General features: G+C 38.5%; 7 protein-coding genes across 8 annotated transcripts; 4 read left to right on the forward strand and 3 right to left on the reverse strand.

The window, feature by feature from the left end:
• Positions 1-13,991: 13,991 nt before the first annotated feature.
• Positions 13,992-14,403, forward strand: LOC122640573 (mitotic-spindle organizing protein 1A-like). The gene has a single exon (XM_043833793.1). The coding sequence runs from the start codon at positions 14,087-14,089 to the stop codon at positions 14,309-14,311; it is 225 nt and encodes a 74-aa protein (XP_043689728.1). The 5' UTR covers positions 13,992-14,086; the 3' UTR covers positions 14,312-14,403.
• Positions 14,404-39,950: 25,547 nt separating this feature from the next.
• LOC122639081 (uncharacterized mitochondrial protein AtMg00810-like) lies at positions 39,951-40,856 on the forward strand. The gene has a single exon (XM_043831918.1). The coding sequence runs from the start codon at positions 39,951-39,953 to the stop codon at positions 40,854-40,856; it is 906 nt and encodes a 301-aa protein (XP_043687853.1).
• Positions 40,857-43,405: 2,549 nt separating this feature from the next.
• On the reverse strand, positions 43,406-44,041 carry LOC122640665. The gene is made up of 2 exons (XM_043833893.1): positions 43,973-44,041; positions 43,406-43,911 (listed from the first exon to the last, which is right to left on the reverse strand). Exon 2 carries the CDS (start codon positions 43,895-43,897, stop codon positions 43,451-43,453), a length of 447 nt encoding a protein of 148 aa, XP_043689828.1. The 5' UTR covers positions 43,898-43,911; positions 43,973-44,041; the 3' UTR covers positions 43,406-43,450.
• Positions 44,042-51,114: 7,073 nt separating this feature from the next.
• Positions 51,115-55,671, reverse strand: LOC122639479. Its single transcript, XM_043832348.1, has 5 exons — positions 55,263-55,671; positions 54,457-54,669; positions 53,756-53,904; positions 53,568-53,636; positions 51,115-52,939 (listed from the first exon to the last, which is right to left on the reverse strand). Exons 1-5 carry the CDS (start codon positions 55,455-55,457, stop codon positions 51,280-51,282), a joined length of 2,286 nt encoding a protein of 761 aa, XP_043688283.1. The 5' UTR covers positions 55,458-55,671; the 3' UTR covers positions 51,115-51,279.
• A 4,553-nt stretch (positions 55,672-60,224) lies between these two features.
• Positions 60,225-66,810, forward strand: LOC122640975 (histidine biosynthesis bifunctional protein hisIE, chloroplastic-like). The gene is made up of 6 exons (XM_043834280.1): positions 60,225-60,240; positions 60,698-60,968; positions 63,954-64,199; positions 64,281-64,376; positions 64,569-64,720; positions 66,486-66,810. The coding sequence occupies exons 2-6, from the start codon at positions 60,807-60,809 to the stop codon at positions 66,688-66,690; spliced, it is 861 nt and encodes a 286-aa protein (XP_043690215.1). The 5' UTR covers positions 60,225-60,240; positions 60,698-60,806; the 3' UTR covers positions 66,691-66,810.
• A 9,962-nt stretch (positions 66,811-76,772) lies between these two features.
• Positions 76,773-99,658, forward strand: LOC122640743. The gene is made up of 9 exons (XM_043833985.1): positions 76,773-77,019; positions 82,731-83,192; positions 83,298-83,469; positions 87,338-87,632; positions 94,031-94,103; positions 94,713-94,803; positions 98,689-98,768; positions 98,869-99,143; positions 99,389-99,658. The coding sequence occupies exons 1-8, from the start codon at positions 76,954-76,956 to the stop codon at positions 99,121-99,123; spliced, it is 1,494 nt and encodes a 497-aa protein (XP_043689920.1). The 5' UTR covers positions 76,773-76,953; the 3' UTR covers positions 99,124-99,143; positions 99,389-99,658.
• A 2,632-nt stretch (positions 99,659-102,290) lies between these two features.
• LOC122640529 (small RNA 2'-O-methyltransferase-like) lies at positions 102,291-120,454 on the reverse strand. 2 transcript variants are annotated; one of them, XM_043833747.1, is made up of 10 exons: positions 120,444-120,454; positions 114,646-114,991; positions 112,073-112,165; positions 110,603-111,069; positions 109,848-110,096; positions 107,148-108,112; positions 106,480-106,631; positions 106,279-106,395; positions 104,920-105,057; positions 102,291-102,955 (listed from the first exon to the last, which is right to left on the reverse strand). In XM_043833747.1, exons 2-10 carry the CDS (start codon positions 114,910-114,912, stop codon positions 102,530-102,532), a joined length of 2,874 nt encoding a protein of 957 aa, XP_043689682.1. In that variant the 5' UTR covers positions 114,913-114,991; positions 120,444-120,454; the 3' UTR covers positions 102,291-102,529. The 2 variants fall into 2 exon arrangements, with proteins under 2 accessions (XP_043689682.1, XP_043689681.1); XM_043833746.1 differs by lacking the exon at positions 120,444-120,454 and adding an exon at positions 120,119-120,286.
• Positions 120,455-125,449: the final 4,995 nt, after the last annotated feature.

The raw sequence follows: 125,449 nt of genomic DNA on the forward strand, positions 1-125,449 counted from the left end.
ACAGTACAGCTTCAAACAGTCCTGGAGATTCTGGATTTCCTGTAGATTCACCTTAGAAAAAAGTAGACTGTCATTGACAAATAGTAAATGAGTAAGAGGTGTGGTCCTACTCTTCACCTTGATCCCCTGGAGGAGGCCATGCCTTTGAGCATAGTGAAGAAGAGAGCTAAGTGCTTGAGAACACAAAATAAAGAGTGCCGAGGAGAGGGGATCCCCTTGACGTATGCCCCTAGAGGGGGATATAGAGCCTCTCACCGAGCCATTAATCACCATGCCATAGGACACCGAAGTAATGCAAGACATCACCATCAAAACCAATTTTGTACAGAAGCCCAGTTGAAGGAGGATACTTTCCATAAAAGGCCATTCGAGCCTATCATAGGCTTTAGCCATGTCGAGCTTTAAGGCCATCAGTTTTTGCTTGCCTTAGCTCATTTCCTTTGCTTACTGTAATGAAAAACTTCATGGGCCATGATAACTTTATCGGAGATGGATCTCCTCGGAGTAAAAATTGACTAATTAGGAGAAATAATCCGCCCAAGAAGACCTGCCAGTCGAGATGCAAAGATCTTAGTAATGGCTTTCACAGTCACATTGCATAGGCTTATCGGCCTAAACTCATCAACCTTCTCCGGCTGTGGGACTTTAGGAATGAGGCAGATATTAGTAACATTGGACTAAGGTGGGAGAATACCCGTGTGAAAGAACTCCTTGACAAAATTGCAGACATCATCTCCTGCTATGTCCCAAAAGCGTTGAAAAAATGCCAGGGGGAGCCCATCTAGCCCAGGAGATTTCAAAGGTGCCATGGCTGAAATCGCAGCTTTAATTTCCTCAACCGTTGGTTCCATGCATAGCAAGCTATTCATATTGTCATCAACTGAGGATTCCACCGTTTGAAGAATAACTTATAGAGCCTCTGCATCATGCCCTTCAAAAGTATAGATGAACTTGTATCGAGTTAGCACCTCTTTAAAAATTTCATTTTCAGACGCAGCCCAGGTGCCATCCAATAGGCGAAGCTTTAGGAGCTTGTTCTTGCGGCGTCGCTGAAGAGTAGAAGCGTGGAAAAAATTCGTGTTTCGATTGCCTTCCTTAAGCCAAAGAATTCTGGACTTCTGCTGCCAAAAGAGTTCTTCCCTGTTTAATTCAACCTCCAGAAGTGATTTCAGCTCTTTTTCCCAAAGTTCATTCCCAGGAGAAGGGTTACATTGGATCCACTGCAGCTCCTTGGTGTAAACTTCAATCTTTCGGTAGATGTGGCCAAATTCTTCTCTGTTCCAGCGAGAGAAAACTTTCTAGCAATTTGTGGTCTTAAAAAGGAGAGTGTCACTGGCTATGGTAAAGGGGGGACTAGTCCAGGCCTTCAAAGCAACATCCTTACAAGAGGGGTGCGTGAACCACATATTCTCAAACCTGAAGGGCTTAAGGCCAAAAGCTTTGCCACCTTTAGTGTTGAGGCACAAGGGAAGATGATCAGAACCCACCATTGACTGAACAGTAACTGTCGTATCCTCAAAAATATTCCTCTAAGCTTGGTTCGAAAGAGCCCTGTCAAGCTTGATGCGGATGTTGGCCTACCCTTTACGTTTATTGGACCATGTGAAGGAAGGCCCATGGGTACCCAAGTTTATCAACCCACAGGCATCCATAAAATTCCTAAAAACCACAGAATCTCTAGTATCATTGTGGTTACCTCCCTTCTTCTCAAACCAAGCCAAGTGGGAATTAAAATCCCCCAAGCACAACCAGCGGTCCTGACGATCACCAACTTGATCCAGAATTGCACTCCACACTTGGGACCTGTAAGATTTAACGAGATCCCCATATACAGCAGTGAAGAAAAAAGGGGGGTGGTGATTAGAGTGTACCTTGCAATCAATAAAGAAATTGGTAGAACAAAGAATATCCAGTTTGATAGTGCTATCCCACAGGAGAGAAAGGCCACCTGCAGTGACCAAGGGCTGAACAGAAAACTGGGAATATAGTTTGAGTCTTCTACCTAACTAAGTAATCTTCTTTTCTTGGCATCTGGTTTCCATGAGAAAGACAATGTCAGGTCTTATAGATTGGGAAAGATGCTGCAAAGAACGGACTGTCAAAGGCTTCCCAAGACCTTGACAGTTCGAAGATAGGATTTTCATGATGGCCCTTGGAGTTGATTTCCCCCAGTCTCCAAGGGGCCCTCCGTTAAAAAATAGCCTGGAGTGGATGGCGACTTAATAAGCTCAGTTTGATGCTCCTCGTCTTGACTTGGCTTCGCACATTTACCCCTTGGTCTACCACTCAGTCCTTCAGCAAGCTTCTGTCGTTGTTAGGGTTTTGAAGCAGTTTCCCTAGTCTTTTTCGTGGCCTGGTAATAGGGATACTGACGGGGGAATGGGTGGTGGCCAATGAAGTGGAGGTGCCAGAGTTTTGGGGGTAGATGGGAGGGTGATCCGTAGTTGGGCCCATAGAGGAGGATTGGGCTAGGGAATTTAGTGACATGGTTAGAGTGGTGGGCTAGACTGGGCCAGTAGGGCTAAAGGCGAGAGGGGGTATACCAGGAGCTGGGCCTTCTAGTTGAAGAATTGGGCCTGGAGTGGGTGGGTGGGCTATAGTAGTTGGGTGGTGGGTATTGGTTTCCGGATCCGGGCTGGAGAAGAAGATATTGGATAGGAGAGGAAGGAGATGAAGAAGATTGTGTGACATGGAGGGAAAGTGTTTGAGGTGGCTCTGTAAGGCTAATAAGAGGTGATCAGAGGAATCCGCAAAAGAGGTAGGGTCAAGAGGTTGGTTAAGGGTCTGGAAATGGCTTCCCCCAAAATGGATTGATGAATTAAGTGGAGTGGAATGATACAGCCCAGGATCCGATGTAATCACATGATTGGTAGCATGAAGATTGGTGTTGGAGAATGTCAGAGAGCATGGTACAATGTGCATATCAGAATGCAGGGGAGTGGGCTGAGGTGTCAACTGGGCGGGGTTGCCACGTGGTTGAGGAGAGGGTACCAGACGCAGGGTGGGAAATGCCTCGCGTGCTTGTTCTCCATACTGTCTTCCAGATGTCTCGCGTGGTCGCTCTCTGTACTGTCTTCCACCTGGTTCAGACGCAAGCCAACGAGGAGCTACAGACTGAGGAGCACCAACAGGATTTCCTCGAGAGTATGGTGGGGCACCGATCTAATCAGCGAAAGCTTTACTGGCTCCCTTAATAAGGCGGACATCTGGGATTACAGCCCATAGTCCAAGCTGGAACTGAGAGAGGGGAGCAGTGGCACAGGAGCCGGTGGTGGGGTACCGATGTTCCAGATGGTGTCGTTGATGGGCGGCGAACCAGGCTTCGCATCTTTTCTCTTCATGACCAATGCAGCCACAAAAGTAGTAATAGATTGGGAGGCGTTCATACTAGACCAGGATGACAATCTCAGTGCCATTTCGACGTCGGATCTGCAGACTATCCTTCAATGGTTTCCTAATATCCATAGCAATTCGACAATGCAAAAAGGCCTGTGAACTTTAGTTGCGAGAGCCCTGTATAAGCATGACAGATTTGGGCGAGCCTAGCTTGTTCCCCAACTGAAAACCCAGGTCCAAATGGAGTAGCTCCGATGGAATGCCTTTAAGATGTACCCAAAAATCAACATGAGTGAAATCCCATCTGCCAGTAGTGTTCCACGGTTCCAGAATCAACAAATTTCTAGTAATAGCCCAAGGACCTCCGTCCAACACATTTTGGACATCCAGGAGGTGGTTGAACTGGAAAATAAACTGATGATGGGCCATTGGTGTCACTTGGACTTCCCGGATCAGGTTTCAGGCTGAAACCAATGCATCAGTCATCGCCTGTTGGCTATAGGGTTTGCCCTCCAGAACTCTGCCAATGAGAACCAGCTCTACTTGAGAATCAAGCAAATCCTCTGTTTCATCATCTATCATGAGGACTGAATCATCCAGCGGTTCCTGGGAAGAAGGGGAAGGGTCTCTAGGGAGAGGAGATAGGGACCGGGATTGTTCACCACTCATATCGAGGGTCAAGCGGAGGAGCCCAAGGGTAGAATATGAGCCAGAGAAAGGATGGGACACGCACCACGATGAAGAGGCAAACAAGCAAAGACTAGAGGAGAAGAGCAGAGTGTCATAGGGACAGGAGCGAAACTAGAAAATGGGGGAAAGGTGAGACAAGGCACAGGAAAAAACTCAAAGCAGGTATTCGAATAGAAAAACCAGGGCCCCAAACATCTCAAGGGAAATGAGCAAATAAAAGCAAGGTGGGAAGGAGGAGGCGCAAGAGGGGGAGCAAGAACTGAAGGAGAAAAGCATCCTCGAAGGGCACCGTGAGCAATAGAGGAAGAAAAACCACGTCTAGCCTCCATAAGAGCGGAGAGAGTAGCTAGGCTTGGCCTCCTTCACTCACCCACATGTCTTTCATGGGGGGATACTTGATTACCAACTAGTTTTATTGCAACTTGTTATCTTCTTTTACAGGTTGAAGTATGAATGCAAGCCTTCTCCCTTACGAAGTACTCTCTTGTTTCTTCAAGTGTTTTGACTTTTGACCCTATAGTTTTCACCAGCATTATTCTAATTTCATGTTAATCTCTCTCTCTCTCTCTTCTCCTGGAGACCTCCTTAATTGAGTTTGCGTAATATAAAGGGGCGATGTTCTTTGCCTAGGAGCGCACGGCGGCGCAGGTTGCGTCTAGACACATGGGGCGGAATGGGGCAGTCATTTCAGTCATTCAGGGGGGCGGGGCCAGTGCGGTCATTTCGCTCCAACCCTCATGTGTCTGGGGTCCAACCATAGTTCAAAATCTCATCGAATTCTCAGTGAAATTTCGGTAATTTCAACCCCAAGATGATATAGGAGGCACAACCCATAAGCAACATAATTTTGGTTAACCAACAAGAATCTTGAGGGGGAAATTCTTCTTAAGCTTTTTTCTCCCTTTCCCATTCTATATTATACTATAGCCCTCCATTGGTCCAAAATAATAGAATCTGGTGAAGAGACGACGGTATATAACTATTCGGGTGTATCCAATCTCGACTTAACAATGCATTGTAATTAGTGAGAGCATCCATTACAAAGAAAGCGGTCATGGATTTTTGACCACCAACTCTTAGTTCTATGGGAAAATTTCCTTTCGGTTTACTCGTTCCACATTTAAATTCGTGATCGATACATATTCAAGAGATTAGATAGAAAGGTAAAAAAGCTAGAGAGTTGGATGACTTTAAACTTTGGTATACGAGAGATAAAAGTAATAGAAGTAGAGTAGGCATAGTAGTGGATAAAGATTTAAAGAATTATGTGGTGGATCTTAAAATATTCAGAGATAGGATTATATCCATCAAGGTTGTGTTGGCGAATAACTGAGATTGAAGCTAAATCAAGCTATTTTCAGCCACGTGTCTCCACAAGAAGACTAATTAATCTCAATAATTCATGCCCCCTCCCCTTAGAAGTAAAGGAAAAAGCATAAAAAACAAAAGTAAACAAAAGGGAAAGTGGAAATGTCTGTATTATCTTTTCTAGTTTTTTTCTAATATTACTTTATCATTAGCATCCATAACTATGCAATGAAATACATCAAAATTAACTTTTTAGCCTACAATGGGGTCGATGTCAATCGATTTCGATCTGAATCAGCCGATTCATCGTTTTAATGTCGCTAATTGAGTTACATGAGTGAGCTAAGGCTAGTGATGAGACCCTTGAAGAGGCGATACTGGTAGTTGACATATTGTATAACCAAACTAGAACACTATCCGACACACAAAATCCTATCCTATCCGAGTCTGAGTTTACCCCTTGCATCGAATTGCTTCTGTTGCCACCTTCAAAGGACGCACAAAAACAATTGAGTATTTGATGACATCTCTTGCATTGCATTGTTGTAGTCTTTGAGTGAAGGTCCTGCTACATTTCACTGTGCTTAGTAAAGTGAATGTTTCATGACAGGTCACGTGGCATAATGGGTGGATCCATGTGATATAAGAATCGAAACCTGTTTCACTAATAAAACTTAGTCCAAAATAAACAAAAGAAACTGGCTCAAAGTTTAATCTGAAGTTTCAAAATAGAAGTACTTCAAAAATTGCCACAAAAGAGAAATGAATATGGAAACAAAAAATGACACAAAAATGTGTACAAAGAAAAAAATGAAAATTTTTGTGACTTTAAGCCACTTACTATGCTCAATTTGGGATAAAAAAAATTTCATCCAATGAGATAAATGTAAGGTTCATTATGGTAAGGATGTCAAACAGTCAGTTCGGTCAGGTTTTGGTCGGACTAAATCAGTTTCGGTTTGGGAATGAGAGACCAAAACCAAACCGTTAAGGAACTTTGATTTTTAGTTGGTTTCGGTTATTTCAACATTTTAGTAGCCGATTAATATTGGTTTAGGTCGATTTGTTTTCATACTTAAACCATAATGAAATCGTAAATTCATAATCTATAGTAAGGAAAGATTCGGTATAAACACTTTAACTCATCTTCCCAAGTCAAGGGACATTGATTTGATGTGTTCATGTTTTTTTTTGGGTGAATAATAAAATAATTCATTACCAAAGGAATAGGAAGGGGGGGGGGGAAAGAGAGCGTACAAGGGCACAAGGCCACAAACCAATTACAAGGCCCACCTGGGAGGAGGCTAAGCCTGTAAGAACCAAAGCCCAAAGGGCAAAACCCAGCTAAGAAAGTCCAAAAAACACAAAAGCCCACAATAAATACAAAGATCCATAATAAATACAAAAGCCCAGAAGAGCTAAGAAGCCCAATAGAGAGAGAAGGGCAGCCAAGTCATTTCCAGGTAGGGAACCAAAAACCCTAAACTAACTATCTCATCTCATCTTGGACCAGCCGCTGAGGGGAGCATCGCTGGAGCCAGCAAACAGCCACTGCAAAGGGGTGTTGGCCATGCGGAGGACCACGACCTAGCTTGAAGCAGGCTAAGAGTAGGTGATAGCCACGTCGGAGAGGCACCGGCCTTGCAGAGGGCAATGATGAAGCGGCTGCCGGTCGAGCATAGGTTGCAGAAGGCAGGCTATGCAGCTAGTAGAAGCATGGCGTTAGCTGAGCGAGCCAGGCGGATCAGATGGAAGACTGATCGAGAAGAGCCTGTGACCAAGCAACTGCAGTCCAAAGGGCAAGCGACGAGCAGCAACTGAGAACTTCGGTGATGAAGAGTGTCAGCAAAGGAGACAACCTAGCAAAGAGTAGTTGACGGACAGGTCATCAGACCAAGCGAAGAAGGCAACTTGCAAAGGAGACGACCCAACAAAGAGCAGTTGACGGAGACGAAAGCCCATAGAGCATCACGACTAGGAGAGACCCCAACGAGTCTGGAAACAGACCTAGCGGGAGGGTGGCTTGTAGGATAGCAAACCAGGTGAGACAGATGACGACAAAACAACCAACCCAGCGGGAGGTCGACAAGCAGGGCTGCAGACAAACAAGGGAAAAGACGACTAGCACTTCGCGGGTCCGAACGAGGAGACCAAGAACAAAATCCCAAAGAAGAAGGGAAGAAAGAGAAGGAAGAAGAAAGGAAAGGAGAGGAGTCGAAGAAGAAAGGGAAAGGAGGAGGAAAGGAAGGGCGAGAGGGAAGGAGAAGTAGAAGGGGGACAGCTAGGCTGCTCCTCAGCGGCATCGTACGGTTTTTTCTTCTGAGACGGCTTGTTTTCCTTTTCAGGCGACGTGAAAAAACCCTGTTCATGTTGTAATCAGAATAAGAGGAATGAATTGCAAGGAGAAGATAACTAATATTGAAATCAATGGATAAATAGAGTTTGTAGCGAAATCATTGTTACAAATCAAATCATTGTTTTGCGTTATAAGGGGACGATAACTAATATTGAAATTAATGAATGAGAAGATAACTAATATTGAAATTAATGAATGAGAAGATAACTAATTGAAATAAAAAAATGAATCCTACTATCAAATCAGTCATTCAAGCCTGTGTTTGGTATGCATTCTTGGAATGCATTCTAGGCCAATTTCATGTTCTCGAATGATAAACGTGAAATCGGCCCAGAATGCATTCTAAGAATGCATACGAAACACAACCTTAATGTCCAACTAATCTTGTATAGTGAACACAGAGATCACGGAAGCATTGTTACATATCAATTTTCATATTCATAATCTCATGATCATTGATTAATAACAACTCCCCTTACAACAAAAAATTCTCACTAATATTGAAATCAATGGATAAGTAATTCACTTATTCATAACCTATTATACTCAAGGTTTTTTTTTTTTTTTGTGAGTTTCATTAGGTTCGATCATAGTTGTCACGGCGGTTGGGCGATCCAAGGCATTGAAGAGGGTCAAAAATCAAGGCGACACCAATTAGGCGGTCAAGGTGTCCAAGGCGCCTGCCTAGGCGATCAAGGTGCCCAAATCGGCCAAGGCGACGCCTTGACAAGTATGGGTTCGATTTTTTGGTTTGGATATTGATTGGTTTGGTGCGGTCCAGTTTTCAGCCGGTCTCGTCATACGTACCCCAGGCCAAAACCAATCTGATAATGATCGGTTCCATTTGGTCAAAGTTTTTTAGTTGTTTTCGGTTGATTTATCTGTCCGGGCTAGGTTCTGACACCCCTACTTTATGGAATACATTTGACATTCATGTTTGTATCTCATGAGTCTTCTATTTATGCATTGGTGTTTACAAGGAGGAATACAATGGAGAAGGCTGTGTATGTACAACTAGCTGAAGGGTGACATATGCATCTTGATTGTCCTTGCAATTTGGAATCTATTATCTATTGCATCTGGTTTTCTTTGGTCTACTTGAGTTGCTTTTATTGTGTACTTGTTCTGAAGTGGCTAATATATTCTTGCTTTTATAAATAAAATAAAAAAAAAGACTAATATATTCTTGCCGAGGGCACTAAGATGATCCAAACTAAATGTTGAAACCACATCTACAGACTACATGTTTGTCTTTCAACTGTTTCTATTGCTCAAGCAAAATAGAACTTTTTTTTATAAATTTTTCAGATAAGGAAAATATTATTATTGACACATGACTAAATTAGATGATAGTGAAATCAATCGTTCATTCGATGGATCACAGATACCTTTTTCAATATGTCAGCCAGTTAAATAAATTTAAATCCCTAAACTACCTTTGACCAATGTTGAAGATGAAGGAAAGGTAGTATTGTAAATTTAATTTTAATGTTTTAGTACAAGGGTAAAATAGTCTTTTCACACTAATAACTAACAATAGACTAACACCGTTAATATAGAGAGGGTGATTTGAGTTTTTTTAAAAATCAGGGTATGATCTGAGTTTCGTTTAAAAATCAGGGAATGACGTATAATTAACCCTTTGCAAATTGTTCTTGATCTTCTTTTCTGTTTTTTGTTTTTGTTTTTCTCTGTGAATTTAGATCTCCATTCACTTTTTTGGGTTCATCGAACTTCATCGTTTGACTTACTAAGGGTGCGTTTGGTAACGCACTCAAAAACGTTATTTGGCATTCTTTTGTTATCAGAGAACGAAAAAACGGATAAAAAGTGTTTGATCAAACGGTTTGTTCTTTTAATCGTTATGAACGAAGTGTACATATTATTTGTAGAACGTGATTTACAGAACACCTCAGTGGTGGTTTTTCGTTCTTCAGATCAAATCAAAAGCACAAAAGTGGAGAAAAACCCGATGAAAGGAAGGCTGAATATCGACAGGCGTCGTCTTCCAGATCTAGGAGACTAGGAGAGAAGGGCTGAAGATCGAGTTGTTTGAAGCCAATGTGAGTTCGCTTTTAACCTTGCTCTCTCTGCTACTCTGTCTCGCTCATCTCTCTCTTGCTCACTCTCTCTCTCTCGCTCTCTGTTTATTTCGAAGACCTAATCTCATTTTGGGAAACTTGATCTGACCTATCAAACTTTCTTCTCCCATTTTGTCTCTGAAATTGGTAAGAATCACCCTGCTGTAAGCCCTCTTGTGTTAGATAGAAGAAATCAGAAACTGGAAGGTATGGATTTTATAGGGTTCTTGATGAAATTGTTTAGGGCTTTTGAAAATTTTTACTTCCTCTTCAAAGTAATGTACCCAGCCTTCCCTTTGATTAGTCTTCACATTTCTTCCTATCTATCTGTCTTCATGGTGATTGGTGACTCTGTAAGCCCAAGTCGTTGTGTTGCTTGGAAGGACCAGAAGGTGGGATTGGCATTGATCTCGGTGAGAACCCAAAGAAGTAGCCTGAAATTTGAGATCTGGGCTTAACCCCAAACACTTGAGAGCTTCTTGAGCCATGACAGTGTCCAACGAAGATGAAATAAGAATGGTTTTCATCTTCACCCTAGCTCCATATGTTTCTGTTTTTCAATATTGCAATTTGTACAGTTTATGAAAATATCCACAATCGGTTGGTTTTGATGGTTTATTGGGAGTCTGTCCCCTTCCCCAGTGTTTTCACTGCACTTGGGTAGAAATTAGGAAAATTAAGGCAACACATTCTCTCTCTCTCTGTTTGTGAATTCTAACCAGTAATTGGAATTTCTAAAGGAGGAGTATATTGTTTTTTTTTTCCAATACTACATTCTTAGTTGTGCCTTGAAATGGGATCTACTACATCTTCAGTTAGAGCTAGAGCTGGAGCCATACAACCTTTCCTTGTCCATTATATACCCAAGCAACTTATGTGAAAAACCATATAGAAGTTTGCAACATTTTTGTAATTAATTTTCTATGACTTTGAATCATGTTTTGACTGCTCATGCATACTTTTTATTGAGCTTAAACTTAACCTGTGAAATGCATGCATCATCTTCTCTAACATTGACATTTTTTTCCCCACATTGGTGATGAAGTTTACAAATTTCACAAATCTTAATTAAACATTAACTTTAACCTAGTGAAAAAAGGACCGAAAGTGAAACTAAAATTAGGAGAAAGATGTAGTTTGTATATTGTAGGACTTAAGAAGGTTGTGTTTAGGGAGAAGGGGGGAGATAAAAGGTGATGAAATGGAAAATGGGTGATTGAGAAAAGGAAGGAGAGGAAAAAGCGATGGAGAAAAGGGAAAGGAGTAGGAGGATTATGTCTTCAGGTTAGGTGAATGTTTGGACCCACTTCTCATTAATGGCCGACTATGGAAATTTCCATCTGTTCTCATAAGACCCACAACATGAAACCTTGTTTCTCTCTCTCTCTCTCTCTCTCTCTATATATATATATATATATATATATATATATATATATACCCTCCACCTTACTAGACAAGATTTGTTTACTCTCAGGATTGTATTGTACAGTACAGATGCAGACAGATTTAATCCAATGGTGAAACTTGATAGCAAGTCATAGTTCGAGAACTCACGAGATCTCGCCGAGTTTCTTGGTTTTTTGAGAAACCAAGATGAGTTGGCATATGAGTTGCAAAAGTGCAACAACTCGACCGAGATCTCGCCAAGTTCTAGAGATCTCGAGAATCTCGACCCAAACTCCTTTATATGAGTGCTAGATCTCGAGATCTTGGTGGAAAATTTTGGTATACAAACACCTATCTATGCAAACCATGGTATACAAACACTTATTTAGGCCAGGAACTAAGATGGATACTTATTTATGCCTAATATCATTTAAGTAAATGCTTTACTTAAGATATTATTTATAAATAAGCAAATACCCCCCTATTTGAATCCAATAAAAATAGTTAAAAAATAAAATTCCAAAAGGAAAAAAAGTCAACCCCCCAGTTCAAGAACAAAAACTGGATTTTCGGCGGTAGGTGCAATTTTCAACTTTCTAATGCTGGGGTTTTTCTCAAATCTAAAAATTCCATAAATCTTAATATGGCAAAACATTGCTAAAAACCAAAAGTGCGGTAAAATATTCATTTGTTTTGATGTCCAAGAAAATATTTTCATTCAGAGCGATTTTGACAGCATTCGTGCACACCAAATTAAGTTTGATCGGTACATAACTCCTATGGATTTTGTTTTTGCAAAATTTGATAGTGTCATTGTGTTTAAATGGCCTAAAATAGGTTGAATACCAAGTTTCGGACCCAAACTAGGTCTAAAACCCACCGAGTTGAGGCTTCGAGTCGGAAAAAAAAAATACACCAACTCGGCAAGATCTCAACTCGACTCGGTTTTTCAAGGGACTGAGTTGGTACCAAGTTCCGAGTTTTAGTACCTTGATAGCAACTAAACCTTTACCCAACTACCTTTCAGTTCAACAGGCAAAGGCAAAGCCATTTTTTTTTTTTTTTTAATTGTTCAAAACTGCAGAATGACATTCAAGTTATGGTTCATATTTCTCAGCAACATAAGTAACATATCTAATGTTAAAATCACATGGTAGGGAAACCATATATGCCTCATTGTGGGAAGATTTGCTGATATATTCCATCTGAAGTGGAAACACAGTAATTGACATTAAAGATATTGCATTTGAATCTATATTTGAATCTGCATGACATGTTATCCTCCTGGGTGCCTTGCCACAGTATTCTTGTTGGGTCCATTACTGCTTCTTTTTAGTTTGCTTGATATGATGAGTAAATTTGACAAATGTTGCCACTTAAATTACAATTTTATGCAATCTGTCCTATTTTAACTGACTGTCAAACACAATCCATACTTGTCAGATATTATGGCTAGTTCATTAAAATCAAAATCAAAATTTGGGCCTGCCAATTGGTCCACAAGTGAGGTCAATTTATTAGTGAGGTTATTTGTGAAGATTAATTTAAGTTTTAGATTGTTGAAGTTGTAATTTCAGTTTTAAATAACTATAACTTGACATATTTTGGTTATGTTAAGGCTGGTAAGAGAGATATTTTAATTTATGCTAAGGTTGGTAAGAGAGAAAATGATTTGACAAGTATTTTTTGGTATATTTTACATGATAATGGCATTATTGTTATTAATATCAAATTTGAAAGCACAAGTTTTACCAAACAACATTTTTGTTCTGTTATTGTTCCGAAAGAGTTCTTGAGACCGTTGCCAAATGGTCATATTCATACACAGAACGCTGTTCCAGAGTAGAAACGCCAAAGAACGTTTCTGGTCAAGAACGGGTGTTTTTACGAAGACCGCTACCAAAAGCAACCTAATATATTGATATGGAGGGTTTTTTTATTTTTAAATGTAATCATTTTGCATGGTTCAATTGAATTTATATAATCAAGTTTTGGTAAATATATTATTGGAGGAATAATTACCCGAAGTTTATCTAAAGGAACACGAATGAATAACGATTTTCGTCTTTTGGGTAATTAGGGTTCAGTTTCCAAGTTTGATTTCCTTGAGCTCAAGCTCTTGCAACGACCGTCTATGCTGACAGGCCCTGCAATAAGTCTTCCCAACATCACAAATTTTCTGGGTATGTTAAGCACTTCTAATTCCTTCAATTTTTTTCAGTTTTAGTCTAGTTGTTCGCATCATTTGTCTGGTTCTGTAAATCTTACTTTTCAATTGTGGGTATCGGAGAAAATACTCAAAACTGGAGTTTGGAGTGCTCTATCGAGACAGATTTATCATGCACTCTCCTCTCCTTGAAGCAAACACCAGCACAGGGTCCAGAACTAGCAGAACAAAGTTTTTTTTACACACTTCCAGAAACTTTGTTTGGACCATCTGGTGTTACTGCTCTTTTCCCCTAACCTTTTTCGTTCTCTCTCATCTTTGTCTCTTTGAATCAATTATGAAGCAAAAAAGTTTATATAGCAGGGTGGTTGCATTTGATATTGTCATTGTGAGTGAATACTTCATGAGATAATACTGCTGTATATTTTTTGTGCTAATGGAAAATTTTTAAACCTTTTATATACCTGATTTTATGAATTTAAAGTTTGTAATTGGATCTAGGTTACACTGCTTTATTTTAGATTAATTTGAATGTGGCTTAAGATTCGAAATGTAGACTACCAAATGAATTTTACAACTAAGCTTAACATACATACATGGGGTTTTTAGATGCAAGGGTTGACTCCCCCTGCTCACCAGGGATTTGCCTGCATTTTAGCATCTCTTTTCACTGATTAACAGTAGGATTTTGTAATGTCCAGTGGGAGCTTTTTGAGGCTTCTAAGATGAAGAAATTTCTGTCTCTTTAGTCTTTCACTTGCTATGGATCCAGAAGCTGCACGGAATGCCCGAGATTCACTAGAGTTGGCATTTCATATGTCAAACATTCTTGAGACGGGTCTTGATCGACACACCCTCTCCATTCTCATTACCCTTTGTGATATGGGTCTGAATCCGGAGGCCCTTGCTGCACTTGTTAAGGAGCTCCGGAGGGAACCCTCTTCATCTCCCTCCACAACCACAAAGTCATCATCAGCCCTTGAATAGGTTAGTCTATATTCCATCATTCTTTTATAATTTTGGCTATACATATACCATCTTTTTTTTCTTCACCCATATTTGTTTCAGGCTCTGCTTTCAGGTTAATGTCAGTTTCTAATACTTAAAAATATATTTTCACTGTGCAGTTATTTTCACTACCGAGGAGAATATCAATTCTCTTGGTGGAAAACAGTAAACTGATAGAAACCATCATAGTAGTTCTTGATGCATATGGAACAGTTTCAAAATTGTCTAACATGCTTACTGTATTGAAATGTTTTGCTGTCATACGCTCGTATTTTGTGTTAAAATGTGGTTAAAACAGAGTCTTGGAAGTGAGTTCTGGGGTCCTGACAGCCATAACTGTAATTTGTACTTATCATTGACCATTATAGTGTTTCTGTGGGGGGCAGGGATGGCTTTTATTACTGGATGTTCGAGGTTGAATTGTAATTTAGTTTATTGATGTTAACCATTCAATTTGTGGATATTTCCTTGGGACTTAAAAAGCAATTTAGACCTCTTCATAAACCATTTTCCGTTTTCTTTTCTCAGCCCTCAAGAATGTTTTGCAGTTGGTTTAGCTACTTTGATAAATTTTAGGATATGAGATATAATAAGATGTGAGGATTTATCTGAGTTGCTGAAGGAGTTCACCGAAAACTCCTTCATTTTTATTTGTTGTGAGAATCCTGATTAATTTAGGAAATCAGAAGTATATCCATAAGTTTGAAAATGTTTTGGGCTTTTATTACTTGTCTTTTAAGTAATCGGCCAGCCTTGTAAATTACTTTTGTCCAGGTGAGGATTGTTCTTGGTGTTTTGAACTTAAGTTTTGTAGGTAAGAAATTCTTATATAAAGAAAATTAGTTTGATGATTTTTGGAACTTTTCTCTGATTGTTGCCAATAGGAGGTGGGTATTGGCTGAGAACTTTACAATTTGTTTTGTAAGCACACTATATATCTATTGTATCTAGTGTAACATGGCCATGCTCAGCTATTGCCATATTGACAGGTATGATTGATTTGGTATTCATTAAATGAAATATGTTGCTAATATTTCCAGAAAATGTAAACTTTGATTGGGAAAGCATGATCAATGATTTCTATGACCACAAAATGAAGAAAAACACCCAAACCTATGAGTTATCTTGAAGCAGATGAACACACACAGACACACCCACGTGCATGCATGCACTTTTTAGTTATTTAGTTAGCTAGTTAGAAAGTAATAGAAGTCAAAATTTTGAAATAGCAGGGGACCTATTTCAAAATTTCTTTTCGTATCTTTCTACATAGTATCTAACTCTCCACCCCCTTCTCTGTGCAACCATTCTCCCCTGCCCTCACATCTACACTCCCTTCTGCCCCCAACCTTGCCTCTGTGTAAACCCCTCTCCCCTGCCCCCACCCCTGCCTTTGCGCAATCCCCTCCCATTGACACCCCCATCACACCCCTACCTAACCTTTGTCTCCCCTGGAAACCCTCCTCCACCCTTGCAACCCGACCATCCCTCTGCAACTCCCATCGCCCTTCTCCCTCCACCCCCTCTGCTCTATCACCAACCTCACATCTCCACCTCTCGCCACATACCTGCAGTCCCTCAACCAATCCCTCCCCTATTCGTTTTTTTAAGTCCTCTTTCACTTCTCTTCGTCGGTGCAACCTCAACCCTGGACCCTCCCACTTCCCTTCATCGCTGTAGCCCCAGCCCTGTACCCCAACACCTCCCTTCGTCGCCCATCCCACCCCTCCCTGCCCTGTCCTCTCTCTTCCCCTCCCCCCTCCCCCCTCCCCCCTCCCCTTGCCCCTTTTCCTGTCTCTCTGCCATTTCTCTGTTGCTTGGGTTGCTATGATTTTCATATTTTTCCCTTTGCGTCTCTTATTTCGGCCAAGAGCTCCAAAATGGATTTGTAATGCAATCAACCAATCTTGATTTATTGATTAAAAAACTATTCGTTGACTTATTTAAAGAAATCAATCTAAAATCGAAATCCAATCAAGGAGATGCTTAGATGCAGTCTAAAACAGGCATTTTTACAGCGTACATATATATGCTTTGAACTTCGTAGTTGCTTTCCTGGATGGTAATAAACTATCACTTAAACAGGGGTTTCTCAAGTGACCTCATAATGATCAATAATGTGAGAGCAACAACCCCAACAGTTTGGTAAAGTGTAATTAATTGCCAATGTGGATTAGAGTGGGAGAAATCAGAAAAAAAAGGGAGGAAAATGACAAGTCAAACAATATAGGCAATTTTTTTTTACTATAAATGTGCTTTAAATATCTGAAGACTGCAATGCAGTAGCAGAAGTTGAAGATCAAGTCAGATTCTAGTTCTTTCTTGCTATCTGCCACTTTTTATTTTTTGCAAATAATAAACAAATGGAAAGATAAGAATGTGCTTAGAAGATGCTTGAACAAGTGGTAGGTTGGGTTATTATTTTACAACAAAAAAGATAAATCATTGGGATAAAGCCAAGTAACTAAGAGTAAGTTATATGCATTTCATTCCCTAAAATTATTGCAAATCGGTCGGATCGGGTTGTCGGTTTAGATGTGGGAATGGTGAATTCAAGCACAAAATATAAGGAAAGTTCAGTATCAAGTTGTATTAGTTTGTTATCGGGGTCGATTTTGATTTGGATTCGGTTTAACATACATATTTATACAAAAATATGTTAAATATTTTGATAAATCTGAGTTTCAGGTTGTATCAGTTTGTTATCAGAGTCGACTTCGATTTGGGTTTGGTTTAACATACATATTTATACAAAAGTAGGTTAAATAATTTGATAAATCTGATTTTTTTAAGGGTTTTGGGTTGTTATTGGTTTCTTATTGGGGTTGTAATACACCAATTTGAAACCTGTCCAATAAACCATTGGAGCTGGCCTATCCGGCCCATTTTGGTTCGATTCAATCTCAATTTTGACACCCCTACCCACCATTTACACAATCTAGTGTAAGCACCATTATTGTCTTCCTCATGTGTTGTTTTTGTTTTTTGCTCCTACGTCGCCATCGCCTCATTTTCTTTCCTAATAATTGAGAACTATGGGACGACGGCTTGACCTGAAGGAACCTAGTCTCCGACTAATTACAAAAATTGTATTGGTGTGTTCAGCATTTGAAATTCCTTGGATGCTTCCACAAATTTGACTCCTCTATTTCTGCCTGTCCCTACTGCCGTGTGTGCCCCACACACAAGCAAGGCAGAATGTACCGCCTTATCCCTACCCGAGCGCCTTGTCCGAGCAGGGGTAAGATGGTACTTTCCACTGCGCTTGTGTGTGGGGGCGCACGACAGTACCAGGCGGGCGAAAGTAGAGGAATCGGATCCTCTAGTACCTGGTTTTTTTTTTTTGTTTGGGGGGGGGGGGGGGAGGGGGGGTTGGAGGAGTAAAAGCATGAAAATGAAAATGATCCCTACTCGAGAGCCTTGCCCGAGCGGGGGTAAGACGGTACTTTCCACTACGCTTGTGTGTGGGGGCACACGGCAGTACCAGGCAGGCGAAAGTAGAGGAATCGGATCCTTTGTATCATGGTGGGTTTATGTATTGGCCAAAACTTCTTTGTCAAGACTCAAGAATATGTGGGCAACCATACTTATTTTTGCCACGTGAAAAGGTGATGTGGTCAAGACATGATCTGATGGTCACATGACAAATTTTAGAGCCTAATTTAATTAAACACCTTTGTATGTATTGGGATGTATACGTGTGTATGTCCATTAGGGTTGCAACAGGGTCAGGTTGGGCTAGATCTTTTAAACCCCAGCCCAACGCTGAGTCCCTTAGCTAGGCCCTCTCCTGGCCTGGCTCGGCCCTGACTCATGGTTAGAAAAATCCAACTCTGACCTTAATTGGCCCAGACCATGGAGGTAGGGGGGAAGGGAGATGCATGGGCTGGTTAGGCTAGGAAGAAGAAGAAAGAAAGAATAAATTTCTGATCTGGTTGTTTTGAAATCCTGAATCGAGGTGGCTCTAGAGGAAGAAGAAGAAGAAAGAAGATAGAGCAAGAAGAAGAAGAGAGAAAAAACAAGGAATAAGAAGAAGACAGGGTCGGGTTGGGCCGGGCTCAACCTAAGGCCTCATGAATCCATTAGCTACAAGGCTTCGATGATTACACGAGGGTCATTTAGGAAACAAATTAAAATCTTATAAGGATTTATGAACTCTGGGATACTATGGTGGACAATTCACCGCATGGTGAGGAAAAACTTTCCCCTTTTTCTTTTTTCTTTTTGGAGTGCAATTCCATGAGCCTAGGCGTAACCTGCGCTGCGGCATTGAGAACATTCTCCCATTATTAACAGAGAATGTGTGTTTGAAAAACTTGCACGTCTACCACATATCATAGTGTTCTCAGTTGAAAGTTGCAAATGGAAAGGACATTGAGGAAGGATATATACCATTATTTGCTTGCCACAGTTAAAATCATTTTAAATTGAGTTCTAAAGAGTAAATGTAGCCTAATAAAACTAGAGGAATCAGTATAAGGAGACACTCTCATTCCTTGACTGCCAATTGACCCGCCAAGCCGCATGTGAATATATAGGAATAGGTCAGTCTTTAACTCTTAACACAATTCTAGGGTTGTAAAAGTCTTGCACGCATTTTATTAATGATAAAATCCTTATTTAGTCAATGTAAGTGAATAGGAAAGAACAAGACATTCCACCGGTCCCCATTTTGAGAGGAGGGATGGGGGGGGGTGGGGTTGTGGGGGAGGGGGGGTGGTGGTCAATGTAAGTGAATAGGAAAGAACAAGACATTCCACCGGTCCCCATTTTGAGAGGAGGGATGGGGGGGGGGGTGGGGTTGTGGGGGAGGGGGGTGGTGGTCCATCGGTAGGTAGAAAAAAAACAAAAAGAAGCACAAGTATGGAAGGAACATTGCATCTTGTTTCCCACATTCATGGTCATTATGAGAGACATTGGATCTTGTTTCCCACATTCATGATCTTTATGAGAGACATGTATTATAAAAACATATGAACCATTGACCATACTTACTAAATTAAGAAGGTCTTTTAGTTTTGTATGCTTGAAATATACATTTACATCTATTAGGAATAAAGCAATCCAAGAAAAAATGGATAATAAGCATCAACTCAAGGGGAAAAGGGAGAGGGGGGAAAAGAATTGAAAAAGACCAAATGGCCAAAATTCTTGATTATTAAAAAAAAAAGTTTGCATTCTCTCTGGGGGAGCGTGGCCTCTATGCATTTGAAACTTGATGAGAGAGACGTTGGCATCATGGGGGCAGGATTTTCGCCTTTCATTGGAGGCTGGGGCGATTATTTCGCCCCCTATGTCTGGATGTGGGTGGTACACTCCCCTATAGAGAACTTTTCTTCTTAAAAAAATAAGATTGGAACCTGGTGATTCTAATTGGAATCAATCAACGATTGACTCTGATTATGTTTGATTCTCAAAGTCTATTTTAAAGTTAACCATGAATGAAATCAAAGATCGATGAAAATCTATGTTTCTTCTTTCTGATTCCATTTTCTAAGTTTTCAATTGATTCCCGACTGATCCGATCCTATTCAAATCAAAATCAATGGAGGTCAATCCGGTGCCCAATTATGGGTTTTAAACCTTATCAACTAATGTCAAGTTCTAATATGTCTGTAATTTGTATGCCCTTGCATGTTAACGATAAATATGATTATTTTATCTCACCAATACTAGGGGAGCTTGTGATCTTTGAACATTTTTCTTTTAATTAAATAAATAATAATCCACTCTTAATTATAAGAAACATGTTTGATGTTTTTCACATGAGTTAAATTTTTTGGTTGGCCTATAAGTTATGAGTCTACTTTTCTTTATTGGATAAACAGATTCAATAAACCAAATAAACCTTCACCACAACAACAAATCGCCAAGTGAAAAAAAAAAAAAAAAAAGGACCTCCATCCGAAGTACAAAATTAGCAAGCTAAAAAACCAAATTGGTGATATTTAATTTCGTAACTATATATCATTTCCATCACGTGGCAATTCAAAGAAGGATAAAATTTATAGGTAGGAATTGAATACCCCATGGTCCCTTGTTTACATGTCAAATTCCGCTTAATTAAAGTTACCCACATGGCAAAATAAACATGAAAATTTTCAAGATTATAAAAACAGTGTATGAGATTATGGTGGTGCAGAGATATACATGAGAGGGTATACTATTATATGGATGAAGAAATGATTGGACGTAAGACTCAAATTTTTATATATGACTAATTTTGATCATTTCGTAGATAACTAGATATCCAATGATCAATATTGTTACTTATTATTGTGACAAAATAAGAGCTATGTTACAATGCATGTCACCATACATATGGTGACAATAAGATTTTCTCAAAATGTAAATCTATTTGTAGATACAAGAAACATATTTGATCTTTCTTACATGAATAGACATTTCTTAGAAGATCCATGAGTGTCTCATGGCAATGTTAAACAAAAAAACTCAAAAGACTTGACTCACTCAAAGTCTTCCAAGTGGATGTCAATGTCAAATAAAGAAGTCATATAGTGAGTAGACTAAGAGAAATTTGAAGAACTAAAATAAAAAATGGTGGAAAAACTTGACCTTAATAGTCCCCTCCCCCCCTCCCCCCCCCCCCCCAATGGTGGAAAAACTTGACCTTAATAGTCCCCCCCCCCCCCAAAAAAAAAAAAAAACCTGGACCACATTTATGGATTAATGCAATTTGAGCTAACATATGAATCCATATGATCTTTTTTTACATTTATTTTTGTATGAGCCATAGTTTTAGTTTTAGTTTTAGTTTTTATTTTTTATTTTTTTTAATAATCTTATTTCCATTAAGGTCACATAGATCTTGAACTGCAACTCTATGGACACAAGGTGCAATCTCAAACCTAGATGTTACCCTTTTCATAAGTGAATCATTTGTACAACCTTTAATTCAGCTTAGTTACTAAGTAATTTGAAACAACTTAGAAACTCACATGAGTAGCATGAATCAGAAGACTTGGAAACTAAGAAACTATAACTCTCTTTCTGTTTTAGAATTTTATTAGACTTTGAAGAAAGCCTCCATCATCTAGAATCTTATTCTTAAACAAACTTTAAGGCTGTGTTTGGTTGTTTTTCTTGAATCACTTTAATACATCAGTTAGCTTCATGGAAATCCTTAAATAGATGATGGCTTTCAGCTTTCTGCTACTCAATATAGAACCCACAAAATAATGATAATAACGGAAAAAAATCTCCATTTGGTGGTGTTTCCTACGACCTCTCACAAGGTATCGTGAAATGACGTCTCTACTCCTGGTAGAGATACCCAGACGTGCTTCCCCATTAGCCTAGATGCTTATGTAGAGATCATGTGACCAAATAGAGATCTCTTATCCTACTAATAATAATAATAATAATAATAATAATAATAAAAAAGGAGAAAAAACTAGTCAATGAAATTGCATTGTGGATTCATCCAAAGAGGCCTATATTTATGGCCTATATTTATGTGATATCTCATTCCATTACCTGTCACTTTTATTTTCTACTTTAAAAAGAGTCACCAAACATCTATCAGTTTATGTTATTGAATAATAATTAAAACATAAAATAAATTATCTATCCACATTCTACATACAACCATCACTTCCTCACAGACATTGAGTTACTGTTTATTAAAATCACTCATTCCAACTCTTCCTAATTCCAAGTTCAAGATTCAACTAGATCCCCCATTAACACCCTCAGATGATTCAGCTTCTTTGTTAAGATCACATAAAAAAACCTTCCCAGTATCTCCTTTCTTCAATCCTTCCTCAGAAACAAAAAGTGGAGCCAAATCAAGAAACTGTCTTGGCCTCTTCAAACCTCTCTTCAATCTATTCTCCTCATTTTTTCCCTCATCACCAAGTCCACTTATGGGATGATCCACAGTGGAAATGGAAGTGGAAGCTCTCTTTGGAGGTAAATTGAAGTCTTCTGGCTCAAATGAAGGCTGCCATACACTGAAATTGTTCATTAGTGGTTTCTCTGATCCTTGATTCTTCTCATTAAGCAATTGTAAACTATGTGCTTTGTCAACTAAGGCGAAAAAAGTACGGATCTCCGGCGACTTGGAGTTCGTTTCAGAAACACCATCATCCTTGTTATCCTCCTTACCCATCTTGTGAAGAGGCATAGCCATGAATCTACACTAAAAAGAGCAAGTTCTCTTAATTCACATAGACTATTCTAACAAAACCCATCAAACGAAACACAGCAAAAATCACTAAAACAACAACAATAGCAGCAGAAGGAAACAAATAAATCATATAAAGCTGATGAGAAGTGGAGAGAGTTGGGTCACCTTAGAACCATGGATTCTTCAAGTGCTCCATATTCATGGCTTAATAATCTCGGCAAGTGGGTTGTTATGGAATTGAATTATAACCTCTTATGGACCACAGAAGCATTGTATGAAGCATCTTAGAGCTCTCTCTCTCTCTCTCTCTCTCTCTCTCTCTCTCTCACTTTTCTCTGATGAAATGGAAGCTATTTCTGGTATTTCTGAAAGTCATCACCAGGATAAAAGGTCTTCACGTTCATGGAATGTTTTGAGACGCGTAATAGTCTGATCATCACTATTTGTAGGTAGGGGGGAGAGAGAGAGAGAGAGAGCCGCTTTGCTCTTGCTCTATTGTTAGTCTTTCACTTTTCCACGAGCTTAGGTCTGTGATACTTTCGCGGAATCGAAATCCTCTACTTCCGTCAGCCCGGTATTATCGTGTGCGCCCTGCCCCACATACAAGTAAGACAGAAAATATCGCCTTACCTTTGCCTGAGCGTCTTGCTCTATTAATGATATATATTCCAAGTCATCATCTAGTAATCAGCTGGTTCAAGAGATTCTCATATCATCTAAAGATGAGAAAAAAATCAAGGGAAAATTGCATGATTAGTTACTTTTGGGTTTTTATTTACAAAACTGTCCACATTTATGTTTGAGTTAACAAAAATAGACAAAAACAAGTTTAATTTTACAAAATTAGATAAAACAGTGACTCTCCTTCCTTCCTCGGCAATTTCCCTCTGAAAAAGTCTCTTTTTTTTGTTCTTCTGTTATTTGGGATAGCAGAGATTTGCGGTGGCTGGGACAAGGGTAGGGTTGCAGGGAACAGACGATGCCTGGACGAGAAGGCAACGATAGGGGTAAAAATATCTAAAAAAATAAGTGTGGGAGGGAGAGACACTATTTTGTCTAGTTTTGTAAACCTTAACTTGTTTTTGTCTATTTTTGTTAACTCAAACATAGGGTGGACAGTTTTGTAAATGAAAACCCAAAAGTTACTAATCATGTAATTTCCCCAAAAATCAATCAAGTAGACAAGATTATCAATCAAGACAATCATGCTAATCATCTCAACGATTGTAGAAAGGACATCAATCATAAGTATGTGAACATTTCACCCCATCCGATCAAGACTCCCTGCTGCGTGAGCTTTACTGAACTAATTACAAGACCAAAATGCCCCTCGAGCTTTCTAAAATGGTCTCACTCATAATCAAGGATACAAGATAGAATATGTTAGAAGATGCGGGTAAAGCTTTTATATGCTTTGGCCATATTGCCCCTTTTGTCGTTAGTCAACGTACATTGAATGCCAATTTGGATTATTTTAGACGAAGAAATTTGGTTTCTTCTGTCCTCTATCCTCTTGATGGAGTCTGTCTAACAACAAGGGACACCATATGGTAGATGCATTGGGTGTGTTCATACGAATGACGATTACAGACATAAATGCAAGTATATGAATATGTGCGTCGATCAGGATCGTTTCAAAACCTTGTACAGATTACTGTTGGTTATTTATGAAGTAAAGTTCTTTGTGATAGTTGTAGGGAAAAAGATTTCTACTTGGTGGTGGGTTTTCTACGTCTTCTCATAGGGCACCGTGAGATGACGTCTCTACCCCCTTAGTAGATATCCAGGCGTGTTTACCCATTGGTCTAGACGCTTGTGTAGAGACCATGCAATCAAGTAGAGATAGATCTCTTGCCCATAGTTGCATTATCCCCAGACCTGAGAGGTTTTTACCATTGCAGCCAGACATTGTGCATTTTGGTATACTAATGGTTGACGCCTTCACTAGCAATATATCAATACATTGGATTCATAGAAATTGTTAGTAGGGATGTAAAAAAATCGATTTCGAATGGAATATAACACTATTCATATCCACATCCAATTAGCTTTCGAATAGATTTAGATAGTTTCTATAAATTGATTTTTCGAATACAGATTCCTTTAAACGGATATGAATACGAATCGATTACAAATTGTCGACTAACCATTTACAACCTTAGTGGAGATTGGAGGGTGGAGTTGTGGGTCTTGTAGAAACACAAAAATTCCCACATCGCTTGGGGATGTACCATGGAATGCATATATATGCTATGGTCTCCCTTACTAGGCATAATGCATTTTAAATCTGTAAGGCCCATCTAACAGAGCAGACAATATCGTGTCAATGGTGGACCTGACACTTCATTAGTATCAAAATCGGAGCCAGAGATGAGTTTGATTGTCTGGGATACATCTGCAGGGGAAACGTGAATTTAAAACCACAGAAAACCACACATCATTTGGGGATGTTTCATGGAATACGCATATAAGCTATGGCCTCCCTTACTTGGCATGACACGTTTTAAAGCCTTGAAACACATCTGCCAAAGCTGACAATATTGTGTCATCGATGGGGTCGGGTTTGTGGCACTTCAAGTCTGGAGAGAGAAGTGTTGTCGTCTCACTATTTGTATTGAGCAGTAGAGAACTAGTGAAGACAAAAATTCAACAAGACAAATCCACTACCCCACTAGGGTGGATCCAGATCCTCTACTGCCGAGCTGCGAAGACATAGCAAGGCGAGGAATGATCGCCTTACCCCTGCCCGAGCAGGGGTAAGGTGGACATTTTTCACCTTGCTGTGTCTCGGCAGCATGGTCCTGCCGGGCAGCTCGACAGTAGAAGATCCACGAGCAGGGGTAAGGCGGATATTTTTCACCTTGTTGTGTCTCGACAGCATGGTCTTGCCGAACAGCTCGACAGTAGAAGATCCAAATTGCACTAGGGTTGATGTTGAAGTGTCATATCTTAAAGGGAGTATCTAAATAACACTTCTATAGGTGTATTTAGAACTAGACATTTTCTTTTAATTACCCTTTGTCTTATTCTCCAAAGTCCTTTAAGATAGGAAAGAGTTTTTAAAATAAATTGAAAGTAATGTATCATTATATAATTATCAAAATGTGTCATTGTCATGCACATTTTTTGAGTATATATTTTGTAGAAAGCCTTATCTTTAGTCTTAAGTTATGAAAAGAAGTGATATCAAATGGTATTTTAGGAAGTTTAATTCTATTTTCTTCTTGGGCGGGACGAGCACTAACTAATTTTGGGATTAAGTAAATCTTTTCAAAACCTATATTTATAGATGTAAAACAAATTTTAAATATACTTTTCTTGTAATTTTTTTTCTTGTCTTGTGGATCTGAGTAATTTTCCTAAGTATATATAGGGTTTAGATAAGGATTTTTCCTAAAACTAAGGAGAGAGGGATGGCATGGCTTGCTAATTCTAGAAGAAATCAATGTTACCATTATAAAACTAGGGAAGAAAAAAAATATGAGTTTTTGGGAAAGAGAACGTTAACCGGGCTTGTAGCCCCTGAACCAAAATGATAGCCAATTAAAATGCACACATAGGCATTGGTTTGGATGCGGCTTCCAATGTCACTAGGAGCAGACACAGGAAATACGCTAACCACACTACTAGCTATTAGCATTTTTTTTCCCTATTTATTTATTTGGTTTAGTTATGCCTAATTTGGTATGATTTCTATTTCGGAAATTGTTTGGTTTTATTTTTGCACCTTGTTCAATGAAATAAAAATCAAGTGGAATAAACCGAGAAAAACTGTTTCAGAATTTCTATTTCATTTGATTTCACTCTTACTCTTTAATGAGCACATGGTTAATTTGATGGGTAAAGTAATAATTTTACGTTAAAAATAAAACATCACTCTTCTTCTTCTCCTAATGGTCTCACACTTGGGGTCGACTTGAAAAGGGGAATAGAAGGTGTCGACTTAACGTGGACTTGGGCATTAAAAATGTGGTTGCAAATTTGTAAAGTCTCCCATGTGATGGAAGGTCTTAATTGGCGATGTTATCTCTCTAAATGACTTAAGTAATAGTAGTAGGTAGTAAGTAGTGTAACAATAAGTGATTCTCATGGGCCCTTCTTGGGACCTTCTCATAATGGGTCTTACGCAAAAAAATTAAAAAAATAAAAAATTTTGTTTTCAGCAATAATTCCAAATTGGATGATGAATTATGGAATAAAAAATTTCTTCAAAAATTAATGAAATGAGAGACACCATATGATACAATGCAACTGTGGGGTCTAATAGATATCAGACTCCAAGACTCTAAGAGAAAATATTAGGTAAAATATTTGAGGACATATTTATCAGAAAAATCCAACCCAAAAAAGAAAGACCAATTAATTCTCTTATTGGTTCAATTTTTGGTAGTCCTAACTCGTTAGTAAAATCAAAGTTATAGTTGGTTTTGAAACAGATACAAAAACCCAATAAAATTTTTTTTAAAAGAACCCTGAAACATGCAGGAACTCAATTATGGGCAAAATTGATTTTTAGTTTTATTGATTTCCTTTCTTTATAGGGAGAACTTTATAAGTCTTTCGCCCAATTGTGGAGCAAAATGGACTGACACGGACAAACAAAACCGATAGACCAAAAACAATTATTAAATTTAGGGCCCGATAACGGATAAGTTCAGGAATCAGGATTCTGTTTCTGTCAATGTGACCACCCGGGTACGATAAAACCTGGCCTGGCCCATGAACACGTCATGCCATATACGTAATCACGTGGCGTTTGCAGTGAGTAGTGTGACTAGTGAAGATGCCTCGAAAGTGGAAACTGGGCCAAGGGTTGGTCACGGAAAAGCTTAATAAAATCTTGAAATTTGAGAAATATTGATGAAATATACGGATCTTTTTTCCTTACAATTCCTTGTCCGTCTATTTTTTACAATTCGTCTCATTGGGGATGGAAATGACCATCCTATCCATTGTCCGAACATACTATTCGGGTGGGATCCATCCCCTTATTAGAGGGACCTGGAGAAATGGACCGGGCAGAATTGCAAGAGATAATTTTCCTGGAATACACCTTCACCACTTGGGTGGGAAAAGGGATAAGAGGTGAATAGAATAGATCACCCGTGCAAATTTGTTTCTTAATGAAGAATGATATGCATAAAAATTGTCCATCAATGAATGATTAACAAATGGTAGATGATTAAGTCAAAATGGAAGACAGGGTTACAACTGTTGTGACTTACTAAAGCTCAAACCCCTCCATCGCCTCTCATCCTATTAATAGGAAGGCAAAGTTTAAAGCTAAGGTAAAAAAGGAGGATGCTCAATTGCATGTATTACTCTTATCTAACTATTCATTCTGTTCCAGCTCTCACTATTGTTGCTCAAATTACTGATTTTGGCATCAAGGAGTCAACCTCGGAGTCATTTCGACCTTTTCGCTTATTCAAATCTTAGTTTGTGGTGTGCAGATCTCCCACTTATGTGGTAGTTCAGATTCCAGCAACAACGACAAATAACTTCTCTTCAACTCCATAGAACATGATATACTGATGATTGTCCAATGAGTTTTCATCATTAACGGTTATTATTGCACTTGAATGGGCCTTTGGAAGCACTCAAATTATTTGGGACTCAACGTAGGACAAAGTTTTCTTCCGCCAGTAGATGATGACGGTTCACCACCCATAAAAATACTTTTTCGACACCTACGATAAATGGAGCCCCATTCCCACTCACTATAGGTGGAGGGAAACTCGATCCTTCAACATATATTGGACAAATAATTACACAATACATTAAGCGAGTGAAGAATTCAACCCATTGCACAAAACTTTATCTTTAGAGTTATGTTTGGATGCCAAAAAATGAAAAAAATATATATACAAGATAAGACAAAATCATGATTGGCTAATTTTGTCATTGATCATTTGATCTTGTGAATATTGATATGTGTGAAGAATGAATGTCATCATTACCTCCCACCTCAAAATTACCTTTTCCAATTTAATCAGAGAGTCTGATCTCATGGCTGAAGAGATTCTCTTTTCACTCTGGGTGCAAAACAAAACCATCAACGGTTGAAGAATTCGCTAAAGATCAAGAATTTTGATAAGGGATCAGTTGGAGAAATCGTCTGATCTTATCGATACGCTTGAGATCAGGACCTACTTCTTTATCTACTGGTCTTGTGGCCCTAGTAATTATTCCCATCCAACAACTGCAATTAAGGCCAGGTCTACTATAAGAGTTGCTAGAAACAAAACCCTGAAAAAAACTTGGATAAAATAACTTCGTTATGAACCAGTGAATTATAAAATCCAAAAGGAAAAATAAATATACATTTTTATTTTTGGGGATAACCAAATTTTGCATATTGATTATCTAATAAGAAATCTAAATGAAATGACATAGCTCCTTTTAAGATGTTTAACATTGCGTTTGGTTGCGTAAATTTTTGAATGTCTGCATTGATTCAGATGTAACATCAATAGATGAGAGTATCTGTAGATTTGAAATTCTATCAGAATAACTGTTTAGTTACCCTGATTCTGAAACCTGAATCTACTTAAAAACTGAAGCGGCAATGGCGGTTTGCAAGAGTGACGTTCAGTTTACTACAGAATCTGGTGAGGTTTGGAGAAATATCAATGAGGATTGAATTAGGGCCATTGCTAGAGTAAATTGCATTTGCTGACGCAATAACTTGGCAAAGATTTTCAGATCACTCGATACTTTTCCGTTTCCTTCTCAGGTTTTGCTGTGCAGCCATGGAAGTGGGTCTCACCTGACGTAGAATTGCATTTATAGAGTATCCAGGAAAGAAAAAGAAAAATAAATACGAAAATTCCAATTCAAATTCAAATTGCAAGAATCTCCCACACTAATGAATGATTCAATAATACGTAGAAATGAAAAAATAGGAAAGATTCCAGTCGGTGGGGCTCGTTCTTGCAAGAAGAGATTTAACAATCAAAAAGAGAAATGGGTTTTGTGTCACAGATGAGTTTGATTTTGGGAAGAAAGTGGGAAAGAGAGTATTCGGTCAGTGGAAGCACACTCTTGTCATAACTCATAGGTTGCAAAAGGCTACTTTGATAATTTTAGGCTAAGAAATTCTTATTAAGATGTGAGGATTTATCTGAGTTGCTGAAGGAGTTCACGGAAAACTACTTCATTTTTATTTGTTGTGAGAATTCTGATTAATTTAGGAACTCAGAAGTATATCCATAAGTCTGAAAATGTTTTGGACTTCTACTAAACTTGCCTTGTAAATTACTTTTATCCAGGTGAGGATTGTTCTTGGTGTTTTGAACTCAAGTTTTATAGGTAAGAAATTCTTATAAAAAGAAAATTAGTTTGATGAAGATTGGAACTTTTCTCTGATTGTTGCCAGTAGGAGATGGGTATTGTTGGAGATTTTCAACATAATGGTAATGGTGTTGGGAATAGTCCCACATTGGAAACGTAGGAGTATATATTTTGGTATATTTAATATAGCCATATCTATAGTTTAAGTTATTAAACAAAAGATTGCTATGGTGTATGTGCGAGCTACCGTGTATGGGCGAGGTCTTTCGTCCGAATGCGCACGCGTACGCGCAGCGTGGGCAGTGGGTTGTAGAGGCGTTAGTGGCGCACGCACTTGGCACTTTTGAATCTTGATGAGATCAACGTATTCAGTTGATCAACAGTTATGACTGTTATGTGTTTGGATGGTTTAGATCGTATAATTACGATCTAACGGCCCAGATTCAAAGATGGAAGAATCCATCAGTTGGGAACATGTGCCAAGTGGCTTATTAATATTCAGAGGATTTTCAAATTTGGATATATCCCAAAAACGTTCTTTTCTTCTCCTCATTCTAAGAGTGATCTTGTAGAGAGTCTGTTTAGCTGCAGGAAACTGATTCCTCTGCTACTGGCTTTCTGAAACCGTTTCTAGGCTTCGTTTATGCAATACGCAGCCATGATAATCAACACAACTTGAGGCTTCATTGTATCCTGTGAGACAATTCGTCTGCAACCTATTTGCAGCTGGAAGTAAGGACAAATTTCGTCTTAAAGAAAACGATTCTATAACGCGCCTTGAAGGTTCAAGCCAATTCATGTTCTAACAAGGGTATTGGCTGAGAACTTTACAATTTGTTTTGTACGCACTATATATCTATTGTATCTAGTGTAACATGATCGACCATGCTCAGTTATTGCCATATTGACAGGTATGATTGATTAGGTATTCATTAAATGAAATGTGTTGCTAATATTTCCAGAAAATGTAAACTTTGATTGGGAAAGCATGATCAATGGTTTTTATTATCACAAAATCATAAAATGAAGAAAAAAACCCAAACCTATGTATTATCTTGAAGCAGATGAACACAAATACACACCCACCCACCCCATCCACCACATGAACACACGCTTTAGTTAGTTTTTTTTTTTTTGATGACGGTGTAATCACACAAACCACACGTCAATCTCAACAGATTAATCGACTTTTAGGACCGTGAAATGATAGATATACACAACACACACCATACTCACACGCCCGATGTAGGACTAAACCCACACATCCTATTTTTTTTTTTAATAGTTAATTAGAAAGTAATAGAAATCGAAATTTTGAAATAGCTGGGGGCCCATTTCAAAATTTCATTTCGTATCTCTCTTATCTAAACTCCACACCCCCTTTTCTGTACAACCACTCTCCCCTGCCCTCACATCTACTCCCTTCTGCCCCCAACCTTGCCTCTGTGCAAACCCCTCTCCCTTGCCCCCAACCCTGACTTTGCGCAACCCCCTTCTATCGACACCCCACCTCACCTTCTTCTCCCCTGGAAACCCTCCCCTACCCTTGCAACCCAACCATCCCTCTGCAACACCCATCGCCCTTCTCCCTCCACCCCCTCTGCTCTATCACCAACCTCACACCTCCACCTCTCGCCACAACCCGCAGCCCCCTCCTCAACCAATCCCTCCCCTATTCATTTTTTTAGTCCCCTTTCACTTCTCTTAGTCGGTGCAACCTCAACCCTGGACCCTCCCACGTCCCTTCATCGCTGTAGCCCCCAGCCCTGTACCCCAACACCTTCCTTCGTCGCCCATCCCACCCCTCCCTGCCCTGTCGTCTCTCTTCCCCACCCCCCCATCCCCTTTTCCTGTCTCTGAGTCATTTCTCTGTTGCTTTGGTTGCTGGATTTGTAATGCAATCAAAACAGTTTTGATTTATTGACTAAAAAACTATTCGTTGACTTATATTAAAAAATCAATCTGAAATCGAAATCCAACCAAAGAGATGCTAAGATGCAGTCTAAAACAGGCATTTTTATAGCTTACATATATATATGCTTTGAACTTCCTAGTTGCTTTCCTGGGTGGTCCCTTGAAAAGTATAAACTACCACTTAAACAGGTGTTGGTGTTTCTCAAGTGACCTCATAATGATCGATAATGTGAGAGCAACAACCCCAACAGTTTGGTGAATTGTAATTAATTGCCAATGTGGATTAGAGTTGGAGAAATCAGATAAAAAAGGGAGGAAAATGACAAGTCAAACAATATAGTAAATTTGAATGTGCTTTAAATATCTGAAGACTGCAATGCAATGGGGGTAGTAGCAGAAGTTGAAGATGAAGTCAGATTCTAGTCCTTTCTTGCTATCTACCACTTTTTACTTTTTCCAAATAATAAACAAATGGAAAGATAAGAATGTGCTTAGAAGATGCTTGAACAAGTGGGAGGTTGGGTTATTATTTTACAACAAAAAAGATAAATCATTGGGAAAAAACCAAGTAATTGAGTAAGTAATGCATTCATTCCCTAAAATTTTTCTTAATCAGTCGGATCGGGCCAGTTTCAGTTCGGGTTGACTCGGTTTCAATACAGGAATGGTGAATCCAAAAACAAAATATAAGGAAAGTTCGGTTTCAGGTTGTATCAGTTTGTTATCGAGGTCGATTTTGGTTTGGGTTCGGTTTAACATACATATTTATACAAAAGTATGTTAAATAATCGATAAATCTGATTCTATTTAAGGGTTTCGGGTTGTTATCGGGGTAGATTATTTGGTTTCGATGTCAGATTCTTCCAGTTTCAGGTGTGGTTCGATTTGGTTTCGGGGTTGTAATACACCAATCCAAAACCTGTCCAATAAGCCATCGGTACAGGTCAATCCGGACCATTTTGGTTCAATTTGGACCGATTTATCCAGTACGGTCTCAATTTTGACATCCCTACTGGCGACCACCATATAAACAACAATCTACGGTAAGCACCATTATTGTCTTCCTCGTCTGTTGTTTTTGTATTTTCTCCTAAGTCGCCATCTCCTCATTTTCTTTCCGAATAATTGAGTACCATGGGACGAGGGCTTGACCTGAAGGAACCTGGTCTTCGACTAATTACAGAAAATTGTATTGCCATTTTCAGCATTTGAAATTCCCAGGACGCTTCCACTACCTGCCTTCTTCTTCTTCTTTTTTTTTTTTTTTTTTTTTTTTCCACGGTTGTGGGGGGGGGGGGGGGGTTGTGGGAATCTTTAGCCTCTCAATTACACTGCCCTTTCTTGACATCAAGTACATCTAACAGAGGAGGCAGAAATGACTATCCTACCCCCTGCCCAAGGTGGGATCCACCTCCCTCTATTAGATGTACTTGACGTCAAGTATGGTGATGGACACATTTATGTGTGAAATCTTATGATATAAAGCATTTATTTTACCACATTGAACAGTGCTATTCGGGTACTTTTTGTCATTTTTCAGGTTTAAGGACGTTTTGATCAAAGTGCAGAATACATGTCTAATTGGATCGCCAAATGCCAGGTTACAAGGTTGAAGAATTCAGTCTAATTAGCTTTCCAATGCGCAACATCGGAAGTCACTTGATTAGAGCCGATTCGAGTTTAGAAGAAGAAGAAGAAAGAAAAATCAAGCATAGGCGCATAACGGTAATTTTGGAGAATCAAGAATCTTTCAAAAGATATTGGATATTGGGCTCATATCATCTGGAATTTAAAATGGTGCAACTTTATTTCTCAAGTTAGTGCCATCTGGACCCAGAATAAAAAGATATAGCCCAAAAACAATTCTTAGTGAAGTTGAAATTTAAAATAAAAAAATATACAAAACAGAAAAATATCTTTTCTCTCTGATCTCTCTCGGATACTCTCTCGCATTGTATCTCTTTTATTTTGGTAAATTCGGATTGTATTTCTTCTCTCTCCCACTTTGTCTCAAATTCTCTCATCTCTCCTATCTCCTTTTCACAAGTTCTCTCTCCCCATTATAAAAACCCCATCTCTTGACCGCACTGAGCACAGCCCTTTTTCAGATTCGTTAGTTTTTTTTTTTTTTTTCTTTAAGTGTTATGTTTCTGTTACAGTAGCGACAATGTTCTTCCAATACAGCAGTAGCAGAATTTCTTTCCCAGTTTCGTTTAGTTCTCTTTTAGTTGACAGCAGCCCTCTTTCTTATACCTGATTTCTCATCCCCTACTTTTTAGTTTTTTTTTTTTTGATCTTATGTAATTAGGTTATCATATGTAATTTTAATTTTTAGAATAATTGTTAGGATAATTTTTATTTCCCCATCCCTAAAATCATATGTATAATTTTTATTATACACTTTGGTCATTTGTTCTTCAATACTGGCTGCGGCTTCAAGTGATGGGATTCAAGTGATAGAATCATCTTCATTGGAGTTATTAGAATCAGTTAAGTTCTTTTTCTTATAAATTTTAGTTTTAGTAATTTTTATGTCGTTTTCTCCATCAATCATTTCTTCCCTCTTCATTGTTTTCATGGCTAGCTAAACCTCTCCTCTTGGGAGTGGGTGAAAACATGAGAGAAGGAAGAATTGATGGCTAGCATTGTCTATGTGATTATTGGACATGATCAATATTGAACTTACAATGGATGACCGCCCACAGCTTGTATGTCATTCCAAGAGGAACTATATACATGTTCATTAGCCGTATCCATTGTGAAACCAGTATGTTCATGTATTTTTTTTGTTTACATTGTATGTTGTATGAGCACTATTTTCATAGGATATGTTAACCGTATATGAGCCGTGCCGCATATCTTATAGACCTAGGTCGTATGCATGCTTTGCCATAATATGCTAGTCATTGATTTGCCCTAATTCTCATGGTGGAATCCATTCCTAAGTGACTTTCTTGCTTTTAATTCATCCATTCCCTTAGCGGTTGCCGTCCTAGTTTCTATTTTTAATTTGTTATCTTTGGTAATTTAGTTGCTTCTTTATTTGCTAGTTTTCATAATTGGTAGTTTCCATATTTGGTAAGTTGTACACTTCGCGTTAATTAAAAGTGAAAATTTATTCAAGGTTGATCTCCTCGTGTTCGACCCGTAACAACGATTGACCCGTACACTTGCAATATTATTTTAAACTCAAACATATGGGCAGTGTAATTGAGAGGAAAAAAATTCGGAGGAGGGGGAGGGGGAGGAAGAAAAGCATGGAAATGAAAATTTGTATCACGATGGGTTTGCAAGCATACTTATTTTTGCCACGTGGAAAGGTGATGTGGTCAGGACATGGTCTGATTTGGCCAAATGAAAAATTTTAGAGCCTAATTTAATTGAACACCTTTCTGAATGTTTCCTTGTGTATGTCCATTAGGACTGCAATAGGCTCAGGTTGGGTTGGACCTTTTAACAAACCAAGGTCGGATTGGGTCAGGCCCTGGTCTAGCCCGGCCCTAACTCAAAGTTCGAAAAATCCAACCTTAACCTTGATTGGCCATGACCATGGGGTGGGGGGGGGGGGAAAGGAGATACATGGGCTGGCCAGGGTATCTCAAACTAGGTCCTATTCGGGCTCAGGGCGGGCTTGGGCCGTCAGGGCTAAACTTGCACCCCTATAATATCCATGCATGCCTATTGGTACTCGTGACTATTACTAGATTTCTCTAGATTTTTCAATAATTTGTCTCACTACCTGACAAACTTTGCCAGGGCCATTGGGGTCTATCCTTGTATAAAATTTCAGTCCCACGCAATGTGCCATATTCTATGCAATATGCTTTATTAGTTATATGCCACATTCAAAGTGATACTTGACGTATCAAACCCTCCAAATTATTGGAGACCCTCTCAATTATACCATTAACTATGTGGTTCACCAATACACTATATAAATCATTTCTAATAAATATATATTTTTTTGGATTGAGTTTTCCTTAAGCCACAGTAAATGAGAATTCATTAACTACAAGACTTCAGATGCGTATGAGATGATATTAAAAGGGTATTTTAGAAAACAAATTAAAATCTTATAAAAATTTATGAACTCTAAGATAGTGATATGGTGGACATTCATCGCATGGTGAAGAAAAACTTTCCCCTTTTTCTTATTTTTTTTAAAGTCTTGCACGCATTTTATTAATGATAAAATCCTTAATTTTTTTTATTTTTATTTTTATTTTTTGATAGAAAAATCCTTAATTAGTCAATGTAAGTGAATAGGAAAGAACAAGACAATCCACCGGTCCCCATTTTTAGAGGAAGAGGGGGAGGGGGTGGTCCATCGGTAGTAGGAAAGAAATAAAAAGAAGCAAAAGTGTGGAAGGAACATTGCATCTTGGTTTCCACATTCATGATCATTATGAGAGACATTGGATCTTGTTTCCCACATTCATGATCATTATGAGAGACATATTATAAAAACACATGACCCGGTGACCATACGTACTAAAGTAAGAAGGTCTTTTAGTTTTGTACTGCTTGAAATATACATATACATCTATTAGGAATAAAGCAAACCAAGAAAAAGTGGTTAATAAACATCAACTCAAGGGGAAACGAGAGAGGGGAAAAAGAATAGAAAAAGACCAAATGAACAAATCCATGATTATTAAAAAAAAAAAAAAAAAAGGATCCGCGTTTTTTGTGAGGGAGCATGGCCTCTGTGCATGTGGGGGTTAATGAGACGCGTGTTGACATCATGGGAGAAGAATTTCTGCCTTTCATTGGGGATGGGGTGGTCATTTTGCCCCCCTCTGTGTCTAGACATGAGTGGTACACTCTCTCCACAGAGAACTTTTCTTTTAAAAAAGAAATAGATTGAAACCTGCTGATTCTAAGTGGAATCAATGATTCTAATTGGAATCAATGATTGACTCTAATTATGTTTGATTCTCAAAACCTATTTTAAAGTTACTTATGAATGTACTTAGATATTCTTTTTTGTCATTTTTTTTTTGGTTTTAATTAGTAAAATATTAGAAATTCAATAAAACTTACCCTTTTTAACTAGATTTACAAGACTTTTGAATAAATAATTTACAAAAAAAGTCAAAGATCGATGAAAATCTATGTTACTTCTTTCTGATCCCATTTTCTAGGTTTTCAGTTGATTCTTGACTGATCCAACCCTATTTAAATTGGAATCGATGGAGGTCAATCTGGTGCCCTTATCAACTAATATCAAGTTCTAATATGTCTGTAATCTGTATGCCCTTGCATATTAGAGATAAATATGATTATTTCATCTCACCAATACTAGGGGAGCTTGTGATCTTTGAACATTTTTCTTTTAATTAAATAAATAATAATCCACTCTTAATTATAAAAAACATATTTGATGCTTTTCACATGAGTTAAACTTTTTTGGTAGGCCTATGAGTGAAATATGAGTCTACTTTTCTTTTTTTCGAAAAACTGATTCAATAAACCAAAGAAACCTTCCCCACAACACCAAATCGACAAGTGAAAAAAAGATCTCCATCCAAAATACAAAATTGGAAAGTTATAAATATAAAGACTTGAACTTGTTGCCCCACAATGGTGACATTTAATTTCGTAGTTATATAACATTTCCATCACGTGACAATTCAAATAAGGATAAAATTTATAGGTAGGAATACCGAATACCCGATGGTCCCTTGTTTACTCTTAGCATGACACCTCATGGGGTCATGGAAATCTTGTCTCCAACTGTGCATTACCATCTATATCTCCTTGTATTTATCCTTTCTATTCTTGTATTTATTTGTTTCCTTGTATATAGGAATAGTTATAGGATTAGATTGATTAACCTCTTGTATATATTATTACACTCCATAGATCAATGGAAATACACAACCGAGATTGCTATTACAACTCAAAATAATTGTCTTCTTATCATGGTATCATTCGCCCAGGATTCTTGATTGATTCTGGTGTTTTTTTCATGGCTACTGCCGATGCTTCGGATTCCTCCACTATGCCGGCTTCGGCCATCTTGCCGATGTCTTCTCCTTATTTTCTCCATTCGAGTGATCAGCCTGGATCCTCCTTGGTGACTCCTCTGCTTGATGGTGACAATTATCCTACTGGGTCCGATTCCTCTAGTGCCTCTGGGTCTCTTCCCCGCCATGTTGCTGCCGCTACCACTGCTGTCGTTTCGTCTTCCGCTCCATCTCTTACGACGGATCAGATTCAATAGCTACTTAGCCTAACCCCTTCTGGTAATCATCCATTGGTTAACCTTGCTGGTAAGCATTTCTGTTTCACTACATCTAGCACTTGGATTTTGGACTCTGGTGCTACAGATCGTATTGTTTTTGATATCTTTATTTTCAACCTTACATATTGTTTCCAATTCTTCTCCTATTTCTTTACCTGATGGTTCTACCGTCCCCCTTACCCATTATGGTTGTGTGAATTTATTTCCTGGCATTATTCTTGATCATGTCTTACATGTCCTTGCCTTTCGTTTTAACCTACTCTCTATCTCTAAACTCACAACTACTTCCAATTGTTCTGTAATTTTTCTGCTGATTCTTGTGTTATCCAGGACCAACAATCAAAGAGGATTATTGCGACGGGTAAGCGCCAAGGAGGGCTCTACTTTCTCCAGTCACCACCATCTTCCCCTTTTGTTTCGGCTGCTTCACCTGGTGCTCACTTTGATCTCTGGCATTGGCGTCTGGGCCATCTTGGCACCGCCACTGCAGCTCACTTGAACCGATCACATTCTGATAGTACTTTTTCTAATAAGTGCACTTGCACCATTTGCCCTTTGGCTAAACAAGTTAGGTTGCCTTTTTCTTGAAGTACAGTTACAACTTCTTCTTGTTTTGATTTAATTCATTTGGACATGTGGGGACCTTATCGCACTACTTCTTTATCTGGTGCTCATTTTTTTCTTACTTTTATTGATGATTATTCTCGCAGTACTTGGGTTTATTTGATGTCTTCTAAATCTGATGTGAATGCTCTCATTTTGCATTTTTTTGCTATGGTTGAAACCTAATTTCATTCACATATTAAGTGTCTCAGGTCTGACAATGGCAAGGAATTTTTTAATCAACCTACCATTTCTTTTTTGGCCACCAAGGGTGTTATTCATCAATCCAGTTGTGTAACCACCCCTCAACAAAATGGGGTCATGGAACGCAAACATCGCCATTTACTTGACATTGCTCGGGCATTACGGTTTCAATCCCATTTGCCCATCCATTTTTTGGGGGAATGCATTCTCATTGCGGCTTATTTGATCAACCGCCTCCCTACCCGTGTGCTTCAAAACAAAACTCCGTTTGAAATATTGCATAGGAAACCCCCCATCCTTTCCCACCTCTGCGTTTTTGGGTGTTTGTGTTTTGGGAAAAATAATTCCGTTCAACATAAGTTTGATAAGCAAGCGTCGCCAGGTGTTTTTATGGGTTACCCACACGGCCAGAAAGGCTATCGTATTTATGGCTTAGTCTCCAGGAAGTTATATGTTTCACGTGATGTATCCTTCCACGAGTATTTTCCTTTTTCCATTTCACAACACCCCATTCCGGGTTCCCCGGTTCTACCCCTCCCCATAACCCAACTCGATTCCGAGCCTGCTCCATTTCAATCCCCTGAACTCGCTCCATGGCCGGTTCCCAATACCTCCATTGAACCCGTTAACCCACCTACCCCTATTCCTACTGAAACTCCTTTACCCGTTTCCCCACCGCCGCCTCCCGTTGAGGTCCCTCTTTGACGCTCCTTACGTACTCACCAGCCTCCACGCCGATTGGAAGACTATGAGTGTTCGCTTACCTTGTCTCAAAAATCCTCGTCGAACGTTGATTCAGGTACATTTTACCCTCTTTCTACATTTTCAAATTATTCCAGATTTACCCCTCCCCATTTGGCTTTTCTTATCTCCATAACCAGTGATACACCATCTACCTTTACTGAGGCTATGCGGCACCAAGCTAGGCGTGATGCAATGAAATCAGAAATTGAGGCACTGACTCGGAATCAGACTTGGTCTATTGTCCCTTTACCTAATGGCAAGAAGGCTATTGGCTCCAAATGGGTTTATAAAATTAAGAGAAATTCCGATGAATCAGTTGAGCGCTACAAAGCGCGCTTGGTAGCCAAGGCTACACACAGGTCGAAGGCATCGACTTTCATGACACCTTCGCACCGGTGGCCAAGTTAGTCACTGTGCGTGTTCTTTTAGCAATTGCCACTGTTCGTGGTTGGTCCCTTCAACAAATGGACGTTCATAATGCCTTTCTTCAGGGTGACCTTGATGAAGAAGTTTATATGCTGCCCCCTCCGGGTTATCGGCAAAAGGGGGAGACCTTGGTTTGCCGCCTACATAAATCACTTTATGGGCTCAAGCAGGCCTCTCGTCAATGGTACTCTAAATTCTCCGCTGCCCTCTGCGATTTCGGATTTTGTCACTCTGAGTCCGGCCATTCTTTATTTTATCTCAATCGTGGTGCGGCTTCGGTGTTCATCATCCTCTATGTTGATGATTTGGTTATTACAAGGTCAGAAATCAGCCTGATTGAGGAAGTCAAGGCTATGTTACATGCCCGTTTTCACATTAAAGATCTTGGCACCCTCAAGTACTTTCTTGGCATTGAGGTTGCCCGTTCAGCCAATGGCCTCACCCTCAATCAACGCAAATATGCACTTGACATTTTGAAAGATTGTGGTCTTCTTGGTACCCGCCCTATGGACACTCCCATGGAGCAGAATTTAAAGCTTGACAATGAGTTGGGTACTCTTCTTTCCGATCCATCCTCTTATCGGCGATTGGTGGGTCGTTTGATCTATTTAACAGTTACCCGCCCCGATATCACCCATGCCGTGGACATCCTGAGTCAATTCATGCATCAACCCCGGCAGACCCATCTTGATGCCGCCCATCGGCTTCTTCGTTACCTGAAGGCTACTATTGGGCAAGGTCTTCACTTCTCTTGTAATTCTACACTTGAGTTATGCGCATATTGTGACTCTGACTGGGCCAGCTGCCCCATGACTCGGTGCTCCACCACTGGCTATTGCATTTTTTTGGGCGACAGTTTAATCTCATGGAAGACCAAGAAGCAACACACCATCTCTCGATCTTTGGCCGAGGCAAAATATCGAGCCATGGCAGTGGCTACTTGAGAGCTTACTTGGCTGAGTTCTCTTCTCCGCGATATGGGTATCCCACCCACGATGCATGTGCCTTTATATTGTGACAACCAAGCAGCTCTATACATTGCGGCCAACCCCGTCTTCCATGAGCATACAAAACACATAGAAATTGACTGCCACCTTGTTCGTGAGAAATTCCAACAGGGTCTCATCAAGCCCATGAAGATTACCACCAGCATACAATTGGCAGATTTATTTACCAAACCGCTTGGCCGCGATCAGTTTCGTCTTCTATTATCCAAGTTAGGCGTTCGGAATCTCCACGCTCCAACTTGAGGGGGAGTCTTAGCATGACACCTCATGGGGTCATGGAAATCTTATCTCCAACTGTGCATTACCATATATATCTCCTTGTATTTGTCCTTTCTATTCTTGTATTTATTTGTTTCCTTGTATATAGGAATAGTTATAGGATTAGATTGATTTTACCTCTTGTATATATTACACTCCATAGATCAATAGAAATACACAACCGAGATTGCTATTACAACTCAAATTAATTGTCTTCTTATCATTTACTTGTCAAATTTAGTTTAATTGAAGCTAGCCACATGGCAAAACAAACATGAAAATTTTTCAAGATTATAAAAACAGTTTATGAGATTATGGGGTTGCAGAGATATACATGAGAAGAATTGATTGAACTTAAGAATCAAATTTTTATACGTGGCTAATTTTGACCATTCCCTAGATATCCAATGGTCAATAATGTTACTTATTATTGTGACAGAACGAGAGCTATGTTACAATGCATGTCACCATACATATGGTGACAATAAGATGTTCCCAAAATGTAAATCTATTTGTAGATACAAGAAACATGTTTGATCTTTCTTACATGAAAAGACATTTCTTAGAAGATCCATGAGTGTCTCATGGAAATGTTAAAAAAAAACTCAAAAGACTTGAATCACTCAAAGCTTTCCAAGTGGACGTTAATGTCAAATAAAGAAGTCAATTTAAAAAATATATTTTGAGCCAATTTAAAAAATAAATAGTGAGTAGACTAAGTAAAATAAACTTTGAGCCAATTTAAAAAATAAATAGTGTAGAAGTATAAGAAGTAGAGCAATATACTGCGAAATTCGAAGAACTAAAATAAAATAAAATATGGTGGAAAAACTTGACCTTAATAGTACCACTCCCCCAACCCCCAACCCCCCCCCCCCAAAAATAAATAAATAAACTGCCACATTTATGGATTAATGCAATTTGAGCTAACATATGAATCCATATGATCTTTTTTTTACATTTATTTTTGTATAAGCCATAGTTTTAGTTTTAGTTTCTTTTTTTTTTTTTTTTAATAATCTTATTTCCATTAAGGTCACATAGATCTTGAACTGCAACTCCTATGGACACAAGGTGCAATCTCAAACCTAGATGTTACCCTTTTCATAAGTGAATCATTTGTACAACCTTTAATTCAGCTTAGTTACTAAGTAATTTGAAACAACTTAGAAGCTCACATGAGTAGTATGAATCAGAAGACTTGGAAACTAAGAAACTACAACTCTCCTTCTGTTTTAGTATTTTATTTGACTTTGAAGAAAGCATCCATCATCTAGAGTCTTATTCTTAAACAAAATTTAAGGTTGTGTTTGGTTGTTTTTCTTGAACCACTTTAATACATCAGTCAGCTTCATTCAAATACTTAAATAGATGATGGCTTTCAGCTTTCTGCTACTCAATATAGAACCCACAAAATAATAATAGTAAGGAAAAAGATCTCTACTTGGTAGTGTTTCCTACGATCTCTCACAGGGCATCGTGAAATGATGCCTCTACCCCTGATAGAGATACCTAGGCGTGCTTCCTCATTGGCCGGCCTAGATGCTTGTGTAGAGATCATGCGACCAAGTAGAGATCTCTTGCCCTAATAATAATAAGGGTAAATTACACATCACCCCCTGATTTTTAAACAAAACTCAGATCACCCCCTGATTTTTGAAAAAAGTCAAATCACCCCCTGGTTTAGATCCCAATATGACAAATTAGTCTCTACCGTTAGTTTTATGTTGTTAAGTGATGATGATGTCAGCCAATTAAATAAATTTAAATCCTTAAACTATCCTTGACCAATGTTGAAGATAAAGGAAGGGTAGTATTGTAAATTTAATTCTAATATTTTAGTACAAGGGTAAAATAGTCTTTTCACACCAATAACTAACAGTAGATTAACACCATTACTGTAGAAGGGGTGATTTGAGTTTTTTCAAAAATCAGGGGGTGATCTAAATTTTGTTTGAAAACCAAGGGGTAACATGCAATTTACCCTAATAATAATAATAATAATAATAAAAGAGAAAAAACTAGTCAATGAAATTGCATTGTGGATTCATCCAAACAGGCCTATATTTTTGTGATATCTCATTCCATTACCGCTCACATTTATTTTCTACTTTTTCACCAAACATCTATCAGTTTATGTCATTGAATAATAATTAAAACATAAAATAAATTATCTATCCACATTCTACATACAACCATCACTTTCTCACAGACATTGAGTTAATGTGTATTAAATCACTCATTCCAACTCTTCCTAATTCCAAGTTCAAGATTCAACTAGATCCCCCATTAACACCCTCAGATGATTCAGCTTCTTTGTTAAGATCACATAAAAAAACCTTCCCTGTATCTCCTTTCTTCAATCCTTCCTCAGAAACAAAAAGTGGAGCCAAATCAAGAAACGGTCTTGGCCTCTTCAAACCTCTCTTCAATCTATTCTCCTCATGTTTTCCTTCATCACCAAGTCCACTTATGGGATGATCCACAGTGGAAGTGGAAGTGGAAGTGGAAGTGGAACCTCTCTTTGGAGGTAAATTGAAGTCTTCCGGCTCAAATGAAGGCTGCCATACACTGAAATTGTTCTTTAGTGGTTTCTCTGATCCTTGATTCTTCTCGTTAAGCAATTGTAAACTATGTGCTCTGTCGACTAAGGCGAAAAAAGCACGGATCTCCGGCGACTTGGAGCTCGTTTCAGAAACACTGCTGTCCTTAAGCTCCATATCATCCTTGTTATCCTCCTTACCCATCTTGTGAAGAGGCATAGCCATGAATCTACACTAAAAAGAACAAGTTCTTAATTCACATAGACTAATCTAATAAAACCCATCAAACAAAACACAGCAAAAATCACTAAAACAACAACAATTGCAGAAGAAGGAAACAAAAAAATCATATAAAGCTGATGAGAAGTGGAGAGAGTTGGATCACCTTAGAACCATGGATTCTTTAAGTGCTCCATATTCATGGCTTATTAGTAATCTCGGCAAGTGGGTTGTTATGGAATTGAATTATGACCTCTTATGGACCACAGAAGCATCGTATGAAGCATCTTAGAGCTCTCTCTCTCTTTCACTTTTTTGTGATGCAATGGAAGCTAATTCTGAAAGTCATCACTAAGATAAAAGGTCTTCACGTTCATGGAAAGTTTTAAGACGCGTAAAGGTCTGATCATCACTATTTGTAAGTAGGAGAGGAGAGAGAGAGAGAGCCGCCTTGCTCTTGTTCTATTGTTAGTCTTTCACTTTTCCACGAGCTTAGGTCCGTGATACTTTCGCGGAATCGAAATCCTTTATTTCCGCCTGCTCGGTATTGTCATGTGTGCCCCATATACAAGTAAGACGGAAAATTGAAAGACCGTAGAGGATCAGAATTGAAAGACCAAAATGCCCTTCGAGCTTTCTAAAATGGTCTCACTCATAATCAATCAATGATAGAAGATGATAGAATATGTTAGAAGATGCGGGTAAGCTGTAATAAGCTTTGGCCATATTGCCCCTTGTGTCGTTAGTCAACGTGCATTGAATGCCAATTTGGATTATTTTAGAGGCAGAAATTTGGTTTCTTCTGTCCTCTATCCTCTTGATGGAGTCTGTCAAACAACAAGGGAAACCATATGGTTGATGCATTGAGTGTGTTCATACGAATGACGATTCTAGACACAAATGCAAATATATGAGTATACATTTTGTAGAAAGCCTTATCTTTAGCCTTAAGTTATGAAAAGAAGTGATGTCAAAGGGTATTTTAAGAAGTTTAATTCTATTTTCTTCTTGGGCGGAATGAACACTAACTAATTTTGGGATGAAGTAAATCTTTTCAAAATCTGTATTTATGGATGTAAAATAAATTTTAAATATACTTATCTTATAATTATTTTTCTTATCTCATGAATTTAAGAAATTTCTCTAAGAATATATAGGGTTTAGAAAGGATTTTTTCTAAAACTAAGGAGAGAGGGATGGCATGGCTTGCTAACTCTAGAAGAAATCAATGTTACCACTTACCATTATAAAACTAGGAAGAAAAAAAAAAGATGAGTTTTTGGGAAAGAGAACGTTAATCGGTCGTGTAGCCCCTGAACCAGAGTGGTAGCCAATTAAAATGCACACATAGGCATTGGTTTGGATGCGACTTCCAATTTCATTGGGAGCAGACACAGGAAATACGCTAACCACACTACCAGCTGTTAGCATTCTTATTCCCTATTTATTTATTTGGTTTAATTATGCGTAATTTGATATGATTTCTATTTCGGAAATTCTGTGGTTTTATTTTTGCACCTTATTTCAGTGAAATAGAAATCAAGTGGAATATAAATTTTGGAATAATTGAGGAGTTGTTTTAGAATTTCTATTTCATTTGATTCAACTCTTGCTCTTTAACGAGCACATGGTTAATTTGCTGAAAAAAGTAATAATTTCATCTTAAAAATAAAACATCACCCCTCTTCTTCTCCTAATGGTCTCACACTTGGGCCGATTTGAAAAGGGGAATAGAAGGTGTTTCGACTTAATGTGACCTTGGGCATTAAAAATGTGGTTACAAATTTGTAAAGTCTCCCATGTGATGAATGGTCTTAATTGGCGATGTTATCTCCCTGTATGATTCAAGTAATAGTAGTAGGTAGTAAGTAATGTAACAAGTGATTCTCTTGGGCCCTTTTCATAATGGGTCTTACGCAAACATACAAAAAACATTTGTTTTCAGCAATAATCCCAAATTGAATGACGAATTATGGAATAAAAAATTTCTTCAAAAATTAATGAAATGAGAGATCATGTGATACAATGCAACTGTGGGGTCTGATAAATATCAGACTCCAAGGTCCTTCTAGCATTGCGCCTCAAGACTCAAGAGAGATATTTTGGTAGGTCTTATTGACATTTCTCACGGAAAATATTAGGTAAAATATTTGAGGACATATTTGTGAGAAAAATCCAGCCCAAAAAAGAAAGACCAGTTAATTTTCCTATTGGTTCAATTTTTGATAGTCCAAACTCCTAAGTAAAATCAAAGTTATAGTCCGTTTTTTTGAGAGAATGTTCTCTGTGCAGGCTGCTGCGCTCAAGCATATGGGCCTATTAGGAGAGTAAAATAGTAATTGCATCCAATCCCATGTACCTGGACGCAGCCTGCACAGAGAACAGTGCCCAATTTTTTTTCAGAAGAACCATGAAACATGCAGGAAGTCAATTATGAGCAAAATTGTTGTTTAGTTTTATTGATTTCTTTTCTTTATAGGAAAAACTTCAGGGAAAAAGTTCTCAGTTCAGGAGTGCGACGTACATCAGCACTCCCATGAGTTTATCTCTCTCCTCCCCATATAAAAAGACATTTTTGTCCCTTTTATTTTGAGAAGGAGAGAGATAACGGACAGAGAACTACTTCTCAGAACGTTATTATTAGTCTTTGGCCCAGTTGTGGAGCAAAGGACTGACACCGACAAACAAAACCGATAGACCAAAAACAATAATTAAATCTAGGGTTCCATAACGGATAAGTTTAGGATTTTGTTTCTGTCATGTGACCACCCAGTTAAGACAAAACCTGGCCTTGGCCATGAATACGTCATGCCATATACATAATCACGTGGCGTTTGCAGTGAGAACTGACTGGTGTGATTAGTGAAGATGCCTGGAAAGTGCTTAACCAGAAAGAAAAAAAAAAAAAAAAAAAAAAAACGGATCCTTAGAAAATGGAAACTGGGCCAAGGTCGTCATTTTGCACCTCCATGTAAAAGAATGATACGGTCTTGTCCGAGCACCGCTGTTCGGACAGGAGGGAAAAAAAAATTCTAGGTTGGTCACGAAAAAGAGTTAACAAAATCTTGAAATCTGAGAAATATTGATGGAATATACCTTCACCACTTGGGTGGGGAAAGGTAAAAAAGGGATGCTCAATGCCTCAGTGGCATGTATTATTCTCGCCTAACTTAGTCACCATGTTCCCAATTTTCATTAGTGTTGCTTGAATTACTGATTTTGGCATCAGAGAGCTAATCTTCAAGCCATCTTCGATCTATTTTTCTTACCCAATTCTTAGCATATGGTATAATGATGGTTGTCCAATGAGTTTTCATCATTTTTGTTAATGGCTATTATTGCATTTGAATGGGACTTTGGAAATAGTCAAATTATTTGGGACTCAACATAGGACAAAGTTTTCTTCCACCAAGAAAGGACAACGGTTCACCACCCATAAAAATACCTTCCCCACACCTGTTACAAATGGGGATCATGAGGATCGTCTCCAGGGAGCAGGGAATGCCCAGGGCGCTGCCAACCTCTGGGCTGTGCCACACACATCCCTAGGTGTGCATTGAGATGTGTGCGGCACAGCTTCGCCGTTGGATGCCCCCTGACAGAACCCTGGGCGCACACCTCCCTAGAGACGAGCTCAATTCTACAAATGAAGTCCCATTATCATTCACCATGGGTGGTGGGAAACTCAATCCTTCAAAATGTATTGGGTAGGGAAACTCAATCCTTCAACATGTATTGGGCAAATAATTATACTATAAATAAAGCGAGTGAAGAGTTCACCCCATTGCACAAAACTTTATCTTTAAGGTTATGTTTGGATGCCTAAAAAAGAAAAAAATAATAAGACAAAATCATGATTGGCTAAGTTTAGCATTGATGATTTGATCTTGTGAATTTTGGACTCTGTGAAGGATGAATGTCATCATTCCTCGGATCTTTGTCTCCTCTAGTTCCCTGTCCGACCCAGTTACCCCAATACCTGTAATAAGGGATGGCATAATGACCACCCTACCCCTGCTTGAGTGGGGTCCACCCCCCCTCCCCCCCCCCCCCCCCCCCTTATTATATGCATTGGGAAATTGGGCCTGGTAGGGGACTGGAGGAGATAATTTTCCTCATTGCCTCCCACCTCAAGTCAAAATTACGTTTCCCAACCTAGCCAGAGAGTCTGATCTCATGGCTGAAGAGATCCTCTTTTCACTATAGATATAGAACAATATTATCAACGGTTGAAGAATTCGCTAAAGATCAAGAATTTTGAAGTAGACTAGGGATCACTTTGAGAAATCGTCTAATCTTGTCGATACACTTGAGATCAGGACCTACTTCTTTATCTAATGGTCTTGTGGCCCTAGTAATTATTCCCATCCAATAATTTTAATTAAGGCCAGGTCTACAATAACACTTGTTAGGAACAAAACCCTGAAAAAAACTTAGATAAAATAACTTCGTTATGAACCAGCAAATTATAAAATCCAAAAGGGAAAATAAATATACATTTTGATTTTTTTGTTTTTTTTTTGTTTTTTTTTGGGTAAACAGATAAACATGTTGATTATCCAATAAGAAATCTAAATGAAATGACATAGCTCCTTTTAAGGATCTCACAAGCAATGGGTGCTCACTCAAACTGGACAGGTGTATCATAATTCATATTTTGAACTTCTCGTATTTCCTTGTTTGTGTCACCTTACGATCTTCAAATCTCTAGGATTAAAATAACCAACTATAAAGTCCAACTCTAAGTGAGATGCTAACCATCTAATATACATTCTAGAATGCCCCTCGAGCTTACTTCAATAATTATCAAAATGCCCATAAACATGAGATAAGGACTAAAATACAAACCTGTCCTTTTCTATAAAACAAATCATAACAATCGTTTTGCAAAAAGAGAAAATAAATAATATTTTATATTAATAAATAAAAACAATTTCTTGTAGAACTCTTTGACATTAAATCTTTTTCAAACTGACAATTTGTAGATACACATACAATTTCATAATTGTCAAGTCAATTGCAATGAAACATTAGTCACTAAGATCAATACTCAATGTACATGAGGTCTTTTTATGGAAGGAATTCACAAATCTTACATGCACTAACAATCAATGTTTAAAATCTCGTTTTGTTTCAGTGTTTCGATCTGACTGAAAATTTTGAGATACCAAAATTTGACCAAAATTTTGTCGAAATATGGTATTTTTTCTATGAGTTTTGCTTGGTCATTTGTGGGTGTAAAATGTCAAAATGAATGAGATTTTCGAAATTTCCGAAATGATATGATCGGAATTACCGAGATTTTTGAAATTTTCGAAATGAGATAACCGAAATTTCACCAAAATTTTTAAAATACTACATTTTTTCAATTCAATGTTGCATTTCATTTCAATTCGACCGAAATATTCAAAATTTCGACCGAAACAAAATGAGATTTTGAACTATGCTAACAATCAAGAGACTAGTCCTTACTCCTCATGTCTCCCATAGTTTGAGCTATGTTGATTTACACCCTTGAACCCCATCACAACCCAACAATGCACACATAAGCATGTAGTATATCATGATAAGTGTGATGAAGCAGAAGACTACCAGATGATCATCCACAAAATCAGTCCACTAATTCAATAGACCAAAAATCATGCTACCAATCAAGTGCATAAACTGATAAAAGAGGGGATTAATTAAAGTGCATTTTACTTCATTACACTAGGTAAAAACATGAAATATATAGTCAATAAGAAAACCTATAAAAAAACTAAAAATAGACAAGAATGAGATAATATAGCCTTTAATTATGATGCATTGGGAGTAATCAATTAATGAGCTACTTCTTTCTCATCTTTTTCATGGTTTATCTAAATGAGATTCCATTGGTGAAAGATGGATTGGATCTTACATATCATTTATTATTTTATTTTTTTTTTGGGATTTGGGATCTTTTATATATATCTTATTTTTTAGGGGGGATAGGGAGGGGGAAGGTACCAGCCAAAAGACTCGAACTCGAGACCTCCTGGTGAACATGGGCATGAAGCGCACCATAGCTCACCAACTGCACTAGGCAGCTATTCTTACATATCATTTTAATTGATAGTAGTGATGATCTTACTTCTTTCTCCTCTTTTTCATGGTTTATCTAAGTGATAACAAGCAAAGTTGGAATAATTCATTTAGGGGAGAGGGATGGGTATGCTAGCGGTATACCATAAGCTAGCACCCTATGTGTCTATCTCTCTCTTCATCCCTATGAAGTGACTCCCTTACCCCTCAAAAGGAGGAAGAGAGAGAGAGATACATAGGGTGCTAGCTTACAAAATACCACTACCATACCCAGTCTTTTCCCTTTCATTTAGTTTCCGGTTTTGCTTTAATCTGTATCAGACTTTCCTTTGTTGATGGCTTTCTCTCCATGGTCAATGACGGCGATCTAAATGGTCCAATCAGAGTCTTTCCGATCGCCGTCTACTTCCAGGGAAATGGTCAGTAGTCGGAGTGAACTAGAATCAAATTACCCAATCCAATGGTCCAGATGAGGGTGTAAGTTTGGTCTGGCGAGCCAAAGTCTGCCTGTAGCCCTCCCAAAAATATAAAAATGAAAAAAAAAAAAAAAAAAAAAAAACAGGATCAAGCCCAGCCTGCCCTGAGCCCAGCAAGGCCCGGGCCTGGCTGAGATACCCCAGCCTGACCTCGGGCCAGGTCAAGCCTGGGCTGAGACCAGACCTGGTTTTTCAAAACCCAGCCAGCCCATCCAGGCCTGGTTGCACCCTTATATCGGATTGGGCTGATTGATCGGATCCTCACCTGGCTATGTGCCATCCTAGAAGAAAGTTTTCGCCTTTTTGGACATGAACCCGGTTGGCCAGCATTCTTTTGACCGGTCAGGGCTGCAACTTGGAGCCAGGCTTTAAGCCTATCTTCAAGAAATTTATGATCAATGCATAGTCTGAATTTAGCCTTGGGAAGGTTTAGACATTGAGTTGCCTAGTCCAGAGGCAATGCTTGTTTTCAACATAGCTCTCTCCTAATTGCAATCACAGCTGTGGGTGATACAATAAATTGATAGCCCAATATTTTTCATATAGCAGATGTATGATACAACCTTCTTTATTATGGTAAACTGAATAAATGATATACAAAAACTTCATGCACATATGACACTCATGAACAACCAATGAAACAGAATACATGTAGACCTCTAACTACTAAACCAGAACCAAGATTACAGAACTAGAATCAAATAGGAATACTAAGGATGTAGAACATCAATTTTGTTTTGTACAAATATGCCTGTTTTCTCTATACACATATAGGTTTCCAGTCAGAAATACAGATTAAATTCAAGTTCTTGGGCTATCTGGAGTGATGTTTCTGAAAACCTGAAGCCTGTTATTTGTCCACTTTGCCTTTGAAATATTCCAACAAGCAGAGTCACTTCCCCTTGCTTGTACAAAATTACGATCATTAAAAGTCAAGCCCTTTTTCGGCGATGCAGAACAGTAGTTGTCTGCTGAGTCCCACTTGCGCTGAGAAATTGGATTCCTAACCTCACCCTTGCTCCTCGAATATCCTTCTTTCAGATCAACTGCTTGAAGCTTCTGTCTTAAATTCTCAGCATAGTTCTGAGGAGGTAACTGCAATAGTGGGCGTGTTTCAGTGACGGAACAAGGAGGAATGGTGCCACTGGTGATGTTGGAGTTCAAATTTTCATCATGAAAGGATTCTCCATAATTACATTCGTTGATCCATTTTGTAGAGGTTTGAAAAGAAACTGATGAGTCTTGGGACAGTGTTGTCTCTCTATTGGTCATAAATTCCATTTTTGAAGTTGAGAGTGCTTCTTCTGCTTCTTCTTCTTCTTCAACCATATCAGCCCAACTCTTCTCACTCTTGAAGATAGAGTAAGCTCTAGTTGGCTTTGGAGTGCCTGTAATAATGGATACTGAAAGATTATCCGCTACATAACAGTTATTCCTTCCAACATTTTTGCCTTCAATGCATTCGACTGCAGTTTCAGACCTATGATCCCCATCCCCACTATTGGATTTAAGCTTTTGTGGAGGTGTTGCATGGGCTTTTTCAATTGGTACTGATTGTTCAATCAATAGTTTAGTATTTGGACTTCCGTCTGTCACTGTACAACACTCTGCTCCACATGATCTTTTCTTGTCGCCTCTAATGGGATATTTTGAACTACATATTGCTCCTGTCCATTTAGGCTTCAAATCTCCGTGGTCAGAAACTGTGAGATCAAATACTTTGACATTTTTATCTGTGCAATTGTTTGCAGAATCTTCTTTGATACCCCTCTCACTACTGCATCTTCCATCCTGAGAGCAAGGTAGGCCAGAAATGCTCTCCAGCTCCCTAGGTGAATAAACTCCTTTGTTCCATTTATCAACATACAAAGGCCTCTCATAAGACTGCTGATCATGCCTTGGTTGGAAAGAGACGGGTTGTGAAGTTCCATGAGTATTTGTCCTATTCTGTGCAGAAATTCCTTCAAACTCTGTCTCATCACCCCATCTTCTCTTCTCAAAGCCAGAGATACCAACTTCATTCTTGAACAGATTTCGGGAACATGATATTTTCTTCTGCTTTTCAATAGAACTATTCGAATTGACCTGTGAAGACACCAATTCTTGGTTGTTCTCATCTTCCCACTTTCTACAGCCCAAGAAGTCACAACCTTGATTCTGATCATTGAAGAATAAAGCCAATGCTTTTGAATTTTTGTTAATGGGAGTTAAAGATCTGTGGGTGTCTTTAATCTCCTCTGTATTCTTAACTGTGCCCAGAATTGATTGTGACTCAAGCTCAACCAGTATCTCTGAGGCACGATCAAATGATTTAATGTAGGAGTCTCCTACTTCTCGATCTTTGGTAGAAGGTGCTATTTCCTGTAGCAGAGACTTGGCTTCTTTTATCTCCCCTCTCAGCATCAAGCAGACAGCAAGGTTGCATTGCTTGTTCTTATCTGGTTCTATAGAGAGGGCTTTCCTGCATGAAAAACATTTTAACAAATAAATTAATGGGTTGAGCTAGAATTCTTATATTCCATCATCAGTATTGAAACTCTAGCTACTATACTATATTGACATCCTAATCAGCTACTATGCAACTGATCAAAAGAGATCCAATTCAATGTCATCAAAAATTTTTGATGATGTGCCTAATTCTTCTATTCAAACTTAAAGTAAGATTTCTGGGAGATTCCAGCAGTGCTACCATGTACCGATTGCATACCCTATAGTATCTCCATTACAATCTGTATGGCTGAAAACTTGCCACTTGAACTGGACTCTGAAGCTTGAAGCAAGACATACTAAAATATACTGTAAATGTGGTGAGAATATTGCAATTTAAAAAACCAATTCAGAAGAAACATTTATACCTACTCTGGGATTTGGGGTCAATAAGGGCAAAGAAAATGCAATAAGACAATCTCCTGCCTCATTAATGCATGCAAGTTTGAATATGTGTATGGAAACAAGAACAATATTTCAATACTTCCAAAAGACCAAACAATGGTTTTAGGCTGTACTGATGATCATTTTTCTAATGTACTTTGTAACACAATTCAAATTTGTAATAGGGAAGAAAAATATAATCCCATAAATGAGTTTACCTATAAATTTCTTCGGCAGTTTGGTAGTTGTTCTGTTGCATGTAAGCCCAGGCCAAATTCCCCAATAATCTGCTTTAGTAAAGGGTATAAGAAATTAAGAGCACGTAAGGGGAAAAAAATAATGCTACTGATATGAACAATGAGAAAGTTAATAATAATGAGGATAGAGAAGGCTAGCTTCTATTCACCTTGATTTCTCTTGGGCAATGGTTACATGAAGCTTCCTCCCTTGAGACCTGGCTATCTTTGTCCTCTTCCCACCGAATGCTGTACCTTCTTCAACAAGCTTCAGCTTGTGTTGAAGCAACTGAATTTGTTCTTCGAATCTACCACACCTCTGCAAAAATGTCAATGTACATAAACACTTCCACTGATTTCAACGAATGAATGAGGAAAGATACACATCTCAACACTACATGTCAAATGATACTTTCAAATACCATTGTCATCTCTTTACTATTTTTGTGGGAATCTGGAGAAGCTAATCCACATCCAAATCTCTTGAGTGGAAATAGAAAGCATAAATCATTTGCTTAGCAATAGAGAGCAGGCATACACTTGTAATTTAAAAAATAAATAGAAAGGAATCATGATTCACTAATATATGTCATACCCTCAACACTATGCAGAGAGCAAAGTCACTTAAGGGACAGACGAATAAGTGCATGGAAATAATTCAACATGTTCATTCAAGTTTCTGTCAACAGAAGAAATATATTTCAATCTATGATTTAATTATCACACTATAGAACACAAACACACACTTTTAAAGGTACAGAACTAAAACCACTTGAATGTCTAGAACTTGCAGAATGTGATTACATTAGGGAGGAAAAAAAATAGTGAAATTCAGGCAGCTATAATTAAGATGTCAGAGGATGGAATCTACCTTGTAGAGATCAATAAGGATGTTATCAAGAGATTCCTGAGTTTGAAACGGGCAAAGATGACGGAATGATCTGATTGCCTCGATGGCCTCGTCAGCTCTATTCAATTGTTTCATCACAATTGCCATATCTTTCAAGGCACTATCAACTCGATCACCAGAATTTATTGAAGACCAGAATAAGGAGATAGCCCTGCTAGGATCCTTTTCTATCAACTGTAACCAGGAAAGAATGCCAAAGGAAAATCTTAAAACAAGAACTAGGTTGTCCTGCTATTATTTAAATTAATAAATAAAACATAACTTTCTCCAAAATCTAAGAACTATCACTAGTGGAGAAACAATCAAAAACACAGATTAATCACCAAAACTAGCAAAGAAATCTACATAAGTACCAAGAAACAATCTGAGGAAACCAAAAATTAACAATAACAGAGAAAGAAAAAAGTCACAAACAATTTGAATCAACAATCACAAAATCTAACATACATCTAAAACCAGCTATCGCAATCCAAGGGAGAATAAACACGTGAAAGAAATTTAGTTTCAAAACAATTAGACACCAATTTGAAAACGTTAAATTAGAACAGTTCAAAACCCACAATACCAGATTGGAATTTCAAAACCAGCACAATTCTTCAATCCAAACCCAGAAAAGAAATCGAAAACCATCAAAGTGATAACCTATTCGGGGTTTGGAGATGGGGCAGGCATAAAGCAATCGACGAAGATAACCCAATTCAGAAATAAAAGCAATGACTATGCAGCACACAGTAAAAAAGAAAAGAAAGAGAAAGAAACCGTTTCACCTGAACATGTTTGGCCTTCACATAAGGAGAATCTCCGGCGGGCACCTTGTGAATGACATGAAAAGAATCAGCTCTAACAGGAGGTGACGATCGCTTCTTCTCTGTTGTTGGCATCGGAGAACAGGGTGACGAATTCCATGTCCGAGGAGGCGTGGAGAACTCTTTCGTAGGAAATTTCTTGACACAATTGGACATTTTCAGTAACAAACCAAACTTATTCTGCTAATTCACTTCTTGAACTTCGTTGACGAGCCCTTTTGCCAGAAAATTCGATAGTTGCAGAGAGCAGACTTGTCCAGGAAGAGACAACAGAAATGTGAGTGAGAAGAGAGAAACGGAGAAGGAATACGAGAGTGAATTGTGAGTTATGGGTTGAAATCAGAGAAAGGTAGCGAAAAAGTAAAAGAAACAATGAAAGAGAATTAGCCGTTTTTATAAAGTAGCCGTTGGGTTAGGGACAGGGAAAAGAAGTTCATGGTAACAGCTTTCTTTTGCACGTACGAGTTGCACGGGGCAAAGGTCAAATTCTTTTACAGATGGGCCGTCGACAAAGGTTTTGACCCATTATGGTTCAACCGGCTGATCAAAATGCTAACTTGGACCGGACCTTGGGCTAAGGCCTCAAGAGAGTCATTTTTTTCCCTTCTTATTAGGGGTGTCAATCGGTCAGTTCGGGCCGGTTTGGTGTGGGAATGATGAAACCGAAAACAAACCAATACAGAAAGTTTGGTTTCAGCTTGATTTAGTTTTGAGTTTACATCGGTTTCTTGAATCGATTTGTTATCGGGTCGGTTTCAGTTTTGGCCCGGTTTGGGTTCGCTTTACCATACACATCTATACAAAACTATAGAAAAAAATATGATTTTTAATGGGTTTTGGGTTGATCGGTTTGGTTTCTGTTTTGGTACGGGTTTTGAGCCGGTTTCGATTTGGTTTTGGTATCTCCGTTTTTTCGTTTCAGTTTGGTTCCGTTTTGGGGTAGTATTTCCCCAAACCAAAACCAGCCCAATAAGACTTCGGTTTGGTTCGACTTTGACACCCGTACTTCTTATTTTATTAATATCTTCCTCTCCTTCTCCAACTTTGAAAGAATTGAAGCAATGGTTGATAAAGCAAATAAGAGAAAAAGGGGTTCATATTGAAGACAACGAACAAAATTTCTAGGATTATGTTTAGTTGTAGAACACGGCAAACCCTCATACAAATTACCCAATCAAGGTGCGTTTCGCATGATTTAGGCACAAACACTGAGCCAATGAAAACTCAGATTGACTTGAATCTGATCTGGTCATTTCTTAAACCTGGGTGAATCTTCATGACTCCTGACTTGATTTCATGTTTTTTTCACTCCACTTGTTTGCTTTGCACAAGTCAAAATTAGACCAGACTAAATCGGTCAGATGGTTTTTTTTTTTTTTTGGTAAGGATTTTGACTCATTTCAATTTCTTTCATAACCGAAATATGGCAGTGAAATTTTGGTCAATTTCGCAAATTACAATCCTTTTCAACACTACAATTTCGATAGTCATTTCGTTTCAATTTCAATTAGAAATGAAATCTTTTACTAAAATTTTGATAATTCAACCGAAATTTTGAATCATGACCTTAGGTCACAATCAGAGAAAGCAAGAAGAAACTCCCCTTCAGCAATGCCTTCTTTTTAAGAATTTTGTGTTATATAGTCCAAATACAATTTTATACTTAAGAAAACCATACGTTTCTAATTACTTTAGAGTAGAATTAATCTGGTACCAAATTTTGGTATTCCAAAGCTTGCTTAACGAAAATACCAAGAATCCAAGAATTGGCTTGAAGTCCAATTCTTGATTTTGGGTCCAATTCTATAATTTCTTAGGCTATGTTTTTGTCTTCATTAGAATCAAAATAGCGTTTGGAATGCTATTTTTGGATCAAATTCTAGGATTTGGAGCTATATTTGGTCCAACTGAAGTGGTAAAATAGCAATTGCATGACATTTGGCTTAAAGATTAGTGAGTCTAAAGTACGTCTTCATCTCCTACAGTCCATAGTTTTCATAAGTTGAATGAACCCATTGAAACTCTGGTCAGGACTACAGTTGTTAGGAGAAACCTTATCAGTCCTAGCATCCAACAATCATCATAGATGCAAGCTTGTGTATTCTAACTTTTACATATGTTGTTGTTGGAATCTGAATCGTTACGCCGAGGGGAGACCTATGCATTATAGACCAAGAACTGAGCAAGAGAAAGGGACAAAGTGGACTCCAACGTAAACTCTCTGATGCTTGAGTCAGAACTCTGAACACTAGTAGTATGAGTTGAGAATTGAAAATTGAAAATTGAAAGAGCACTAGCGTGTGAGCAATTGATTGTGAATGTGGTTAGTTGTATGTTTTACCTCGTACCTTACCTTCCTATTTATAGGAATGGCGGTTGTTGGAGTCCGAATCCTAGTTGGAGTCGAAAAATGAAAGTTTCTTTATGGGTCCTTCCTTTTAAGGCGGTGGAGAGTCCAAGATACGAAGAATCGTGCTAGCTGTATTCTAGCTTTCCACTTTGGTTCCACCACATGTTGACTACTCATTGGTAGGGTTATTTTTATGCATATCAAATAGATAGCTAATTCCTAAAATAGACCATATATAAAATTTAACGGGCATCTAACCAAAATGTAGTGGTGTCAAAAAAACCCGGCCAGCCCGAGTCCACCCAAACCTGACCTGAGCCCGAACAAGGTTGGGCTGGGCCTAGGGTTAAGCAAGGGTCGAGCTTGGATTTATATTTGTATGGCCCTGGAAGGATCAGGCCGGGCTTGAGTTGAGGCCTCGACCCTAGCAGGGCCAGCCCGACCCTATATTACATAATATATATTTATAAAGCATGTATGTAATGTGCTTTGATTCAATGGTGAAGGTTGCTTTATTGTATCCAAGTGGTCTTTTGTTTTTTTATAGCCTAGGCTTTATTAAGTGGGCTCTAACTGAGCTTTGTTAGTTTCAGAACTCAATGGGCCAAGATATTCAAGATCAATCTGGGCTGGGCCCGGCTTGGGAAAACCCTGCCAGGGTTGGGCTGGGTTGAGGGTATGCTTGGCCCTGGTAGGGCCAGGCTGGGCTTGGGTTTAAGTTAAGGCTCATAGAGTTGGGCTAGGGTTTAGGGCAAACCCAACCCAGCCCGACCCATTCACACCCTTATTAAAACCAATTACTGATCTCGGATACTGATGGATGAGGACTGCCTTGCCTCTGTCTCAAATTACTTTGTTTTACCATTCCCCTATGTAAATCACAAATTTCTATTGTATTATTCTTCCCTTTTAAGTGCAAGGATCTATTGGTTTCCTCTTAGAAGGAAACGGGACAAAAACAACTAAGGATTATATTTCTACAAATAATAGATTTTCCTGCAATGCTATATAAAAAGTGTAAATATGCAATAAATTAATTCAACTAGTTCAGCTCTCGGGATCAATGTATCAAGTCTTGGTTCCTGATTTCATGTCAACCATTTTGGCATTACTTCAAATCATAATTTCATTTCAATTTCTATAAATTAAAAAATACCCATCCTATTTCTAATTCCAAATTGAACAAAAGAGGGATGCAAGGCTAAAAAAAAATAGGTAAAAAAAAAAAAAACTGTTTAAACCAGCTTAGTTACTATCAGATTTATCCTTAGTTAAATGAAATTTCTAGTAAGATCTTCATTATTAGGTGTCATTTTAGGAATGTTTATCACCTACGTTCCCCTGCCCGGTATGGTTCCCTAGTGCCTCTAATAAAAGGGGGGTGGACCTCACCTGGGCAATGTGTTCGGTTAGGGGTTGGAATGGTCATTTCAGCCCCCCTATGAGAGGAACTGCACAACCGTACTAGTCAACGAACCTCAAGGGATAAAGGTCCTCATTTTAGAGGGTTGAATGGCTATGCATTTCCACGTTCGAATAATAGGAACCCAAGTTGGTATTGTGTTAGTACCTCAAAATAGTGTAAAAAAAACAAAATGTCGAACCCAATGCACGAGGCTCCAAACGGTTGCTTTCCTATGTAACAATAACCGGAAGAGCCTTGATTCAAGAGTAATATGTTTGATTATATCGCTGATCCTCATTTAATTGGGGTTGCAACCATGGTTTCAAAAATTGAAGAATCGGCTGATTCAATTCGATTTTGGTCAATTAATGCCAAGAAACCCTAGAGCCGTTGAGTTTTCAGATCTGACTACTAATTCGAGGGTTATTGGGATCAGTTCCACTCAATTCTGATCCACAATATCGGATTTGGTAGGGACTAGTTCAATCCTGATTCAGGGAATCCGTCCAAAAGCTAATCGGATGCGGATGTGGATATAGCATTATCCGAGCCGAATCTGATCCATTTACATCCCTAAAGGCAAGTATCATGAGGATGGAACAAATTGATTATCTACATGATGTATCAAAAATAGAAGAATCGGCTAATTCAATTCGATTCTGGTTGATTCATGCCAAGAAACCCTAGAGCAGTTGAGTTTTCAGATCTGAGTATTGATTCGAGGGTTATTGGGATCAGTTCCACTTGATTTTGATCCACAATATTAGATTTGGTAGGGACTAGTTCAATCCCTGATTCAGGGAATCCGTCAGAAAGCTAATCGGATATCCAAGCCGAATCCGATCCGTTTACATCCCTAAAGGCAAGTATCATGAGGATGGAACAAATTGATTATCTACATGATCAATTCGATCAGACACTCGCCATCTATTTTCATTGTTCAACTCTTAACGCTCCAAAATATAGTTCCACGTGGCTAAAAACTGCCCGTGCAGGAATGGGGACACGGTCCGTGCAGGAAACCCACCAAAAGGAAATGGAGACCGTGTCCTGTCACCTGTGTCTCCTCTTCCTCTCTGCCCATTCAACCCTACCCCTTAGCGGAAGAAGCCGCTCAAAGTCGATGGTGAAGGGAGTCGGTTGTCGAGACTCGAGAGTTGGGGCTAACGCACAAGAGGTTGCAGGTTACAATTCTCTCTCTCTCTCTCTCTTCTGTGAGTGTGTGTGATTCCTGTAAGTGCGATTGGAGGAGGGATTTTTGTTTGCTCATCCCTTGTTCGATTATTTGTCTGGGAAACGCATTACAGTAACATGTCTCAATCTCCACCAAACTGGATGATTTTAATGATTTCGCTGTATATCCCTTTCTCTCTCTATCTGCCCACGATTAGCTTTGCGCCGAAAGGTCCTGCATGTGCATCACCAATCAATTCTCATTCTTCTATATCAGAATGAATATAGAGATACTTGTGTACCGATTAGTTCTTACTTCTGATTCTTTGATTTAGCTCAAATTTGTGTAGTGTAATTCATTGAGGGTCTAATTGATTTAGCTCTGGTCTGTTTAGTTCTTCTTCTGACATTCACTTTTTGTAATCCTGGATTTTTCTGAGTAATCAGTGGTTGTATTTGTAAAACCAGGTATAACTGCCCTTCATTAGTTTGATGGCTGGATTACTTTTTGAAACTATGTTCTGAAGATGAACAAAGACTGACAGAGATTGCGGCTAAGTTTTCTGTAGTGTCCTTAATGGCAATCTCTTACTGTCCCTCATCCCTGAGATATACAGCAAAGGAACATGTTATATCATTCCCTTATGTCAACTTCAGAGAAAATAGCAAGAAGAGGAACTGTTGTTTAGTCTATGCTTCTACTCCAAAGTTAGAAAAAGACCTTCTCTCGGAGTCAAAGGTACTCCTACCTAGAAATTCTATTGTCATTTGGTTTATTTGGTGAGGATTTTAGTGTTCCGTTATTTGATATCTTTTATTGGTCGAAGTCTTTCTTTTTATTTTCTGTAACTCAGAATATTGAATCTATATCTCGTGCTTTTACATTCTTGGACATTCTTGCTTTTGAAGTAGGGATTTGTTCTCAGTTCTAGAATAAGAACTTTTGTTCTGTTTGTGATTCTATGAGAAGGGTTCTTATTTTGTTGAACGTTGAAAATTTAAGTGCATCTATTCTCTTCTAGGATCCATGCAGCCTATCCCCATTAAGTTGACATAAGGCTGAGATGTTGTTGTTGTTGTATTGAAAATTTAATTGAATCTTAGGCATTCTTCAAACAAGTGAACATAGAACTCTTAATCAAGGAGGAAACATAATGCTGTTGGTCTCTACCAAAATTATACATAAATAATTCCCTTGCTGCTGTAAGACTTGAACTATTCAGGGTTTCTATGATTGATGAGGTGCATATTATTTTCAATCTTTACTTCCCCTTTTCACGGTCCCCATATAAATAATCACCTACTCTGTAAACTAAAACAATTCATTTGGTTTGATGTTACCATAATTTCAACTGTATTTGTTTAGTCGCCTGAGAATAAGAATTATGGAAATCAATGAATTATTCCATTTTTTTGAGCAATTATATTATTTGATAAGTATGACTATTTTTACTTAGATCTTCTACATGTTGTTCCTTGATTGATGTTTTCCTTAATACCTTTTCTTCCAACCACTCCCCCCCCCCCCCTACCCCAAAAAAAAAATCATAATTAATTCAGTAAATATCATCCCCCTCTCCTCTAAGTTTCCTTAATATCAACCCAGTACCTAAGTTTTGAAAAATATCATCCCCCTCCCCTACTTTATAAAGTTACTATCAACCGTCCCCTAACCGTTAAAAAACATCATTAATTGATGACGTAGACGAGTCCAATTTGTTTAAAACCCCAAATTACCCTTAATCTTCTACACCAAAAAAAAAAAACCCTTAATCTTTTTTAATATCGTTTTTCCCTGAAAATCAAAGCCCATTTTCATCGTTCTTCTTCTTCTTCTCTTCTTCTGAAGCTGAAGCTGAAACTGAAAAAAAAAATTTGACTATAGAATGCCCCCTAAGATCGTGGCGAATCATGTTTATGTTTGATCTTCTGTTTTAGCCATTGTTTCCCTCTTTTAGTTGGTAAAATAGCAGTAAATCAATTAAATTTATCTATTGTAGCAAGATCTGCAATTTATTGAATCAGAAACTCCAAATTGAAGTCATTGATTTGAGTGGAAACAAAGAATGGACAAATACCAAAATCGATTTCTCAAATCTCTTTTCTTCAACACCTTGATCTGACCTCCAACGATTTTAGTGGCATTCTATTGTTGTGATTCCATCATCGATCGCCTTCTGGTCAGGGGTTCTGCCTCGCATAGGAGCTAAGAAGTATTCAGAGATGATAGGTGTAATAGCAGGGGTGTATTGCTGCGATTCCACTTCAAACCATACCCTTACCATGGCTTCTTCCTTCAAATTTCCCCCTTTCAATCCCGGCAAATCCTCACTTGATCCTTGTATTTCTTCGACAAGTACACCGTTATCGCTCTAGATTCGAATAGTTTTAGATCTCCGTCTTCCAGTACCGGAATCACACCGAATGGCTGCAACAATTATCAAGACCAGATCACCACCAGCACCACCACTACCAACTTCTGAAGCAAGTTGCCCAGATGAACCAAAATTCAAGTTCCTACATTTGGATTCTCTAATGTTGCAACTCCACATGATTTGGTCAACACATAACCCTGTTGAAAGGCCAGATAAAAAATTCATATGAAAACAGAATTCCCCCTTTTAAATCAGTGGCGAATCATGTTTATGTTTGATCTTCTGTTTTAGCCATTGTTTCCCTCTTTTAGTTGGTAAAATAGCAGTAAATCAATTAAATTTATCTATTGTAGACTATAGAAATCCCCAGTCAATCGTTTTTTTTTTTTTTTTTATAGGGCAGGTTCTGTAAACAAAGAAGAAGAAATAATCAAGAAAGCAAGGTTTTTCACAAGATTTTTCTATTGGGTTCGGTGAGTGGGTTCCAGAAATGGGAGAAGAGAGTGGGTTTCAAAAAATTGGAAAAGGAGATGGGTTCGGCTGGGTTGAGATTTTAGAAAACAAAAAAAGTATATATATCAGTTAGAGATGGAGTAGAAGGTGGGTTTTGGTTGGGGAAGAAGGAGAATGCGAGTGAAGAGATGGAGCTCGTGGTGGTGGTGGTGGTGGAAGAGGATCGGAGGCGGAGGTTTTTACCGTTGATGAGCTCCATGTAAGGGAGAAAAATTGCAGATTTACCACTGCCGCAACTGCCTTGAGGTTTTCGCCTGTGGAGGCCGTTGGGGTTGCAGAGGAGGAAGAAGAAGAAGAGGGGGGGTGATTTTGTCTTTTCAATTTTTTTTAACAGCATTAGTCAGTTAGGGTACGGTTGATAGTAACTTTATAAAGTAGGGGAGGGGGATGATATTTTTCAAAACTTGGGTATTGGATTGATATTAAGGAAACTTAGAGGGGAGGGGGATGATATTTACTCTAATTAATTTCATAGTAGCAGGGAAGCTTGGTAGGGCTTCTTGCTCCTTTCTTGCACTATTCTTGCTTTTTGGCTTTGCTTGTTGCTCTATTAACTATTATTTCCTCTGTTAAAACTGTTAAATAATGATCTTTTTCCCCCTACTTGATCTCATTTTTCCAGTTTCAAGATAGATCATCAACTAAGTTGGCCATGTGAGTTTGTTTACCAGTGAAGTGGTCTGAATTTATGCATAAGCAAGCCTGAGTCACACCTAGCCCTTCTTTCTTTGTTTCAAAACTTTAAATCTTTTATAAATTTCATCTTCTATGCTTTAACTGATTTGCTTACATAATAATGGGATGTACTTTTTCATTTTTTAATGTGAATATTTTAGGTGGGGGTATTGTTGGACACTGTCAAGTGGGATCATAAAGGTCTGGCGGTGGCAATCGCTCAAAATGTAGACACAGGAGCTGTCTTGATGCAAGGCTTTGCAAACAGGGAAGCACTAGCTACAACCATTTCATCACGAAAGGCCACTTTCTATAGCCGTTCCCGATCGTCCTTGTGGACAAAGGGAGAGACATCCATGAATTTCATAAACGTTCATGACATCTTTCTTGATTGCGATCGTGATTCTGTATGTTTTCTAAGACTAGGAGCTTACAAGAGCTTCCTTTGGCAAAATCTGATCCAAAGCTAACTCAGGATTTTGTGTCAGATAATATATCTTGGGAAGCCTGATGGCCCAACATGCCACACAGGTTCAGATACATGCTATTATACTTCAGTGTTTGATTTCTTGAAAGGTTCACAGGTATGCAATCTTCTCCTCCTGTACTGTGATTTCTTTCGAGAAGGCATGTGTGCATTTATTGGGCCTTTTGAAGTATTGATCTTCTTTTTGTGTAACTTTTGTTTTGTTTTTGATTGTGATGTTCTTATTACATTAGTGCAAGTGGGGATAGAATAGAGCTAATCAGGTTTCTTAATGGTTTGCTTGTGGCAGGATTTGAAAGATAGGCTTCTGTTGACAACTTTAAACTCATTGGAGTCTACAATCTCCACACGCAAAGCAGAAATAGGAGCAGCTGAAAATGGGAAGCCATCATGGACCAAGCGGCTGTTGTGTGACAAGAAGTTGCTCTGCTCTAAAATTCGGTACAAAACTTAATTGCTGCAGCAGATTGTTAGATTTTTCTATTTCCGAGTTGCATTTCTACCTTGCATGTATTTTTCTTTTTATGAAAAAAAATATATATTACTTAAATAACTGGGAAATTTACATAATGAAGTTTAGGAGGAAATACTGTTTTTCCTAAAACTGCTTTCAGAGCAAAGAGCTCAACATAGATAGAAGGTTATCATCATCAAAGAAGTTTGAAGTAGCAATAAGAAGTTAATCAAATTGCTCAATCCCTCTGCGTACACAAAGTTTCCTTGGAACTTATTACCTTCATGTCTATAACTAGCGGATCTTACTACAAACTTTTATTCTGTTTTTAAATATACATTGCTCAACTATGTTGCTGGTAGTGCTACTTGTGTAGGTTTTGGACCAATTGATTCTAAACTCAAGTTGGAACTGAGTCTAATTCAGTTAATCATACCAACCTGGGGTGGGTTCACTAGTTTGGTATAATTACAAACTTACAATATCCTATGAGGGGAATGACAATCTATTCACATCCTGCTGGAGAGAACCTGGTAGGATACCACCATACCCTTTCGAACATGCACCTACTATTAGGCCCGTAAACAGATCGGATTCGGCTCGGATACGGATTGGAGGTAATCGGATTCGGATATTTCTTGGTCGAATTCGGATACCTCTAAACGGATTCGGATGGATTCGGATGCGGATCGAATTCGGATTTTCGACCATCCGTTTACACCTCTGCCTTGTGTAACCCGAACCTTCCTCCCCCTAGTGGATACAATTCACTCTCAATCCATAGTTTTAGATCATGATTCTCTTTTCCTCATATTCTAGAACTTGTTGAATCTTCAAAAACCCTCAAGATCATTATTTACTTAATTTTTTATAATTAAGTATTCGGATTCGGAATTTTATCGGAGTATTCGGATTTTTTTTCCGGATATCTCTAAACGAATTTGGATGCTCCGAAACGGATACGGATGCGGATCGAATTCAGATTTTCGGTTATCCATTTACAGCCCTACCTACTCTGTGTAATATAACATTTTTCTTTGTTTGCTCAGTTTGGTTGGTTGGGCTGAGTCAGTTTGCTGAAGGCCTCAAAACAAATTCCAAATCAAGGATAGGGCAGGCTCAATCAGGTTGAGTTTAAGCCCCAAATTCTTATTCCGAGGTTTTAGATGATCCTAAATGTGCCTGCAATTTCGTCCATCATTTTGTTTCAGATGTGGGAAGAGTATAACTGCTCCAGAACAAATTCTACTGAGAAACAGGATCCAGTTGAGGAGGCTGGAAAAGAAACATATCCATGACAAATGTGTGTGTCCCAAAAAATCAGTTCTAAAACTCTAGAAGGTACATCAAAGGAATTTGGTTAATATTCGGTATTTATAAAAATATCTGAATATTCCGTTGGTCTTTGATTTTTTTTTCTTATCTAGTCCACCATGGCCTTGATCAGAACTTTCCTATTGGATGCATATGATTTTACAATCATTAATTCTGGCCCTTGAAGAAATGTTAAGATTGACCCAACATATTATTGGTCTAGTTACTCCTAGTGCTTGCTTCAATGCTATAACAAACACCCCAGGTGAGGTTGGATGAGTAGGGATAAAGACCCACTCATTTAGAAGACATTTCTAACAAATTGAGTACCTCTACGCAGCACAAGTTTATCAATGCTGCACCGGAGACATTTTCAAACAGAATGCCCATTTAGTTATGTACATGCTTATGTGAAATCTAATGTGAAACCTTATGCAGGGAAGAGGCAGATGAGTTATGCAGAACGTTAGAGGAGAATGAGGATAAGTACCACGCAGCTTCAGAGATGGCAGATGTGCTTTATCATGCCATGGTACTACTTTCAGCTAAAGATGTAAGGATGGAAGAGGTTCTTGAACTCCTTAGGCACAGATTCTCTCAATCAGGCATCGAGGAAAAGAGCAGTAGGAAATCAGATCATTGAACAAAGAACCTGAGCATGCTATGGAGAGCTTCTGATCAGTTTTGTAGGTCATCACTCCTAATGAGAGGAGAGGAGAATGCGCTCTAATACTCATGGCTTATCGTACACTAAACATCGACTATTTTGCATGACTTCTCTTTTTTGGTTGATTTTGCATGATTTTGTTACATCAGTTTTCAATGGAAGAATAATTTCTTAACCTCCTATGGTTGTATTCATTTCATCCAATCTATTATTGTTTTTTAGTTATAACGCCATGTACAAGTATCTCACTTGTACAGTGGGCCCCACCGTGCACACATGGGCACTGCTGCGCCGCACAATGAGCACAACAGCGCCCCCGGGACTGGGGGCGATAAAGATCCGAGGATTATCATATTGTGATCTAGAAAAGAACAATGAGATTATCATAACTTGAACAATTTACAAAAGCTCAAGATAGACTTAAGGTCGTAGCAAAAGCTATAGACCTCGATCAGTGACAATTATCATTTTTAAAGGTAAAAGTCTAAAAAATACCAACCAAAGGATCTTTAAATAGAGGAATACAATACATAAAATGGAATTTATTCTTTCTTATCAATTCCACTCAAAGAAAGGTTGTATAATACTGTTGTTCAGTCAAGGCCTTTAGTATGAACCTTTATCTGCTCCATTTCCTGGTCAACTTCATTTCTCCCAAGTTCCTCTAATAGAGGAGGCAGAAATGATTATCTTATCCCCATCCGAACACACTGTCCAGATGGGATCCACCCTCCGTCATTAGAAGAACTTAGAGAAATGGAGCATTCAAGAAATGAAACCAATAAAAATGCCAAAAGGCATTGTGTATACATAAGTTGGTCTATTGTATCTTACCTATTACTCCAAACTTCAAACCGGATATTAAAGACTTCCAATAAAATATTATTCTAATAAAAAGAATATTGGTTATGCTTTCATTGATGTGATATTCAAGTCTTCATGGGATGCTTCATTTGTCAACATCAAGTAGGCATTGATGTGCTTTTGTGCTTTAATGGCTTAATCTTTATGGCTTTTGACCTTTTCTTATTTACTTACCGTTACAAATGCGATTTGGGAATTGAGAGTGATATCATTTCTTTAGACTATTATATATTGGTGAAGCACCTTTTCCCAATTATGTTTATAAAAAACATTATAAGTTAAAGTGAGTTAATCTTGAGAGTAATTTGCACGTCATACCAATGGTTATCTTGAAACATGCATTATCAATATGGTACCCACACATTCAAAGTAGATGAGACAAACTTTTTAAAATAAATACATGAATGGAAATTTCACTTTGATGTTGTGGGGAAGTTTTTCCCTTAAATTTGACACTTATTTTTTTCTGAAAAATTTATTTAGGCTTTGCACTTACTGTTGTAAACTAGAAGATATTTTACAATTTTGACATTATTAATTTACTTGTAAAAAAAATTACTAAAACAAAGGATGAAAAATATAGACTCGAAACCCAAGTCAATTCAAGTTTGTAAAACCTATTTGTATAGTTTTCTTGTACTTTTCATACAGATGAGATTTTATTGATAGCCATAACAATTTTCACATAGTATGAAATACAAAAATTTTGTGAAATTGTTGTCCATCTCATTATCTATTAGTTTAAAAAGTTCCAATTCAGCTCAATCCAATGTCCATATATGAATAGATTCGAATTTAGGCAAAATTCTTAACTTGGTAGACCATATAGTGGAGAGGAAGACCAAATTTAACATGTTGCAAATCCATGGTGGGTCTTCTCATTTATTGATTGATTTAACTAAAAGAGCACTTCATGTGGCTAAAATAGATAGCCCAACTCGAAAGCATCTCTTGATAGAATGAGTGATGATTGAGCCAATTTTTCTATAAATTTTGTTTTGATCCTCTAACAAGACTAGGGATGTAAATGAATAGCCGAAATCCATTATTGTATCCGTGTTCTATCCGTTTAGCTCTATCCGAATCCGTCCAAAAGCTAAACGGATACGGATACAGATAGATTATAGCTATTTGAAAAGCTATATTTACATATAAACGGATAAAATATTCGATCCGTATCAGTATCCGTATCCGTTTAGCACTATCCAAATCCGTTCAAAAGCTAATCAAATGTGGATACGGATATAGCATTATCTGAGCCAAATCCGATCCGTTTACATCCCTAAACAAGACTAAGATGGGGTAAGATGATGGAAAAGAAAATTCAGAATTAATGGATGATTTGGAGTATGCATTTTTCATATTTATATGGACTATCAAGAGTCATTCAAAGAGAGTTGAAAATATTTTCCATGAAGAATAGAATTAAGGACAAAATTTTCCTTCACCCATGGGGTAGAGAAATCTCTTATCCACAAGTGATGTAACTTTATAATAAGACTCTTGGGTCACGAAAATACCTCTCATTAATGCAAACGAATGATACGGACGAAGTGAGATGTGGATATTCTTTCTACACCCAAAGTGTAGAGAAATTTGGTCCAGGAGAGAAAAAAAAAATTCAATAAAATAAAAGATTAGAGTAGAGTAACAGGAAATGAGGAAAAAGATTAGAAAATGTCTTTGTCATGTATTAATCTAGAATGCTTGGTGCTACATTTCCCAAGCCCCACCTTATATAGTCATATGGAATGATGATTAATCGGTTGGTTATTGTCTATTTGGGATACTCTAGATCAACAACCTATTAATTATGGGCGACCTATGTCCAACCCTATGGCAATGGCATTAATTTTAGACTTTTAGTTTCCATCTTGCTTACCTTTTAGACTTTTGAAAATTTTCTACCCTTCTATACTTAAAAGGAGATATTAGATCGAAATAAAAAAATAAAAAAAATTTATATAATCAAGGTTTAAAAACCAAGAATTGGACACGGGATCCCCATGTACCATTGTGATTTAAATCAACTCAGAATTGGTCAAAAATTAATTGAAATCGATTAAACCCCATAAAATAGAATCGATAAGAAAAAGCAAATATTTCTATATATCTTTAATCTTTCATAGTTTTTTGGTTTTTTTTTTTTTTTTTTTTTTCTAAAAGGCTTGTGGATCTAGCTACAACAATAAGTTTCATTGGTTTTTTGTTATTTTATTGATTAAAAGCCGAAAAAAAAAATGAACATCTAAGGGTATCTTGATAGTTACCAAAATAAGTTTTGGGAATTGAAATTTATTAAAAACATGATAGGCCATTTTTATTTATTTTAAATTCATGATCATACTCGGGATGATGATGTGGACAACATATCCCACAAATTTGAATCTTAACCAAAGCGGCTCGTGGTAGTTATTAAAGTATGATGCCAAACCTTCCAAATCAACTTATGATAGATCCTTGTTCTTAGCTCGGATTGAAAGTTTTAGTAAAATTATCAAAATGTCACCAAAGCTGATCTGTATCAGTATTGAACCCGATCTTGTATCAATTGAACAATTCTAATTAGGAAGATCGAATCGGAATTTTAGAAACCATGGTTTAATTTTCCATTGTTATAAACCTTTGATTTTTCAACTACTTTCAAAAAGGAAACCACTTTATTATTAATCCGAATTGAAAAGGAACCCACAAATCTTATGTTTGACTCATGGTAGACACTTTCCAAGTTATACATTGATAGCCCACCAAAATAAGTTATTGGAGTCCACAAGCGTTACGGCATCAACAGGGTTTCTCCACATTTTGACAAAATTTAAAGGAAAAAATGATTGAAAAGTATTACCAACCAACTAACAAAGAAATTTGTTCAAAGAAATTATGGGAAAAAGATCTCTACTTGTTGGTGTTTCCTATCCCTTCTCACAGGGCATCGTGAGATGACGCCTTTATGACTCTATCTCCAGGGTATATACCCAGACGTGCTCATCCATTGGCCCAGGCACTTGTGTAGAGACTATGCGACCAAGTAGATTATATAACTAGCCCTCATATATATGGGGGAGGTTTCCTATAAGGACAATGTAAAAAAGAATCTGCATGTGCATGTTACACCAATAAAGGGTTAAAAAATAGAATCATGGTCAGGATAGGAAAAAGAGTATCAATGTGGGCTTTACTATTGTTTTCTATGTGAGAATGATATAAAGAAATATGTATAAGGGCAGCGTAACAATCTTTTGTTGGATTTTGTGTTTTCAAAAAGTAATTTCAAAACTTTCCTTTTTGAAATATAAGTTTCAAATATGAAAAACCCTTTCCCTCCACTTTGTTTTGATTTTGTTGGAAACACTTGTATATGTGTGTGCATGGTGGTTCGAACCAAGGACCTCTTGTATAAACTTGTAAGGAAACTTGAAAAGACATGAGAACCTCTTCAAGTTTAGTCCCACAGTGGTTAGGGACAAGTAGAAAAGTGAGCTAATATGAGCTCATGCAGCTTACAAGGGATAGAGGGTTCTAAGGGAAGTCTCCCTTGTCCCATGTGTGAGGTTGGAATCCGGGGTGCTTTTCACACACGCGCGCGCTCAAAGCCAAGCCTAGCAGAGCCGAGCCAAGCCTGGCGGTGGTCGTGGTCGAGGTCGAGGTGGGTGTGGGTGTGGGTGTGGGTTCATATGATGTATTCTTTTTGGTGAAGTACATGCACATCCACCCCTGATCCGAGATGGCATCATGCACATGCTCTGTAGTACTTATAGGCACATGCATATACATGCACCCATACGTAAGGACCTGGTATGTACACCTACCTATACATAGAGGGGTTTGTATATGGGGTGTACATGTCTGTACATGTACAGGTGTGTAGAGACACATCCTATACGTACAGGTACTAGTGGGCTTATAAAAGGAAATGGGCTTTGGGCTTCAAAAAAATATTCATGTAAGTGTTTCCAGTGCTCTGCAAACAGTGTGTTGTTTCCTTCTTATCTTCTTCTTCTTCCTTTCTGATTACTGAGTAATTACCTTTGGGTACTCCGTATTGTAATCACTCTTGGGTGCTGCCAATTGTGATTGAAGTGGTTTTATCTTGGAGGTAGAACGCCAAGGTCAACCCGGATCTGCACTAATAGGGGGCGTTCCATACCTTAAGGAAAGTACTCTCTGTATGACTCCACTTGTGTTCCTGCTTGCTGTTTTGGAAGAAACAAGAAGACAGTCATCGTATTGTAAGTTGTTTTATTTATGTATTTATTTTGTTATTTCATTCGGGTATATATATATATTTATATACAAGCAGATTCTGTCAAGTCTTATACCGGTTGCCTGGAATACTATTATCTAAAATCTTTTTACCCAAATTATAAATACAAATAAGGAAACTGAACTATGTTGATGTGTGGATTCCTTTGCACGTTTTCTCTCAAAACTGTACATCTCATTTTCTATTTTTTCCATTATAAATCTCTTCTACCAGACCATTTAAAGCCCGTGATGACGCTCACTGGTGCAAAACTACACACAAACGAAGGAAATCCTCTCCCGTGTAAATATTATAAAGTTTATCCGATCAATCCCATAAAGTGTCATGTGATATTTCAAATTAAGTTCAAATTTTATCAATAAGTATTAAGTAGACATGAAGGTTCACTCTGTTCATGACCTTTGTTTACCGGAAGCTACAGGCTGTTCACATGGTTCTTCTATTCAATAAATTTCTTTCTTACAAAAAAAAAACCCCCAATTGAAATTAATCAAACAACAAAACAGAACTTTGAAAATCCAGTTCTACAGAAGGACTATGAAATGTGCATTTGAATTCATGGGCAATTGAAAAAATCAAGGTGGATAGATATTGATTGAATTTGACAAGTGGCCAACCTAGACATCGCATCTTCAATGCGATAATAGGGATCATATCAATTCCCAAATGGCTTTATTATATTGGTTGACCAAATAAAAATTTTATCTGGTTGAATGAGGTGTCAATTTTCCTTTGGCTTTGTTTGTTTCAGTGTAAAATTTTACATGGAAAATTTTACGTGATAAATTTTACTTCGTAAATGTAAAATTTTACATGTTGAAAAGTTTTCTAATGTTTGTTTTCATCTAAAAACAAGCATTGGAATACTTTATACATGAAAAATTTTATAAGCCAACTTTTTTAAAGTGAATTTTCAAGTAAAAATTTTACGCCGAAGCAAACAGAGCTTTATGGATAATCTTTAGGGAAAAATTCATCTGAAAGACCTGTTTTTTTTTTGGGTAAGATTTGAATTGCCTATTACATGTATATGTGATGCTAATCAAATTGGATCATAAATGAATCAGAGCACTATTGAATTTGATTCAATTAGTGGTCCTTTTAATCAGATTAGATTCCATCCTTATCCATTTCCATAATCAAATCGGATTGAGTTTGGAATTCGGATTGTGGACCATACAATTCTGGAGAATTTTAAAGAATTAAGTTTTCCTTCACTGATAGAGTTGAGAGAAATCTCTTATTCTTTACTCATTATTAGTTAAATAAGTTTTAAACCAAATTTTTTTTAAAAAAAAAATCTTTTCTTGTGTCATTTTTGGAATTGATTTCAAGGACACGGTAATATTAAAAAAAAATAGAGAAAGTGTTTTAAACACATCTAAAGTGCATCTTAAATTTTTTTAAGCGAAAATTTTTAAAAACTTAAATTTCAAAAATAATTAATGGCCAGAGTTTTCCTTCAACCATAGTGAATAGGAGTCCATTCACCATAAGGCTACAAATGCGTGACAGGTTATTTTGGGAAACACATTAAAATCCTATAGGGCTTTGTGAACCCTAGGATGATGTGGTGAACTTTCACTCCATGGTGAAGGAAAAATTTTCCAAAATTAATTTAACATTGGGAGAGAGAATGTTGCTTAGTTGCACGACCCTTGCATTAGCGTGGGGGCCAATGAGAGAGCGTGCCAAGCATCCAACATGGGGGGTAGTCATTTGGCCACTACCCCTATGTCTGGGTGTAGGGGTGTGTGACCAAACTGTTGGGTAACCTAGAGGGGGGTGAATAGGTTACCACTAGTGGATTTTGCCTCTTTTTCGATTGGTTGCACACTTATATTAAATATAAAAAGCAGAAGTAAATGAGGCACAAGATTTATAGTGGTTCGGCTAACTTAGCCTACATCCACTCCTCTCAACCTTGAGAGAATTCCACTAGTATTTCCCTTTCAATACAATAGGTGGGGAAATGACACATTTACAACTCTTTTTAACAGGATAAGAGGATCCTTACAATCTTAGTTCCAGGACAAGAGTATCCTTTCAATCTCTTAAGGATGAGAGGGTCATTGTACTAATCTAAGTACAGTCTAGATTAATACAACAATGCTTTATCAAATCAAAAGCATAAACAAGTAAATACAATAGAAGTTTGGTATAAATACCTATCAAAGAGTAGTGACACTTTTACCCTTTGAGTGATGGTGCTCAATGATATGAATGAGAGTGATGCACCTTGAGTCTCCTAGATGACTCTCCTTGATGGCATGAGTTGGAGAGAGTGGAGAGTTAAGAGCTTGAATTGAATAATTTAGCTCAATGACAAATTCTCACTTTTGTACTTTCTCAAATGTACTATGCACTTTTTCTATAAAAAAGATGTATTTTGTTCATTGTTTGGATGTGTTTTATAAAGCCAAAAGTTGGAGTTTGTTTGTTCTCCAACGGATATAAAACTGTCATATTTTTAGATCGTGGTCGACCTATAAGGTTGTCGGTCGACCATCAAAAACTAGCCGTTGAAAACTAGCCGTTAAGCCCAAGTTTGGGGTCAGAGGTCGATTGTCGGTCGACCTATGGATCGACCTACAAGTGTCGGTAGATCGATAGATCTGTCGGTTGCAACCGACAGGCTACTGGAAACAGGTCTGTATTTTTTTATATTCTGTAGGTCGACCGACAGAGTCTGTAGGTCGACCGACAAACAGTTATCCTATTTTTTTGATTGTCTGTCAAGGGGATTTTTGGTCCAGCTTGCTTGGGGACTTCATAGGTTTTTGTCTAACACTTTAATGACCATGTTTTTTGAGTCTAGGGCATGGGAATGAGTTCCTCCTAGGGTCTCCTACATGTGAATGCAATGTGTGTGCAATGTGATATGCACATGTAGTGAAATGTGTTCTATTGCACTTGAATCTTCTTGGAGAGTCTTTGTCTTGTTAATTCTTGGCTTCCTTTAGACGATGTTCCTCAATCTTCAAATTTCTTCTTTTCCTTAACTCTTCTGTTGTGAGCTCCGTTGATCAAGTCTTTCCTGGATGCTTGATGCTTCCAACGTCTGACTATGAAGCTTGCTTAAAGATTGGAATATTAGTATTAATCTTAATGTTTGTTATCATCAAAATTAGTTTATGGAGGAATGTGTTTTCCAACACAAACAACGTTCTTTTTCCCTTCAATATTACAAAGGTTTAGGGAAAATGTTCTCCAAGTTGATGGGGGGAGGGTATGCTAGCACTCAAGTCGGCGGTTGACGTTTCAAATATTAATATGGGGAAAAGATCCTTGCTTGGTCATGCTTCCCTATGTCCCCTCACTAGGTACCATGAAATGATGGCCTTGCCCTTGGGTGGATACCAATGTGTGCTCTCCCATTGGCATCGATGTTGGTATTGAGACCATGTAACCAAATAAGATCTCTTGCCTTATTAATATTTAGTTAATAAAACATGGCAAGAGAGCTCTACTTGGTCGCATGGTCTTTACACAAGCGTCTGGGCCAATGGGTGAGCATGCCTAGGTATCTATCCAAGGGGCAAAAATGTCATCTCACGGTGCCTGTGAGAGGCCGTAGGAAACACCACCAAGTAGAGATCTTTTCCCATAAAACATTAATTAATATTATAATTTATATGTATATTGTTGTTTTTTTGGGGGTTGTTATTAATGTAACAAGGGTGGGTTATGTTTGGAAAAATAACAAAATGGTGAAAAAATCGATACAAAATGAGCAATGGACATTGAAGGATCAATTTAGTAGGGCAAATTAGACATTTCATTTTTTTTAATAAAATCTCATGTTGCCCAACCCCTCCTCCTCCACGAAGACAATGACCCCGACCATCACCTTCAGCACCATCTTCTTCTTCTTCTTTTTCCTCTCTCTTGTTGCCCAACCCCATCCGAGAGCAGCAGGTAAGCCCCAGTCCTCGAGTGCCTTTCTCTATTTCTTCTCTAATCTAGATCTTCCTTGCCTTACCAAAGAACCTTATGGATGCTTTGATACAACGGCTTAGCTTGCTTTGATTTCTTGGTTTGTTAGCCATTTCACACTTGCTGGTGAATAGAAAACCGACTGATGGGAAACAAAGAAATCTGTTTTGAGAGAAGAATTTGGGCAATGGAGATTCCAGAATTCAGGTTAGAAGGAATTTGTGGTTGTAGAGACAAGAAGCAGCTATAGAGAGAGAGACCGAGAGAGAGAGAGAGAGAGTCAAACTCATTGGCGGACAAATATTTTCTAGGATTGCTTAGAAAGTGGGCGAGAGCACATAAGTGCGATTTAGGTGTCAATGGAAAGTAATTAATAAAATTCAACCAATAAAAAGGAAAGTAATTAATAATTACATGGGAGAATGTTTTCTATATGGCAGCGTAGGCTGTACCAGGCTCGGTCATTGTGCCTCCCATGTGTCTAGGCGAAGGTTGTGTTGCGGCATATAGAATAGCACCCTTAATTACAATTTGGGAGAATGTTCTCTGTGCCACAGTGTAGACTGTGCCCAGGCACATGGGCCTGCCACTCAAAGGAGTAGGATGGTCAGTGCACCCACCCCCATGTGCCTAGGCGCAACCTGCGCTGCGGCACAGAACAGCGCCCCTAATTACAATTTATACGTATATTATAGTTTTTTTGGTTATGTAATTTTCAAATCTAAACATTTGAAATTCGTACCGTTTCGTTTCGGATCATACACAAGTGGATCTGCCAATTACACTGCATCACTGCAAAGTTGCCTGTTTTATTTAAAAAAATAATAATAATAAAAAAGAGAGCATAAAAAGTACAAAACAAGTTGGCGGGGAAAATTTCTATTAAACTAATGATAATTGAGGATGACGACAGCAGGGTTTTTTAACTTTAATAATTGTGGTGTGTCCAGAGACCCAAACAGTTGCTACAGTCCATTTAGTAGAGTAGTGTTTTTTATTTGTTGGTTTTTTGTTCTTTATGATTTCTACTCTCTCCTCTGTAGAACCAAAAATAATTTAGGGTTCCTCTTTTTGAACATTCTGAGACCCTGTATAACTTCCATTTCTTCATTTCTCCTTTCTTTCATCTTGTTGAATATCAATTATCAGGTTCGAGTTTTTGGTTTCTGATTTCAATGGACAATTCAGCTGCTGAATTGAAAACTATTGAAGAATTAATGCCGGGTTCTCCTGATCCTCAGGTATTCGTTTTTCTTTTTTTTCTTCTTTTTGTCTTTGTGCTTGTACTCTTGTTATAATGGGTCTTAGCAGTCTGATCTTTCAAAATATTTTTGGTCACCTGAGGCTTGAGAATTTTCCTAGAGCGGCTGAATCAGATCAAAAGATGCAAATTTTTTTTCTTCCTGCGTTGGTGGCCTTTTTAGTGTAATCGCTAGCTGCTTGGATAATTATTGTGAAATGTACAACTTTTTGCTGTGGATAGTCTCTGTTATATGTTATGATACTCAGAGAATGTGGCGAACTCAAGCTTTGAATTTTTTTTGTTTTTTGCTTTCCACCAAGACTGGTATTCCTTATTTAGTTTGTATAAAACAAGATTTAGTCTGATATTAAGCGAGAAAATTCAAAATGCAATCTTGATATAGTCAGGTATCCAGCAAAGGTCTAAACAGTTGTTGGGAAATTGGTAGGACGGGAAGGCATTCCCAAGAAATTCCAAAAGTGTATTTGTGTGAGAGGGATAAGTGGATCAATTCCAAAATTATTTTTGGGAGGTCGTTTCAGTATTTCTGGATTTTGTATGTATGCGTTTAGTTTCCTTTTATGTCATATTATTCTTATTTCAGTCTAGTATTATACCATTGCCTTTAAACCCCTTCTGCCAACCCCCACCCCTTCCAACCCTGTCCCTCCCCCAAAAAGGAGAATGAGATGGAGAAGAACTCATTAAAAATGTAATGAAGCTATGGAACCAATAATTCTAAGAATTCAGAACAACTCAAAAGCATTTAGAAGATGATGTCTAAGAAGTTTGGCATACATTAAATTTGGGTACGACCGTAGCGGGAAAAATTCGCTGCAGGTTTTATTTGGTTTTCATCGTTGGATATACTTTGGGAAATTTTGGTTTATATGAGATGCAAATTAATTAGATAATTCAAAATACAGGAAAAAAAAAAAAACGGGGTACTAGATCAAATGCTATGTTAATAAATTTGCGACTATATAATACATGAATGTCTCGTATATTAAAAACACTTCATAAGGTTGGTGCGCATCTTTTTTCCAATAAATACACAATTATACTATAAAATGGTTTGGCCCTCTCTTTCTTATATACTGGTGGCTTTTTTGGGTGGATCCTGTTGGAAGATGGACGGTTAACACTCCTTGCAAGGGTCCATATGGCGGCCTTGGGGCGAGTTCTTTGACATGTCAGTGCTGAATCTGAGGGAAGCAAGATCAAGTGGACATCATCATTGATGGAGTATTCTTAACTCTTGTCAAGAAACCCTGCCATTGAGATGATCCTTTAGGCGGATGACGAGAAGGTCCCAAGGACTTCTAAGGGGTTCAAATTAGATTTCCTGAAGGAGTTGTAGTACATATATGGTTTTGAGCTCAGTTTGTCAGACGTCAGTAGCAAGGTGACCTTCATCTTTTGACTCTGTTCTGTGATGCCTTGGCTTTGGAACATCAAAGCCATTCATTATCCCTGATTCCCTGTGCCTGTAAATATATGTTATGACAACTGATGACTTTGTTAAGCTTCTCCATAACCCTACATGAGATGATTCCCTAAAAAATCATTGTACTTTATGCACAATTACGAAAATACAGATACCCTCCCAAGTAGTAATTTAAATATTAGTATCTGACTCTGGATTTTTCGGGTGATAATGATCAATCTGGATGGGATTGCCTGGTCCAATAATGAAAAAATGTCACAGACTGATCTTTTGATTGAAAAGAAAAGAAAAGTAAAAACGGTTTAAAAGTTATAATGTTGGTCAAAATTTAATTCATAAAAATTTAACAAATCTCAACATAATATTGTAGGTACCGAGACCTAAAATTCTTTGGTCTGGCTACCGGAGGAGGGGGATTGGAATATACATGATGAAAGGAGTCACCACCTAGGATGAGGGCCTAGGACCCATTAGGGGAGGCTCAATCCCTAGTCAGAGGAAAGAGCCGGGTTTGATTCCACATGGGTAAGGGTCAGGTTACGGAGGTGAGAAGGTGCTACACAAACATTCCACCCGGTATAACTGATCTTTCTACTAGATACAAAAATTTGAATATTCTCCCAAATTATATCTCCTATACCAACATGCATGACTAACACTTAATTGGTTATGCTAACTGTATCAAAATGAAATTACCTATTATTCCTATGCATGCATATTATTATGAGCAAATTACATGCACCCCCCTCGTGTTTGAACCAATTACAGAACACCCCCCGTTGTTTCAACAATTACGTCCATACCCATGAAGGCTGACAATTGTTGAAACAATGGGGAGTGTTCTATAATTGGTTCAAACACGAGGGGGGGTGCATGTGATTTGCTTTGTTATTATTTACACTACCCCCTTGCTACTTTAATGATCTACATCTTGCTCAAGCTAAATAGAGATGGAAGGGGGTTATACTTAAGGTCAACTTTGGATTAGGGTCGAAAGGAGAAGGCCCCTTAGCTCCAAAGACGAACAGTAGCGGCCTCCCAACTCAGGAGGACGACCGGATGTCTGTTTCTCTCTCTTGAAGGACTTCCCTCTTTGGGGGAATTTTCCCTTCTCACAGGCTATTTCGAGGTTCCCCTAGATTTCAGTCCTTCTCTAGGGGTTTGAGATGCCGAGGGACTATCGAGGAAGTCATGAGAGGGGGAGGCTTTAGGGACGCTAAGAAAGCACCAAAGCGGGGGCAAAAGCTCTTGGGGATGGTCTCCAAAGGAGAAATTTGCGTGTCTTGGGAAGTGGAAGGAGTTTTCTATTTATAGGGGACCCAAATGAGGGGGGTAGGGGGTCCCCAATTCTCCGTGGCTCTATGGATTGTACTTTTTTGACTGTGGTGCCGCGCAAAGTGCCGCAGAGGGCATACTGCGACACTGCATGAAGTGTCTTGGTGGAGTGTACGGCCTTGTGATAACGTGACAATTCGCACGGTGCCACGGCTTTTTGCGGATCCGCGGGAGCTTTTCTCGTAGAGTCACAAACAGAGCTGTGGTGGTGCGCGGATCTGTGGGACTAGGGTGATATGGCATCACCTGATTGGCTAGTGCTCCATCCTTCATACTTCATAAAAAAAATCAGTCAGGGGGCTCCACACCCCTACACCCTTCTAGGTAGGGGCTTCCTGCCCTCTACAACCCCCACGGCCCACTCAGTGGCGAGCGGGACCGCCGTGGCTGGTGAAGGCGAACAATACCTCCTTTAACATTGGTTAAAAGGTCTTTACGCTACTTTGATGCTAAAATCGGCTCTTTAATCATTATTATTATGGATGTGAGAGTGATATGGTCTTTGTGCACAAGTGAATCCTTGAGAGAGATACGAAGGTCAGTCCACATCTTTTTGTCGTCATAGACGGGGGGTTGATAAAATTCAGTGTCTACAAATATATTTAGGAATCTTATGATATGTTTGGGAACTCTTTTAATAATCATCTATGCCTGAAACGAATCTTGATGCCTGAAAAGTTGGATAGGATGGCCCCTACAAGCATCCTTAGGTGGAAGCCGTGGAACTCCAAGTTGAGGAGTTACTGCCAAGATATCCGTATCTACTTCTCAGTGAGTGAAAGATTTGTTATGGGTGTACGTTGAAAGCTTCTATCGCAGAATGTAATTCGAGAGGGCTTGGTCGTCTTAAGAAAGGTTTAGGTGGGGGTTTCTCTTAAGAATAAAGAAGACGGCATCCTCAGGTAAACCAACCCCCGGGTGGTAGCCTAATCGAAGAAGTTGAGTTTGTGCCCAAGCCCACATTATTATAAAATCTCAATGTGGGATAGAGGAGCGAATTTGAAACCCTTTCTTGAATAGAAAAATTTAGAATTATAATGAAGCATTGTAACATTGTTGTGTGCATACATAGTAGTACCCTTCTATATAATCATGAAATACGAAACAAAAAACGTAAAACTCTAATAAACCCAGACCCCGCAGTGGTGGGAGCCTCATGCATTTTTTTACTTCTAATCTATTGATTTATTGAGGAAAGGATTAAAAGAAATGGATTTAAGAGAGAAATCATAACCTATAATTATTTTACGAGCCATAACAAAAATTTCAATATAAAATAAGTTGTAAAAGCATAGATAAAGTTGCAGGGCAAAAGGAAGGGGGTTTGGTATGAAAAAGATACAAAAAGCTACCTCTTAGGTTCATTTTTATGAACATGGTTCAATACTGTATGGATTGTCCAATCCTGAGTTGTATTGGACTGGATGATCCAGACTGATGGTTTGTTCTATTTATTTTTTTCTAATGAGGAAACCCTTGAACCTGCCTGGGTTTACGGTTCAGGCCCAAGGGAAAACCCCAGTTACACAAAGCCTCCCCCTACTCAAGTGATTTCAAAGATTGAGCTACAGGCGCTTGTAATTGCTAAAATAATTAACCATCCCAACAAAGCATCCTATCTCACTCAAAAAAAATTGATTATTCTGGTTTGGTACTGATACAGATTGGTCGGGAAACAGCCTCTCCGTGAAGCGGGGGTTAAGGCTGCGTACATTATGATTCCCCAGACCTCACAGTGGCAGGAGCCTCGTGCACTGGGACACTGGGTACATCCTTTTTTTTTTTACTGATACATTGGCTGGACCATACTGTTGTCAGCTGATCCTCAAATTCATACATTACAGGGCACTTTTGAACCTAGGCAATTGATTCAAGTGCATGTGGGAAGAGGAGGAGATGTGTATTAGTTGTTTCTGGTTGCATATGCAAATTTGGTTTTGGAGAAGGTTGAAAGTTTCTATCTATCTATCTATCTATCTATAAGCATCTTTGCCCAATATTAATGATCTTTCAATGGAACTCGTGCAAGGGTTATATGAAAGGATGGTGTGGTTTGTAGGTCCTTCTGTTGGTAGAGTTTTCTTTGATTTTGATTTATGTGAGTGAGTAGTTTTTTTGGGGAGACTTGAGAAATAGTGATGTAGATTTTGATGTTTTGGTGTTGCAATTGATTGTTGTGTTGCTGTTCAAATATTTAATGTTGCCAGAACTGAGGCCAGCATCTAAAAATAAGCACCATGAATTTGGTAAAACAATTTATGCTGCATGCCTGCACCATGTCGGGTTTTTGATATTCTCTTTTTTGAGCTCTGATATAACCATGGTTCTAAAACACGGTATCCTATTGAGTGTATTGGTCGATACGTATCGGTTTAGGCTGCACCCGATACCTATACCAGACTGATGCGGTATCGGTGGAACACTCAAAGAGTTACTTTTTGAGATCGAATTGGCCCAATGTCTGATCGGTAGTCAGTGCTGGTATCCAAATCGATATCGATCAAGACCATTATGGGTACTGATACTGTGTTACAGAACCATGGATATAACTGATCATGCTATTTTTTTTGGATAGGTAGGACCCAAGGAGAGTTGAACTCATGACCTCTTAATTGTGAAGTATTGATCCTTGCTAACTGAGCTACCCCTTTAGGGTCTCATCATGCTAATTTGGCATCTCTTTTAGATCTTTGTTTTTTTTTTCATTGTTTAAATAGAAGATATAGTCATGGGCTGTGTTACTGAAATGCAGCATTCCAAAATTTGATTGCATATTTTTTTGAGTTACTGTTGTGCTTGACCAAAAAAAAAAATCAAAGATATTAACTGTAGCAATGAGTTATTACCTTTTTATTTCTTCTTGCATGATTAACCTTGTGCTAGTTTTAGATGCATCTTATATGTTTCAATGTGTTCTGATGTTGCAGGCAAGTGACGAAAAAGAAATAAATGGGCAGGCCTCCTCAGTTCAGCGTCCAAGGAAGCCAAGTCTCTCCTCATTACAAATACCTGCAAGGTCCTTGGAAGATTCATTGCCTAGTTCCACTGCAATAGATATTCCTTCTATATCGAGTCCGAGTTCTACTAGACCAGGTTTGCCACCAAGGCCAAGTTCAGCAAAGTTCAAACCATCTATTAGAAATCTCCTTCCACAGCGGAGCTTCAAGACAAAAAATTTGTTGCAGGAAGGTGAGAAGATAGTTCTCATCTCCGATACACCACCATCAGAAGGATCTGTGGACAAGCCTTCTACTTCAAGGTCCTTTTCTTTGACCAAGGTTTTTTCCTCATCTACAAAAAGAACAAATTCGTTGCCAGTTACACCAGTTGCAAATTCAAATGTTCAATGTTCATGGGAAAGAAATCTTGACAATTGTTCTAATATCACTGTAAGTGTGTTTTGTTCGTTCCACTTGAGGACTGTTACCTATTAATAATATTTTGTTCTGTTATCCATGTGGTTCCTCTTCAAAGTTGATTTTATCTTTCTACAGAAATCAGAACTCTGTCACCATATAACGCGCTCAATGTCAGTTCCCGTCAATGCCAAAACCAGAACCTTAAGGCGGACAGATTCTATTGGAGGTATAATCCGTGTAGTACCAGCAACCCCTCGTCCTGCAACTGTTGATGAGACCTCACCAGATGATGGCAAAACAGATGCTGGTAAACCTTTGTTCTGTTTTTCAACGCTTTCCAAAATTGCATCTTATTTTTCTTAATTTGTATTTGTTACTCTTGCTTTTTAGTACTATGATGAGAAAATCTAATTAGGTTTATGTCTCTGAGACCTCATTGCCTTCTAATATAGAACCAGTTCAACTAAGAATCAACTCTACAGGAGGATCAATATACTGTCTAACAGCAGATCTAACCAGTAGTTCCAGCAAACTTAAAGAGGACTAAATCTCAGAATTAGAAAGTGTTCCAGATTTAGCAACTGACCATTCTGATGGACCAGATCTTCCAGTCGAAGGTAGCCCCTGTTGAGAGGATTAACTTCTGAAAATATCAGCTTAAACTGATGGCTGGATACAGAATCATGAAAGGGACTCAGAATTAGAAGGTTAGAAATAAAAAATAGTAACTCACTGTTACAATCACCCCAGCCATTAGATGAAGCTCAAATCACAATCGAAGGAAGGTCTATGGCAGGGTATTATCATACAAAAACATGGGCTGTATTTGAAGAAAGGATCTGCAGTTCCTTGAATTCAAAGATATCAGCAATAGAACTTCAAATAACAGATACCACAAGGTATGTTCTTAATGTTTCCAGCCAGCACTTGATCTATCAGCAACAGCACACTCTTCTATGATCCATACAATATTCCAGTAGCAGCAACAGGCTTTCAAATGGTCTCAGATGTTGGGTATTTCACAGATCAGTAAAATAGAAGCAAAGGGAAATTGTTTGAAAAAAAGAAGAATATGGGGATATGATAATTGGTTGAGCCTCCCACTCAACCTAGGCCTCTCACCTCAAGGTCACTCAGCTCACACTGCCTCACACATTTAATTCATCAAATCATGCCTCGGTGGTCCAATACATATATAGTGAATGTTGCAAATACCAAAAAGGGAATAAAACAAATTAGAAAGTTCCTTACAAGACAATATTGGGACTTGTACACTATCTCCAAAATAAAAACTTACTGAAAATATAGAAACTCTTAACTATATAGGCTCTATTAACTCAATAACAGTACAAGAAAAAGTAGAAACTGATATATAATATCCTACAAATATTGGCAGCATCTCATCCAAGCCAGCTGTCAATATGGGCTCCACACCTTTGTTCACGTGAACAGTACCACATGAATAGTATTTTGGTCCTTTTCTTCTTCATGCTTCGGTCTACATCGCCTTCCCTGTGTTGGAGCTAGCTAATGTTTGTGTTCATTTGTTGCATTTTAACAAAACATGAGGCTGGAATAAAATCATGACTAAATAAGAGCCAGTCATAGGCATGGTTTGTAGTCTCGGTATCGGGATCGGATCGGTATCGCCTGGAATTGGGCCAAATATGACACATTTGACCCTTTTTTGTGAAAAAAAGCCAGTTTTAACCTTTTTTCCCTTGTCCGTACAGGTGTATCGGATCGGTCTCAGCCGATACCAATCCGATCCGAGATTAGGAACCATGGTCATAGGAGTGGGTGCTTCTTGTTTTGGGAAATACCAATTTCTCTTGATTTTGCTAATTTCAGAAACCTAGCTGTAGAATTTAATATAATACCCTCTTTGAATCAATTGAAAGAACAACATTAACTGAGTGATGGTCTGTGATTGTTTTACACCATTAAAAACGTGTACCCTCTGTTACACACCCCACCCCCTGGCAAAAAAAAAAAAAAAGAGGATGGAAACTCAAAATTTTCTTTCTAAATGTTTATTGATTAAATTTATATTTTAAAATTTGTTTTGATAAAAGCAATTAAATATGTATTTTGAATATAATGCGAAAACATTATAATGGTCTTGAAGCAACCTACCATTAAGTAGGGTAAAGATTACCAACAGTTTTTTTATAAGGAGTTTATATTTATGAATTCATAATTGTGTATGGCCATATAGCTAATATGCTGTTACCAAAAATTTATAATGTCCATTTTTAAAACCATGTTATCATTGTGCTAAATGCAACTGAGATCTTCCTCTTTGGCTGCCAGTCTTGTGCAGTGCATGAGGCAGATCTGAAGACCTACACCCATAGGAAGAAGGCCAGCAAGAGAGGCCAAACCGTGACCTAGTCCTGTTGATGTTTTGCTGCTTTTATATGTAGTTTATTTTTATATCTTTTATTTTGAAATAATTTCAATTGAACCATGGTCCATGTTGGTCCAATGTTGGTTCAATTTTTAAGCTACATTGTTTTATTTAATTCCTTCGCTATTAGATATTGGAATCTACATCAGCATAGGCTTGTGGAATCCACATCTGTTAGGCTAGTTAGAAGAATCGATTATGGGATCGCCCATTCCAATTCAAACTCTGTTTTAGCTATGTTTTAAGATAGAGTCTATTGGGGTTTTCTAATCATACTCTAATTCAATTTTTATTGTTAACAAAAGCAAACCATGAGCTTGTCCCTAGCTCACAATTTTTACAAACAACCAAGTTGCTGCTGCTGCATGTCTTCTCCATTGAAGAGCCTTGTGTGTGATCAAGGAAAGGGGTTGGTGTTTGATCCAATTGACACATTGCGGTGAGAAGCCCGGGTGGATCATTCTATTGCTCGTGTTCTTGAATTGTTGATGTTCTACTGGTTATGCTGATTATTCTTTTATATTCTTTGCCATTAACAAGTAAGTTAATCTAGAAATTCATGCAACTAGAATCCTTGCTTCTAGAAGATCATATACTACATGTTTTTGGAGTGAAATCTATGTAGCTCAACCCAACCATCAGAGTTTGCTCTTATTTTGATCGAATCTCAGGAACCCTAATTGGGGAAATCGATCCAAGTTTCAGGCTGTTCTGACCAGCCGATTGTCTGTTATGGTGAAATCTCTATTTTGCCTTTTTCTCCATTAAAACCCTATTTCATGCTTGAATCAATTCTGATTTGATGAACCTGTCAAGTACTGATTATATGCCTTTGTTTATGATTGATTCCATCAACCTTTCTTAATTTTTGAACCATAATTTGATTAGCTAAATTACTGTTTTGCCCCGACTCCTACTAGTTCTAGGACTACCTCATTCTTGCTGATTTAACCACTCGATTGGGTTCAAACTTTCAGCAATTCTTCTTCTGTCCCCATACTAGATTCAAACTGAATTTTAGTCTATTCTAACTATCTGATTTGTTTTCTTCTAATTCTGGAACTTGTTCTCTGTGAAAGATCTTGTTATTTGGCTACTGTTTTGTGTCTTCAATCTAGTAACATTAGGGCACTTTTGACCCACTAGTATGACAATCAAATAGTATACTGTTTACATCTCACTGTTTTCCCGATATTTTCTTTGGTTAGTACCAAAAGGATTCATCGCTCGCTTTTTCTTTTTTTTTGGGGGGGGGGGGGGCAGGGTAATGCCAAAGGCTAGTTGCCATCATAGTACTGAATCTCGTTTCGTTTCGGTGTTTCGGTCTGACTGAAATTTCTGAGATACCAAAATTTCGTCAGTCAAAATATGGTATTTTTTCTGTGGATGTAAAATGCCAAAAATGACCAAGATTTCCAAAATTTCCGAAACGAGATGACCGAAATTACCGAGATTTCCGAAATATCACCGAAATTTCCGAAATATCACCGAAATATTCAAAATATTGCATTTTTCAATTCAATGTTGCATTTCGTTTCGACTCGACCGAGATACTTGAAATTTTCGAAATTCTCGAAATCTTGACCCAGACGAAACGAGTTTTAGTACTATGGTTGCCATAGATACTGAACCTAATTTTGGTAGTGATAATGGAAATGTCTGCAGGTGGTTTCCATCTATAAAATATGTATTTATATTCCTTTTCATTCATCGATAGTCTTCTACTTATGGTAATAAGTATTCTTGTTGCAACTCATTGTTACAGAAACAGAAGATGCTGGAGAAGATATCCCTGAAGAAGAAGCAGTCTGCAGAATTTGTTTGGTTGAGCTTGGGGAAGGAGGCGAAACTCTTAAGATGGAGTGTAGCTGTAAAGGAGAACTTGCACTTGCTCACAAAGAGTGTGCTGTGAAATGGTTTACTATTAAGGGTAACAAGACCTGTGATGTTTGCAAGCAAGATGTTCAAAACCTACCAGTAACATTATTAAGAATACAAAATTCTCAGTCTGTCTCTAGGCAGCCAACTGTACCTCAGCAAAGAGAAGCTGCTCGCTACAGGCATGTTGTTTGACTCCAAATTTTTTTTAGCTTCTACTTGGCTTGACATATATAAGAAGTAAGACATAACCCTGATTGTAACTGGATGGTCATATCCAGATCTAAATATATATATATTTAAAAAAAAAAAAATTTGGGCAGCAGTTCCCTGGAAAGATTAAAAGTTGGGTTTTGGCATTGTTTTGGTGTCGATAAAAAATGAAAACAAAATCTTGAAGAAGCTTCACTAAGAAGTTGGTAATATATATATATATATATATATTTTCAAAATTTGAACTGTCATAATCTCGAGTGTTCCTAGAAATTCTAATCTTGGCAGCTTCTCCTGTAAATTTCCACTTCTTTGTTGTACTGGTGGTTTTGAGCTTTCTTTTTCTCAATTATGATGGTATATATCCCCCCCCCCCCACTTTGAACTCTTCTTTTTCTCAATTATGATGGTATATATCCCCCCCCCCCCACTTTGAATTCTTTGGTTTCTTGGGGTAGAGCTTTCTCTATGGGTTGCTTTGATTCTCAATTCTTTTGTGGAGTCGGTGTATTTGTGCATGGTGTCCTACAATATTGGCTTTATATTTCAATAATTTTCTATTGTTTGGTTGCAAATAAAAATAAAAATACATAATCCCTGATTGTACCTCTAGAATCAAGCGCTACTCACTGAGGAAAATTGGTAGACTGATCTCCATATGGTCCTAGGAGACTTGTGCGAATCGTGTTCTCAGAAAGACCACACAACGATAGAATTTGTCAAAAAGAAGCAACCCTCAAAATTAGGAAACATTAGGGTTCGAAACTTTAGAAACATTAGGGTTTGCACGAGGCTCCCACCACTATGTGGTCTGGGGAAGGTCATAATGTACGCAGCCTTCCCCTGCTTTCACAAAGAGCCTGTTTCCAGACTCAGAACTCGTGACCACTAGTAATAAGATCTTCCATATTTGTAATAATCCTAGATTATAAATGAAGTGGTGGCCTTTGTCATCTTGACAAGCCAAATCATTCTCCTTCTTTTCTTTTCTCAACTTGGAATTAGAGCTAAAGTACCCTAAATTTTTTTGGTTTTCTTTTCCGCCGTCGGCGCCAGTAGAGCAGCACCACCAATCTCGAGGGCTTCGGCCTCATCATGTCAGACATGGTTGACTGAACATGCGCCAATGCATGTCGTACCACATATGACAATCACTAACAACCACTGACCGCCGCTGCCACTTACATCTGCCACCACCGTTTGGCTCCAATGGTCGCTCCACTACTGCTGTTGCGCCTCCCAGGGCACTTGCCCTCTATACACATCTATTAGGGCACTGCCCTATCCCACTAGCGCTAGTCAAGGGTCCTCCAGCCCCTATCGAACCTAACCAGGGGTCTTCCGCCCCAGTCTGGTGACCTCAAGGGGCTTCTTGCCTCCTACCTACGATCTTCAGGGTCCTTCCACCATCTGCCGACGATCTCCAGGGGCCTCCCGCTCTAGTTGCTGGCCACTCTACAGGTTTCTGCGAGTCTTGCCTGGCCCCTCCAAGGCTCCGCCTGCCTGAGCCACCTTGCTCGACCCCTCCATGACCTTCGACCTGGCCTGCCTGTGCTTCTGCTGCCTTGTTTAGGCTCTGCCTGGCCTGCCTACACTTCTTCAGCCTTCATTTAGCTGTTGTGTGCGTGGTATTTTCTACCACTGGTCTTTTGGCCTTCTTTTGTGAGTACCACCGTCCTTTCAACTTTAGTGCTTTTGTTTTGGTCCTTTAATGGAGGTTTGTAGCACTACAATGGTGACCTTTGTCGCCCTACTGCTGCTCACCATCATCCCTCTCTTCAACCTAGACCTACTAAGTTGATGGAACAAATTACCTATCCTGGTCTCGTGCCTGCCTCCTTACCATTCATGGTAACCATTTTTTTGGGATATATTAGTATATTACTGGTGACACACCTATGCCCACTGAAACTCCAACTATGGATAACTAGTTAGCTAATGATGTCATGATCATGTCGTTCCTGTTGAACACCATGGAGTCTTCCATTAGTTCCAACTTTGTCCTCCTTAATTCAGCCAAGAAGTTATGGGATGATGCAAAGCACACTTATGGTCAAGCCAGCAACTATGCCCAAATATATGAAATTCGTTGTCAAGCTCAAGAAACTAGATAGACTGACCTCTCTATGTCTGGCTATTACTCTGCCCTAACAACATTATGGCAACAACTGGATTTCTATCATCCTGTTACCATGACCAGCCCCATTGATGTAGCCACTTTTGCAAAGGAACTTGAAATGGAACGAGTATACGCTTTCCTCACTGGCCTTAATCCTGAGTATAATCAGATATGCATTCAAGTTTTGAACAGGAGCTTGTTACGTATACTACTTGAAGCCTATAATGTGATTCAGTATGAGGATCATCATTGTTCTGTTATGATGCCTCCTATTGCCCCTCCTCAATCTGCTCTTGTTACTATGCCACAATCCTCTTTACTTGTGGATGGTGCTGGTTCGGTCAACAAGGTTAGTGCTTCTCGTGATCCGGTCAAATGTGACTACTGTGGCCGCCCATGATACACAAGGGAGACTTGCTGGGAATTACATGGCTGGCCCAAAGGAGGTGGAAAGGGAGGCAAATCTGGTTGTACTCGTCCTCAAGCTCACGTAACTAAGACTACAGAGGTCCTTGTTGGTACTCCATCTATATCTGCAGAACAACTTGTAACTCAGCTCCAACGTATAGTGACTCAGCTTGATTCTGCTTCTTCTACCTCACCTGCTTCTCATTTAGCCTAATCAGGTATCTTTCTTGTGTCCTCTCATACTGATTCTTCGTGGCTAATTGATTCTGGAGCCTCGGACCATATGACCAACTACTCAGACTTGTTTGCCTCTTATACCCCTTGTTTGGGCCAGGAAAAGGTCTGAGTCGCTGCTATTTCCGGTAAATGGTCTATCTTATTCTCTCCCACTATTTCTTTATCTTCTGTCTTGCATGTTCCCAATCTTTGTCCCAACCTGCTTTCCATTTATTAGTCTCACCATTGAGCTTAATTGGTTTGTTTACCTTTTTTCTTCTCACTGTTTTTTTTTTCTCAGGACCTAGTGACGGGGGCAATGATTGGATATGGTAGAGTGCGGGATTGTCTAATGGTCTTTACTACCTGGATCCTAGTCTTATTGCGTCTCCCTCTCCTACGTCTGCTCATATTACTCGAGAAGACAGTGCTCTCCGACAGCTCCATCATTGGCATCGTCGCCTTGGTCATCCTTCCTTTTATATTTTGCGTCGTTTGTTTCCTTCAATAATCAAATAGTGTAATTTGGAGCAGTTTAACTATGATAACTGTGAACTTGTTAAGCACACCTGGTGCTCGTATTTTTCCAGTGATAATAGAAGTTTGATTCCCTTTTTTGTTTTTCACTCTGACTTGTTGGGTCCTTCTAGGACAATTGCTCAGGGTGGGTTTAAATGGTTTATCACTTTTGTTGATAACTGTACAAGACTAACCTGGGTATCTTCTTCGGTCCAAATCCGAAGCCATCTCCTGGTTCCAATCTTTTCACATAATGATCCAAACCTAGTTCAATGCCCAGGTAAAGGTTCTCCACAGGACAATGGAACAGAATATATTGACAGTTTATTCCTTCAATAACTTGATACACATGGAATCCTCTCTCAGACCTCATGTGTTTGCACCCCTGAGCAAAATGGTATCCTAGAATGAAAGAACCACCATCTTCTGGAGGTTACTCGGTCTCTGATGTTTACCACTCAGGATCCTAAGTACTACTGCGGTGATGCTATGCTAACTGTTGCATTTCTTATCATTTGAGTTCCTTCAACTGTTCTCGATTTCAAGACACCAGTCAGCCAGCTTCCCAATCCCACTATTGCTTCTCATCTCCCTCCCTGTATATTTGGATGTGTCTGCTATGCTCATAACTCCTCCCCCTCTCAGTTGAAACTTGACCCACAAACTTTCAAGTGTATATTTCTTTGCTATCTTGCTTCTCAGAAAGGTTATAAGTGTTATCATCCCTCCTCTCGCAAGTTGTTCATTACCATGGACGTGACTTTTCACGAGGATGAACCTTATTACCAATCTTCTCTTCAGGGGGAGATTTTAGAAGAAGAGAATCCTTCATCTCCTTTTATCATTGTTATTGTTCGTCTTCAGGTGGAGCAAGTGGATGAGATTGATGTTGCTACTAAACAAAGGGATCTCATCAGTTATTCTCGGCAAAAGAAAGAGACTGTCTCAAGCATGCCATATTCATTTAAGCCTACCGAGCAGGTTCTACCAAGCCAAGTACTAGGTAATGAATCTCCTCCTGGCCCTGATGATAACCCTATTGCTCTTAGAAAAGGAGTAAGGACTTGTACTAAACCCCCTATTTCTAACTTTATCTCTTATGAGTCCTTGTCCCCCTCCTACCATGCCTTTGTTTCTTTTCTGTTTTTTGTATCTACTCCACAGGGTTGGAAGGAAGCTATCACAGACCCAAAATGGAAGAATGCGATGGAAGAGGAAATGTAGGCTTTGAAGAAAAATGATACTTGGGAGCTTATATTTTGTCCCAACGAAAAAAAAGCCTGTTGGATGCAAGTGGGTATTCATAGTAAAGTAGAATGCAGATGGAACCATTGCTTGCTATAAAGCCAAATTGGTTGCCAAAGGGTTCACCCAGACCTATGACATTGATTACTAGGAAACATTTGCCCCAGTGGCCAAAATGAATTCTGTTTGAGCCTTGTTATCTTGTGCTCCAAACATGGGATGGAATCTTCAGCAGTTGGACGTGAAGAATGCCTCCCTCAATGGTGATCTTGAAGAAGTCTACGTGGACAATCCTCCTGGCTTGAATCATCTGCTACAACTGGCAAAGTATGTAGACTCAAGAAATCACTCTATGGGTTGAAACAGTCCCACCGTGCCTGGTTTGGCAGGTTTCAGAAGGCTATGCAAAAGTTCAGCTCCAAACAAAGTAATGCTGATCATACCCTGTTTATCAAACACAGAACTGGAAAGGTCACAACCTTTATTGTTTATGTGGATGATATGGTGATCACTGAAGATGAGGAAGAAATCTTTCTTCTAAAGACTCGATTGGCAACCGAGTTCGAAACTAAATACCTAAGACATCCCACGTACTTGGGAATTGAAGTAGCCGGATCTAGTAAAGGGATCTTCATTTCCCAAAGGAAGTACATTCTAGATCTTTTCTCAACTGTATACTTATTCAATTTCTGGTTTACTGATCTGTTATTGTTGAGATTTATGGTCTATGTTCAGAATTGATTGTTTCGATATATTTCTGTTCTCTGAGTTCTATTGTGAGCTGTGAAGTTGCTGTTATACCCCTCTCCTGGTGTAACTAGGACTGATCCATATTTTCAGATCCAACCATTGGATCAAACTCAAACTTTCAGAAAGTGTTTTCAACTCTAAAAACAAAACTCGACCTGAATTTCAGGTCTATCTGATCATTGGATTTTGACCTATGTCTTTTCTTCTTAATCTAGTTTTTTGTTTTCCGAGAAAAATTCTGTTTTGCCACTGTTTTGAGTCTTCAATTGTAGTACTAAATTACCGCCCCCCAAACCATCAAAAATAATGTGAAGAATAAATTTAGACAAGTCTTAAAATGCTCAATGAGATTCAAGGCACCCTTGCTCTCAAAATCTCTTAAACATCTAGTGTTACTCATAGTTTTTTGATCTCCTGATATCTAGAAGCTAATTTAGATGAATATGTCAAATAGCAAATCCTTCCTCCCCTCCTTTTTCTTTCTTTCTTTTTTTTTTTCCGAATTTTCCCAAACCAAAGTGATTTTAGAGTTTCAACAGTCTTTTGAATAATGAATGCATGTTCTGTTCTTGATGATAATCATTTCGATTAGTGTTCTAAAACTGGACAAGAAGTTGAATTTTTAATTATCGAGGCTGACGGTCAACAGTGAAGGATTGATTTCTCAATCTGTATGCAAGATCTCCTGAGTTTTCATATATTCTGATAAAAAAGGAGTAAATATTAGTCCAATTAAGTGCCCAGTTTAAATACTACTAGATCACCCGATACACATGCTATTGATTTTAATAGGAAGCAAGGTTGTTCAAAAAATGAGTGTAGAGTATTCACCCCGTGTCTATTTATTCTTTTTTTTTCAACAGTAAACGGATTCACTAAAACAAATAAGAAAAGCGTAGAAATTGCTTGATCTGTTTTGTTTCAAATGAAGGCAACAAATATTTCATTCAAATGGAGGTATCAAAGACTTTTTGGTCAGATGCACCTTTTATATAGCTGACTTACTGTTTATTTTTTCTATTATGCTTAACGATTATTCATTTCCTTATTGGTACCCCCTTCCAATTTCTTCATGGAGTTAAAGAGTTTCTCTGTTTCCATATATAACAGGGTCTGGCAGGATGTACCAGTTCTTGTCATGGTCAGCATGCTTGCCTATTTCTGCTTTCTGGAGCAACTGCTGGTAAATTACTTATCTTGTGCTTCATGCTATATCTAGCCTAGGTGGTATACTGTGAGGTACCATGTGGTGCGTTCCAAGACTTTCTATTGTTTGCGGGGCCTCATTCGTATTTATGCATTCTGGGATTTTTGACATTGATTGGGTTCACTCAATCACTGGGCAACTCCTTGTTTGGCCATAGTCCAAGATCACATCATCTTCAAATAATAAGTTTCCTACCAATCAGCAGTCATGCTTTAATTGTGTATACTACGTCAAAATAAGGATCCCACATTCAAGGTTGTGATATTTATGGAAGGTCCAATGGGAGAAAGAGAATGGTGCTGGGAAATATTCCAGAACTCCATATATGGTCGGAGTTATTATGTAAACAATGTCCTGTGCTTATGAGCATTGGCTGCCTTGGTGGTTCTTTTTCCACAATTATGACATTTTTTTTCCTTTGAATTTTCATTATAATGGTCATTTTTGGCAATCTTGAGCATATTTTTTACCCAAAAAAACAATGTTGAGCATATTTCTTTTCAATATTGCGTTTGTTTTCCATCTTTTTTCTGATTAATCCTCCCATTTAATCTTTTATTTTTGTTAATGTTTCCATGTGACCAGGTTTCTGATCTGGGCTCTGGTGCTCTGGCCATATCACTGCCTTTCTCTTGTGCTTTAGGTCTCCTCTCATCCATGATAGCCTCAACAATGGGTAAGATTTCTTAAACTCTCTCTGTTTCATTGTTATATAGGAATCAACCGACACAGGAGACGGTTTGTCGACATAGATTTTCTTGGAGATGTATCACTCAGCATCACACATACTTTTATGTTCTTTGAATTAGCATGAAATGAAAGGAATGTTTTTTTCTTTTGGCTCGCGTATTAGGATGTTTGTTATTTGGAACATTTCTCCTCCTCCCTTTGTTTCTTCTTTTTTATCCTGTGATGTGGGCGGGGTTGCTCTCCTCCGTTATGTAAATTCCTTCTTTGCTAATATGTAAATTTATCTACGCATCAGAAAAAAATAAATAAAGGAATGCATGTCATTGGTCTTTTTCTTCCCCCAGGAGGGAACACATAGGTTCTCTGAATTGTGTCCCAATAAACAGAATATGTGTGCTTTAAAATGATATGGAAGAAGCGGTGAGAAAAGATATGATTGGCTAATGGGTTGACTGCAAACATGGCTTTAAACAAAATCGAACAGTGATACAGAATCCTTATAGCCAACCATATTTAGTTGTGAAAAGGGATTGATTGATTTTAGTTGTAGAATGAATTTAGGTGGTCCAGTTATCTTACGATGGCAGCTTCAGTAGTCAGTCCAAAAGTCCCACCTGTTTGCTTCTTTGTTGCCTATCCATTCTAGCTGTGAAACCTTCAGCTTTAGAGTCAATGATGGTGATCCTGGGGTTCAGAAACCCTGTTCGGTATTGCTATGGGCCCACCCAATTAACAAATAACTCAAATTTAAGAATCAGTGGCACTCTCATAATTAATGGAAGTCAAGCTAATAATAAGAAGAAAAAAAGTATATGGAATAGCACGTATGATGGGGGACAGGTATCTTGGAAGAAGAAAGAAATAAAAGGTAAAGGTGCCCACTATTGGAAATAGGGGTTAAAGGGGGATATATAGTGGGGGAGGGAAGAAAACAAGGTTGTCTTCAACCTGGGGCGACCTGCAATGATGGAAATCCAGCATCTTGTGAAGCAGAGAACTCCTATATGTTTTAGCTGGTCCTGCTATCTCAAGGGGAAGTCAGTATTGACGAGGTCTCTTAATACACACCAACAACAACCCAAACAGAAACTACGAAGGAGATAATGGACTGCTGAAACCAAGACAGGCAGTAACTACAGAACCAGGTTTGATTTCAAAGAGATATCTCACAGCAGGGTTGGGTTTAGGGTGTCAGAAACTAGGGCTAGGGTTGCCCAAGAGGGAAGACTTCACATCCAAAGTCCTAAGGGGAAAGGAAGAGGGATGGGTGAGAGCAATCCCAAGAAGCAGAGAATGTGAATCATGCTGAACAGAGGATGGGGTCAGAATTGTTTAATAAAAACCGAAGGGGAAAAGAATAGGAAGAAGGAAGAAGAAGTTCTTGTTGGGGGGGATAGGGGAGAGATTGTAGGGAAGATGGGGGGGGGGGGGGAATTCACACAGGCACTCAAACAAAACCAATACCATTCCATTGTGAAATCTGAGTTCATTGGTTACACTGCTTGCATATATAAAGAAAAGGGATTGAGTTCCCTGTTCAGCTGCATAGCATACGCTAGCGCCACCTTGTGCCTATTTCCTCCCATAATAGGGGGCAGATATGTCATTTAACAGGAGGGAGGAGAGAGATACACACAGGGAGTCAGTAGGATAAGCTACGCAGTCTGGCAGCATTCGTTCTCCCTAAAGAAAAATATAAAAGACTCCTAATTCCAATCTAAAGCTATAATGGAATCAAACTCCAAGACTGAAAATGGAATGCAACTCTACCACCAAAGTTCTTAATCTCCGTTTCGACCGAAACCAAAACAAAAGCTTGAGTCAATACTGACTCGTACCAAGTTTTGACCAAAAAATACCAAGTTTCAACCAGTTTCGGTTGTTTCGACCATTTTTTACCAGCCCATGACATGTCGAGTTTTGCCCAGAAATTACCAGGTTTCAGTTGAAACCTAGGAAATCTCGATTTCGGCCAGGGTCAAAATCGGCCTCGAAACTGAAATTTAGAACCCTGTCTACCAGTACGTAGCCTACTCAAACTAAAACAAAAGATTACAAGATAAATCCTAATTATAAATCCAACTAAATAAACTACTAATATCCTACCATACCCAAATCCAATTCAGGCCCAGTTCTCGGTAGGTGCTCTCAGACAGGTTCGGCCCGGGTCAAAGAATGCTCCCGCATCAGCCCATGCCACATGGAAAAAGTAGGCCTATTTCTTGCCTTTTTGTTTAAAAGTCAATTTTCTTTGGGCCTGAAATTTGTGGCATCTGTACTGATTATCTCATTTCATGGATGCTTTGATATGCCAACTCTTACCCAAGCATGGAATGAACAGGGAACAGGTGTTTATTGGGTTAGAGTCTTTAGGTGGTATGGTTATGTAGGGTATTGTGGATCTAGAGCATAGTTGTCACGGCGTCATGGCGATCCAAGTCGGTGGAGGGGTGTCTAATCGATATATCGACACGTTGCCTGCCATGGCGATCATGTCAACCATGGCAGAATTGTAATTAAATCCTAAGTTCAATGGCAAAGTTGAATGGCAAACTAGCAGATAAATCAAGATTTATAAGAGCAATGGCAGAATTGTAATTAAATCCAAAGTTGAATGGCAAACTAGTAGATAAATCAAGATTTGTAAGAGCAATGGCAGAATTGTAACTAATCTGAAGTTGTAAAGGAGTGGCAAAACTGTAATTTAATGGAGTTAAAGAGAAAACTGAATGGGTTAAACAGAATAGCAATAGAGAATATAAGGGCTTTTATATAAATAATATAAGTTGTCCTTACTTGCAATTTTAAAGACTTAATGTCTTCTTCAACCTTGCAATAACACGATAGAAAGAGAGGTAGAGAGGCGGTGAACTGGAGTAGTTCCAGCAGAGGAAACTCCTTATGAAGACGATTCTCCCTGCAATTTCTGGAACAAAATCACAGCACCAAGGTCTGCCGATCCCAATGAGAAATAGCCCCAAGATTCTACTGGCGACCGAATGGTGAGATCTGAAATCAGATCTGGCAGATGTCTTAGTTGCAGGTTACTAAACCAAGGCTAAAATAGGAGATTTTGGGAAGCAGAGAGTGGGTCTAAGGTTGGGGAAGAAACAAAAAATTAAAGAAGAAATCGAAGAGGGAAAGAGAGGCAGGAAGAAGAAATTGAAGAGGGAAAGAGAGACAGGACGCCATGGCGTAGGTCGATATGCACAGACCTCCAGCGCTAGGACGCCATGGCGACGATATGGCGACGCCATGAGACCTATGATCTAGAGGTTTTCCTTTGACCTCTTTCATTGTGCTATTCTCGTAAATTCATCTCTTCTTTCAGTATGACATTATTTGTCGACAGAATGTAAAACGAAATCTTAAGCAACTACCGTGAAGAGGGGAGAGGGGTACATCCAATATAAGAGTAGGAATGCTGATGTGAACATGGACCCTATATGCATGCCCAATCCAGAGGTATACCCATCTGAGTAATGGTATGGTTTGGGCATGTTATCTCTCAACCTGGATGAAGAGGGGGCATCCTGATTTGTAATCCTTTTTCAACTATAAATAACGAAATTTTATTTTAAGTCCCTGAAAGGCCATATGTCTCTTTTCTATCTATACAAATGCATGAGATAAGATGGATTCTCAAAAGTATTCCATTGGGTCAATTTTGGAACTAGGAGATCTATGGAGTGAGATCCATTGAACTATGGCTCTTTGACAGCCTCAAAAGCTGTATGGCCTAAGGAGGGAAAGATTGGTTCTTTCCATGCTCCTTACTCAAGTATTGCTCTTGAAGCCTTTTCGAATTTTGATGTCATTTCAGACACCCATGGATCATGACTGAAAGACTCTTATATTTTGGTTCTTTCAGTGAGCAAGAGTTACCTTTGGGCTTATGCATCCTTCCAGTTTGCAACTGTGATCCTGTTTGCTCATATCTTCTATAATGTCGTAAGTCGTACTGCTGCTTTCCTGAATTGCTCCATCCTATTTTGCTGTCATGATGCTATTCATCGCTTAACAGAGAATTCTTTTGTCCGTAAAATTACAGCTCAATGTTAATCCAATTCTTTCGGTCCTCCTTTCCTCCTTCACCGGGTTTGGGATTGCAATCAGCACAAATTCTCTACTTCTTGAGTACTTGAGATGGAGAACGGACCGAAATATACAATCTGCTCGTCTGCAAAATACTAGAGGTGTGCAACAGAGACAGCAGCCAAGAGAGGATCTTAACGTGAGAACAATGGGTGGCATGAGGCAGCAAGAAACCAGGATTGAAAATACAAATCCTTCACAACATGGATAAAACAGTTCCATGGTTCACAGGTATTCAAGGAATCGTTGCAATGTCCTAAAACCTTCTGAACTTGTCGTCAATTTTTCCCGTGTAGTTGTATATGATCTGGTCCTTCTGGGGCTCTTAGTTGAATCCTGAATGTTGGAAGTCAAAGTCAACTATTATCAAGTTCTTGTCACTTTTTTTCCTGGTGAACACAACTATAGATGAATTTCATCTACCTCTTTTTGAGTTTTTATTCATAAGGTTTTATGGTGGCTGTTTCCAACTGCAGTTTCAGAAGAGAAGCTTGTCCTAACCTCATTAATGTTTTTATATGAAGCTATTCATATTGGTGAAAGAATTCCTGGGCATATCAGATGAGGGAAGACAATTGACAAGAAACAGGGAAGGGAAAAGGAAAAGGTTTTCTTGTATTTATTAGTTTTTTATATATTGAGGAAATGAAAATGTGATGTAAAATGTATTTTGAGTGTGTATATCAATAATATATCTTCCTGGTCCTCTATTTTGTAACTATTCCGAGGTGAGTACATTTACTTCAGTCGTGTTGGCTTCGTATGTTCACTTCTCTAAAGACAACAATTCTTGTATCAGATTTTTCTCAACAGGGAGTGGTGGTGGCAAAGTTTGGGAGGTAGACCTCACATGATGGATGCAAGACAGGGAATAAAGTGGAGGGAAAGGTAGAATTTTCCCACCCCTGGCCTTATTTGGTTGCAATAATATGTCTATAAGACATTAAGTGTCCCCATTTTTTATTTAATTTCAAAAGACACCCTAATTTTCTGAACATCTCCACCATTCTGCAGTCAAATCCGAGAGAAACCTCACTCCAAACTTCTCAATGACTCTCAAAACTTCCTCCACCGAAACCCTAATAACCACGACCGAGAACCAAACCAGAACCCTCAAATGGCAACCCCTCAACTTGGATAGGTGAGTTCTCTTCTTGTCTCCCAATTTCCCCACTAGCCAGACCTTCAGATAGAAACAACCAGGCCCTTCTCAGTACACAGGTGTTGTGAAGAACCATCTCTTCTCCATTAAGTACCTCGATGACAGCAATGGTGATCTCACTTGCTTGCTCCATTTAACTACCACTGATGATGTTGATGCCCGGGCTACCCTTGTTGAATTCCTCAATGAGGAGCAAATTTCAGAGAGGGAACTGACTTACTGGAGACACGGTATTGTACCACCTCGCATCTTAGGACTTTAAGGGCACTGTTGAGCTTTGTTGATTTAAAGTAGTTGCTCTGCTTCAGTGTCGATAGTTTGCTACCCCACAACTGCAAGGTTCTTCCTCATCAAAGATTTGGAGCGTAGTAAACAATGTTGTGCAGAAGGTAGAGATTGGCCCATATGAGATAAAAGGAAGCACAAACGCGATACAAAGCAGCACACTCAAAACCGTTCTGAAACCAGAACATACTACTCCCATAGACCCTAGCTCAAAGGACAAGTTCAAACACAAAAAAAACAGCTTAGAAAGTACCAAAAACCCTGGAAAAGTCCCAGAAACCCATCCTCAAAAAATATCTTCTTAAGAGTCCTCGGAATGAAACCAGGGGGAGAGCTGCTTCATTTGCAAATTCAGAGATCATATTGCCAAGCTTTGCCCTCAAAAGGTTCAATGAGAAAAAGTGGTGCGGTAGGTAGGATGAATCCAAACACAAAAAGTGGATAAACATTCAGCCTTCTCGGCTGAAGGTCGGACTCAACTATCACTCACAAATAAATAAATATAACATAAATGTCCTTCAGAAGATGGTAATGATCTAATGGTCCGAATAAGAGTAATTAGAAGGGAATCAAATTTGGTTGCTCCATTGTGACCAAGTGGTCACGGGTTCCAGTCTGAAACAACCTCTCTACGAAAGCAAGGTAAAGTTGCGTACATTATGACCCTCCCCAAACTCTACAGTGGCGCGAGCTTTGTGCACTGAGTACGCCCTAAAAACAAGAGAATCAAATCTGAAACTGAAAAAATTAGCAAATAACAGCTTTTTAATTAAACCGAAACAAGAGCTCAGATCAGTATGATATTCAGGTTGAATTTCAATCTTAGGGAGTTCAACCAGTTCCCAAAATATAGATCAATTCCAAAGGTCAGAGTAAGTAATTTGAAGAATTCAAGTCTGAAGTTGAACATAGGTTGAAAGCAGGAGATTTTAGTAACTTCAAAACAAAAGGGAGATACCCGGGTCTAAGGACAGTCCTGAGTGGTTTTGAATGCCCCCAATCTCAACCTATTTTGATGGGTAAATCAGATTTAAATGATAAAACCAATCTGATAGAAAATAGTCCAAAAGTTTGGATATTGCAGGTTCATATTAACAAAGATCATTGGGCTGCCCATTTCAGTATTTGTCTGGAAGGCATCTTTCTTAATCAGGTAACTTACTCTTTTAATAAATCGTTAAATAGATAGTTTGATTGGAATTAACAGAGGGACCTTAGCCCACCACTATTAAGAAACAGGCTGTTGTTGGGTTTGATCTAATGGCCTGACTATACATGGGTTGGGCTTAATCATGGGTTCCAGACTTGATGTCCAATGTACCTCCTTCCTGAGTCCGCTCAGTTGCCACCAGCGTGAATCGAGGATTGAATTGGGCCCTATGACCCTAAAATCGGCCCTCAGATCTGAAAACTCAACGTTTCTAGGGTTTCTTCGAATGAATCAACCAGAACCAAACGGTCCAATTCTCGACTTTTGTAACCATGGTTGCCACCCCAATCAAATAAGGATCAGCAAATACAAACAGATTACTCTTTAACCAAGGCTCTTCTACCTATTTTGCACATAGGAAAACAACCGTTGTAAGCTACTACACTACAATAATATTCAGAAAGATTCGGGCCCCTCCCCGCTCATTAGTTGACTTGTACCAACCCGCCTAAACCTGACTGAGGCAGTGTCTCTATAATCTGAAGCTTCATACACTCCATCATCATCGGGGTTTGCCCGTCTTTTCTCTGTTAAACAAGGGAGTCCATGAAGGCTTCGAGAATTCCCCTTTGTTCCTACGATGAAGCCTCTTCGCTTTGAACCTGCCACGCTATATTTGCAGTTCCTATGTTCAAAATTACAAACATTTTCAAATCCAGCAAATCACAAATCAGGTTTGAAGGCCAAGAAGAGCTTTCATAATGAAGACACAAATGCATGCTATCATGAAATTATGGGCTCACTGCCTTTAAATAACATTCTCAGTATATACATGTAATAGATATTGCGGTATATATATGCTTCATACATAAAAAAATTGAAAGAAAAGAACCCTCACCGTTAAGCTAGCTCTAAAGAAAGAGCCCCTAACTCTAAACTTCCATTAGATGCAGACAAAAAGATGTATCAATTTGCAATGTCTTACAGATGGAGAAACCGACTCGGTATTCTTAACTTCCATCAACTGCGACTCCAATTCCATATAACTTCATAGGGTTGGGCGATATCTAAATTTTCTGAACACTCCGCATCTATTGGCCCTCTCCTAAAGATGGCAATCTGGGAGGCGAAACCGGGTTCCACATCAGCAGATCCACCAACCCCACTGAACTCGACACTGTAATTGTGCCTCATGGCAAGGTCTGAAGCCCAATTGTTGAACTGCTCTCGGGTCCACTCAAACTTGTGATCATGGTTGCGGAATTTGCAAGGCAGAGACTGCATCTTCTCATCTGGATCCTCATCCTTCTTTGATAAATCAGTTCTCTGGAGTATAGAATTGTACTCATAGTTTGGTGTGGAGACAATAAGAATACTTGGACGAAAAGAACTCAGCACAACATCACCAAACAAACACGCTTGATCTTCCTCCATATGCTCAATTACCTGCAGTTTGTCATTATATCAGTTGCAATTCTGGTCACCAATCAAGAATAAGTGCAACATGCTAAATAACTAAATCACCTTACAAAACAATTCAAGATCAATAGCAAAAATAACCGAGTTTCAGCACCTTTGTGAATTTTGAGAATATAAGGTACATAAGAGAATGCAAAATTAATAGATTAGCCTGGTGATAGAGCATTCGAAAAGGAATAATGTTTCCTAAAAATAATACCAAGTTGAACCACAGATGGAATGTGTACATAATTCAGCCCATCTGATTGCCAAACCCACTTTGCAAATTCTAGCCTGGGAACCATCCTGTTCAATTATCCAAACCATTCAACCAGCCTGTTAATCCTCGTGTCCGAATGCTTTCAAATCCTACTTAACCATGTCAATTTTGTTGCTGACAGATCTTGGTCCTCCAGTTCTCTGCTTTTTTCAATTGTTCTCTTTTATTTTATTTTTTTAAATCATTACTCATTTTTCAAACTGCAATTTGACTAATCAAAACAGAAGTACCAGGTCAAACCAGAACTAGCCTCCACAGTAAAGGTGTAGTTTCCAAACCTATCGCTATAACCATTGGATAAAGACACTCTTTAGTATGTGCTAATTGCTATAGCATTAGGGCATGCAAATTGATAAAATTCTTTTAAAAAATATCCCTATAAACATCTAAAATGCAAATTCCACCTAGGCGTCCAGGCGGATTTGCTAGGGCTTAGGCGACCTCCGCCTAATTGCAAGGTGCCTTGCACTAGTTTTTATTGGTATCAAACCCGGTATTGACCCTTATTTATGCCAAATATCATTTAAGTAAATGTTTTATATTTGATAAAACATTTACTTAAGATATTATTCATAAATAAGCAAATACCCCCTATTTGAATCCAATAAAAATAGTTTAAAAAATAAAATTCCCAATTCATGAAGAAAAACTGGATTTTCGACGATAGGTAAAATTTTCAACTTTCTAATGTTGGGGTTTTTCTCAAATAAAAAAATACTATAAATCTTAATATGATAAAACATTGCTAAAAACCAATAGTGCGGTAAAATATTCATTTGTTTTGATATCTAAAAAAATATTTTCATGCAGAGCGATTTTGACTGTGTTCGCACATACCAAATAAGGTTTGACCGGAACATAACTTCTTCAATATAAATCAGGTTTAAGTAATTTTGGATTTGTTGGAAAGCTGGTTTTGTGCTCTATCTAATACAAAAAGTCTCATGTAAAAATAAAATCATTTGACTAGTCAAACTTCTTAGAGAAGAAGAACATTTCTCTAAATCGAAAATAATTTAATTACTTATAGATAAGATCATATTTTCTAAGAACAGTATAAAAACCAAATGTATGTTTGATTGTTTCAAACTTCCAATAGCTTCTTGTCTTCTAGTTCTATGTTGACTTTTGATAACTTGATGTGGCTTAATATTGATTTTTAATGACTTGATGTGACTTAATGTGGCTTAATGTTGATTTTTAATGATATAAGGTATATATTATAGCATACTAAAATATTGTAGCATACTAAATAATGTTAGAAAAGGGAGAAATAAAAAATAACACTCGGGGCTGCCTTGGTCGCCTTGTCGCCTAAGCGCTTAGGCATCCCTCCAGCCCCTTGGGTCGCTTTGCCGCCTTGACAACTATGACTGCATCATAGGGCATGCAAAACAATGAGAGAGACTGGATCTATTTCAATCATCCTTGGGAGACGTCTTAGATGGTGGGTGGACCATTAAATGGTGGTCCCTGAAAATCCCTGCACATATGCCTCCAAGATATTGTGGACTGAATAATTGTGAAGAAATTGATACATTGCTTCCGAAAATTTGCACAACTAAATTTTGCATTTAAAGAGCCATAGACCCATGGTTGTGTAACTAAATTCACTCCAGGAATCAACTCTGAAGAAGTTCTAAACTGGTTAATAAGATGGAAAATTCAATACCTCTAAGCAAGTGCCAATATCAAATCCACCAAGACGAGAATCGAACACTGTGATGGAACCATCATATAGCAAAGCAGATTTTATGCCTCTACTTGGTTTAGCAGGGTCAGAATTTTCACTTAGTTTCAAATGGAGTGCCTGCATTATTAAAACAGTTTAGACACGTAGCAAATGCAAGTGTGTTCTAGTTACTGATAACAGAAATTCAAGGCTGGAAGCAAGATGGAATGACTAGCTCTGATATAAATATTGTCAATGAATCCCATAACGCATTCTGAAATCTGCAGTTCTGGGTTTTCCACCAAATAAAAAGGTGACAGAGCAAGCTCGCACATCCATTTGATGGAAGACAAAGTAGTAAGTCATGCATATAACTCCACGCACACACCGGCACTGTATCCCTCTTATGTATACCACTTCTTTTCCCGAACAAAAATAACAGATCGGTAACAGTTTTCCATAAAGGGGGTGTAAATGGCAAAAGGTTTGACAGATGGCAAAGGGAGTGTGGCATCGTGAAACAAGTGGAACCATGTTGGGCTGCAACTCGAGCCAACAACTGTTGAGAATTATGTATCATCAGTTCCAACCGATGCCTACAAGCACAAGGTATAAACAGATCCATACCCATAGATACACCATGGGTATGCATGACACCATATACATGGACAAAATTTAAACGTGTATGCAAACAGACGTACAGGCTCTGTATAAAAAAGGGTGTACCCAGTATACGAGGCTCCCGCCACTGCAGGGCCTGGGTATGACCATAATGTATGCAGCCTTACCCCCTGCTTTCACAGAAATGTTGTTTCTAGACTCGAACCCATGACCACCTAGTTACAATGGAGCAACCTTACGTACAGGCTCTATATATATCCCGGCAAGTAGACAATTTCCAGGTAGTCAAGAGTATAAAAAAATTTACTTGAAAATTTTCCGTTTACACGTTTTACCTGGAAACAAACAGAACCATACAGAACATTTTAGAACAGGTGAAATCAGCTTCCTTGTGTATACCAAACACATGGAATGAGGTGAGAATTGGGTCTGAGCAAGGAGAATATAGGTCATTATGCCAGCAGTTTGATGCTAGTGACAAGATGATCTGGATAGGATTATATAACGGTGAACTTTCAACCGAGTAAATATCTTATGTCAGGCCCATTCTATGGGGAAACCCAAACCCCCTTACATGTGTTTCATGCGTTTAGTAGGAGCAACTCTTTGATCCTTCCAGTTCACCATCAGGATGCATGTCTTCCTCTCAAGATGAATTAAATATAGAATGTAAATATTTGATATATCAAATGAAGAAGATTTTCTAAACATGAACTCAAGTATACAGCTGGTTCAAACCTTTGCAGCACGACTTAGACTCTTCCTTGAAATGTCAACGCCAACAATTTTTTCCAGGGAGGTGGACATATCCAATAGAGAATCCAGTAGACTGCCAGACCCACAGCCAAAGTCAACCTGCAGTGAAAAAGAAATTTGAAACTCTAAATAGTTTATATTAGAGAACTATCAAAAGAAAAGATAGGCACACTAAATAAATACCAAAGTAGTAGCACAGGATTCATTGATGTGTCTCAATGCGTATTCCACTCGCTGCTTTGACAGAGGAGGGCTGAACAGAGCCTGCTCCATTCTATCTTCTAAGGGTTCCGTCACACGCAGCAAAGATATAGAATACTCCAAGAAGCATGCCCCTGCATGGAATATCCATCAGTGCAACACATAGCTGATCGACATCAATCCTGCAGGACATAATGCAAAACAAATAAAAGTAACAGAAATATGATCGCTCACTGCCAATCATGCAGAGGCTTCGCCTCTGCAAGCATAGCTATCAAGGCCACCGAGGAGCCTGGATGCATAGACGCCTTGATAACTATGTCGTAAGTAATGTGCATGTGCCCATTCATCATGGTTGTCCAATTGATGGACCATAAAAAAAACAAATGGCTTGGGTGCAAAAATGTCTTAGGTGAGAATAGCCATTAAGAGATTCTTGGACCATGGAAGACAAGTTCATTGAGGCCAAAAAAATAAGCATTGATCAGAATGTAGGATCATTCAATGGATGTTGTTCTTCTGTTCTATCATAAAAAGGCCCACAAGCCAATGGTAGGTAGAGAGTAAAGCCCACTAACAACACAGTGAATTGCTTCTCAAACTATTTTCTTGACAAAAATATAAAAGGGAGACAGGAAAATGAATCTTACCCATAGATAACAGTGAAATTGACTTCAAAGAATCACCAGCTGCAGCAAAAATAAATTCACGAGGCGGAAGCTCAGTATTAAAATGAGCAGACTGGTTCATTGACATCTGAGTTACGCATGCTTCAACCTGGGGGATCACTGCTCCCGTTCCTACTTCAAACTCAAACTCATCACTGCTCTCCAGAGATTCTTTCATATGTTCCCCTTTTCTTACTAAAGAGACAACATAACTTATGCATATTAAAGACCCGTTAGATGGGAAAACACCAGAATCCAAACCTTCGGTTTTGAAAGAACACACACCATGTTCCTGGGTTGTGTTCAGCTGATCCATGCAACTTGAGGCCAACAAACTGCATTTTCGAAGAGAACTTGCAAGCTGACCAGCATGAACAGACAGACACAATGCAAACTCCTTCGAAAAATTTTCGGGATAAAAACAAAGACCATGAGTGGCCCCAGAGGAGGACAGCTTCTCTACATGCATATCTAACTTCCTAAGATATTTGTTTAACCATGACAGAACTTTCAAAGCAGCATTCTGTTTGGCATCATTAGGCTTCCTATATGAATCTACAGGTGAGCACTCAATTATAAGATCTTGACCCTTAGACAAAATTTTCACTTCACAACGGCAAGAACCTCCAGGTGCTATCGATTCCTTATCATTGGCAGCATGTGATCGTCCATTCGCATATTTTGTTTCTTCTTCAGCTGGATTTGCTACTTTTAACTTTTTGGATGCTTGTGATGTTTCTAAGGAAGGATCCACCAGATCAGTTATACTTATTATAGAGTAGACCGGTTCTGATAACCAATGCTGACGGCAGAACATTTCAAGGAGATCCCACGGGTAGGAACCTCTCCAGTTTGAACGTGAAGTGAATGCTATAGGTAACTCTGCCACAAGTATTGCCTCTCTAGATAACTTATAACCTCCATTGGGTAGCCTGCCAATCAGCATCCTGTCGAAGCCGCACTTGTTACAACTAAAATAAAGAAACATTTCATGGTACCATGAAATACTATATGATGCAATCAGCTACATAAATAGGGTAAGGATACCATTCTATGCCATATAAGGAGTACCAATTTCTAATACCAAACATTCAATTTCTGGCCATATCAGGGAGGAGTTCAAATTCTCTCATTTCTAACCCCAGATGATTCTAACCCCCAACCACTGTAGTGAAAATAAAAAAAGGAAAAAGAACAAGAAATAAAGACTGTACAAAGCAAAGTTGAAAGGAGCAAAATGTTTAAATTCATGCATTAAAAGTAGTTTGGGTAGAAGACATCTTATCCAGGTGCAAATGTATAGCCCTCAATAAGCTGTCCTTTCAATACACAACTAGGATTATCTGCTCAGTGAAGATAATTGGATAATGATCCTTCCAAATGTCTCACAAGCTTCAAAGCCAAACAACTGAACTAGTACAACTACATATGGCATGCAGTAGCATATATAATGAATGCCTGTAGAATCAAAGATTTCCATTTCTTAAATAAGCCTTTACAGTACAACATAATTATAGCCAAGCATAAAACATCCTATGCAGTAAGTGATATTAAAAACATATATAAAGCTTAGGATTTTAGGAACTTATTACTGATATATAACATATACTAGGAAACTATACAATCGTATACCAGCAGAATTCTCTATATTATAATGTTATCCATCACCCAATAACAAAAATTGGTTAAAACTAAAAGATTATCTGCTCAAGCCAGGAAAATCACTAGATTCAAAAGCCCAAGCTATCAAGCACTTTTGTCCATCGACACAAATCCTGCCCATCAATCTTCCAAAGAAACCTTACTGATTGACAGTGGGTTGATTTGATTGTTTTTTAGCATATTTTACAACACTGACAATCGAAGTTGGGAAAGATGAGTTCAGAGCAGAGAAAACTATCTTCAGTTTTCTACAAATTGCAATTTGAAGCATGAACGGATCCCCTAGCAACCCATTGCCTTCTATTGAGATCTGGGCTAAAGGGAACAATCTCACATTCAGTTCTTCATGGACTCTGTTAAGAGAGAGTTACTTGCATGAAGAGCAAGTGCTTGTCTTTTACGCCATAAAGATGAAGAAATTGTACATCTTCTTACCAATTGTGATTCTGCCAAGTTTGGCCACAATCCTTTCAGGGTTTTCTTTTTTTGGATACAATGATCCCTTCAGTGACAGTATTTCACAGGTAATTTCAAAGGTGGAAGGACACATTACCAACATAGAAGTTCCTTTGGAGTCAAGAGTAAAAGAACATGAAAGCTACTCCTGCTGTTCTTGGGTTCAACAGGAAGCAAAAGTAATCAAGGAACATGCGAGGGCTTTCCTGGGCCATCCTACAGAATGGTGTTCAGAGTTAAATACAACATGATGCCTAAATGGGATTTTAACTGTAAAAGAAGTAACAAGGGAAGGGAATTTCTGACATTCTCGAGAGTAACAATACTTGTTTGGCTGTTGCACCACTAATTGAATCTCTGTAAAAAAAGAATATTTGAATCTCTGTATAGCTTGGCTGTAATATAGTGAGCTACTAAGTTCTCTTTGATCTTTATTTATCCTTTTTCATCTACTTTTAGTAATTCAATTATACCAAGGGAGCAAAAGAGTTGAGTCACAACTAGATGGTGAATAATGTGACAAGCATAATAATAATAACAATAAATAAATAATCAGAAAGACACCTGTAGTAGGTACCCAACGATACGTCTTCATGGAAAAGGTCTGGAAACTTCCATGTATATCCAATGGATGCCAATATAGCATCTCCATATATATTTTGACTTGAAAAATAAGAGGCCCTGTCATTGAAAGATTCATTGGTAACAGGTTCTTTTGCATCTAATAGATCTTCCAATGATAAATCCGATGGAACAGGTGACTCCAACGCAGAAAAGTACAGTCTCATCTCAGACGATGCTTTGCCAACAGTCCTGTGGGAGCAGGAAGGTGCTTTTTTATTAAAACAAATTTGTATGGCTCAGCATACACAGTACAGAAACTATAAGGTAAGCTCATGTCAAGACAGGATAGAAAGAAGCTGGTTGGCCTGGCCTTGCTGTTCATGTGACACACGTCAGGGGAACTTGGACACCACCATTATGGATCCCAGTCAAAACTTGACCAAGGCTAATGATCCATTCATTTGATTTATAATTTTCTATCTGGAGAACTTGCCCTGTATTTATTATGGAAAGGCCAAAAATAACATGACAGAACAGAAAGTTAAAAGGTCATTTCATACAATAGACCTCCGAAGTGAGAACCAAGAAATGGTGCATCCTGGTTCCCCCAAACACATGCCAAGTCTACAACACAGGCAGGATAGGTTCTTCCCATCCAACAATCAAGAGTCATGAGCTCACCCACATGTATTATCATTAACTATTAAAAATCATGGTTGTTTAGAAGCATATAATATTCCCAATAGTTTACCCACCTTGATACTAAAATCTGAGAAGTATCAGTTAGACCAAGTTCTTGTGCGATGGCATCCATATAATATCCATCGGAAGAAATATAAAGAGTAACTGGCTCAACAGGCTTCTCAATAGAACAGGGAATTCTTACGGCCTGGATCCAGATCCCTTCTGATGAGCTCAATTGCTGGCTAGTTAAAGCTTGCAGAATCTCCGGAGTGTACGGGGTCTGCTTCGAAATCCAGAGCTTTCCTTGAGAAATAGCAGCAGAACCAGATTTTCTTGCAGCCTTCATAATAAGTGTCACAATCAAGTGTGGATTCCTGTCCAACTTATGATTGATGGATTTGCATAAGTTATTAAGCTTCGCATCATATGTAGCAAGGATGGACACAGGAAGTAAACCACACTCTTCAGTCTCTCTCTGTAATGCTGCCCTGAAGTGACCAATAAGTGGATGTTGCGGTTGATTTTGCGATGAAAGGAACTTCACCCCAAGAAGAAAAAAAAATGCAGTACAAAAGAGTCATAACTCAAGTAAACCACAGACCAAAAAATGAGACAGTATAATCAAATCACAGAGCTGACAGTTGGTCAGGAAAAGTACTTAAACTGGAGATCATTTTACAGTATGACACAAGTAACTTCTGAAAAATAATTCCTACTAAACTAATATTTAGTAAATGATTTTAGCTACTTTGTTGTCTTCAAATGGTCCAGCATCTGGATTGAGCATAACCAAAGATCAAAATGACTTGCACCTAAATGATCAAACCCACCCAATCAGTTGCATTTATTGGGCTGGCCACTGAATTTATGGGCTAAATAAAGCCTACAAAAATTTTCATCATTCCATGCATTAAAACGGTTCAGGTACAGGTACAGGTTGACAAGTCAGATCCGCCTATCCTCATATAGGCATGTCTCCAGAAATGAAATGGGTATGGTTAAAAGGGCTAGCCTAAAATGTGTCAAAAGAAGGGGATGGCGATTAACATATCAAAAAGGGGGGGGGGGGGGTTAATGTGTCAAATAAGGGGTTAAAAGACAAAAAATAATGGGTTTATCTTCTTTTCCACAGCCATATCTGAGAATCTGACCACTCAGTGCATGTCCAACACAAATCTCCACACCCATACCAATCCAAAGGCATATCAACTGAACTCTAGAGGTACATAAAAAGACTGGGTAATAGGATTGTTCCAATGACCAAGAATGACAAAATGCTGGAGCCCTGGGACCAGAAGTAGCCACACCATGTACACAATAGAGCTAAAGTGTAGTTACACCACTTGCTAAATGGTAAAAGAGCCACAACTCCCTGATTTCTTATACAAAGCATTACAAATCTTTGATCAGCTAAACGAACTAATGAACAGCAAGTTTCAAACCGATAAGCACCAGTACATGTGAATACTTTAAAAATGCCATAACTGAAGACAACTTTTTTCACAATTTATCAGTCCTTTTAACAAGGATCAACCACACACCTCATTGGAAAAAAGAGAAGAGATACGGGCAGCAATTAACACATCCCATGGTTCTTGTGATGTGGAACTATCAGTCGCAGGTTGGATATCAAGCTGAAACAGAAACAAGAAAAATAAACAAATTTAAACTAGTTATAAAAATATTTAAAGAACATAAACAAATAAGAACTTAATTTAGTTTGGGAGGAAAGGAAAAGAGCAGTTCTCACTCCTTTTGTCACACATGGAAAAGACAGGGTGCTCATGAAGCATATCCTCTGTCAAATTTACGAATCCAGTCCTTATTTTCCTCTTTCGTTTTGGTTAGGCAACAAGAGTAAGGGAGTAAAGCTTCATAGGATGAGAAATGGAAAAAAAAAAAAAAAAAAAAAAAAACCATACAAGAGACACTACTACCTGCCCATATAAAAAGCTATAGCACCAAACAAGCACCAACCTAGAACCTAAAGCCTTACCATCTAATAAGTGCGCAGTCAATCCATCCTAAGTCGACAACCAACCTTCCTCCCTCTCATTCATGAAGGAAATCCATCACCAATCTGATTCCCTCCCCAACCTGCGCTCACAATTTCAGCATCTTTCCCCCTTTCAGCGCTACAACCACATAGGGGAACACCCTCCCAAAGCATCGCTGCCCTTACCAACACTCTATTTCTCTATCTAGTGTCTACTAGCATCCTCCCTGAACAAAGGACAGAAAATGCTAATATAAGTGAATCAACTTCCACATGCCCTCCTGGATCTCATATTGGGTCATAAGTCGTAACGCAAAGCGATCTCAGACAACTGAGGGTCAGGATTCTTCTCTGAACTCCACCAAGAGATACTTGAATATGCCATGCTCATCAATCAGGTGCCCAATAGGCATCAATAGATTTTGACTCGCCCCATGTGGAGAGATCTCACTGGAGAGGATCAGGAAATAAGAAGTGCAAGGGACCACCACAGTCCTTTAAAGGCCCAAAATGAGCCTGGGCCAAGTCTCATTCAAAAACCCATCTGCATCATACCAAGGTAAGTAAAAAGGAACCTTTCATTAAAACCCACTCTTCTACTACAATACATAGAGGATTTCTAACAACTGACATTTATGAGCATCTAATAAGACAGACTTTTGGACCGGAACACATTTAACTGCTTTTGACCAACCATTAAGTGGCCATAGGTAGTCCAATGGTACCATGAGATTAGCTATGAAATTTTGGGCTGCTTCCCGCATAACAAATAGGCAAAATTGTAAGAGTACTCCACGCTCTACACCTCAATTAGTCTCTTGAGCAATCTAGACTTGGGAGATAAAACTCCTCATATCTATGTCTACTAACCATAGAAGACAGTCAAATCTTCAACCACCCAATTGCCTGGGTACTTGTAAACACTCTCGAAACAAATAGTTATTTGGTGTAGTAGAAGTAAGTTGAAAGAGTGAAAATGTAAAACAAACAGTTGTTTGGTTTGGTCAAAGTAAGAACTGGAATCACTGGTAGCAATCTCATATTACTGGTTTCAATCAACGTGTTAGCCACTACCTTCATGATGCACAACTCAACTAAATCTCATAGCAACCAAACAGGTCGGCGACATTAATCCTTCATAAGACACATCCCCAATTATAATATAAATAACCAGGATTTCTGTATTAGTAACAACAGGCAAAGGGGACAAAGAAGTGAAGATTCAGTATCTAAAAAAGATGGCATGCACACCCTTAGCTTGGCCACATCTACTCTAAAGTCTAAACTAAGGATTTAAAGCTTCCACAAAAGAATCAAAAAAGAGGCCTTGAGAGGCTCTGGAGCTCCTATAATCTACGAAATCTTGTCCTTTCTATACCTAGATTAGGTGTGCAAAAGGTTTAGTCAAATCTGGATGATGCAGAAATTCTATCAAATGTAAAGTGGCAGCATAACCTATTGTTAGACCAGGTTTGGTCTCTTTGTACAACTTCACACTTTAATTGTCACTTGTCTCTTCTTCTTTTTCTTTTTTAAGTTTTAGGGTAGAGGGGGGGAAGAAAAGGTAAAGATTGTACTGATACTGCAGAAAATAAGTAAACCATCCACTCAGGATGCTGTACCCAAAAAATTGGTGCAAATTCTCGTACCAATGTACTATCCCATCCCCAGAATCCATATCCAATGTGAATTTACCTTCTAATACTCTAGAACTACTGAGGGCCACCCACAGAATCAGTTTCTCACTTAATTTTATCAATTAGGAAATGTCAAGCAGCTAATTAACTAATAAAACTTATTTAAGCTACATTAAAAACATTCCATACCAATCTACATTATAGCATTCCATAGGTGAGGGTAGAGGTAATCAATATGATGCCTAAAACACAAAATGAGCACATTAAACAACCAAAACATTAGCCTTTAAGCAAGATTAGTTACCAGACCAAGGTTCCCAACATGATATGTCCAACAAGTGAGCCAAAAAATAGTGCAGTGATTCACCAAAAAAATCTCTCTAAACAATCCAAAAATTCCTCCACTAGGAATACATAAACTTATGCTAACAAAGACATACTACAAGAAATAGTGCAAGGGTGGAACAAAATTTAATCATACCTTTTCTATAGCCATCTGTGCAGCATTTTGCTCAGCATCCTTTTTCTTTTTGAAAGCTTCTGAAGTAACAGAAAGTCCTGGAAGCTGCAAGTTACAGCGAAAGAGGCAGGGACCCTGTTGTGGGATAGCAAGTCCTGGACAACTGTTTTGGACAGGTTCCCGCACTTCCTCTATCCGATAGCAAGCACTGGAACCATATTTCTGGTGTATAATAGCCTTGGGAGTTTGATTTGACTTCTTTGTTTGGATAGTCGGGGTTTCTCCCATTTACAACAATTCCACAGCAATGTTTATAAATAGGTATAAACACACAACAAAGTAACTTAGGGAACTGCCAACTTTGCTCCTGCTCAACACACAATAGGAAGCCAAATCATCAACAGAAAATGGTTCATTTATGACAAACAATGAACTACCATATAATATAAGCATTAATGTATCTTATATTTCTAAATAGTCTTTCTCCAGACAGCCAAGACAATTTCGATGGATTAACCCGAACCTATTTGTGAACCCAGACCAAGATGAACCGGATCAGATTTGGGTCTTTTAGATTTAGTAATATTTTAGGAATATTTTTTTTTTAACAAGATAATATCTTTTATTTTATTTTATCTTATTTTAGGAGATTTGGTGGATCACGTATTATCGCTTTTGGGTAATTTTAGTTCCTAGGATATTTAGTTTTCCATTTTTAGTTGGGTTTCTATTTTCATATAAGGAAGTTTTCTTCTTCTTCTCATGGCTCCTTCTTCCCCTTTCTTCTGTGTGATTTCTCCCCTCCCCCTCTGGTTTCTTCTTCTACCTCCTTCAATCTTCTTCTCGATTTCTGTCCCGCATTATCTGGTATCAGAGCCGAAGGATCCCATCTTCTTCCTTCGCTTGTGATTTCTTTTCCCTATTCTCTTCTTCTTCGTTTCTGATTCTACCCTGTTACGTTATTATCTCCCCTGGTATTACGGTTCATATGTTTCCCAGTTTCTGTTCTGGCAACAAGAGGTTAATAGAGGTTTCGTCAAAGCTGCAGTAATGTGCAGCAACTCATCTCCCCAACAGCTCATCGTAACCCTTTCCCTTTGTTTTTCCCATCTGAGACTGACAAAAATTATAAAAAAAAAAAGAAAAAAAAAGTAGCAAACCCCATCCCTTCGATCCCCACAAGTCCCCCTATCTGATTCCCTAGTGCTAATTCTTCCCACTGTTCTCCTTTGTTTTTCTTTTTCTGTAACTTCGATCAACATTATTTCTCTCGCCCAGGGTTCCGCCAGAGCCAAAAAAACAAAAACAGTGCAGAAGAGAAAGAGAGTGCGAGACAGAGAAAGAAGAATAGCAGACAGAAATCAAGAAGCCAAGAAAAAGAAAAAGTGGTGGAAGACGTACCTGGCTGCTCCTGGATTTCCTCCCCCTTCCTCCGTTGCACAGCTCACAGCATAGCTTCTCTCAGTGTTCAGTTACAACCCGGTAGAAAACGCTAACACCCTCCCCTTTCTCTGTGTTCGATCGATTTAATTCCCCTTCCCATCACTCCATCATTTAAGCCGTGTCTTATTTTTGGGTTCTTTTCGTTATTTCCCATACTGCCCCTGCTCCAACATTTTATTCCTGCTCTTTCAAGTTTTCCCCCCATTCTCTCACGTGTCATTCAGAATTTTAGTTAAATCTTCATAATTACCATTCTGCCATCCATTAATTAGCGTTCTGCCATTGTTCTGTGAGTGTTCCTTTTCTTGGGTGGACCCTTAAACAACTCAATAAGGATTAATCAAACCCAGGTCTGCATTAAATTGGTATTTACAATTGTGCTGTGAGTATTCTCTGAACCACAACCCAACCGAATTCTTGTAGTTACAATCCATCACCCACTATATCCTATAACGGTGGAAGTATTGCATCAAGTGTTTTCTCTTCATGGATTTGTTGAAAAGATCGAAATATTTCATCAGTCTGCTAGTTGTTCTCAAGCCTTTATCCAGTATCAGTCACTCCTGAGTGCCGTTTCAACAAGGAATATTCTTCAAGGCCGTAATATTTTATGATGAATGTTGTACGATGGGTATTCAATTTTCATGTCTAAGTGAGTTACAAGTGAACTACAATATTGAATGATCACGAGATTTCATGAACAAATCAACACAGGATGAAGAACTCTCGAGACTTGAACGTTGGATCGTTTGTTTCAACAGATTGGTGAGGTCTTGAAAAATCTTCCAGTTATCCATGAAATGCAAATGGCTGCCCCAACTCCTAATAGGATAGTCCCCAAAAAGCCTAACGTTGAAGCAACGCTGATTGAGAATGAAGAAGTTTTAGTAATTTCTGTCTTCAAGGAAGAAATTCCTACTACTGAGACTCATATGGAAGACGTTGAAAGCCATATGATCGCATTAGTGGACAATGAGGTTGAGACCAAGGAACTTAGCTCTTTAACAACTATAATGATCGTGACCAGCCAAGAGGATCCTAAGGAGCTTAAGATTGAAACTATAGAGGTCAAGAACACAATGGAAGGCGACACATATGGCCCTATGAATACGTTCGACGACGTTAAGGGTGGGCACGTGGAATTCTTCATCCCCTTGAAGTACTTTGAGGAGTGTTGTCCTTGTCTTTACGATTACATCCGTATGTTCATCCCATCCAAGCTGTTGATCGAGTGCTGTTGATCCTCTTCTTTTTTAAAACTCGTGGATGAGTTTGTCTCAATATCGGAAGAATTGATGCAGGACAATTTCGATGGACTAATCCGAACCTATTTGTGAATCCAGACCAAGATGGACTAGACCAGATTTGGGTCTTTTAGATTTAGTAGTATTTTAGGAATATATTTTTTTTAGTCAGATAATATCTTTTATTTTATTTTATCTTATTTTAGGAGATTGGGTGGATCACGTATTATCTCTTTTGGGTAATTTTAGATTTGATATATTTCCTAGGATATTTAGTTTTCCATTTTCAGTTGGGTTTCTATTTTCATGTAAGGAAGTTTTCTTCTTTATAAGCATGTAATACAGGAGATATTTGAATTAATGAATGCAAGAATGAATCGAAAACAAAGTAAGTTTGTGCATGTGCAGCCCGCCCCCCCTTTTCTTCTTCTTCACACGGCTCCTTCTTCCCCTTTCTTATGTGTGATTTCTCCCCTCCCCGTCTAGTTTCTTCTTCTACCTCCTTCAATCCTCTTCTCGATTTCTGTCCCGCATTACGGCCTTTATACTTTTCCCAAGAGAGACAAGTCCTCAAGCATCTCATATCCATGGCTGGATTGAAGAGAAGATAAAAGAAACAGAATTGTTCTGTCGAGAGAAAAAAAATGTATATCTGGACCTTGTACCTAACGAACAGACCGACATTCCCTCAAATAAGAATAGAAAACCACATTTCAACAGGGAAAAAAAAAATCCTTCCCCTCACAAAAATCTCCAAGACAAAGCAACCAGTCTTAATTAAAACCATTCAACAGAGAATTCAAATTTTAATTCTTTAGTTAACTAAAAAGTCAATAAATTGTTATAACCGGTTTCAGGGAAAGAAAATAAAACCAAAACCACAAGAAGTTCTACATTCTAGTCTTGGACTCTTGGATACTAAACCCTGGACTCCAGTTTTCAAAAAATAATACAAAGAAAAAACTTTAAGTTTCCTGAATCCAAGAGAACCAGCCGAAGCAAGAACTTACAAGCTTCACAAGTCGCTACAGAGAGACGGATAAAATTGAAACGGTTCATACAAGATGATATTCACAATGATGCTTCCGTTCTTTTTGCATGCAAAGTAATCATTCCAATGTATCCAATAAAAACAAGGGTAAAGTACACGTACCCCCTATAATGCACCCAATATGCCTCGTACCTCCCTAAGTGGTTCAATATTTCATGTATCACCCCTGCTTTACACCCTACATGCCAGATAGGTCCAATCCGTTAAATACCACCGTTAGATGTCAAGCTTTTGACCATTTTATTCTTTGCTCTATTTTTTTAAATCTAAAAAGACTTAATTACCCTCACTTATTTGTTGCCCTAAACTAATTGAAAATGACCACTTTACCCTTTGTTTTATTTTTATAAATGAAAAGACCTAATTACCCTCATTTATGTATTATCCTAACCTAATTTGAAAAGACTTTTTTACTCCTAAATATTTGTTCCTAAAAACCCCAAATATTGCCCTGACCTATTTGTTCATAATATGAAAAGACCTTTTTGTCCTAACCTAATGTGATAAGATCCTTTTACCCCCACAATTTGTTCTTAAGAACCTAACCCAATCTAATTACTAAAATGCCCTTGCTAGGGCATAATTACCAAAATACCCTCATCTTCCCCAAAATCCATCTTCCATTTCTGAAACTTCTCTCAAACTTCATAGAAAACGACCATACTGCCCTCATATAAAAACTGTTCTTCATTCGTGCACTCTTCCATGCCCGTTTGCTCACAGAACCTTCTCCTAACAAAAAATAGGGAGGATGTGTAACGTGTTCACCCTTCTCCCTCTCTCTCTGTCGCTTGCTCGTTCTAGTCTCTCCCTCGCATTCATTCCTTCTTTGAGTCCAGGAATCTAGGGCAACCAAACGGCTCGGTTCGTTCTTTTCAACCATGAATATCTTTCGATTTGTAGGCGATGTGATGCATTTGGTCAGTATTTTGATACTGCTGCTCAAAATCTATGCTACTAAATCATGTTCAGGTAACAAATGTAACGCGACTTCTTCATTTCTTCTTCTTCCGCTTTGGGCTGTTGAGTGGGTTTCTTCCAATATTTAATTGTATTGAGATTGTCTTGGTTGTAATGGTGGGGCTAAGCTTTTTTAACAATCTTCTGGAGATTAGGGATTTCACTCAAAACGCAGGAGCTTTACACGATAGTATTTCTAGCTCGGTACTTAGATCTCTTCACGGATTTCCAATTCCTAAGCTATACTGGTGTTGGGTGTGTAAATTGTGCTTAGAAGTCTTAGGCGGCGTTGTGTGTTCTCAACTCTCTTTGTTTCTCTAAGTACGGAAGCGCTCTAAGTGAGTTGATTTGGGGAAGATGATGGTGGTTTTTAGGAACAAATATTGAGGGGTAAAATAGTCTTCTCAAAATTTTTTTTTTTTTTGGGGTCGAAAAATAGTCTTCTCAAATTAGATTAGGGTAATACATAAATGAGGGCAATTAGGTCTTTTCATTTATAAAAATAAAACAAAAGGTAAAATGGTCATTTTCAATTAGTTTAGGACAACAAATAAGTGAGGGTAATTAAATCTTTTCAGATTTAAGAAAATAGAGCAAAGGATAAAATGGTCAAAATTTTAGCATCTAACGGTGGTATTTAACGGATTGGACCTATCTGGCATTTGGGGTGGTACATGGAATATTGAACCGCTTAGGGGGTACGAGGAATATTAGGTGCATTAAAGGATGTAAGTGTACTTTACCCTAAAAAGAACTTAAAAAGAAAAAGAATAAGCATAAGTAAAAATAGAATTACCTTTTCTTGTAAAGCACGAAACGAAAAGTGAAGAATTCTAAACCTCACTGCAGTATATAGTAAAGAACAAAAAGATTCGCAAAGAGAAGAAAAATGAACCGCAACAGTGAAAAGTAATGGCGAGTTCAACAAAAAGCACTTGCAAACTTGGGGAACAAGGAGAAAAAAAAAAAGTTGCAAAATTTGAAAGAAACTCGAAGAGATTGCAGAGAATACAAACAAGTCATGGGTTTTATCAAAAGTAAAAGAAAGAATAAATAGACAATAGTGAAAGTGAAATTCCTTTTGAATTTCTACCCAAAAAAATTCCTTTTGAATGAATAACCGTACCTCTTTCCTTTTCTGTGTGCTTTTTTCTTGAGACTTCTGAGTCTGTTCAGTGTACTGGGGTTTTGGTGAGAGAGAGAGAGAGAGAGAAGGGAAAGTTAAAACGAAGCCAAAAAAAAAAGTCCAAATAATGGAAAAGGAAAAGATGAAATAATAAAATCGGAAATGGGAACTGCAACTTCAAAGTAGTCTAGGAATTGGGACTTGCGATTAGACCTTAGTTAGTAAGTTCGGAATGGCAATCAAATGGGTATGGATATGTCCGGTAATAATATTTTTTAAAAATTCAACAATTAAGGCTACACCCACTGGATAGCCCTTACAATGAATGAAATGTTCAAATTAGAATACATTCTAGGCATTTCATCTCAATATTACAATTTAGATGCAAAAACAGGGATTTGATAGTTTAGATTACCTCACACAACGTAATCCCACAATCTAAAACTTCTATGATGCACAACTAACACCTTGAATGTGCTCACATTACAAAAGAAGCAACCTCCATCATTGAAACTACCCAAAACACCTCTATTAAAAATAGGGTGTTCTGCTCACTTTCCTTTTGTTTTGGTAGCACATTGACTTGCTTACACGAATTTCGAAGTCACAGCAAAAAGCCAAACCCAATTTGGACTTCAAATGGAGTCATAATGGCCAATTAAATCTTGACCCTCAAATCTTCCAGGTGGAGGGCTCACATAGAGCCAGTTGTGAAATATAGTGACAAAATGTTGCAGTATGAGCGGGGGCTCACAGCTAGGCCATAGGATCGGCCAAGCAAAACGCAGGGAGGATTTCGGTCCTCAGATCATGTAAATCGCATTGGTAAGAGTTACGAATCTCCAGACAGCTAGAGACCACTAAAATGGAATCTCACGAAAGCTTACAATGTATGCGTGAAAGACAGTATCATTCAATGATTCAGTGTGGTGTGGTACACGATCTTCGCTGCGGCCGACCAATGAAAGGCATCATGGGAGCATCTTCTTCATCAACCATGACATGCCTACACACACTTCATTGCAAAAGTGGACGATCAGAATAATTGACACTTGCCTCAATCCTAAGCCTTCAATTGACACTGGATACGCCACCCTCGTGATAATTTGGTGTGCAATTCACCAACTTACCTCCAAGCCTTGAACTTCTTGAGAGCTTCTTAATTTGAGGCTTCTCACAGACATTTCAGCGAACACTTTATAGACGTTTTAGTACTTGGTCAAATTTCAGACATTGTCTGTACGACATGCTGTTGCGGCCCTACGTGCCATGTGCGTAGGTGTGGCAAGCCGGTTCCTGCACTCGAGCGGGCGTGCCTATTGCTGCCTTGCGGCTCTTGTGCGCACAGCCTGCATGAATGCCCCCTGGCATGCGCATGGTTCCTTCTATGTTGCCACCCATGGCCACGGTTGGCCTATGCCAATGCTGCTTGTATGCCTGCCCACTTGGGCATGGTCTCCTGGTTGCCACCTCAGCTACGACATCGCACCATGAGCCTCATCATCTACCATATCATGCCATGAACCTGTACACCTCAGCCATTTCTTCAACAACATGGCCACCTCAGCCTGCCACATGTCATGTCTGTTAGATCAACAATGGGTTTTGTCAAACTTGAAACCATCCCCGTATAAAGATCTAGAACACGATTAATCAAAAGGAACAGAGAAATAAAGTGTACCTTGCACCCACGTATGTTGGGGAAAAATAAATAAGAATACGCCGAAGAACGTTGATGATCCGTAGAACAATAGCTGCGAATCCTTGAATAACCTCAGATAACCGTGATGGGGATCTTCCACAGTCTCCTAGACTCTCCCACAACTCCTTCTGTTGTGGAGAAAAGAGAAAAGAGAACATTGACTGCAGGGACCCATCATCATTAGTATTTATAATACTCCCCAAACCCTAACCCACTTCCACAATGGGCGAGGCTGGTCCAGTCCATTTCAATAAAATAGTAGCAAGTCACGTCAACCCTTATATTTTTTGATCCCCATCAATGATTGATCCGATAATTAATTAAGCCCACACATCGTATTTAGAAAATTCCTAACAATGTCATCGTACTTCCACATCAACAAACATATGCTACATCACCAAGTACCATGTCAATCATTGCCATGAACCTAAATGCTCTCACATCATCTCGGAAGGGTTGCCAATAATTACAACACCTTTATTAAGACCAAAAATGCTCACTCACTGCCAATATAATCCAACAATCATTTGCCACAATAAAAAGTAAGATCTTTATTTAAGTGGTTGGGCTTTGATGGAATGCATAGAATGGCAAACTAGAGCTTCAGAGTTCAAGAACACTTCAGTTCATTTGATTTTGCAGTCTTGACATCTCCTTTGCCCTTTCCCCGCTGCATTTTTGGGCATGCATGATAACACTTCTATTTCGCTATAAGGTTGGTGGAAATTGAACATCGATGGCTCTTCCTTGGGCAACCGATCAATTGGAGCGGGGAATAATTGGGATCACTTAGGAGCGGTTTTAGATGCTTCTCTCTCAAGAGTGGCTCAAACTACATGGTGAGGCCTTTTGAGTTGACCATGCTAGAGAAATGGGAGCGAAAATATTTGGATTGAATGCGACTCGGAGCGTCGCTCTACAATTCTCTCTAGTAAGCTTCCTTGGTATCTAATGAATAAGTGGTGGAAGGCCTCATCTTTCTGACACTATCGTGGCGAATCACTCATTGCTCAGAGAAGCAAATCTGCATGATGCGCTTGCACACGTGAAAGGAAATGCACCACTTGTTGGACTAGTCCACCCCATTTTATTATCGTCTATTGGAGCGTAGACGGCCTTTCTATAGATTTATTAGATTGCATCTCAGAAACTAAGGGCTATGCGAAGGTTTCAGTAGAACTCAGGAAGCTTCTTGGAACATGAGTCTTCCTTGACATTTTCCCATCTTATATATAACATGCGACCTTTAGCAATGTTTCTAGGAACAAAAAAATAAGAAAAATCCATTTGTTAACACTGGTTCATTTTTTTGTTCTTGGGAATAAACCGGGACAAAAAAAAGTTACTGAGAAATAGAAAAAAAGAAACTCCAATTTGAAGCTTCTCTGTCCCAGAAATAAAAATAAGAAATAATGGGGGAGTTTCTCTTTAATGAGCACATGCTTAATTTGATTGGCAAAGCAGTAATCTCATGTTCAAAATAAAACACCACCTCCAATGCAACTTCAACCATCACCACCATCATCAATGTCGCCACTACCTTCACCTCCACCAGTACTACTACCTCTACCACCACCACCTCCATCTCCATCTCCACCACCGCTGCCACCACCTTCACTGCCATCGCCAAATTTTTTGGTATTTAATAGAATTTTTTTAATTTTATAGAAGGTCTAGAAATAGAAAAAATTATGTATAATACAAATACGTTTCTGTTTCTTTTCTGGACAAGAAATAGAAATTATTATGCATTACCAAACATATTTTTTTGCCAAAAAATTTGGCCCAATAACAGAATTATTACAGAAAGTAAATTCTGGAATAGAATCTTGGCCCAGAAACAGAATTGTTATCATGTAGGCCCTTTGATACCTTATTGAAACTTTATTTGCTGAATCGGGTTTGGATTTACAAAAGATATAATAGGTTAGGAGCATTAGCTTTATTGTTAATTGTAAGAATTTTGTTGGAAGAGGTAATATTGAGTATCTCTTCACCATGAAACGATTTGAATTTCGTGGTTTTTACGATATCTTTTTCAGTTTACTGGTGTTGTTTTATTTCTATTGTCATCTATTTTCTTCTTTGTGAGAGTAAGATTGCATTCATCATTAATTCCTCATCCAAGTTGGGTATTGGCCATTTTACATCCATTTTGAGTTGTAAAATATCATACGGATCTGATGGATAGATAAGCTTGCACAGGAAAAAAAAAATCTTAGTACCACTAGGAAAACTAGAAAGCAACACTAGAACAAATAATTCAGTAGCTCAAACTCAACAAAACATTTTAGGATTTCCAAGAACAGAATCTGAAGTGGTTGGAGGAGAAAGAGAATTGGTGGGCAGAGAGAGAAGGAACAAGGAACAAGGAAGTCGGGGGCAAAATTATCTAGGAAGATAGTTGGCGAGGGTGGGGCACTGAATTGGATAGTTTTGTAATACCCATCTTCATTTTGTGTAATTTATTTAAGGGAAGTAGTTTTCTGCACGGGAGTGTGATCTACGCTAGCACTCCCTTGTGTCTAGGGATGTAAATGGATAACCGAAATCCAAAATCCGAATCCGAATCTGCATCCGTGTCCGTTTAGGGGCATACGTATTCATTTAGAGATATCCGGGAAATAATCCGAATACTCTGATTAAAATCCGTCCGAAAAAAAATCCGAATACTTAATAATAAAAAATTAAATAAATAATGATTTTGATGGTTTTTGAAGATTCAATAGGTTCTAGAATATGATGAAAAGAGAATCATGATCTAAGAGATGTGGATTGAGAGTGAACTGTATCCACTAGGGGGAGAAAGGTCCTGGTTACACAAGGCAGAGATGTAAACGGATGGTCAAAAATCCGAATCCGATCCGCATCCGAATCCGTTTAGAGGTATCCGAATTCGATCAGGGAATATCCGACTCCGATCACATCCGATCCGAATCCAATCCGTTTACATCCCTATTTGTGTCTATCTCTCTCCTCCTTAAGACAAGGGGGTAGAGGTGTCTTTTCATATGGAGAGGAGAGAGATAGACTCATGGGAGTGCTGGCGTAGGCCACACTCCCGGACAGAAAACTTTTTCCCTTTATTTAAACAAAACATTGGATGGGTAATTTAATAAACTCAAGCCCAATCTTGACTACCTATTCTGAAGAATTTGTGCAGAGCAGCACCTTCAATCCTAGATGGTTCTATCATGTTTCATAAAGTGGAATATCCAAAGGAACCCATACCCATTGTCTAGTTAGCAAGTCTATCAAAAGTTTAGATGGCATGTAACATAAAATTTGAAAACTCTACC

Source organism: Telopea speciosissima, chromosome 9 (genome assembly GCF_018873765.1).
Source record: "Telopea speciosissima isolate NSW1024214 ecotype Mountain lineage chromosome 9, Tspe_v1, whole genome shotgun sequence".
NCBI classification, from domain to species: domain Eukaryota; kingdom Viridiplantae; phylum Streptophyta; class Magnoliopsida; order Proteales; family Proteaceae; genus Telopea; species Telopea speciosissima.

Coding starts and splice junctions, on each gene's coding strand:
- LOC122640529 (XM_043833747.1), bottom strand. CDS start 114,912: ATGGGAGAAACCCCGACTATCCAAACAAAGAAGTCAAATCAAACTCCC. Junction 108,113..109,847: donor TCGTTGGGTACCTACTACAG/GTGTCTTTCTGA, acceptor CGGCTTCGACAG/GATGCTGATTGGCAGGCTAC. Junction 106,632..107,147: donor AATTTCACTGTTATCTATGG/GTAAGATTCATT, acceptor TATTCCATGCAG/GGGCATGCTTCTTGGAGTAT.
- LOC122640573 (XM_043833793.1), top strand. CDS start 14,087: ATGGATCCAGAAGCTGCACGGAATGCCCGAGATTCACTAGAGTTGGCA.
- LOC122639081 (XM_043831918.1), top strand. CDS start 39,951: ATGGACGTTCATAATGCCTTTCTTCAGGGTGACCTTGATGAAGAAGTT.
- LOC122639479 (XM_043832348.1), bottom strand. CDS start 55,457: ATGTCCAATTGTGTCAAGAAATTTCCTACGAAAGAGTTCTCCACGCCT. Junction 53,905..54,456: donor TCCTTATTGATCTCTACAAG/GTAGATTCCATC, acceptor ACATTTTTGCAG/AGGTGTGGTAGATTCGAAGA. Junction 52,940..53,567: donor ACTGCCGAAGAAATTTATAG/GTAAACTCATTT, acceptor TTTTTCATGCAG/GAAAGCCCTCTCTATAGAAC.
- LOC122640665 (XM_043833893.1), bottom strand. CDS start 43,897: ATGGAGCTTAAGGACAGCAGTGTTTCTGAAACGAGCTCCAAGTCGCCG.
- LOC122640975 (XM_043834280.1), top strand. CDS start 60,807: ATGGCAATCTCTTACTGTCCCTCATCCCTGAGATATACAGCAAAGGAA. Junction 60,969..63,953: donor ACCTTCTCTCGGAGTCAAAG/GTACTCCTACCT, acceptor TGAATATTTTAG/GTGGGGGTATTGTTGGACAC. Junction 64,721..66,485: donor TTGCTCTGCTCTAAAATTCG/GTACAAAACTTA, acceptor AACCTTATGCAG/GGAAGAGGCAGATGAGTTAT.
- LOC122640743 (XM_043833985.1), top strand. CDS start 76,954: ATGGACAATTCAGCTGCTGAATTGAAAACTATTGAAGAATTAATGCCG. Junction 83,470..87,337: donor TGATGGCAAAACAGATGCTG/GTAAACCTTTGT, acceptor TCATTGTTACAG/AAACAGAAGATGCTGGAGAA. Junction 87,633..94,030: donor AGAGAAGCTGCTCGCTACAG/GCATGTTGTTTG, acceptor CATATATAACAG/GGTCTGGCAGGATGTACCAG.